We start from the raw sequence: 141,774 nt of genomic DNA on the forward strand, positions 1-141,774 counted from the left end.
CTTCACTTACATAAGTGTGTCACCTCTCCTTCTCCCTCTCTCCTCCCTCCTCCCTCCTTCCTCCCCCACTCTGGTCCCTCCCTCTGCCAGACAGTCGACTGGTATGGCGACACCAGGCTGTGTGTATTTTTAGCGCTGCCACAGATGGGGCCATGGCTGCATGTCAGAGACCAGAATGTTCTTAATCTCAGCTGTCAGGCCCAAGCTCCCCCCCCCCCCCCCCCCCAGCACCAACATGGAACCCGTCCACTTTGGTGCTGAAGAAGAATTTGTGAAAGTTTGTCCCCGGCTCTTGAAACCAAAGTTTTAATTGTTTGTTCTGCAGCTTCTGGATGGAGGTGAAATCAGAAAGCTGTCAATCTGCAGGACAAAAGCAATCAGCAGATATGAGTCTGTCTGAGCAAGGAAAGACAAAGACAGACATATTTCCTCATGCTGCATGTTTTTACATTAGTAATAAGTGATGAACTCACAGGTTTGCCCGACCCTGTGACCCGGACATCCACCCACAGGCATCTCTGTGCACCTCCACCTTCCAGATTTCCCTCAGGGAAACTAACTGTGACCAGTCTGTCTTCTGTTTGTTTTTGATTCATGTTATAATTATTACTGCAGGAGGAGAAGGAGGAGTCGCTGCCGGGTCAAGTTGTCGTCTTTGTGCGGCACACTTTAAGAGTCTGCTCGTCTGGCAGCCTTCACACTCTCCGGCTGTCCGTGTGAATGTGGAGGCGCGGTGGGCGAGAGAGAAGGGAGGAGGCTGACAGAGAGGGAGGTGGTGGGTGGGAGGGGGGATGGCTCGGGGTTGTCAGGCTGTCAGATTGAGTTCAGGTGACTTGGATCTATTGTAAATACTTTGAATTACCTCCTTCTGCTTACAGATCAAATGTAATATTCCTGTTTGGGAGTGGACAGATAATCCTTTATTTATCATTTCACCTGGGAAATGTAGTTTAGTACACAGGAACATAAACAGGATTTTAAATGGTTTTAAAAATAAGACTTAGATACAGGTGACCCACAGCTAAAGTACATTTGTATGATGATTTATTTTCAGTAATGCTCCAAGCCATATACCATGGTCTTCATTAGCAGTTTCTATCCATCTATCATCTATCTCTCTATCTATCTATCTATCTATCTATCTATCTATCTATCTATCTATCTATCTATCTATCTATCTATCTATCTATCTATCTATCTATCTATCTATCTATCTATCTATCTATCTATCTATCTATCTGTCAATCTCTCTATCTGTCAATCTCTCTATCTATCTATCTATCTATCTATCTATCTATCAATCAATCAATCAATCAATCAATCAATCAATCAATCAATCAATCAATCAATCAATCAATCAATCTATCTACTATCTATCTCTCTATCTATCTCTCTTTCTATCTATCTATCTATCTATCTATCTATCTATCTATCTATCTATCTATCTATCTATCTATCTATCTATCTATCTATCTATCTATCTATCTGTCAATCTCTCTCTCTATCTATCTATCTATCTATCTATCTATCTATCTATCTATCTATCTATCTATCTATCTATCTATCTATCTATCTATCTATCTATCTATCTATCTATCTATCTATCTATCTATCTATCTCTCTGTCTATCCAGTTAGAAATCGTGGACATGTGATATCATTAATTTAACTTTATTTCAAAACAAAGTTACAAAGTTAGATGCAATGCTAGAAATCTTTTATGTGCAGATGCAGATCAGCCTTCACTGCCTTTTATGCAAACTAATAATTATCAGAATGCTAACTCACCTGACGAGCATGCATGAGCAATATTCCAATGCATTGATGTCGTGATGTGAAATATGTGACCTCAGCTTGGTCGTCGTCTTCTGCTACAAACAAATCATAATCAATATCGCCTCTAATTAATAACTTTTCTCCAAGACTCAGCTCAATAATGTGTCTTTCAGCGAGGAGCTCCCATCAAACCCCAAGGTCTGCTCCTGAGTCTCGTTGCATTCAGGAGCCTCATTTCCATTCCACGTCCCTCAAGACAAGGTAGAGTGGTCCCGAGGTGTGAGGGGGGGGGGGGGTGGCCTTCATCTGCCGCTCAATTGAAATGGAAATGACGGACGGCCACGTGCGCAGCTACTGTAAAGAAATAATGTTGTATATGCAGAAAACAGGAAAACAAAGAGTGACAGTGATGACGGCAGCGAACCTGCAGCTCAAGGTTTCACAAGTCATCACAAACGCTACAGAGCAAAGTTTAGGGGTTTGGAAAAGTTGGATTTGGTCGCGAAAAAGAACCAACAGTCAGGAAAAGTATATTTAGAATAAAAATTACACGTTTTTAAATCAACTGAGATAATTAAAGTCGTCTCTCAGGCTTTTATCTGTGGACTCACAAAGGATCGTCTGTATAAGACATGGCTGAACTCCGGTGGGGGAACAGTTGAAGTGAGTATCTGCTTGTAGATTAATTAGGAATCGAGTTTGATGATTCTTAGTTAGTCTAAGAGCAGCAAGTCATTAATAACCAGAGAGAAGCTCGGGAACAAGGGGAAGGAGAAGCAGCCGAGGCATATTAACAAAGAGTCATCAAAGCCCGTCAGAGGACACGTCCCGTTTGCACTCTGTTTGAACGTCTTCTCACCACCGGGCTCTGCTCCAGCTCGGATCATTCAAAGGGGAGATTACAGAGCTGCAGCAATAAGTGAGAAAGTGGGACATCAGCAGTGAGACTCAGCACAGCTCCATTAAATACACGTCCTGTGGTCTCTCTGACGCCGGCAATCATCATCACCGTGCACGGGAACGCCAGCGTGTGTTTGCTGCCAGCGAGTTTTGGGCTCGGCAGAAGGTCAAGAGCAGATTGACAGGGTTTCCATGGCAACCACATGTGTGTAAACTGGGATCAGGAGTTTAGGCCCGAGTGTTTGTTTCTGGAGACGTCAGTGAAGAAATGTTGAAAAAGGGTTTAGGATGAGTCATTTATAGATTCTGCATGTTCCATAAACTGGATTTACACTCAAAATATGCTCATGACCGGATTCAATAAATAAAATATGATGAATTGTTGTAGTTCTACCAGATCAGACCATATCATTTTGTCACGGTTAACTTCTAATGAAGTCAGAATAAACATTTTAATATTCAAACTCGCTCCCTAAAGGTTTTATTCAAATTTATTCAAATTTTGTTGTAAAGTAAGTGGAAGTGTAAAGTTTGCTCCGAGTCCTTGTTGATGCTTTGAATCTGAATCATGAATTTTTTTATTTTTTTTATTAAACCTCAAGCGTGAGATATTTATTATTAACGAATCTCCGTCGACACAACGTGAATCTGAGCTTTTTGTGAATTTATTAATGTGTCTTTTTACAAAGAGAATGAAAAAACACATTTTACCAGTGAATATGTGACATTAAGAATTTTAAAAAGTCTCAAAATAAATAAAAAGGCACGAGAGGAAACAGCTGATTATTTAAAAAAAAAAAGATAAAAAAATTCAATAAAATTAGCTGTAGTTCCGCCGCCGCCGCAGCAGGTGGCAGCACCGCACTGACTGACGATCACATTGATACTCGCAGCCGAGGAAGCTCCATCAGCTGTGCAGACCGGAAGCTGCAGCGTGTGAGTTGCTTTGTTTTTATTAATATAATCCATCGATCAACCAGCGTTTCATTTGAATCCACACTTCCACCACTTTGTTAGCAAGTCCCGCTGTTGGCGGCGGCTAGCTTTAGCATCTAAGCTAGCTGCAGGCTGCGGCTAGCTGAGGGTGTGCGCTTGCGTGTGAGTGTGTGTGCGTGTGTGTGTGTGTGTGTGGAGGGGGGGGTGGTGTCTCCCGAGCTCCTCATCCTCCCGTTATTAAATCTATAACTCACTATTCTGAGCTCGATTCCTCTTCCTGTCCCCTGGAGCCTCGTCCCCTCATCTGTGTGTTTCTATCTGACCCACATCGGCAGTAACGGATCTTCATCTTCATCATCGTCCTCCTCCTCCTCCTCCTCCTCCTCCTCCTCCAGTGACCATGGACACCAGAGCCGTGAAGAACCCGTACCCTGACTATGATGGCAACTCCTCGCAGCTCTTTGACGCCCAGGGGAAGGTAACGTGTGTGTTATTATGCATTTTGCTCTTTGTGTCTTTGTGCATTTTGGGTGTCTCTGTGTGTCTTTGTGTCGTGTCCCCCCCCCACCACCCGGGTCCTGAGTGTGTCCTGTGTCCTCCTCGTCCTCCAGCTCACCCCAGAGTTCAGCCAGAGACTGAGCAGGAAGGTGAGCGAGCTCCTGTCCATCATGGAGAACGGGCTGAAGTCTGCGGATCCCAGGGACTGCACCATGTACACGGGCTGGGCAGGTGAGGCTGCAGTTACACCACCCCGCCACCAGGTGCAAATCACTCAAGTATCTCATCCAGACAGAGACACAACGGGAGGAAACAGAATGAAACCAGATGATGTAGATGTACATTATTATCAATAAATCAAACTTGATTTGTATAGGCCAAATTCACAAATCACAGTTTGTCTCATAGAGCTTTAACATGGTGAGACATCCTCTGTCCTTCACCCTCAGCAAGAGTCAGGACAAACTACTAAAAACCCTTTTAACAGGTAAAACCATAGACATATATAAGGCTAGATGCCTCGGCCAATGGAGTCGAACGTCACCACATGGCAGCCATCTTGCTGAGGGCGGCTCGCTCACCCATAACATTGTGTTGTAGTGGTGCGTACTTTTTTAAATAACCATAACTTGCTAAATTTTCAACCGATTTTTCAACTGTTTGGTTTGTTATAAACGTCAGAGATGTAGTTATGACACTGCATAAATTATTAAATTGTTTAGAAAAATAACATAATTATTCATAAGTATGCAGTGTCATAGCTACATCTCTGAGTCATCTAGTGTTTATATCTATGGGTAAAACTACGTAGAGACCTCAGAGAGACACATGTGAGGATCAGTCTCCCAGGACGGACACAAGTGCAACAGATGTGTAGAGGAGAACATCATCAGGAGAAAGGTTTTAGCAGCAATGATGAGGGTAAACATTATGAAGGATAACTTCAATACTGTATGTCAAGCAGTCCTGCTGCATCATAGTCTCTGGTCAGCAGCCAGCAGGATCATGATCCACTATAGTCCACAGTCATTGTCCACTGCCGCCATTATTAGGGATTAAAACATTCATATTAAATCCATCAGCCGATATATATAATCAAATTTCAAAAGTCCTAAAATGTGATTGGGGCGGTGTGGCCTAGGGGGAGAGTGGTCGTCCTCCAACAAGAAGGTTGGTGGTTCAATCCTCAATCAGAAGCCAGAAGTGTCCTTGGGCAAGATACATGATATATGGCCTCTCATAGATGTTGAATACACTGATTAATAAGTCGCTTTGGATAAAGGTGATAAAGCCAAATGACTCGAATGTAATGTAATGATTAACCTCACTTCCATGCGTCCCCAGGCGTCGCTCTGCTCTACCTGCACCTCCACAGCGTGTTCCAGGAGGAGTCCTTCCTCCACCGGGCCCTGGACTACGTCAGCCACAGCCTGAAGTGTCTGACCCGGCGCCATGATGTCACCTTCCTGTGCGGCGACAGCGGGCCGCTGGCCGTGGCCGCCGTGGTCTACTTCCGCCTGCAGAGGCCGCATGAGGCCGACGAGTGCATCAACCGGTGAGTTCAGGAACAAGGACACTAGCTAGAGCTCAGATATATATAAATGTATATATGTATATTCAAATGTTTGTACGGATGAGGATCATTTTATATGGATTAGATCTAAACGATGGTTCTGACTCTTGAGTTCTGTGTCTTGTGTTTCTCAGACTGCTGCAGTTTCACCAGACGGTGGTGCAGGGATCGGGGGGGCTGCCGGACGAGCTGCTCTACGGCCGAATGGGCTTCCTCTACTCCCTCGTCTTCATCAACCAGCAGCTGGGGCAGGACAGGATCCCGCTGCAGTACATCCAGCAGGTGGGTGGGAGACGGGTGGAGGGTCTCTGGATTTCACTCGTTTGAACGACAGGAACCAAAGTGTCTGGGAAAGAAAAACTGGAGGAAATAAAACTGAGTATATTCAGTGACTTCCAGGTTCTGATCCTGCTTCTCTAACTTCTCCATCTCTTCCCAACAGCCTGGGTCGAACGAGACATCTAGTCTTTATATATATCTATGGTCAGCCCAATGTTCCCACATTTCTAAGGATTTTTTTTCACTGACAATTTTGAAAATTAGGCCCTATGTTCCCACAGCCCGATGTTCCCACATTTCTAGATTTTTCTGAAAATTAAACCCTATGTGATTAGGGTTAGCGGTGTTGAGCTCAAGAGAGTTTGGATCTAGCCAGCTACGGAATGGTGAACCCTTTACTACCAGGCAGGGATAGAAATGTGGGAACTGTAGGAACATAGGGCCTAATTTTGTAATGAATATTAGAAATGTGGGAACACAGAGCTGTGGGAAAATTTGCTCCGTCTTATAAATATAGATGTCCAATATCTCCAAGTTTTGCATCATTGTTTAGAAGTGTTTTTGAGATGTTGTTTCCGTCCTCAGATCAGCGAGAGCGTGCTGGCGTCGGGCGAGCACCTCAGCAGGAAGTTCAGGTTCCAGAACCAGAGCCCTCTGATGTACGAGTGGTACCAGGAGCAGTACGTGGGCGCCGCACACGGACTCGCCGGCATCTACTACTTCCTCATGCAGGTAAGGACGCTTATGATCCGTGTTAATTCTGAGATATGGAGCTGTTTCATCCTCCAACACTCTGCTCAGACCATATTCTACTGACTTATGATTAATCAGACTATTATTCCAGCTGAATTAAAATACTCTGGCGTCACCATCACAAGTAACCAGAGCCCAGGACGAGAAGAATTCAGTATTTTGTCTGACAAATCCTCCAAATCCTAAAAGGGAATTAATCGATTGGTTAAATGATAAAAGAAGTAATTGTTCCAGCTGTAAAGTCGGTGTTGATTCCACCTCTCTCTCTCTCACTCTCTCTCTCTCCATCGCAGCCGGGCTTCGTCTCTCAGGTGGAGCACGTGCACCGGCTGGTGAAGCCCAGCGTCGACCACGTGTGCCGACTCAAGCTGGCGTCGGGAAACTACCCCCCCTGCATCGGCGACGACAGAGACCTGCTGGTGCACTGGTGCCACGGCTCGCCGGGCATCGTCTACACACTCCTGCAGGCGCACAGGGTAACGAGCTCCGGGGTTTCCTACTGTCAGAGAGTGAAGGGGTTTTATCTGTGGAGTCATAGTGTCATCTAGTGGTCATGTGTGGTTCTAATCTCACCTGATGGTTCTTCCTCTCCAGGCCTTTGGAGAAACCCAGTACCTGTACGACGCCCTGCAGTGTGGAGAAGTGGTTTGGCGCTGGGGCTTGCTGAAGAAAGGCTACGGGCTGTGTCACGGCGCCGCGGGTAACGCCTACACCTTCCTGGCTCTGTACCGGCAAACTCGGGATCCAAGGCACCTTCACAGAGCCTGCATGGTGAGACTCATAATGATAACTGTTAATAATCTGAATGCAGTGGTTCAGGGTAAACATTTAATTTCCCAGTCAAGGTGAAGTATTTCTCTGCTTTTTAGAGGATTTCCCTTCATCTTTAGACGTGATTATTAACCCTGTAAATTGGGTTTTGCTCAGTAACTGTGACGTGTTCCTGATTCCAGGGATGATCGAGCGTGTGATACTCAGGTTCTTCTGTGTTTCCTGACAATAGTTTGTCGGTTGTCTGCTCCAGGTGGCACAGCTCCCACGTGTGCTTCAATTAATATGAATCTATTCATAGAGGATGAAAATAGTCCCTTCAGATGTCGCTAAGCTCCCTTACAAGCTCCCGCTGCAACCCGCTGACATTGTGGTCAAAACCTGATCCGGCCACAGATGCTCGGATTTCACTGAGACGAGCACAAGTTTGAGCAGTTGTTGTCATTGCTCGCTGTTCTCCAGAGACGCTACACCGCTCTGCAGCCACACACCAGGAATCAGATTGTGACACTGCCTCTCTCTCCGTCTCTCTCTCTCTCTCTTTACAGTTTGCCGACTGGTGCATGAACTACGGCCAACATGGCTGCCGAACTCCAGACACTCCCTTCTCCCTCTTTGAAGGTAAGTTTTGACCATGTGACATGAAAATAAATAGACCGGTGTTTGTAAATCATGTGTTTCTGTGAATGATCCTGAAATGGGTTTGCCTGTTATGACTGATTCCAATATCCTGTTTCTGGACAATAAATAAAACTTCTTATTCTACTTTAACGCCAAGAAAGCTCAGATAAAACATTTCAACTCTATCCTATCCTAATTTCTGTAACCTCACGACGTCACTTCCTGTTTGCAGGCATGGCCGGCACCATCTACTTCCTGGCCGACATTCTGCAGCCCATGAAGGCGAGGTTCCCAGCCTTCGAGGTGTGACAGCCCCCCCCACAGAAGAAGACTCGTCTTCCTGCTGTCTGTCGCACTCGTGCATGAGAACACTGCGTCCATCTGGGTAAATAATAAACAGAGACTCCACAAGCAACTCGCCGGCTGGCGTTGACTCCTGCTTCAAGTTTCTGCTGCTGTTAACTATCTTATCTCATTTCTTAATTATCTCTTAATGTATGTGAAAGCTGAGAGTTCCTTCATGTGTATTCATTTAACTCAATATGGTGGCGTCCTCTAGGGCCTAACCCGAGGGCTGCAGGAAACTCACTTTCGATTAAGTAAAAAGTTGTTTTGTTAAAGTTGTAAAGCAGTATATTTCATTTATTCTGTAAATTTGTTACATTAAAAAAGAAATAAATGCTTTACGTTGATATTATGTGAGAAACGTCATCAGTAAATATACTCCCAGTGCACTAAATAAAACCCAGTGTCCTGTCCTCTGCTCTGTGTGGACAATAAACCGTGTGTTTTTACAACCTTTGCTCTGTCGTGGGTTTCAGCACCTTGGTGTGTGCATGCAGCGGCTAAAGGCCTCAAGGGGGCGGCAGAGAGCCACCTGACCTCTGACCTACACCTCACATACAGTCTGTAGGGAATGAAACTCACCTTGAGTCCGACTTTAAACAAATCCGTGTGTTTTTGTGAAGATGTCATATAAAAGTGAATAAACTGATCTCCTCTGGCTCCGTTATGTAACCAGTAAACACTCCACGCGTCATGTGACACTGAGAAACGTCTAAAGTCCTCCGAGCCGTCCTCCATGTGACACTTGGCTCAGCTGCTCCGCTCTCTACTCCAAATAAGGCTCATGTAACACTCTGAAAACCAGGCAGCGACACAATGCGCTCTTTTTAAAGCCCCCTGCCCCGGCTTCTTTCTGACCCGAGGCCAGAGAGGAGGAGGAGGAGGAGGAGGAGGAAGAGGAAGGTGACTGTCCCAGAGAGCCATGAAGAGGGGGAGCAATCATTTCTCCTCCCCCTCCCCCTCCTTGTCATCTCCGCGCATCGTAGGAGAAACCGAACACCTTACGGGAGTAAAAATAGTGCTCATCTGTCCCGGGGTGTTGTCTCACCTCACCTCCTCCTACAAAAGTCCTCAGACGCCTGACGTTCACGAAACTGATCAGATCTGCTGCAGCAGGAAATATCTCCTCCTCTGCTCCTGTGTTTATCTAGAGATTTACTTCTCCTTCTAAAATGCCTTCCAATCAGAAACAATCAGGTCACAATTTGAAACTTTTAACTTTAAATAACGTCACTTGCATAGATGCAGATACATGAAGATCTATATGCCTCATTTAAACCCATCTGCAGGTAAATATTATTCTCTATCAGAACCTAACTGCTAATTGATATTAATTAGTTAATTGAAACATGTTCAGTTTAGCGGGAGTGAAGTGCAGAGCCTGCGTCTCAGAGCCCGGAAACTTCAGTGTCGTTAAAATCAAATTCACAGGGATTAAAGAACATGCAGCGTTTTATGGCTCCGCTCGCAAACACCGTAAAATACAAGTGACATAAAGAAGAAGCTGCAAGAACGCTGAGCATAAACGAGCAGTGACCTACAATCTGTGGGTCATATCTGCAGTCATAACAAATAATGGGAAGCACCATTAAACGCGTGAGGGGCTGAGATGATGAGATGGCGTCCGGCGTGGTCGTTCGAGTCTTTATCTGTGAAACATAAACGTTATAATCACCTCCCAGATGCTTCCGGCTCTTTCCGGAGCTTTCAGCCGTGTCACAGCTGAAAGCTCTGGAACCACCGGGGCCTTGAGATGAGGCTCCGCCCCCAGAGTCCGGATTTCTACTGAAGCTGCAGAAATACAATAAACCACAACAAGTATAAAACACTTTATAAAGTTTGATTAATCTGTTCAGCTACAGAATCCTTCCACTTTCCATCGTCTCTATTATTTCATCTGTTGCACATAATGGGCCACAAACAACATTTTTGTATTTTCTAACCCAAAAGGTTTCAGGTTCAATCCCTGATTTAACTTGTTCCGATTTCGTCTGAGTGGAATCTACATTTCGTGTCTTTTTTCCCGGCTGTTATTCAACCATAAGAGGAGGAGCAGGTGGTATTTAAAAATACCACCTTGAACAGGAGCTCTGGACCTGGAGCCCGTCTGAAGTGAGGCCGCTGGGATTTCTGCATTCACACCAACACACACCAACGCTACAGAACACACAACGTTATCCACGTCCAATCAATGAAACCCATTTGCTTTGAATCCATAAACGAGTGCTAACGAGTTTGAAATCTGTAGAAGCAGTGACACAGATTTCAGAGTCTAAAAATAACCCCGTCCCCTTCTAGAGGCCGACGCCCCCTGCTCCCGAGGACGCTCAGCTCTTCTTTCCGTTTGCCCTAAGAAAGTTAAAGAAGTTCCAGCGTGTCACCTGATCCGCCTCATTAGCATATGTGACATCACAGGGCCGGGTTAAATAAGAGGGGGCTCTGACCCTGGCTCAGGACCAGTCTGTCTTGGGACTTCAGCTTCTCGCCTCCTTTCTTTCCGCTTCTCCAGCAACTACTCTCCAAAAATGGTGTGTACCATGTGTTTTTCTTCTGGACCTGTTGGGGGGGGGGTGGGGCCGATGGAGATACCTTTTTTGATTATTTTCTAAGTTTGGATTTTTTAACTTTTCAAAATAAGCCTGAACCTGGAACTGAAATCGAGCTGACGTCTTTAATTCAGCTCTGAAAAACTTAGCAATAAATTATGGAAGATTTCCAGAATGATATTTGCACCCGAGCCGAGGACCACGGCCTTGAAATACATTCATACATAGACTTGTTTAAAATGTTTAGAAATCTCCATCTTTATGAGATAAATTCCTAGATTCTGCTTAATTAATAAATGTTACATAAACTGCTTTTCATATGTTGATTCTCTAAACTCATAAATCACTTGTTTTCATTCGTTTCCCTGTGCGTCCGTGTGTGTTTCCACGTGACAGACTGAGCCGACTGAGTTCTCACCGGAAGAGGTCGCTGGTAAGTGAAGACGACTCATCCTCACATCACAGATAACACAAATCACACATTTCCTTTACGACATCAGCAGCAGGCGGGAGCGTGTCCTCTGATTTCCCTTCTGTCGTGTTTTATTCAATCTGCCGGGTCGTCTCGTCGTTTTGTCCGAAGTGAAGCTGGAGAAATCTGCAGAGTCGTGCGTGTCCTTGTCCAGTTGTCGCCACACATCTGATATCCGTCTATTCTAAGACTGCGGCCCCTGTGGCCCCTGTGGCCCCTGTGGCCCTTACACAGCACAAGTGTTAGTCCACAGGGCCGAGGTCTAAGGTGCCAGCGTGGTCCTCTTACATAAGGAATCCACAGAGCTCCATCCTGAGGCTTCTGTTCAGTGTGGACACATTCGTTGTAGTTTCTGCAATTCAAACGTTGCTCATTTGACATATATTGGACATCGTGTCCCCTGTTAAATGAGACCAAAACGACATTTCTGTATAAAAGCTTTAATTTCATCGTCAAATCCCTCTGATTACTCGTCCTTATTCCCCCCCGCTAGCAGAGGAAGTGCTTCCTCTGTACATTCTGAGGCGTTGGGTGGCGTCGCCGTGGATCAAGACGCACGCCGTGCAGGACGAGGTGTCGGTTACACCGGGCGCAGCATTCCCATGTGTAACCGGAGCGGTGATGCCTCTATAAGGCCAGGGCCGCTGCCAGGGGGGGGATCAGATCGCTCCCAGTGTCGCCCCCTAATGCAAGCGGAGGCAGGAATGGAGGGTGGGGGGTGGAGGGGGTCAGGGTGGGGGGGAAGGTGGGGAGTTACAGCTGCTCCGATCAGAAACCACATTCGTCTGTCATGGAGGTCACACGGAGTTGACTTCCTGGTGGGATTCAGACACACGCACACGTAGGACACACCCTCAGCTGTCGCTCGAGTTCACTTTGAACAAAGATGGAAATATGCAGCGTTCGATTCCAGGGCCACAGCTGCACCCACAACCCGCTTATAGAAATAACACAACATCCAAAGTGGATCTGATGGACATAAAACATCACAATGATGAGGTATCAAATATAAACGACTTTACTGCAACACAAAGCAGATTAGTCTTCATGCCCTGAAGCCTCAGATTCAATTTAACCATTTGCAAATTCTTCTCCAGTCGTTTGGTTCCGATAAGAAAAACCCAGAAATTCTCAAAACTAACATTCAAATTCACATATTTTTACGTCAGAATTCCGTAACTCAAGCTCCTCTCTCCTCTCTCCTCTCCTCAGACTTCAAGGAGTCTTTCGGTCTCTTTGACAGGATTGGTGACAGCCAGGTGGGCTACAACCAGGTTCCCGACATCATGCGCGCCCTGGGCCAGAACCCCACCAACAAGGACGTGGTCAAAATCCTGGGCAACCCCTCCGCCGACGGTGAGACCCCCGAACACACAACACGAGCTATCAGGTCAATGAAACGTGAAATCAGTGTTTTGAGTTGTGTGTTTCTGATTCCACAGACATGGCCAACAAGAGGATCAGCTTCGACGACTTCATGCCCATGCTCAAGCTGGTCGACGCCCTCCCCAAGGGAAGCTACGACGACTACGTTGAGGGTCTGCGCGTCTTCGACAAGGAGGGCAACGGCACCGTGATGGGCGCTGAGCTGCGCATCGTGCTGTCCACTCTGGGTGAGTCTCAACGCCAAATATAGACCGGGCACAAATATAGTTTGCTTAGCGTGTGCAGAATGCGATCATGACCCTGACACGCCTCCTCCTCATGTGTCTGCAGGAGAGAAGATGACCGAGGCCGAGATCGACTCCCTCATGACCGGACAGGAGGACGAGAACGGCAGCGTGCACTACGAGGGTGAGCGCCACTTCATATGGGATATGTGTTCATATAAATTAATATAAACCATATTGATATTATATATCATTCTATACAATAATATTGTCTTTTGCACACTCTGTCTACATATTCTTACACTCATAGTATATTATATTATCTATTGTATAGTCAAATACTTATATTTATACCTCTACTATATATCATATCATATTATATCATATCTTTGTATATTCTTTGTATATATAAGTCTATATACACATATTTATACATGTGTACAAATTATTATTATATTTACTATTATTATATATACTGTTGCTGCCATTATTGCTATATACTGCTATTATATTGGTATAATTACTATCATATATAAATATATATTATTATATTATATACTATATATACTGTACTATCTTATATACTGTGTAACAATAACATTACCATCATATCATCAGTACTATTACCATCATCTTGCCACTGCACCTTATCTACCTATTTATCTTGTGTTTCTGTTTTTATTCTTTCTACCTCAATATTTTTTATTTTATTCTATTGTATTGTATTTTATTGTATTCAAATATACCGGCTGCTATGACGACTTAATTTCCCTTCGGGGATGAATAAAGTTATCTATCTATCTATCTATCTATCTATCTATCTATCTATCTATCTATCTATCTATCTATCTATCTATCTATCTATCTATCTATCTATCTGTCTATCTATCTATCTATCTATCTATCTATCTATCTATCTATCTATCTATCTATCTATCCAGTTGACTTTCTATCTATCTATCTATCTATCTATCTATCTATCTATCTATCTATCTATCTATCTATCTATCTATCTATCTATCTATCTATCTATCTATCTATCTATCTATCAATCCAGTTGACTTTCTTTCTATCTATCTATCTATCTATCTATCTATCTATCTATCTATCTATCTATCTATCTATCTATCTATCTATCTATCTATCTATCTATCTATCTATCTATCTATCTATCTATCTATCTATCTGTCTATCTATCTATCTATCTACCTCCATACCTATCTATCTATCTATCTATCTATCTATCTATCTATCTATCTATCTATCTATCTATCTATCTATCTATCTATCTATCTATCTATCTATCTATCTATCTATCTATCTATCTATCCATCCATCCATCCATCCATCCATCCATCCATCCATCCATCCATCCATCCATCCATCCATCCATCCATCCATCCATCCATCCATCCATCCATCTATCTATCTATCTATCTATCTATCTATCTATCTATCTATCTATCTATCTATCTATCTATCTGTCTATCTATCTATCTATCTATCTCTCTCTCCATCTATCTATCTATCTATTTATCTATTTTGGCGACCTTGAGTGTCCTGAAAGGCGCCTTATAAATAAAATGCATTATTATTATTTCCCAGCATGCTTCTCTTCTCTCTTCTCTCCTTCTTCCACACGTATGATGCTGACGGTTTGATTTGTGTCTTTGCAGCTTTCGTGAAGCACATCATGTCTGTGTAAGGTCCGGCAGCAGGAGCTGGAGAAGCTGTAGCTCGCTGCTACAGACAGACGACGTGTCCGGACACCGACACCGACTCAAAGACCAACCAAGGAAAGACAAGGACTATGTACAAGGGATGTTGAAGCAAACCCATCTTGTTAATTTTGTTTTTTTCCTGTAAACTACGTTTTCTCGGGACGTGACCACCACCACCACCACCACCACCAACGCTCCGTCCTAGACCCCCCCCCTGTCCCCCCCAACACCGACTGGCCTCTCCACCCCTCCACCCCCCCCCCAGGGCGCGTCTCCACTCTCTGCATGGGGTGAGGAACGGGGGAGAAGGGGTGACCGCTCATCAAGTGAGGGTAGACCCCTCCCTTCCCACCGCCACCTCATCCAGTCACGCCACCACTGGCCCAGCGAAACCTAAGGTGCTGGAGAATGGGCGTGGATTGACCGCTAAACGCCCCGCCCCCTTCCCCCCCTCCCTCCCACTGAAAAGTATTTCCACTCTGTTCATGTCAGAATAAACTTTTCCAAAGTACATCCCATCCGGGTCGATTCCTGATCTCTCATTGGTCGTCTAATTCTCTTCATTCAGGTTATTTTCTATACTGACACTGAACTCAGGTCCTTTTCTTAAATGTTGCATAAGCTACATGATGAAAATATATATTTATATTAAGACAGGAAGACAAATACATTAACAGTGTAAAGAGGAAACATAAAATCCTCAAGCTGCTGCTTTAATCCATCCTTATGAAAATTAAATGAAATATTTAGACCCCATATACATGTTGGTGTTCCAGCTCTATAGACCCACATCCAGGCTACATCACAGTTTTCTTTTTGCTTGGTTCATAATTATGTGAAATGAATCAGACATATTTAAGTAGCTTTCACAATAAGAGCGGTTGAATTCAATTCAAAGATTGTGACAATTAAAAATACAAATCACAAGATTCATCAAACCATCAAGCCAGAAGGTAATATTCCCTTAATTATGAAAATGAATTACTCACATTTTGCAAGCAGAACATAAATCTACAGTTTGTTGTTCCAAGGTTCTCTAATCTATTTAATAGATCTCACATTGTACATAAGACATATCAATAGATTTATGATAAAAAGCCTTTTCCTCAGGTTGTTAGTAAGTTATAAATAAGTTTATGAAATAACCCAGATAAATAGTGTCAAAAATGAAACTGTTATAATCATTTATTTGTAATATTAGTATTAAATTGAATGTTATAATAATCATTTAATATATAATCTTTTAAGGATGTTTTAATAACTGGTTGCAGATTTGTCAACAGGTTTCAATGTCACTGAACTTGTCCTCTGCTATAAATAAAGTTCCTTTAAATAATAAGAGCACAGCTTGAATTTCAGTCTGTTTTTTCATTTTGTATATTTGTATCTTTCATTGACTTTATGATATTTTCCATTTACACTAAACAAATAATAGAATAATGACTAAATTAGATGTTTCTTTATTTCATAACGGTTTTCTGTTATTTATTTATATCCCGGTCTCGCGAGACTCCCCCCCCCCCCCCCAACCCGGAAGTGTGTGCAGATTGTGTTGAATCCGTCCGCGTCTTGTTTGTGTTGCTGCTTCTCCAACATGTCTCTGAGCCTGAGGATTCAATGTGGATTTCTGAAGATGAGAAACGTCTTCGGACGAACTTCAGCGTTTCCGGCGACGAGCTCCAGGTCCCACGTGACGTTTCTGTCACTTTATAAACTTTACACTTTGTTCTGTTAAAGTTTGATTTGTTATGGAAAGATCAAATACCGTTATAACACGTTTGTTACGGTCATTTATGAAAGTTTGACTTATCTTTTATGTGATGTTAGTTTCATTTGTAACTTCTTGAGTCTTTGTCACGAAGGTTAATATCGAATAAAGGTCAAACCTTTGACACACTGCTCTTATTTTGAAAAGTAAATACACCGGGAGCTTTAATTTGCAAATCCAAATCATGAAAATATGTTTAAACAGCTAGAAGGTAAAGTTACTTTAAATAACGTATTTATGTAAAAGCATAACAGGTTTTATTCATATTTTTTAAGTTTCCAGCTTAAGAATCTACCTCATTTCTTTTTCTTGATAGTTTTATTATATGATATTTAATTATTGTAATATATAGATCTCTGCCCAATCTTCTTAAAATGAACATCTCTTTTCTTTATGTCTACTGTTCAATATGTATTTTGATATTTCCTTGTGTTTATATTACAAGTTTACTTATTTATCACTTGTGGGACTATCAAGGATTATTTTATTTTATCTTATTTGATCTAATCTAATAATGTGTGTGATCAGACTCTACAGTCAGTCCCCGGACTCGACCCGTCCCGAGACGTCCAGCGTTAAGAACATGATGGACATCGGGACGCGGCGAATCTTCGACGGCGACCACGACATCTTCAGAGCGAGCGTGCGGCGCTTCTTCCAGGAGGAAGTGGTCCCGCACCACACTGAGTAGGTTCCAGGTTCAGGTCTACATCACAGAGTCACACTGAGAAACCAGGAAGAGACCAGGATGTGATGTGAACTCTTGTTCCAGGTGGGAGAAGGCCGGGCAGGTGAGCCGGGAGGTGTGGGAGAAGGCCGGGGAGCAAGGCCTGCTGGGAATACTGATCCCCGAGGAGCACGGTGGCGTGGGAGGAGACCTGCTGTCTGCCGCCGTCGTGTGGGAGGAGCAGTGAGTTGCACCTGAACTCAAAAACAGTTCAAACGCTGACTTGAGACGAGATTAATGCGTTTGTCCCGAATCCAGATCCTACTGTAACTGCTCCGGCCCGGGTTTCCCCCTCCACTCCGACATCGTGGTGCCGTACATCGCCAACTACGGCAGCAAGGAGCAGATCGAGCGCTTCATTCCAGACATGGTCGCTGGGAAAAGCATCGCCGCGATCGGGATGACGGAGCCGGGAGCCGGCAGGTCAGGAAGCACCACGGAGGAAAACGTTAGAGGAAACACCACGCAGCTTTCATGACCTCTCTCTCTCTCTCTCCTCAGTGACCTCCAGGGCGTGAAGACGTACGCCAAGAGGGACGGCAGCGACTGGATCCTCAACGGCAACAAGGTGTTCATCTCCAACGGGTGGATGTGCGACGCCGTGGTCGTGGTGACGGTGACGGACCGCGAGGCCAAGGCGGCCGCACACGGCATCAGTCTGTTCCTGGTGGAGGACGGCATGAAGGGCTTCCAGAAGGGACGCAAGCTGGAGAAGATCGGCCTGAAGGCTCAGGTGCTGAGGACCAGCGTCTCCATCGGTCTTCTTCACGTCCTCAGAGAAGTCCTTCAGAGGTTTGAATCTGTTTCTTCTTCTCAAAGGACACGGCTGAGCTGTTCTTCGAGGACGTGCGGCTGCCGGCGAGCGCTCTGCTGGGCGAAGTCAACAAGGGATTCTACTACCTGATGAATGAACTTCCTCAGGTGAAAGAAACTCGTGGACAAACATGTGACCTTCTCCTTCCTGAGCTCAGTTAATCCCGTGTGTGTGTGTGTGTGTGTTTCGGAGCAGGAGCGCCTGGTGATCGCTGTCATGGCCATCGCCAGCTGCGAGTTCATGTTTGAGGAAACCAGGAACTACGTGTTGCAGAGGAAAGCGTTCGGCAAGACCATCGCTCACCTGCAGGTGTGTGACCGCGGCCGGCGTCTCCTTCGCCTCCCCCCCGTTACCGAGAGACTCTCTGAACATCTCGCTCTCCTCCTCAGACGGTGCAGCACAAGCTCGCCGAGCTGAAGACTGAGATCTGCGTGGGCCGAGCCTTCATCGATAACTGTCTCACGCTCCACGCCGAGAAACGCCTGGACGCCGCCACCGCCTCCATGGCCAAGTACTGGTGAGAGAGTTTGTTTTCAACCAGCGCCTCACAGATTGGCCGAGTTCCTGCTGTGGGCTGAAGTCCTGACGCTGTGTGTCTCCTCCAGGGCGTCGGACCTCCAGAACAAAGTGGCCACCGAGTGCCTCCAGCTCCACGGAGGCTGGGGCTACATGTGGGAGTACCCCATCGCCAAGTAAGACTCATACAGCACAACACCAGGGGGCGCTGTGAGAAAGCCAAACATATTAATCCATGTTTTCTTCACACAGGGCGTTTGTTGACGCCCGTATTCAGCCCATTTACGGAGGAACCAACGAGATCATGAAAGAACTGATCGGCCGCAGCATCGTCCGTCAGAAGTGAGGAATCTGAAACTTGCTCCTGGAGGAAGTCGGGATCACCAGTGGAAACAGGAGGAACTTTAAACTGTAGAAAGTTGTAATAAAAATGTAGTTTCACACATTTTAACGCGTTCAGGGATTTTGCAGCTCGGTGGTTTGTTGTGTGTTTGATATTTCTGTGTGACTCACATCATTAAGAACAAGCAACTGTATTGTTTTGCCACCTTTTAATTTAAATTCCAAACCGACCTCATAAATATGTCTGAATATGTTTCATAATAATTCACACATAACTCTCTGGGACAATCAAATGTCATAACTTGCTCTGTTAGAGAAGGTGAGAGAAAACTCATGGATCTGTGATCATAAAGTTGAAAAACTTGGAGAAAGACTGAGACATTTAAATCTCTTTGACATAACACTATATAATAAATATATTATACATAAATTAAATATATAATATTGTTGTGGATTTTTTCAAACTAAAGGTGCCATGTCCTTAGTACTTTCAAATGTGAATATCAATAAATAAAAACTGGAAGTCTGAATTCTGGTCTCATCTTTTGATTTTGAACTAATATCTTCAGTGCACATTGTTTTTTTAACCTCATGTATATTTGAATATTAAATATTCAGTGTTATATTGCAGCATTTTTCAATGAGCTGGTGCTAAACAGTTAGAGGTGTTATCTCTGATAGATTTAAGGAGCTTTAGTGTATTTTTTATGTAATTTGCCCTCATGGTGACTATTAAGCCTCAAGTATCATGAAAAATCATATTTTTGCTTCATCCCTTCACTCGTCCATGTTGTGGGTCAGAAGAGACGTTAGCTTTAATTTTAGGAGTCGATTAAAGTTTTGATTCAAAGGTTTGAAATGTTTAAATCTACCTGCTGCTGCCTCCCGACCTCTGCAGCTCATCCAGAAACCAGCTCCACTGGTCTTTAACCTGAGTTCACTCCCACTCCTCCTCTTCTTCACTGGTTACCAGTGGCTGCACCGCTTCAAACCATTCACTGAGAGGAGCAGCTGTCACTCAACAACATCACCACTGTCTGATGTCCTGGCTCCTAAAGGATGGAACCAGTTCCCCAGGGACACCAGGACAGAAAGTCCACATCTTCCAGCTCAAACTAAATACACATCTCTTCCCACTACACCTTGAATAAAAGTCTAACCTAACAATCCAGTAGCACTTAATTGTCACTTACTTAAAGCACTTTGTAGTTTGGCTTCCTGAAGATCTCGTACTCTCTTGAGTCTTGTTGTTCTGGTTTGTTCCTCATGGTTGATGCACTTTGGATAAAAGCTTCAGCTCAATGAAATGTGATGTGATGTAAAACACCTGTTGAAGTAAAGATCAGCCTGTAATGTGTGCTTCATACCAGTAGAGGGAGGCAGATGCTCACACACGGGGGGCAGACACATGAATAATAATAATAATTCCATTGCAGCAGGTGAGAGACTGTCGAATATGACTGGAAGGTAGATTTTAATAATCAATTACTTTGCACAGCTTTAATTTGAAGAATCCAGTCTCTTTGTGTTTAAATATATTCAAATGTTACAGTTTCTCATGAGATGGTTACATATATGTTACCGTGGCAATGCTCATTCCTTAAGATGTGTCTGTGTGTATGATACAAAATGTGTAAGAACTTTATTTAATTCTTTAATTAATAAGCATGTGTCCTTACAGCTGGTGCATGTGTGTGAGTCAGTGTTTGTCTTTTACTTTCATTTGAAGAGACATGATTGACAACTGTCATCAACTCTTACTATTAAGACTATTGATATTATGAATATTAATACTTACAGACAATACTAACGATGGATATGAAAGTTTGTTAAGAATTTCCCTTGTGTACTTCACATAAAGCCTATAAACAAATGTTCTAATTGTTGGTATTGATAAATCCTACTGCGCCGTGTTTGCAGTGTTTACGGTAGCCGGGTGTCTGGTGGGCGTGGCCAGAGGGCCCCGCAGCTCCCTGATTGTCCCCGCAGATCAGTCGCCTCACTCCGGGTTCCAGAGCCGCTCCGCCGCCTCCAGCTCCAGGTAAGAGCTCCGGAGCTTCGTGCTCCTCCCTGCGGGGATCCGAGGCTCCAGACCCGGGTTAACCCTCCGCGATGACCCGCTGCTGTGGTTCCTCTGCGGGGAACTGCGGGTCAAGTGTCTGTAAACAGCTTAAAGTGTATTTTTTATTGTTAAATGTTTAATCCTGAGCTGTGGAGTTAAACATCTATTTGTGATTTAATGTAAAGAGAAGAATCTGGATGACAGTGAATATATATTATAGATAATAGATATAGATATAGATATAGAGAATGAGGGGTTTCCTCTGCGGTGATGCGTCCTTTTGTTCTGGTCCACGCCTGCATGGTGCTGAAACCTCCACTGCACCACTGCACCTCACTGGGAACACTGGGATCAGACCAGTGCAGGTGCATTACTCCCATTACACATCTGCACATACATATACACACTAATATGTGTTTATATTGTGTGTGTAATGAAGTGTGTGTCTGCTGCCTGCATGCTGTGAGGAGAAGGGAGTAGCCCTGGTGCAGCTGCAGGTTCTCTGTCACAAGCAGCTGCCCTTGCAGGTTTTACCACCTTGCACATGCAAAAGGCTGCAAATGCATTTATTATAACATGATTTTATTAGTTTAATTTAGTTAAATTCATCACTCGGAGCCAGAAAAGCAAAAAAACCCGCCCAGATCCTCCCCATCCACTCCTGTAATGTCATTACAGCAACATGATAAAGATCTGTGAATGTCCAGAGCTCCATTAACCTGCTGCTCCGAGCGGCTGCGTCGCCTCAGAGCACAAACTGGAGGTTTCCCACGTCCTGATGTCGGAGAGGAAAACATTCCTTTATGAAAAAAGGGCTTAACAGCTCTTCTTATGGACACATTCCAGCAGCTGGCTCACATAAGACCCCGGCTCTGGACCCGGGGATGGAATGAAAACAGCATCTTCGTGAGCTGATGTTTGGATTTTTCACTGTCTCAGCCGACGTTTGGTCTTTTGTTTCCGTGCTTGAGCTTCACGGACCTGAGACTCACAGGAGTTCAGTGTCATGTTGGGTTTTCCTCTCGTCCGGTTTGGTCGTGACGTGTAATAAATGAAGTCATAAATACTAAAAATAAACAAATACGCTGTTATTACTTCCTTAAAGTTGCTTGTTTTGATTGTGGGACTTTCCAGAGTGATACATTTCCAAACGTGTAACACTAATATACTTTAAAGGATGAGGACATGGACTCACTGCTGAATCAAAGGCAGATCAAAGGCCTTTCTGATGCTAGCTTAGCAGCACAGCTTCAATAAGCAGCAGCAGAGACGTCATTTAATTCATTTCATATCTTCCTCCTTCCTGAACTTCCTTTCTATCGATTGAAGGCGACCGCAGCAGCACTTGTGTGCTCGATCTATCACCACACATGTATTATGTTCATGTATAATTCATCTATCATCAGTCGCCGCTTCCCAGCAAGGCACGAACTGGAAACATTAATCCCCCCCCGCCCCTCTAAATGAAGGTTGGCAGGATGCTTCAGCTGAACGTGACCAGATTGAGTTTGGTTTCCCCCTTAAATCTCCTGATGGGACTCGACCTGTGTCAGGACACATTGGGCTGAGTCTAATCACTGATGGAGTAATTGAAATGACCTTAATAACAACACAACAGGTTGGGGGGGGGGGGGGGGGTGTATACCTGCATGAGAGGACAAGACTTTAATTTAAACAACAGGAAACTGGATCCTCGAGCCTCGTGGCGTCTTCAATTCATCTTCAACAGTTAATGAAACAGTCAAAAAATGAATTTGAGTTTCATTATTTGTTCGCTATTCTTGTTCCTTATGTGTAATAAATTAGATATTCTTGGTTTGTTGGATAGAACAAGATATTTGATGAACTCTGCAGGATATTGTGATTGATATTCTTCACTGTTTTTATAAACCAAATGATTAAGTCACGACCAATTAGGATCCTCTTGTTTTGTAGGTTTAAACACTTTCCGCCTGTTAAGCCACAGATTCATTGGTCCCAGCTGCCATTAGCTTTTTGAATAATTTATTTAGATTTTAATTAATAGAGACCCTGCAGTTCTTTGTTATTTTAAGTATTTCATATTGTATTTATCGTCCATCTCTTGTGTTCAGCTTCAGGTTTGTGTGGATTTTGCCGTCAATACTACAAATTGCCAAAAGAGAAATCCTCTGATCCTTGAAATGAATTGATTATTTAAAGGTTGGTGGGTTGTGAATCTATTTCTCGAGGCTGCATACGTTTGAAAATGACATTCAGTCTTTTCCCATGAGTCCTCTGAAGCCTGTTTGGAGTCTCGTCTCTCAGCTGATGATTAATATGAAAGCAGAGGAGATATTGACTCTGTGATGAAGCTGCTGCTGCTGGGTGGCATCTTCTCTGTTGTGGTGCGTTCACAAACACTCCAGATGTGGTGGAGACATCTGTTTAAATGAAGTCTTAATTGAGCCTCAGATCCCATTTGTGAGAGTCTCTGCGTTTGAAGGCAGCTGAGGTCTTCTGGGTCCAGGACGCCGGTCTGTCCACCCGCTGGCCCCCTGAACCAGATCCCGGTCCACGGTTGACTAGCAGTCCGTCTCCCAAACCGGGCCTGACAGCCGGTGTCTCATCCCATCGCTCACGGACGCTGCCCCTCGACAGAGAGGACTCTCATGTGGGACGTTTCCTGCTCTCCAGTCCTGTCACATATTGACATCTCGAGGATTCTCTTCCAGCTCGGTGTTGTAACCGTGTTAGCTAATCCACGAGGTCAGCGTGGTGAAGGCAGTGGGAACACGAGAGGAGAAGGAGCCTCCAACCTCCTACCAGAGCTTTCAATCAGCTCCCAAGCTGGAAACCTCCTACATGTTCACACAGGAAGTTTACATGTGTCTGTCTTAGCAGGGCTTCGTCTCATAGTCCAGTTTATGATGGTGTTTGAGGCTTCACACCAGTAAGTGCTGCTGAAGAATGCAGCCAACTGGCCTGTTGACATGTTCTGGATGATGTCATGAAGTCAGCTTGCTCCTGCATCTGCTGCTGTGTCAGCCAAGCACTGAATATTTCAGGACACTTCAATTAAATGCATTTTTATAACCGTGCAATACTATAAAAAACATGTTCTTACTTCAAAAAATGAACTAAAACTATCCAGCCTTCAATTTTCTGTCAATGAAGCTTGAGTTTTTCATTCTGCATGAGCGGAACGAAGTAATTCTGCCTGTCAATGTGCAGCTTTTGATTTGATTCACTCGTTCATCAAAGCCAGAACTATTTTAAAACTTAAAAGTGGCCTGAGTGATGCACCAGAAGCTGGTGAGGCCTCCGGTCTCGTTCCTCGGACTCTGACCCGGGCCCGAGGCGGAAAGAAACCGCTAATGAGCCTTAGCATCTCCCCGAGCGGGCCAGGGACCTCCTGTTAGCGTGGCGGCAAAGTTCCGTTATGACTTCCAGATGCTGAAGCTAAACAGCGAGATTGTTTTCTCCCCGTCTCTGTCTTGCAAACAGCGCACAGGCAGCGGTTGAAGAAGAACACACAGGCTGAAGTGTGCTGCACGAATGAATGAGCCTCATTGTTGGAAGTTCACGTATTGTTCGGTCGAACAGACTCCGGATCAGGTTTCTCTGCTTTTAAAATGTGCGACTTCTCCAAACAAGATGGAATGTAGTGTCATGGAAAGAAGTCTCAAAGGATTCGGCGCAAAATTGCTTCTCAGGGCCTGGAGCTTCCTAAACTAAACCAGAACATCTCCTAACCGTGTTAGTGGATGCTGGTCTCTGCGCCGCCGTGCATCTGCCTGTTGCTTGTTGGACGGGATGAATGGAAACCCCCCCCCGGTTCACAGGAGCGTCTCAGTAAAGCCTGTGTGAAACGCAGAAGCAGATGCATGGAGGGAACATGACGTTCCTGTTGGCCTGTTTGGAGCCGAGCTGCAGGAACACAGCAGCTGACTGTGTGGAGTCGGCGTCCTGTCCGGCGTCCAGGAAGCGTTTCACTGCAGCCGCCGCTGGATGAGTCTGATCGGACTCGTACAACGTCTTCCCTCAGACGAGTTACGTTCAGTGACCTCCCATCGCTCCCTCTCTCCCCCTCTGTGTTGTTTTGAAGCGTCCACTGTTCCCACTGCCCCCTACGGGACCACCAAGGGCCCCCCTCACCACGGCAACCCCTGCCATGGAAACCAGCCCCTCAAAGGAATGACCCCTTTGAGTTCCAGTGTGTAGTCGCTCTGTGCTGCTCTGGAATAACAGGATATTGACCACAAGACGACATTCACACATTTTCTCTTCTAGTTTTCCCAATTTTCTTCAACATCAGCTTCACGCAGATACCAGGTCGATTAGACACGGGACTGGAGATGTAAAATGAATCATCTGTTCCTGTGTCACGCTCCTGACCGGCTGGAGAGGAGAAGGTGGCGTGAGACTCGACCTCAGGTCAACTCGTGAAACCACAGATCATAAATCCTGCTGGAAAAACTTCAGCTTCCTTCTGGAGCGTCAACACATGTTAAATAAGAGTAATAATATAAGAGCTTATAAACATATAGAGTTGATTTCCCTGACATTCCTTCAGTGTTTCATACGTCACATGTTCAGTCTCCTTGGAAAAACAAACCTGTTCTCCGTGTTTTCACGTCTGAATCTAAACTGTCATTATAAAACATAACGAGGTGGAATATATCTGCCTCACTTCTACTATTTCCTTTTGTTTTCCTTTTGACGTTTAATAGGCTAATGGTCCTTTCCTGTGTCGGGTTGTGTGTGTGTGTGTGTGTGTGGGTGTGTGTGTGTGTGTGTGTGTGTGTGTGTTGGAAAGCAGTGGGGAAACTCCACAGCTCATTGGAGACACCAGCATGTTCTTAAGTCCAAACACGACAGACGTGAGCTTCAGAGCTGCGTCCCGGTGTTGTCTCTGGTGTTGTCTCTGGTGTTGTCTCTGGTGTTGTCTCTGGTGTTGTCTCTGTCATGTCTACACACTCGCAAACTTCTCTTTGTCCTCAATTTTTCATCCCATTGCACGAAAGTCTCATGTCAACAAAGAGGTGAGTGACGTTTCCTCGGAGCAGATCTGTAATTAGCTGTTTCTTCAGCTTTCTGAATCCACCAGCTTCTCCCACTTCCTTTGTCCCCACGCCACGGGTCGCCAATTATTGATTCCTGTCCCTCCCCAGTCTTTCTTCTCCCCAGCTCACCTACCCCCCGTGGGGAAGAAGCATGAGGAGAGGGTGCACCCCCCCCCCATGTGCATGCCCACATTCACATGCTAATCCCCCCCCCCCGCCATCTGCTTTCCACCTCAGGCTGCACGTGGTGCCTTCCTGCCCGTGGCCAATGTGGGTGAGGGAGGAAAATCCCTGAGCTCTTCACGCCCCGAGGGGCTGCCAGGGTTATTAGGAAGCTCTTACACCCCGATGGAGGCGCCCTGCACCCCCGCTTTCACCCCCTCTCTCCCTCCTTCACCCTCCACTTAGGGGTCGCCCATAGAGAGAATCCAATAGAAGTAACCTCCTCCATCCAGAGCCAATGGGCCGTGGCACAATAAACCTGGATTCCTCAGCGACCTCTGGTCAAAGAGGCAGATCCTGGCAGATGAGTTCATCACCGGCCGTCACAGCAGATTCAAACCGAGCTGTGACCCTGAGTCCCGGGAGTTCGATTCCCACCTGTTTGAGTGGGAAAGCTCCTCGGCTGTGTGGGATCCTGCAGCTCCTCCGTGACATAAGAGAGTTTCAGCAGAATCCAAGCCTTTCTTGAATATGTATCTCTGCCAGGGAGGTTATGTTTTCACCCCGGTCTGTTAGTCTGTCAGCAGGATTACACAAAAACAACTCAACGGATTTCCACTAAAGCTGCTGGAAGGATAATTCTGGTCTGGATTCAGACAAAGATCCAGTTTCTGTGCAGCTTGATTAGATTTGACGGACTTGGAGGAGGAATGCTCATGTTTGATTTGAGAGATTTGCTCTCTGAGGGTTTAAAGTGAAGTTCAGTCCAGTAAAACTTGTATTATTTCATTTAAGCCTCAATAATAAGAAATGTAAATAACTCCAGAATGAAAACAACATAGTAATCTTCACGCTGTTGCTCCACACCAGCCTTTCTCTCTCCGTGTTCTCGAGCATCACCGAGCTGGAGATGGAAGACGCTTTAATCTGCGTCCACATCTGAGGAATGAAAACACAAAGCTCGGTGTGGCTGCATGCGGTCACTGTTTAGTGTGTGTGTGTGTGAATTCCTGCGTCAGTGTGTGTGTGTGTTTGAGATGATGTCACTGCTGCAGGACGATGCTCTGACACCAGAGACGCCAGCGACCTGAGCACGCTTCAGTCGCTCTCACTGCAGCGCTGGTGCAGGATCCACGGGGTTGTTGTGCCTCAGCTGCTGCAGGAGAGTTTTAATAATGCTTTTTAATGTCATTGCAGGTTTTTACCTGAAGAATTAAGGAGGTCTGGGATCTTTTATTGGATTTATTTGCATGAATAACTCATATATTCGCACCCCAGGTTCATGCTAATAATAATTTTCATTGCTCAGATGAAACAAACGCCTTTAACACCGTCCCACTTCGTCTTCCCTTTGCCAGTCCTCGGGTCCTCTGTTCATTTATCCTCGTTGCCCGAAGGCGTCGTATCCATAGCGACTCATCCCAGTGTCATGGAAACAAAAGTATGTTCCTCAGCAAGTAAACAGCTGCCTCCCGAACCCCCGTGGAAACCTGGAGCCCACACGGCGTCTCCAGCTGAGCAGCAGGATCTACTTCCTGTTCCCTGGATGTTGAAGTGAACGTGTGGCGTCAGAGGAGGAGGAATCCTGACGTGAGGGAACTGGACGGAGGCGTGTCCTGTGTCCCCGAGGGACGACCTCACCCTTCATCCCTCCAGAGCAGGAAGTCATTAACACGTCTTCATCATACTCATCATCATGCTCCTCTTCCTAATAACTGCAGCTCCTCTTTTGTTAATGGAAACGAGTGATTCCCCGGCTACACACACACACACTGACCTCTGTGTTCCGCTGAGGCCTTCAGGGTCTGCGTGTAAATCACAGCCTCCCCCTGCGTGTGGTCCCCCCCCCACCCCCCTATCACTTACACTAACAGGCTTCTGAGAGCGGCTGAAGATGAGAGCTGCTTCCTGTCCACTTCGCTGTTTGTGCTCGATGCCCACGCTGCAGTTTGTGTTTGATTGAAGAGTCGACAACTTTATGAAATCACTCAGCAGCTGTCTACCCCCCCCCCCCCCCCCGGGCCTTTTTGGGACTTGATGCATATTTGATTCGTCACCTGCAGCGTTGGGATTCTGGGGTTTTAATAAGCTCGAGCTGCAGAATTTGAACGATTTGAGCCGATCTCTGTGATGCATGAGTCATCATCGACTGGATTTCAGCTTCATCATGCTGCAGTGTTCAGGAAGAAGGGTGGGGGGGGATGAGAGGGTCAGATTAATTTCTCACACATTCCCACCTCTTCTTAAGCAACTATGAGATCTCATTTTGATGTTATTGTTGTTTTAATGTAATGTGATAAAGCTGAAGCCAGCAGGGAGGAGAGGAAGAGCATTTTGATGAAGACTCTGTTATGGAAACTTTACATGATTTGTGTTAAGTGGTCTAAAATAGACGTTAAAGCATAAAACATTATGTTTCATTTGCTGCTTGAGGTTTTTCCCCTTTCAGCGCGGCCAGAAAATCATCTCTGTTCTCCGAGCCTCCTCCCGTGACTCATAGTTTTATATTTTGTGGCGGGCAGGAGGAGGAGGAGGAGGAGGAGGAGGAGGAGGAGGAGGAGGAGGAGGAGGAGGAGGAGGAGGAGGAGGAGGAGGAGGAGGAGGAGGAGGAGGAGGAGGAGGAGGAGGAGGAGGAAGAGGAGGAGGAGGAGGAGGAAAGTGCCGACTTGCTTGTTTTGGATGCCTCTCTGACAGACATGGTGGTTTCTGGTGCTGGGCCTGGATGACGGAGCGGCCCCATTAGACCTGACAGCTGTTGACTCCGGCTCTGGGATGTGTTGGTCTGTGTTTGTTTGTCGTTGACTTGTGTTTACGTTTGGCAGCGGCGAGCCGGGTGTTTGCACGCCGTCCAGGATGACGCTCTCTACGATGGCGTGCTCTTCATTAAGCATCTTTCTTTCACGTTGCTTGTGTTCACGCCTGGATATCACACAGTCAGAGTCCTGAGCAGCTGCCTGATGACTTCCAGAAACTTCCGCTCCTCACTCGTCTCAGTGACACGTGCGTCCTCTCTGCTCCCGGCCTGGAAGCCTCAGTGACTCCAGAGGGTCGGAGCTCTGGTTCTCACACCTCGGTCTCAACATCTGGGCTGAAGAATCACTTCCTTCACTGACAGAAGTGAAATGAAACAAGTGAAAAGTCCTCGAGATGATATTTAACAGGAACAAGAACTATAAATAAAAAAGGAACCACAAGAAACCAACAAATATATCGAACTGGAATTAAGAAAATACACATTGATATGTATAATTTGTACTGATGCCTTTGAAAGACTCTAGTAAAGATTGTGATCATGGTTAAAAAGACACACTACACACCCATCAGACCCACAAAGTCATACACACATCTGGAGTTTTCCTTCTTATTCCAGTCCGACAAAACTTGAATCCACCTCAAAGAAAACAAGTCGTAAACCCGGCAGCAGGGAGTTTTCCTCTCCACCTCCGTCTTCCTCTGTGTTTTCATATTCACACGTTATAGAAATATGAAAGCAGCTGCTGCAGCTTGGTCCTCTGCTGCCCCCCCCCCCCCCAGGTCTCTGCAGCGTCTGACCACCGGTGCCCAGACCGCCGAGCGCCCCGTGTCGGTGCTAATTCAGAGCAGATGGCGCGTGAGAGGAAACGGCTCGGGAGCGGAAACAGCCCGGACGCAAATTACAAGCGTTTATCTTTCCTTGCTGTTCACCTGCGCCATCGAAAAATAGTAGAATTTATCAAGTAGAAATTAAACGTTTGATGATTCCAGCTTCTTTAAATATGATCATTCGACACTTTCCCTGTTTTACATACGGAGAATTGAATATGTTTGAGTTCAGGTCAGAGAAAACCAGTCTGAATTCATACGTTCCCACTGGATGATGAATGTAAACGATCTGGACCAGTTGAACCCGGTCCAGCGTTTAGCATAGAGACGACTGTGTTCCCTGTGAGTGAAAAGCATGCTGGGATATATGTTTCCATGCTGTAATATGGGATCGTGCACAGTAGCTTGTGTTTGAGCTCAGCCCAGAGAGGAGGGACGACTTCAAAGGCCACGGCTACACCCTGTGGTTAGTGTGAAACCACACAACTACACAACTACACACACACACACACACGTCACTCCATGTTGTGCGAGAGGCTCAGGCCCTCTGACAGGCACACATTTATCTGAGTCCATAAAAACAGCTGACTGCGTTTCACCCCTGAATTTTCCCATCAGTCTTAGCTTCAGCTTCCCCCCCGCCGCCCCTTTCTCCAGCTGTAAACACACACACACACACACACACACACACACACACACACACACACACACACACACACACACACACACACACACACACACAAAGTCTCTCCACTTCCTGTCTCTCTCTTTCTTCTCAAATCTCGTGTCTGTTTTAAACTGGCCTCTTGGACTCATACTGAACATTTGAGGAATTTCCTGTGCTCTGCTTATATCAGAGGAATATCACACACACACACACACACACACACACACACACACACACACACACAAACACACACACACACACACAAACACACACACACACACTCTCACTAACCACTTAACACTAAAGTGCCTGGATTCAGGAGCTGATGATGCAGCTCAGCTCTTCTGCTGTGACTGAAGTGGAGTCGTTCTCATTTATCATCAGACGCCTGTTTCCACATCATTACTATTTTAAATGATATTAAGTAGTTTGATTTTTAGTACATTTGTCGCAGAAGTTTTAAAGATGAAGTAAAGTTTCAGTGCAAAACAACCACATGATGCACGAAGCTTAACCAAGATGTTGAGGAAGCTCAGTGACGGACGAACTAAAAACAAATCCACCAAACTCTCTTTAGAATTCTTAATGTTTTAAAGTTTTAATATCGGAGATGAAGTTGTTTAAACCGATCTACAGTTGAAGCTGTGACTCAGTTCTCCTCACAGGAGATGGTTCCCACTCACTAGTGTTACATAGTTCAGGCTGAAGAGTGGGAATGAAGGAGGAAACATTCGCCACAGTCACACTCACTCACCCGTCAGACTCTTTATATTCAAGCTGCTGGTTTAACATACGAGAAACCAAGAGAGGACCGGGATCCACTCGCTGCCTTTATGTGAAATGTCGCTGCAGCGTGGAGATAACGTCCGGCTCAGCGTGAGGATTCACTGAGGAGAATGAGAATAGAAGCTAATTCAATGAAGTCACATGGCGGAAGACAAATGATGCCGAAATGAAGTTAGTTGATAATAAATGGGTTTGTAGATCTGTGTTGTTGTGACAGGATCTGCAGGTTGTGTGTGTCTGGACGAGCTGAGTAAAGCTGAGGCTTTGCTGTGAGTCATTCTGTCTGTGTGCTGAGGGGATGGAGGGGATCAGCGTCTGGCCACATTGACCTTTGACCTCTGACACCAGCGTCCTGAGGGGAGAGAATTCACCGACCGCGTTGTAGAGGTTGTGGAAAAATTTAAGTCACCAGAGTTACTTTTACACACAACAACACACACACAGCTGTTTTCCTTGTTAATGAATATTAACGGTCACTGCCTATTCCAGAAAATCTCTGCACCCATAACCCTCTCACTGTTTATATTGTTTCATTTTATATTGTTTTATATATATATATATATTGGTGTTTAATGTTGGATTGTTATTTATGTGCACCAACCACACCAAAGCAATTTCCTGTATGTGCAAATATACTTGGCAATTAAAAGAATTCTGATTCTTATTCTGATGTTTCGAGCCCGGCAGGAAAATAAATACGGAACAAAGAAGCTTCTCCTGAGTCAGAGGATCAAACTCGTATCAAAAGAAATTAATTCATATAATAATTCAACTCTCACGGCTGAATAGATATGAGTTGTGTATTGTTGTCTTTGCTGCCTGAGCTTGAGAGAGATGAGTGGCTGCTCACCTTTAAACCCACGTTCAGATCACAGCGGATTTGCCTAATTAGATTTCCGTGTCCTCAAATCTAATTTGCTATTTTATTTAAAGCAAACGACGACAACAAGCCGACGCAGCCGCAGAGCGATTTCTGCCATTTTGAGGCGGGTGTTGTTGTTGTTGTTGTTGTTGTTGAGGCTGGACGTCGCCGGGCCTCGTGCCGGGAGGAGATTGCTCTGGTGATCCTGGCGATGCCGTGGATCCAGTCCTCAGGCATTAACGAGTGATTACTGGGTCCATGTCTGGGTGAAAGTATTAACACCGGGCCGGCTGTGGAGCTTATGGTGACGTGTATGAAGTCGTCAGGGATGAAAAGCTTGAAAGAAGAAAGAGCATCTTTCACATTTCAGATGCAGAGCGAGAGTCTGAGGCTCGTGTTTCCTCTGACCTCTATCTTCAGCAGCGTCACTGTAACACAGAGCTGGAGCCTCAGCAACGGTGACGCCGGCGTTCGGTGATGCAGAACCGGGCGCCGCGTGCTCCAGCACCTGCCGTGACTCCGCCCACTCAGTGGGACTCGTGCTGAAGCTGCATTCTTTAAAAATAGATTGAGTCATGCTTTTCAGGAAAGAAAGAAAGTGGAGATGATGATGCACCAGAGGCTGAATGAACCTCAGTAAGAGTCGGTAGAGAGCTGAACTCTCACCGGCCCGCGTGCATGTGACCACGTTATTCTGGCGTCCAGGATATTTTCAACCCGTCCTAAAAACTCACCGACCGGCGCTGAAACTCTCCGTCCAAATCGGGATGAAGAGGTCCGGGCAGATTACCCCCCCGAGGCCGTCATGATCCATTCAGCTAATCCTGATCATAGTGAGTTGGCCGGGCACCAATCTCACCGCAGGCCACGCCCCCCCCTAACCTCCAGCACCGCAATGAGATTGACCTACCTCTTAATTTGGGATTAGACATCAGGTTTTATCGGGACCCACGAGAGTTTCATCCTGCGATAAGCAGCATTTGATAGAATAAAGGGAATAGATCTGAGACATTAATCTACTTATTTTCATATTGGATTTGATTTTGGTTATAAAGCTTGTGACAGAGCGACCCGGTAAAGTTTATTAAAATAACCAAACCACACAGTTTCTTCCGATAAGTCACATTAAGATAAAGACTAATAATCTTTAATTCATTAATCATAATTGACTCTGCTGAGGCCTGTGTCCACCTCCTGTCCTCAGAAGGTGTCTCCTCTCCTCTCTCCGTATGTCCTGGTCAAACTGAATCATGGGTAATCTGGTGACAGCGAGCTCAGAGCGCCGCCGTGCCCGTTGACAGTCGGGCGGCGGCAGATTGGCGTTGGCCCGGCCGGCATCTGCTTCTGGCGGAGGGGAGATTAGATTTTGCCGTTCGCAGCTCGGGTTCAGACCTCGGCCTCTGATCGGTGCTGGCAAATGGCGTCTCTGAAGACAGCCGGTGATGACAGGGACTGTCTCCGCCTCTCCGGTAGTCCCTCTCCTTCCTCCCCCTCTTCTTCACCTCTTATCTCCGGCAGCGACTCGGTGCCTCTCGGTTCTTCAACATTTAAAATGAGCTCACGACCACCGTGCTACATTTTCCACCGCGTCTCATTTGCTTTCTTTAAACCCGATCCAAGCTGCCGCCGGTGACGGGCTGATTACAGTCCTCCACCGATGGCTCGTTCTACCCCCCCGATAAACACGACGAGCTAATGATGGGAGCGAGGAGGAGATGTGATGTGGGATGGAAGGAGCTGCTGCTTCCCTCCCTCCCTCTCCTCCTCCTGGTTCTGTTTTAAAGTGGTTTCAGAGACTGGATCCTCGGTGATTCAGCCTCTCTACATCCTCTGTGGTCGCTGAGGTCTGGCCATCATGTCGGGGAGTGTCTCCCGACTTCAGACTGGTCCCGTCGGTTTGCTTTAGTGGTTTCATTTATTTACTTCTTAAAAGGATGTGCTCAGATTCATAAAGTCCATGTTGGCAGAATGCAAACGTGCTAAATGCACTATAAGCTGGACTGGACTTTAAAGCAGTGGTGATCAAGAGCTGAGAGACGATAACATGCTCCACAGAGAATTCCTTTTTTGTGTTTAGCAAATAAATAATAGATTTTCTACTAAAGAAGCTGCAACACTTGAAGATAAACGATTTATTTCCCAGCAGGAGAAACCCCCCGACTCGTGTGTCCGGTCTCCAAACTTCAAACCGACTTCCCCCGGCCTGGCACGGCCATCGGAAACCAGTCGTGTGGTTTGAGGTCATGTTCAACATCAGCTAAATCAGGATCTCCTCCATCTCGGCTCACAGGGAAAACTACAACCTCACAAACGTGGTTTGCTAGTGAGGCTGTGACATCGGATTCGCTTCGCTGCAGGAACGTCTCATTTGCACAAACAGGAAGTGGACGTACAGTTTTGACCGTTCCATTAAAAACTCAGATCTGGTTCCTGAGTGGAAACTGGATCTGCAGGTCTTGCAGTGAACAGAGGATCGACTCCACTGATCTAACGCTCCTTCGTCCTGACACCTCCTGAAGACTTGAACCTTTGTGAGCCTCTTCGTGAATATACATATCCTTCATTTCATGCGGTTTGAGGTTCTCATTCTCTCGAGAATTAGGATTTTGGTTTTCCTCTGCTTGTCTGGGCCTTTACAGTCTCTCCCCCCTGCTCTCCCAGTGTGTCTCCCACCTCCTCTCCCCCCTCCTCTCCCCCCTCTCTCTCAGCCTTTGTCTCAGTGGCGCTGCTGCAGCCGGCCGTGCCTGCAAATGAGCACCGAGCGATTCTCCAGCCCGGCTTCTCCACACACTGCTCGTGCACGTGTGGACTCACACTGCTGCTGCTCTCACACTCGTGTTTTTGTGCATAAGCAAAAGAAACTGTATTTTTTACAGTTGAGACAAACAGAACGAGAGAATCTGGACGTTTCCTGGATGGAGTCGCTCTTTCATCCCTGAACTCTATTCCCTCGAGGGGGAGGATGAGCTCCGAGTCCCTTTCAAACATGAATTAATGTGACACACAAACATACACACACACACACATTTCTTGCACTGTTCCACCCCGCCCCCAACTCCACTCCACCCCCCCCTCCACCAGCCAGTGCAGTGCAGACACTGGCTGAGTGTGTGTCTGTGTGTGTGTTGATGCAGTTTGCTACCAGTGATGAAACCCCGTCATCCCTCTCTGTCGCTGCCCTTCTCTTGACTCTCCTCTTCCTGTCTGCTCTTCTCTTGACTCTCCTCTTCCTGTCTGCTCTTCTCTTGACTCTCCTCTTCCTGTCTGCTCTTCTCTGCAGAAGCTGCTGCCGTGCCCCCCCTCCCTCCATCACCACCAGCGCCACCTTGTGTCCTCTTTGCACACAACAAGCTGTAATTACCACCCCACCCCTCCAGGTAAGATTTAACATTCTTCTCATCTTCTCTCTGTTGACAGGACCTGGTTCCTTTCTAATCTCCACTTCCTTCATCATCATGATGTTTCCCTTTGTTTGCTCAGATTCTCATTAGTGAGGATGTTTGCCGTTGACATATTGAAACCATGGTGGGAAGCAGCCGATGTGGAGATAAGCCCGGGGCCGTCTCTCTGTGTTTTGATGACCTTTACTCCCGTCCCTGGTCTAGACAGATTATTCAGCAGGACAGTTCGGCTCAGCCTGGGTTCGCTGTCGCTCTGCGTGAAGAGGGAAGTGTTCACCAGACGGAGAAAAACATGATCTTGTGTGATTCCTGCTCCGTGGAAAATAGCGGCGTCTGTGATTGTGTTTTAGAGGCCGAGGTTGCGATGGCGTGTGGCCGATGGCGGTCAGCGATATGGTGGTTTCACCGCGGTGGTGACATCACGCCAAGCGAGACCACAGGACACATCACAAGTCGGCTGGAGGCTCTGGAGGAGGTTCAGGTCTGACAGGTGGTTTCCTGCAGCGAGCAGGTGGTGATGGAGTGATGGTGAATCTGACTCCACCTCTTTAACTCTCCTCTAGAACCCTTTCCCTCCGCCTCTCTCTCTCTCTCTCTCTCTCTCTCTCGGCCTGGGTGGTTGCCGGGCAGCTCTCAGGCGAACTGTCTTCTCCTGGAAACCGACTCAGGATGACACGCCATGTCCTTCTCTGTGAGGTCACAAGCTGAGCCCTGTCCCCTCTGTCATCCTCCACCTCCTCATCCTCCTCCTCTTTCCGCTGTGTCACCCCCTTCGTCTTCGCTCGCCCTCGACTCGAGGTCGTCGCCTGGCGTGGAGGCCGGCGTGCGGCCCCCGGTAACCAACCGTTGCCGTGCTCGCAGGGCAGAACAAGTGGGAGGGGGAGGGGGGAGGGGACATTGTTTTGGAGTCAACAGCCAGCGCTGGTTCCAACGGCTGTTTGTCAGGAAGGCGTTTGAAATGTTACGTGTTGTGAAGAGGACTTTGTTTCATGAGCTGGAAAAACAACCCGAGGATTCACCTTTAACCTCTGCATTGCATCATGGGAAGTGAAGGATCTGGTGTTTTCTGATCTTCATCTCCATTTATTGATTTATAATTTTTACTAAACAAAGACATAAGACTCTGGAGAATGTTTCTAACTGAACCTTGACTCGTGGATATTTGTCAAACTCTTGTTCTCAAGGTCAAACTTGTCATATTAAAGATTCATCTAAAGTTTCCAGCTCCCACATGAGAAATTGAACTCATCCACCTTCAACATCAGCCTGAACCAGAAGCTGAGATTTGTGTGGAGCGTGCCGCAGGTGCCCTTCACAGCTCGACCTTGACAGCTCGACCTTGACAGATCTGAAGTGTGTGTTGACATGTGATATGACGCCGCGTGTCAGAGATGAGCTGAACCACGGAGGCAGGAGCAGCTGAGTGGAACCGACAGGACGAGAGTCTACACCCGGCTTGTGTTGTTCAACGAATCTGTGTTGACGGAAGATCGACACTTTTCATATTTGTAATGTCAGGAAGAGAATTTGATCATGTTAAAAGATAGTGATATATGAAGATGTGATTTCAAAACGCTCAGAAACCTCAAGTCATTCCAGCTTAGAGCAAATACTGTACATTTTTCATATTCCCTGTCTGAACATGTGGCCTGATGCATGTGTTACTGCTTCTACCTGAGGATATATACGTCTCCAGAGCAGCTGCACCTGGTCCTGTCCTGGTTTCATGACTCTGCAGGACGAGGTTCAGGTTGTAGATTATCTGGAGGACACACAGAAGGAGTTTGGTATTTTGCATCTCTGGTATGAAGAGTATGTGTCGGCCCAAGGTCTCAGTCCCAGTGATGTCAGATCCTTCTTCCGAGTCTTCACAGCCATGTCACTATCATTTTTAGACCAGGACCTTTATTCCCACTTTTCTCCATGACAACTGATTCTTCATCTTTAGCTTTGATCGTCCTATTTCTGTTTTCTGCCTAAAATAAATCTTCCTCCGCGCCGCCTGTTTCCTGCAGCTGGTTTATTTCACTTTTCCACATATTAGATGATCAGATATCAAACATTATTTTTTCTCCTCCCTGCTTGTTTTCTTCTTCTTGATAAATGAACTTGCAGAGTTTGTCTCGTTTGCTTGTCAACACACAGAAACTGCTGCAGGACGTTTAATGTATTTTTCTTTAGTTTGATTTTGAAATCGTGTGTCGTAGTATTTTGGAATCGACCTTCACCTTAACTCCAGCTTCTCTTATCTAACGTGTCAAACAAGTGTGTGTTTGTGTTGTTTGGAGGCGTGTGCCGGCCTCAGGGTGTGCGTGTCTGTGTGTGTTTGTCCGTGGGGAGACGGAGGCTGTCTATGTGAATTATGGATGAAGGAACGGGGGCGATGGCCAAGTTAAAAAGACGAGAAACCGAGAGGCTCTGTCAGACTCTTACAGGCCGAACCCCGAGGTTGAGCCACAGCCCTCAGCCGCCACGTGATCCCCATAAATCATCACTTTCACTCCAGCTAGTTTCCCTTTCACACAAATCACTGTGTGGGTTTTTAAAAAGGGGTTTTCTATTTCACTTGGTAAGACCCCGAGTGACTGGAATGGTTTTAAATGCAGCTGCAGTTCCTTCAAGACGCTTGTTTAGCGGTTTTAACGATTAAAAAAAGGAGAAACGACCAGAAACCGTATCGATGCATGACACCGATATGGAGAAGGAAAGATTGTGGTGATGTAAAATAAACCCATCACCACAGAACTCCACGTCCCGACTGTCTGACTCGGCAACAGGCTCCTTGTAAACACAATAACCAGGTTGATGGAACTTTGAAACGACTTTGTTGAGCTGGAATTGAATCCCGGTTTATTGAGCTGTTGTTGTTTTTACTGCAGGCCGCTCTCCCACCGTGCCAGACGAGTTTCAAGTGCCAGAAATCAATCCAGAGCCCATGAAGAGTTCCCACTAATGTGATGATTGATGCGATTCCCTTATCGGTTATTTTGATGCTTCCTGACGGCTGCAGGATTGAGTCTGAACCCGGTAACTCTGAAAATATCTTTCTGTCATTTCGCCCTTTATCTCCTCTGGTGGTTCACTGGAAGCTTATCAGGCCTTTTAGCCGCGTGCAGAGATTAGGATTCATTTTCTGTTTGATGAAGTCTGTGGATTAGGTCCGAGTCCGACCTCCTTCCCCTCCTTCATCTCTCTCTGACTCTTCCCTCCGTCTCCTCCTCTCTGTCTTCGACCCACTCGGCCTCTCTCCTCCCCCGAGGAACATGCAGGTCAAAGGAAAACGCAGAGTCCTTCTTTCCAGGGACGTGAGATGAGTCGCTCGTTTGTTGAACAACGTTTTTTCTTCGGTGGACTCTCGGTGTCTGATGGGCTTCAGGAGGAATTATCTGTCAAAGTTGTAATGAATGAGTTTGTAGTTAAGATTATGAGATATGTATGTTTTCATTAATCACTTCTCCTCCTCGTTTCATCTCATTTGCATGAATCTGTTCACTGGTTTCACTCTTAATCTCTGTACCAGTGAGTTTATGATGAGTTTCCATGAAAAATGAGGCGTCAGGAGCAACGGATCATTTACTCTGATGATTTAACACGTGTGTCTTTAGGTATAAAGTTTTTCCTCTTGATGTTTTGGGGCAGAGCTGTAACTCCACATCTCTTTCTATCTCTCCATCTCTCTCTCTCTGTCTCTTCATCCCTCTCTTAACTTGGCGGAGCTTCTCCCCTGAAGAGACATTATTTCCTGTCTGACCTCAGTTTCCTGATTGTCTCCTTTCTTCTGTCTCCTCCATCACATCAACTTGTTCCCTCTGAGGTCTATTTAAAGCTTTTTGCCTCCTCCTCTTCTTTATGGGCAGACAGAGAACAAATGAGATTATTATTAAGAAAGGATTGAAGAAACATTTAAATGCTTTTGAAGTTGTTTTCATTGTTTTTTTTAATTTAATTTGGCAAATTAAACAAATCGAATTACTAGTCCTTCACATTAAAATCTAATACCAGCTATTATGTTGCGTATTTTAGATCAACTACCTGTGAGTTTTTATTCCCAATCTTTTAAGAAAGAAGTCCCTGAAGTGACAAGAGCTAAATATTGTTTTTCACTTCTGTAGCTGTCAAATAAGATACTTCTTTTAAAGTGTGAATGACTGTAATTAAGGGTCTTCCTCTAAGAAAACTATAATCTCTTTTTACTCGTAAAATCAATATCCTTCCTGTGTGTAACAGAAATATTAAACTGTGGTCTCAGTAAACTGAATCAATTCTTTACTGTAAGAGGAGAATTATCCCTCCTGTGTGATTTCCCTCTCGTCTTCACTCCAGGCCTCTTCTTCTTCTTCTCTCTCCTCTAATAAATCAACCCTCCTTCCTGTTTGGAGAATCTCTATCTCCTTCTTTCTTTCTCTAGCCCCCCCGTCACTCCTTTCACACTGTTTTAGCGTTAACAGGATGCTCTGGTGTTCCACCTCCTCACGGTCCCGAAGCAGAGCAAACGTGCAGATCTGTGTTTCCTCATGGCGGCTGTAAGCCTCTCGCTCATCCCCTGGCTCGGCCCGGGATCCTGGAATTTTACAAATCTTAAAAAACGTCTCTCTGCAGTGGACAGTTTGTCTGGAGAAGGACACGTTCACTTGTAATCGCTTGTTTATGGAAAAGATTCCCTCTCTTGGATTATAATCGTCCCTTTAGTCCTTTGTTTGTTCTTCCTCTCTCTCTGTCTCCAACTTTCTCATCTTTCCATTTTGTTTAGGTTCGAGTCGAAGCATCGGAACATGTTTGTTTTACGGTTTCTCTGAATTCCACTTTAACTAAACCTGGAAAACATGAATTGTTAATGAGATTTTCTGCTTTTGTGCCATATTTGGACTCTGCGGCTCCGCCAGTGTCCATGTTGGTATTTTTTCATTTCTTGTCTCTAAAATCTGACTTGACTTCCTGCTGCAAGAAGAAGGAATGTTCTAAATATCCTGGTTTCATTTTACATTGATTTAAACTCAAAGCAATAAGAGAATCTGAGGGATATTTAACATGTAAGGAGAATAACGCAGTAAATTTCAATATGAAAGACACATTAAAAAGCAGGCGGAGTGAACAAAGGGACGTGTAGTGACGTGCACACGCCTGAGCACACACACACTCTGGACAGATGAGATTATTTTGGGCTTTGTTGTCGCGTACAGCCGATCAGCGGCAGCTTAGCAGAGCCACACGGAGGTTTGGATTAATTCAGCTGGCAGAGCCTCGGTGACCAGATCACTGGGTTTCCTGACGAATTGGGAAACTTCAGAAGTCTGGTCTCTTTTGTCTGCTGGTTGAATTAAAGGGATTCTGCCTTTTAATGACATAAATAATCCATATTTGAAATTAAACCTGAACAAACTGACTCCAGATCCCCAGAGAAACATTGTGCCGCCTCTGGATGAGCCGTGGGCAGTCTGACGGTTTTGATTGGCTTTAGTCTCACGAACCCTGCGACCCTGGTCAGAGCTGCCCCCCCGCCTCGGGCTGATCATGAAGCCGGGATGATTCTGGACTCGGAGGTCAGAGCGTAAAGATGGCGCCGAGTCAAACTGGCTGAGGATGGTCTTGTGATGATGAGAGTGAAACTTCATCTGATTGGTTTCCTGACGTGTCTCCTTCCTCTCTCGTCTCCTGCAGGAAGATCTGAGCAGACACTCGTCCCTCGTCCGTCTCATCAGTGAAAAGACACAGCTTCCTCTCAGGTGAGTCACAGGTTTTGAGATGCACACACACATGTTGTCAGGACTTTAATTATACTGGAGCGTCGCCACAAGCAGCTTCATCGAATTAGCTTGTAAGTGAGACACTGGAGCAGCTGTGCAGTCACCAGCAGCTCCAGCAATCTGACAGTAAACGTCAGAACGAGCCCGGGGAGACGAGTCAGAGGCAGCTGGTTGAACTGGTGCAGAGTTGATTTCCTTTCCAATTCCCTCACGAAAGACAGTTGTGTTATGTGTCAGGAATTCTGGGGTCGCATCCTTCGGAGGTCTCGGCCGAAACCTTCTACTTGCATCCCTCACTTCTCAGGATAGAGAACCTCTGTGTTAAACCTTCTCTTTACGCCTCTTTAGCTCTTTAACGTCCAGCGACTCCTCTCACACCCAAATAACTTAAAGCAAAACACAGAAGTCTGGTCGTCTGCCAGACGCTGAGTTCCTCTTCCACTTCGGGGACTTCTCACTCTCTCTCTTTTCCCATGACTCATCGGGGGGGCCTGGGAGTCAGATGTAAGTGGCTGCACTGAGCCGGATGATTAGCCTGGCTGTTTATGAATGTATAATAGAGGGACTGGGTTAGGGGGGGGCAAGGGGGGGTTTAAGGGCCGATTGTTTGCGTTGATGTCATCGAGATATCTTCACCCTCCCCCCCTTACAAAAGTGATTATGTTTAAACTCCAGTCTGGTGTTTTTTAAACTTTGAGTTACTGGACAGGAAATGAAAAGCAAAGCGAGAAGCTAAATGTGGATTGTGAGAGTAAAGAAGCCTTGTCTTTGTGTGTGTGTGTGCGTCTATGTTTAGCTCTTTTCAACAAGAGAGTTGTGGGTTGTGGATGCGTTCGGGGGCGTCGGGGAGAGGGTGTGTTTATTTGTGTGTGTGGTTGAGATTGTGGGTTTGTGTGTGTAGGTGTGTGTATGGGCGTGAACAGGGAGACGCCTCAGCGGTGACAGACCAGAGCGACAAACAGAGATTTAAGTTCTCAAAAAGAAAAACCTGAACATGTACATCAAATTTTCCCACATTCGAAGCTCAGATTGTTTATATTTAAGAAGCTGAAACCATTGAAATACGATTTTAACGATTATGGATTATTCTGTCAAATTAATCAGTCGGCAAATTGCTTTGAATGATCAATATTTCAGTTTTCTACATTTCTTTAGAATAAAAGGAAAGTAAAGTTTGGAGTCAGGTTGAAATACAACGCTGAACAAACCTTGATTTATTATTGTGTTTAAATCAAACTGTAAAATGTGTAAAAAGAACCAAACATCCATAGGGATAAGTCGGTGATATGTGGAGGAACCTTCGCCCTCAACCACCAGCCATCAGAGTATTGATGATTTAAAAGGCTCGGCCCCATGTCAGTAACACAAATACACACACACACACACACACACACACACACACACACACACACACACACACACACACACACACACACAAACACACACACACACCCACACACTCACCCCTCACGCCTGCAGGCTCTGGTGACCTATTTCCAGATCCATAACATGGTCAGAGTGCAGCTCTGTGCCGCCATCGCCATCCTCCTCCTGACCGCCACCAGCCCGGCCCCTCCTCTCCCCTCCCTCCTCTCGTGTCGCCATGGGAACGATGACCTCACCGTGGGGCGGGGCTTGTGCGTGCCAGGAAGCATCGGCTTGAGGCTGAAGGTGCAGAGCAGGGGATGACACAGCAGGAAGCTCAAGTCGGCTCAACACTTTAATCCACTTAAAGGGGAAAGAGGAAGAACAGCAGATAATTAGCAAAGATAATCATCGATTATTATTGTAATTTACAGTTTTTAACGCTCATTTTCTATATTGAATCATACTTTATTATATGTTCTTTGAGAAAAACTAGAGAACACTTCTTCAAATATATTATGACGGTTTTTATTAAGATGAATAATTGTCGTATATTCTTTGAAATAGTTATAAATGAGCCTCCAGCCTCCGTGGTGGAGTCCTGCAAGTTTTCCGGTCAGAAGATTCATCAACAGATCTGAAGACTTTGAGACTGAAGCTTTTCATATCGTCAATTATTCCTCCTGAAATCTGAAAATATTATAAATGTATCACAATGTCCGAGAACATTTCAAGTTTACTGGGAATCTGTGGTCTTATGCGTCGTCCTTCTGACAAACAAACAAATGGGAGAAATCACGAGCTGAGTGACTGAGGTAATAATAACTGGCAGATAAATCAAAAATTAAAACTAGTTATTTCTTCTTCAGTTGAAGCTTTGATGATAACTGAATTTGCAGATTTATAAAATCGTTCTTCTGATTTGTTGTCGTGTCGTCGCTGTCGTCAACATCTCCTCACATGATTCCCCTCAGATCAACCAACTACATTTACGACTTTGATTCATAATAATTTCTTTATCTGAGTCAAAAGGTTTTGAGTGATAATGAAAAGCTTTATAAGAAAGTATTAGTCACATAATTGCAGTGCACCTCTACTGCCTGCATTACGGTACTTAATTTGAAGGGAGTGGAATCATCCCTGAATCTCCTGTCAGCAGGAGTGTGTTTTTCTTTCTGTGTGTGTGTGTGAGTGTGTGTGTTCACTACACACACAGTTCATTCACACTTCACTGGTTATGCTTCAGTCCCGCACACGTTTCTGCTGAGTCGACAAAACTTAATCCGCTCGTCTGCTGAGGAGGAGGAGGAGGAGGAGGAGGAGGAGGAGGAGGAGGAGGAGGAGGAGGAGGAGGAGGAGGAGCAGGAGGAGGAAGCTGGAGTCCGGGGTTAATTACAGGTCACGACAACCTTGCTGTCGTCCTCCTCCTCAATGTGACATTTACCCATCATCCCTTGCAACAAACCATACAGGGTTTATACATATTCTCCCATGAACGTGCCACTAACCCCCCCCCAGCCAAGTCCAGCAGGTTGATCAACATCATTTTACTCCAGAATCATTCTTAAAACTATTATTTTCATTATCGATAACTCTGCAGATTATTCTCTTCATTAATCAAGTTCAAGTTGACGTCTCCAAATTCTTTTCTTTTGTCCAATCGGCTCTCAAGTGTTGAATTTACAACAGTTAGTGTTTGTGAAAACCATCAAATGTTCACATTTCTGTAAACATGTAAATAATTTGTCTGACGTATTGATTATTTATGGCAAAGCAAAGCAGTGACCTCCTTATTGTGTCTTAGTGAACAAACAGGACAAGAGGACAAGGAGACAAAAGCTTATTATCTCCAGTGAATAAAAGGTCTCTGAGACTTTGAGAATAAGAGAAACTGAAAATATAAATCAGGGTTAAAAGTTTAAATAATGCACAACTACAGAAAATAAAAGTTTAAAGTATAAAAAACAACAAGGAGATAAAATAGAGATGTTATTCTACATGATGAGAACTGATACACAAACACACACAATGAGGATTAAGGGCAGGTTGTCCCACTGAGAGGCCGCCACAGATTCCATCCTCCCTCCTAAATGGATGGTGACATTCCGATGAGAGCGGCGCTCCACGGAGGCGTGATGGCTGACCCAGATCAGGGGGGGGCTGGTGGAAAGAAGAGGGGGTGGGGGCGGGGGGGTGAGCTGCTAACAGGGAGGGGAAGTGAGGTCGGATTAAGGCTGGGGGTGTGGTGGCGCCGGTGCGAGGAGGAAGAGGAGGAAGAGGAGGGATGCTCGGGCTGGAAGGTAAAGGGAAGTGTGGCGAGGGCGAGACACGCTAACCAGGGGTGGTGGGGGGGGGCAGAGACCTCCTCCTCACCTTCTCTCCCTCTCTCTCTCAGAGATGAGGCCTCCAGGTTGAGTCCAGAGACGTGAAGAGATGTGACAGCTCTTCTTTGACTGGTGCTGCTGTGGATTTAACCTCGTCCCCATCAGGACTCTGCTTCTTCTCTTTCAAAACAAAAAACCATTAACTTAAAACTGATATTTCACAGATTGAGATTCTACAGAAAAATAACAAGCTGATTTCTCCTGGTTTCATCAGTATTTGTTCGTTTGTCAGCAGGATTTTGTGGAGATTGTGGACATTTTGTGGAGGGGTGGGACTCGACTTAAGTAGAAATCCATTACATTTGGCTTTTCCTCATTTTTCCTTTGAGGCCTTAATATTGGTGGAGGTATTTTCCCTTCACGTGATCAATTCTTTCAAAACACGACCACCGAAACCAATCTGAACACCAGACGTCTTTAAAGATCTTGTGCAGGATTCTTTCTTTGGATTTCTCTCTCAGATTGTACTTAAAACTGATATTTCACAGATTGAGATTCTGCAGAAGAAAAACAAGCTAATTTTCTCCTGGTTTCATCAGTATTTGTTCGGTTGTCAGCAGGATTACACAAAAACTACACAACCGATTTCTGTGACATTTTGTCGAGGGGTGGGACACGAGTCATTTTGCTTTGGATCATATCAAGGATTATTTTCCTTTAAGGCCTAAATATCTGTTGAGGTATTTGCCCTTTACGTGATCAACTCTTTCAAAACACGACCACCGAAACCAATCTGAACACCAGGCGTCTTTAAAGATCTTGTGCAGGATTCTTTCTTTGGATTTCTCTCTCAGATTGTACTTAAAAATGATATTTCAAAGATTGAGATTCAACAGAAGAAAAACAAGCTGATTTTCTCCTGGTTTCATCAGTATTTGTTCGGTTGTCAGCAGGATTACACAAAAACTACACAACCGATTTTTATGACATTTTGTGGAGGGGTGGGACTTGACTTAAGTAGAAATCCATAACAATTTGCTTTTCCTCTCTTTTCCTTTAAGGCCTAAATATCAGTGGAGGTATTTGCCCTTTACGTGATCAATTCTTTCAAAAGAAGAACCACCAAACACCGAAACAAATCTTTAAAGATCTTGTGCAGGATTCTTTCTTTGGATTCCTCTCTCAGATTGTTTTGGCACTGTAGTGTTTTGTATGCATCATCATCATCATTAAGTGAGTCTGGCCTCCTGTGATGTTGTGCGTCTGAACCTGTGAGGAAATGATCTATTCTGGTCGTTTTCTCTTCTTCTATCAAAGCAGCTCTTGTGCTTTTATATATCGTTCTTCTCAGGGACAAAGTGAGAAGTCAGACGCTGGAACGTTATTTTCTAACCAGCAGCTGGAAGCATCGGCTCCTCCTGGCTGTCAGCGAACCGGTTTCCTTCCTTAGCAACAGACGGAGCCCTGGGCTGGGATTCCTACTCTCAGACAGTTTGGCCCAGTATCTCCACAGTGTCAGTGGGTCTCTTTACCTCCTCCCTCTCTCTCTCTCTCTCTTTCTCTCTCTCTTTCTCTCCTCTGATCCTCACATCTTCCCACTGCAGCAGACATTAGCCCACATCACCGAGAGCCTGTCGCCACGCAGCACTGCAGGGGAGGAGGGAGGGAGGGAGGGAGGGAGGGATGAGGAGGGATGGGCAGGAAGAGAGAGAGAGGGATGAAGAGGAGGGGTACACGCCGACACCAGTATGTTTCACATGGGCTCATAGTGGGAGAACAGAGGAGGAAGAAGGTGAGGAAAGAGAAGAGCGGCTAGAGAAAGACAAAGATTTAGAGGAGGGAACACAGGTTGTTCTGATGGAACAGCTGCTTGTTAAAGAGGGAGGGTCCATCCTGTTTAAACAGCAGCGTAGTGTGTTTCCTGTCGGGGGGGTTTGTTGCGCTCCAGCTAATAAGTGCAATTATGTATCTATAGGTGTGTGTGTGTGTGTGTCCGTCTCCACCCATAAGACCGGTGCTGGTTGCCGTGGTAACAGCCTCCCTCTCTCTCTCTGGTGCTGAGGGGATGTGAAGGGTGTGTCCGCATCTTTTCTTTCTCTCCCTTTTTTTCCACCCATCATTTTAAAAGCTGCGTGTTCTCGTGGTTTCTTTATTTCATTCTGGGACGATGATTTGCTTTTTGGTTGATATTTAAAAGATAAATGAAGCGTGTGTGTGTCTGTGTGTGTGTGTGTGTGTTTGCAGAATCGCACACAATGTCGACTGAAATCAAACACAAGATCAGTCTGTAGTGGTCGTGTGAAATGTAGAATTATGTGAATTCCGAGCGGCGGGATGCAGATCAGTTGTGTCTCAGCTTCCTGTCTCAGCACGTGGACGCTGAGACAAAGACAAAGCCGGTGGAGCAGCAGCAGCAGCGTGGCTCCTTACCGCCCCCTAGTGTCCGCTCTGCCACATCTAATGCTTCAGAGGAATCCCCTCTTTTTGGTTTTGCTCATCTCCCCCCTCTTCTCTCTCTCTGTCTCTGTCTCCCACCAGGTGACCCGTCCCCTCCCCGGCGTCCAGGCATGGCAGACGGTCGGCAGCCAGACGAGCACTGGGCCTCCAACGGCCGAGAGAACGGCGAGAACGGCTACTCCGCCTACAGCGCCGGCTACAGGGAGAACGGGTTCCACGGCGGGGCGGCTGCACATCCTGGAACCACAGGTACAGATGTGGCGTGTGTGTGTATGTGCATGAGTCACCGGAGACATTGATTGGACGGCGCTGCACAGGCCGCACGCTGCCAGATGGCTGCGAGCTGGGGGAAAGTGATTGGTTGTGCCGTGCCAGAGGAGAACGATCAATCCCTCCAACACGTTCATATGTGATTGAACAATCTGCTGCAGCTCTGGAAAACGCTGGAGATTCCATCACACTTAGCTTTGGCGTAGAAAGAAAGAGAGGAGGACAAGTTAAAGGAGAAGAAGAAGCAGGATAATAGACGTAGAAAAGAGGATAAAGCTTCTTATTCAGGGGATAACTGTTCACGTTGTGTGTGTTTTTATGTTAAATCTGAATATTGAGATGCTCTAGTGAGAATTTTTAAGGTAAGTTGTTGTTTTATAATCTGTTTATGAATCTGCTCTGGAGAAACAAAGCAGACGAGTCACTAATCAAACCCCAGAGGATCCTGGGATCTCCGCTCTGCATCAGACACGCCACCAGCGTTATTAGCCGGTTGTTAGTTTTTCATTTCCTTCCTCCCATCCACGTCTTGTCTTCCCTGTGTGTCTCTCTCTCTCTCTCTGTCTGTCTGTCTCTCTCCCTTCGCAGTGGATGACTCAGCCAATTTGCCTCCCTCCCCTCCCCCCTCTCCATCCGCTGAGCAGATCGGGCCCGTGGCACAAGGTACACACACGGGAACCCACACCAGACCCTCACGCATGAGAGTGTGAATGGTGGAAATGGTCAAACGTGTGCGTCTGGAGGATTTGGGGTCTCGAGACGAGGCAGCCGCTCCTCCTCCTCCTCCTCTTCCTCCTTTCTTCTTCTCCTCCTTTGATTTGTAGTTTCAGCATGTCCACTGACAACTTAAAGACGTCTCCAGTCTGTCCTCTTCTGTCCTGTCCTTCCAGACACTGTCCAATCTCACTCTAAAGCTAAAACGACCACTAACATCCTCCCTCGCGTCACGTGACCTGCCTCATCCAGCTGCCCCCCCCCCCTCTCAGCATCTCCTCCCTTCTGCTTTGACTCACTTTGTCTTTCCCAGTTTGTGAATCACACATCAGCTTTCAGCTCCTCAGAAAACAACAAGTGCTTTCTGATCGTTTCCTCTGTGCATGTGGCATGCAATCAACCAGATGTAGAAGTAGATTAAGTAGAGTTCACACCTCCACCAAGGCCCAGACCAGGTTTTAATTAGGTACGTCCAGATTTCTATGTGGATCTGTTAAATATCCAATATACTTGATTTTCTGAAAGTAGATTTTGTGTAATCCTGCAGACAAACAACAGACAGAACCTTGGTGGAGGTTTCACTGCATGTTTTATGGTTTATTTAACACAAGATACATAAAACATCCTCAGGGACTTTCCCCTTATGCTTAAAATACTTTACTTTATACTTTAAATACATGTGATGATGTAGCTGTGTTTGAATATTAATAAATCAATAAGAGTCTGTAGGTTGTGTTGATTGCATCCCGTACATCTCCATCAGAGCTGAAAGTGATAAACCATGTGACCCCAGTTTTGTCGTCCTCCATGTCTCATCCATGTGTCTCCCTCCTTTCCTGCCCTAAGAAGATAAAGTAGAGGAGGAGGTGGAGGAGGAGCAGGAGGAGCAGGAGGAGCAGGAGGCTCCCGACCAGGAGGAGGTGACATATGAGCAGCCAGGAGACTCGCTCTTAGAGCAGGCAGATTATTTAGCAGAGCCCCAGACACCTGAGGTCCTCAATGGAGGAGCTCATCCAGGTGAACACAGCTCGTCTCCCAAAGGTGTGTGTCTGTGTGTGTCTGTGTGTCTGTGTGTGTGTGGTTCAACTGAGTGAATGTGCGACTGTTCTCTTCCTTCTTTGCATGATCCTCTCGTGCTCTGTTTATCGGGCACGGAGACTTTTCCTCTCTCGGTTCCCAAAGTGTGATGCGACTCCGGCTTTGCCGCCGACCTTCCTCCGGCTTCTTTGCTCTTCAGCTTCTGCTTCGACACCTGAAGTTTTGCAAAAGTGACACAACACCACACTTTGATTTTTGTGCTTTCCTCATGCCATTCGCTTTCCATCGGAGCGACATTAGAAGACCTGATCAACCATGTTGTGGTTGATCACCTCTCTGCCCTCTTGTATTGCCAGCTACATTGCAAATGCCAAAATCACTGTGTGAACGGTCCAGCATTATAGATTTGATTGTAATTATTGTATTGTTCTGTGGATCCTGCTGGATTATTGTGTTTATGAGAACGCACACTTGTTCGGGTTGCTTCACGAATCAGAGTCGATTCTACTGCTGTTGTGTGTCCGTCACTTTGAGTTTCGATGTTGTTTTCATTCCATCCCAAGGCAAAGGATAATCCTGTTTTCCTATTGTTACTAAAATCACTTATAATCCATATCTGTAAATAAATTCACTATAAATTCACTTCACAAAACTGCGAAAACTAAAAGTACATTCTCTGCGTATTGCAATAGGAATTCAATACATTTCTGGACATTTATTTCTCGTCATGTGACGTCATGCAACTCATCCCTTCATTCCAGTTCTGCACGCTGTCTGGGTGCTGTACTCCCGCCCCCCCGCTGTGTGTTCTGCCTGATGGAGAGCTTCTGTATCTGTGTGCAGACGGGCTCCGCTTCTCTGTATTGGCTTGTTGTGGATGCTGCTGGCGAAAGCTTTTAGGTAGCGTGACTCCAAGACGCACAAAGTTGTTCAGTGTCCTTCGAACTCGCAGCCCGGCCGGAAGAAGAATGTCTCAGTCCGGAGTCGGGTGAGTCTGTGGTGAAAGAAGACGAGCAGCAAGTGTCGTCGCTGCTGGTTGTTGAGAAAGCGAATCCTGAAGGGGAAGAAGTCGCCTCGAGTGAAGCTCCGCCTCCTCCGTCTGTGAAAGATGAAGAAGCTTCCTCGATGGAGGAGGCAAGAAAAGACGAAGAGGGTGAAGTCGAAGAGTCGCAAGAGGTGAAAGAGTCAGAAGAGTTGTCGCCAAGCGAAGAGAAACCGACAGTTGAGTCCTTAGATACGGAACAAGATGGAGGTAGTGACGTTAGGACGCAGGAGACACCAGTGACTGATATTGAAAACGTCAAATCGAGTCCAGAACCTGGTGCAGAGTCCGAAACCACATCTGGGAAGTTGGTAGAAGAGAAACCAGGAGCTGCGAGTTACTTTGAGACGTCCACAAAAATCCCCGGAGACAATTCAGCGCAAACTCAGAGCTACTACGAGCTCAGCACAGCGACGGAGACGGAGTCAAGAGAACCTGAAGAAGTTGTTCTGAAGCAAGAGGACGAAGAGGAGACAGTGAAGACGTCCAGCTGTGAAGTGTCGTTAGAGCAGAGAAGCCTCTCGCTGAACATCACCGTCGGATCCTCGGAGAAGGAGTCCAGCTCCTTCTCAGAGAGTTTATGTCCAATCAGTGGAAGTTTTGATGAAGCCGAGGTTCCTCCTTCAACGCCACCGGTGGAGAACCGTGACCACAAGCTTCCTCCAGCGGTGTCCATCACTCAAACATCTGCTGACGCCCACGAGGATGCTCCTGCTGAAGAAACGCCCCCAAGTCCTGATGAGGAGATGTCCAGTTTCTGCCTCTCTGAGATGTTGGACCTGGCGGGAGCGCTGCCCCAGCTGTCGGGGGGGAGGAGGGAGGTCGACCACATGAGGAGGAAGTCGGTGCCCACCAACGTGTCGTCCCTCGTGGGCAGCTCTCTGGCCCGGCTTGCTTTGGGAGATACGATCTCCAGGAGGGAAACCCAGCTGGAGGAACTGGGCTACTGTGTCTTCAACGAGTACTCGGGTCCGATGCCGTCTCCTGCAGACGTTCCCAGTCCGGGACACTCTCCGCACCAGTGCTTCCCGTCTGTGGAGAGCCAGGTCGAGGAAGAGCTCAGTGGTTACAAGGGGATCCACCAACCGGATCAAAGAACTGTAACCGAGAATAAGGACTCGCCGGGGCAGACGTCCAAGATGATGGAACGAGCCGTGACGAGCGGAGTGAAACCCGATCGCCTGAGAATCCCGATGACCGGCTCCAAAGACAGGATGAATGAATTCCGTCTGGATAGCGGCCTGACAGGGGACCTCAAGATCCAAGCCATCCCTGAGGTGGACGTGGAGAAAGACCCGTCCAGAGAGGCGTCCCCCATCCCGCCGGACAGTTCCTTCACTTTCTGTCCCGTGGACCCTTTGAGCAGAGTTCCAAAGAGTCCCACCGTCCCCAAATCTCCAGAGGACACACTTTCAGAAAGCCAAGACGCTAAAGACGAAGCTGGGGAAGAGGTCAAAGCGGAGGACGAGTTAGAATCTGAGGGCGGAGATGATAAAAAGCAAGAGTTGGACAAAGAAACGACGCCACCTGAGCAGAAAGAATCAGAACAAGGTAAAGAAGCGAGCAGATCTTCAGTTTTCTCTCCGTCTTCAGAGGAGAAGAAGATTCAAGAAGTCACAGAAACACAAGAGATCCCAAAAACCCAAATCCACTCACAAATAAGCACCTCCATCATCGTCATACCTCAAGCACAAGCAGAGGAAGAGGATGAGGACGATATCGAGATGGCCGAGGAGCCTCAGGAGATGATGGAGGAAGCAGAGGAGCCTCAGGAGATGATGGAGGAAGCTGAGGAGCCTGTTCCTCCGAAGACGCTTGAGGCTGAAGACGGAAAGAAAGAGGAGGAGACGGGAGGCGACCAGGTGCTGGAAGAAGAGCCAAAGTCAGGAGGAGAAGAACAGAGTCGTGGTGCGACCCACTCGTCTCCGTGCTCCGACCAGGGAGGAGGCCGAGAGGAAGAAGAAGCAGAAACAAGCCGAGAAGACGGAGGGAAACAGGAAGTGGAGCAAGAGAAGAGGATGGATGAAGAGGAGGAGAAAGCGGTTGAGGTCGTTCAGGAGGTTCAGGAGACGAGTCAGGGGGAGAACGATGAGACCACACTGGACGTCTCCATCCTGGACTCAGACAGTGGCTGGATGGACTCACAAGGTACCGGAGCTTAAACATTAAAAGTTATAATCTGTAAAAACATGTTTTAAAAGTGAATTAAAGTTAATTTCCAGCATCAGGAAGCTTGTTGTTCTGATTCCTCTCCACTGCAGATGAGGACAAAAGTATTATGACCGAGCAAATCGAAGCCCTTCCTCTCACCCAGAGTTCCACCGGCTCGCCCGCGGCGGCGGCGGCGGACAGACCCGCTAAACGGGCACCTGGCAGAGGGAGGGGCCACGCCGGCACCGCCGAGAGCAAAGTGTCCCGCAAAGCGCCCGGCCACCATCCCAGAGAGGACATGAAGAAGAAAAAAGGTTTTGATTTAGTCTTGGAGAACGAACGAGTGTTGTCTGATCCGGTCTGTGTTTCCCTGTTGGTGTAATCCTCTCTCTCCCTTTTCTCTGCCAGTAGGCATGAGGAGGACTGAGCAGAATAAGCTGTCAGTCCTCCAAACTCGCTCGCCATCTCGAAAGAGCGCCGGCAGAGCGGCGGCCCGACAGCCGCGGCCCGCTCTGCTGCTCGGCTCTGCTAGACGCAAGGCCTCAGGTGATCACTAGGGGGAGAGAGAGAGAGAGAGAGTGAAAGCAAACTGTGTTTACAAGGTGCTGCCCCCCCCCTCTCTCTGGGTGGCTGTTGATTGGTGCAGGTGCAATGTAGCTGGCAAACATCTCGTGCAGCCGACTCATCTGTTTTCTCTCCATCGTCACTTTTTGGTTTCACGGGTTCATCTGGTGCATCTCCAGCTTCCTGTTTCCTTCTGGACTCGCTTCTCACTTTTCTGTCTTTGCTGGAAGTGGCTTCAGAGTTTGTGTGAAAAGGAGGATTGTGTGTGTGGTTATCAGGACATGTGTGTTGTTGTTACACATCGCAGCTAAGTCCCTTTGCTTATTTCATTCAGGGAGCGTAATGCACATGGATGTAAAAGCAATGTCTCCTCCTGCTGGTGCACGCTGGTTATTACATCGAGGTTGTTTTCTCTGCAGGCATGGAGAGCCACCAGCCCCTCAGTGTGGCCCACCAGTCCAGGGAGAGGACCACTGTGAGTGCACACACACACACACAGACACACACACACTCTGCACGACAAACTTTTCTTTACTTCCTCACTTTCTTTTCTGCACCTTTGTTTTTATTTCTCCGTCTTGTCTTCGCATGCTCGCTGCTTTTTTCTTCATCTCCACCAAACAGAGGAAATCTGTGAGTAAAGAAAATCCAACGACCTTCATCATTTCATTCACATTCTGAACAAGATGCTGTGTCATGTTTGTCTCCATCAAACCATGACTCATCTCATCTCACTCCTTTGTTTCTCCATCTGTCACCTCTTCCTCCCTCCTGCATGTTCCCCCCCACCTCTGGCCACGCCTCTCGTCCAGAGCCCCACGCGGGCCGTTCTCTTAAAGCTGGCAGCGCAGCGCCGGGGGTTCGATAACCATCCCCCCCGGCCCGGCTCTGCCTGTAGCCTTAAGCGGAGCCCCCTGGTGGAGGCGGAGCTCAGTGCGTTCCGCCCCTCCTCTGCATGCTCGCGCCCCTCCCCTCAGCCCCACAAATGGGATGGGAAGGTAAAGTGGGAGGAGCCCAGGGGCTGATGGGTAATGCATGCTGCAGGTGATGATGATGATGATGATGATGCTGACTCGTCGCTCTTTGTGTTGACACCAGGAGAGAGCGTACCGCAGCCCGGAGAAGAGGTCGTCCCTCCCCCGGCCGGCCAAGTCCCTGACCCGCCACATCCCGGCGGCGGAGCAGGACGACAGCACCCCCTGCAGGCCGACCTGTAAGAACGCATTCCACACGCTTTCCCTCCTTTATTCACTTTACTGAGTCTCGCTGACGATTTGTTTTGATCACGTTCTAACTCCCACACACCCTGCTCCTCTCTGACCTCCCCCGCCCCCCCGTCTTCTCTAAAGCGATCCGGTCCAGAGGGGACAGCAGGTCTCGAAGGGCCCCTGGTGTGGCAGGTAGACCACCATGTAGACCACCATGTAGACCACCATGTAGACCACCATGTAGACCTGTTAGACCCTCATCAGCAACACACCACATCTAGTTCTGCTCTTGTGAACGATTCATTCATCTTCGTCGCACGTTATTCGTAATTTCCACTCGTCTATTTTCCCAAATACAGTGAATCATCACTTCATCGTCCAATCAGAGAGAAGCTTGTTCAGTATTTTGGTTAAACCTGCAGTGTCCTTATCACAGTGAGCAGGTGGGATCCATAGCGACAGGTTCCTGCTTCCTGTTCGTCCTCGGGACTGAGATCCCATTGGTCCCGACTGCACCGGTATCCCGGCAACCGGCTTCCAGTTTGTTTTCAGGCTGCTGGTCAAACACTCTTGTTTGAACTGGGATGTTTGATTTGTGGAAGCTGCAGATTTGGCGCCGGCGAGGCGGCGTCCTTGCCCTCACGAGCGTTCACTCACACACACACATTCAGTCCATCACTGATCTTTCTTCTTCTTCTTCCATATTCCAGGAAAGACTTCTTCTTCTCCTTCTCCCTCTAATCCCACCTCTCCTCTCTCTCCTTCAGGCACAGACTCCCGTTCTCGGTCAGTCCGTAGCGGCGCCTCCACCCCCGGCTCCACCGCCGTCACGCCCGGCACACCCCCGAGCTACGCCTGCCGCACCCCAGGGTCACGCACCCCCGGCAGCCACACCCCCAAGTCCTTCAGCATCCTCCAGGAGAAGAAGGTGGCGGTGATCCGGACTCCGCCCAAGTCGCCGTCCACCGCCCAACGGCAGCTGAAGGTCCTCAACCAGCCGCTGCCCGACCTGACCAACGTCAAGTCTAAGATCGGCTCCACCTCCAACCTCAAGCATCAGCCCAAGGGCGGACAGGTAACGGGTCGAGGTTCGGAATCCAAACAGAATTATTTGAGGTTAAATTCAGACAGAAAAAGACAAATTAAGGTAAATATTCATCATATTTTATGATATGCAGTTACCTAACTCTGCCACAAGGGGGCAGAAATGCTCAAGCTATATTTTAAACCTCAGATAAAATATATTTAATTTGTCTGTACAAGGCGAAAAACATTTTTACCTTTAATACTATTATTTATTCTTTAAGCTTAAGTTTATGCACCTTACATCCAGCTCCGGGATGTAACTTAGAAAGTAGTAATAGATAAATACGGTGTAAACCTTACGCATATTGAATAAATAGATAGATAAGGTGTAAACAGACTTATTGCCCATGTTTTTGACTTTTAACTTTTATTTTACATGACTTGTTTCTCTCGTCAGAATTTGGAAACGTGTGCACGAGCTTCTTTCTCTTTCTTTCCTTCCTTTTCTCTCCGAGTGTTTTAAAAACATCTCCTCCATCCTCACTGCCTCTGATACGTCCACCTGCTTCCTCTCCACTGTCCTCTGTCCCCTCCATCACCTCCCCTCTCCTCTTTACCTGTTCCTCCTCTCATTCTCCTGAAAGAAGCTTCAGCTGCACCACAAACGTCTCATGTTGTTTCCTCCTCTTGAAATATTCTCCTAAGAATAACCAGGAGCACCTCTGAGGAGCAGTCGACCTGCAGCATCACTCGCCCCGGGGAGCTGCTGACGGCAGATTCTCCCTCCGGCTCGGACCATTAATAATTTCGGGTGGAATTACTTATTGAAAAGTTGTGTCACGGACACAGGATGAGAATTTACTGCCTCATTTTTAGGTTTTAAACAAAGTTGTTGCTCAGCAGGTCCATGAAAACTGTTAATTTTAATTTCACGTTCATCTCCACTGGTTCACATGTTCCTTTTTCTTAATATCACTCAAATGTCTTACCCCCTCTCGTCTCCGGGCTGTAGCAGACGTGTGGTCGTTCATTCTTCCGTCTGGTAACCGCGGCGACGCTAAGTCTTTGTGTTGCTGTGACTTTTCATTAACTCCTGTGAAACGAGGACGAGGAGGAGATTCATCGTCGCTCTGGCAGCTTCTCTCTGAGGAGACATGTGACAGAGAGAGAGAGAGAGGAAGACATGTTTAATGACGAGTCAGAGAAGCAGCAGAGAAGGTTTTATTTAACTTACACGTAAATAATCAGGGAGATGAGGTTTTTTATAAAAATACAAATATGCTTTAATGAGAACTGTCAACTGAGGAATCAGTTAATCACATGATTGTTAATTATAGTAATTGGGTTCAGCTCTGGGGCTTTGTCATTGGACGACCTTGCAGCTGCAGATGGGGCAAGATGGCAGGAGGTGTGTGTGTGTGTGTGTGTGTGTGTGTGTGTGTGTGTGTGTGTGTGTGCGTGTGTGCGTGTGTGCGTGTCTGTGTGTGTGTGTGTATTTAAGGTTGAAAGAGCTGTCAGGAGAATCCAGGTCATGTCACTCGTGTGTTTCCCCCTGAACACATTTCTCTTTCCTGTTTGTTCATTTCTGATCCGTAAACAATGGATTAGCTTTGATTCTTTATTCTCTGTTGTGGCAGGAGGCAGAAATACTTCAATTACTCAATTTATGAGCTTCAGCGAGTTTAAATATGTTACATTTATCTGTATTTGTAGTATTTTTGTTTGTTTGTTTACCCTATCACCTTGTTCTCAGAGTAAATTCAATGTAAACACATGTTTACAGTAAATGAAAACACTGATCACACTTGACTCCATCAACCGAGGCACATATAGTTGTTTCCTTTTGTTTTCACTGGATTTTGTTTTAGGTTTGCATTTTAAGCGAGAAGCTGGACTTCAGTGCTGTTCAGTCAAAGTGCGGCTCCAAGGATAATCTGAGGCACTCGCCCAAAGGAGGCAATGTATGTACGCTTTTCTCTTTTCTTCCTCTGTTCCCTCCTCCTCTTCCTCTTCCTCCTTTCAGCTGCAGCGCTTGCTCATGCTACTTTTATATGTTCATCTGTCGAGCCATCGGTTTGTCTGGGCCAAGCTCAGAACATCCATGTTTCTTCTTTATCCACTTTTGCTTCAGAGTGAAATAACGACTCTATTACAAGATGAAAACATAACTGTGTTTATCTGAACTCACCGAAGAGCAGCTCTGGTTTGTTTCCTGTCGTGTAGATCAGATGAAATCCAAACGCTAACCTGACAGATGTTGAACTTTCCCTGGCTTGTCTTGAGCAGGACAGAGGGGAGGAGATGATGATCCCTCAGTGTCTTCAGGTTTGATAGATAATAACAAATTCACCCTCTCATTCCCAGGTCATGATTCCAAGTGTGAAACTGGACTTCAGCCACGTTCAGTCTAAATGTGGCTCCATGGCGAAGATCCAGCACACGGCCGGAGGAGGAAACGTGAGTGACATCTTCCATCTTACTATTCAAACTCGTACATTCAGGTGTGAACTGTACCTTCATCATGTTTCAATTCATATTCGCTCCACAGATCCAGATCCAGACCAAGAAGCACGACATGAGCCACGTCACCGCCAAATGTGGATCCATGTCCAACATCCGCCACAGGCCAGGTACCAGACACAGCTGCTGGAGCATCACATGCACTGACTCTCACACACATTTACGACTATCATATGTAAATATATATTATGTTATATTCAAATATATATACTGTACTATTTTTATATACTGTCTAACAATAACATTACCATCATATCATCAGTACTATTACCATCATCTTGCCACTGCACCTTATCTACCTATTTATCTTGTGTTTGTGTTTTTATTCTTTCTACCTCAATATTTTTTATTTTATTCTATTGTATTGTATTTTATTGTATTCAAATATACCGGCTGCTATGACGACTTAATTTCCCTTCAGGGATGAATAAAGTAATCTATCTATCTATCTATCTATCTATCTATCTATCTATCTATCTATCTATCTATCTATCTATCTATCTATCTATCTATCTATCTATCTATCTATCTATCTATCTATCTATCTATCTATCTATCTATCTATCTATCTATCTATCTATCTATCTATCTATCTATCTATCTATCTATCTATCTATCTATCTACCTATCTATCTATCTATCTATCTACAGACACAGCTGCTGGAGCATCACATGCACTGACTCTGTGTTTCACTGATTCTCACACACATTAACGAGGAATTTAACACTTTAACATTTCCTCAGAGAACATTGGACCTCATGCAAGAACAGATTTATTCTTAAATGATGCGTACAAGGAGTTAAGGTGAACTAGTAGCATTCTCTTATGTAGAATTTTCGAATATCTAATCTAATATGTGATTTAAAATGACTATATGAGATTTAAACCAGCCACACAAGTGCCTGTGTGTGAGGAGGTGTGCAGGTCCAACCTGTTGTCCAGCCCAGTTTCCTCCTGAGGTTCTCCGCCCTGAGCGAGTTGCCTTCAGGAGAAGCTGCAGGCGAGCGATGTCTCTTTGACGCTTCTCCCTTCTCCCTGTCCGGCCTCCAGGGGGCGGTAACGTGCGCATCGACAGCGTGAAGCTGGACTTCAAGGACAAGGCCCAGTCCAAGGTCCGCTCGCTGGACAACACCACCCACACTCCTGGGGGGGGCAACATCATGGTAAAAAGAAGCACACACACACACACACATCTGTTAGAATCAGAGACACAACCCTGACCTTCACTCTGGTTCCTCCTTCCTCTCCGCACGCCACAGATCGAGAGCCACAAGCTGACCTTCCGGGAAACGGCCAAAGCCCGGGTCGACCACGGCGCCGAGATCGTGGTCACCCACACCCCCGGCGTGGAGACGGGAGGCCTCTCCCCTCGCCTGTCCTCCGCCGGCAGCATCAACCTCCTGGAGTCGCCGCAGCTCTGCACGCTCGCCCAGGACGTCACCGCCGCCCTCGCCAAGCAGGGCTTATGAGCCGGTTGCCCCCCCCCCCAGCTTCGGATACCCACAAAAAGAATAAAAAAAAGAATCCACAGCATCTCTCCCATCATTCACCGATCAGCATCCAGTGTTTTCCCAGCATCCCTCACTGAGGCCCCTCCCACACACACATGACCCCACAGGCTGTTGTAGTTGATTGACCTTCAACGACCCTTCCACACATTCCAGCGGGATTTTAAAACTGAATTCTTTATTTCTCTTTCATTTCCCTCAGATCCGGACTTTTCTGTTTAGCGTTAGGCCGAATGCGTCGGAGAGAAGAGTCGATGGTTTTTACGATTGTACAGCGGTTATTTTTTAGCTTGAAAAGCATCACCACATTCCAACGTGATCATAACGTCCAACCAGAATTTATACGGTACCGAAGTCGAGATAGAGCAACTAGAATCTAGACGTGAGTCTTAAAGAAACACGAGTGCGTGAGACGTAGCTTACAGAAAAGGGGCGTGTCCGCGGAATGGTTGATGAGCATGTCTGCAAAAAATGTGACATTTTAAGTCAAACGACATGAAGTTTGTTTAGGTTGGATTTTGATGGTTTGATTTCCTGATATGTGCTGAATCGTTGTTCTGTTTTTCTTTTTATATATATATAAATATATCTATAAATGTGAGTGTAGTGGAAGTTGTCCCTGGTTTTGTATGTTCCCTGTGGCTGCTCGGGCTCGTTAGCACCTCGGCGTGAATAACCTCTGCAGTTCTGTGAGTCAAGTGCTAAAAGATTAGCTTTCCAATAGATCCTCTCTTGTTTTTCCTCCTCTCGAAACCAATAGGCTGCTCATTTTTATTTGGTTTTTAAACGTTTGCTTTCGTGGTTTCACCGGGCGAAACAACAACAACGCTGTTATGCTGGCATGGCGAATTAATTAAACTTTTAAAAAATGACATCTATTCGGAGACATTTTAAACTTTTCAGTGTCTTTACTTCAACTGCTCCTGTGACTTTTCTCCTTCGGCAGAGACGGGCTCGTGTGTTTGTGAATGAATTAAAAAAGAAAAGAAAGAGAAAGAGAAAGAGAAAGAGAAAGAGAAAGAGAAAGAGAAAGAGGTGAAAGGAAGAAGCTTTATATGAAAACACTCGTTTTGACCGAGCAGCTTCTCGACCGAAAACGACTTCATGAGAATTTGTTAAAAAATAAGAGTGAACACATTCTCTACTCTCTGTTGTGAACCCCTCTGCCCCAGTGTCCGCCCCCCCCGCCCGCCCCTTCTCCAGTGTTCTTCTGTGCTCCCCCCCCCTCCTCTTGCCCCTGTGCTCCCCAGCGCCCCCTACTGCCTGTGTAAAGTGTATTTAAAAGACCATGTAGATGTGTGCACACTTTCTGATGTTCTGATGACAAACGCTCCTGCAGGATGACGGCAACACAAATAAAGAAAATAAAAAGCGACTCGCTCTGGTTATTTCTTTGTGTAGAGAAAATACTGTTGGTTTATTCAAGATCCAGAGGTTACTAATATTAATATTATTCATAATTAAACATGCAACAGCATAATGTGATGTTCATATTAAGCTTGAACACACACACGTGCACTAGTGTTTTTCTCCTTCTCTCACCGATATCAATATTAACAATATCAATAACAACCTTACTTGGTGCAGTCTAGTAAGGTTTTAAGTTAGCTTAGCATGTTAGCTAAACGCTGTAATTGGGCGCCCTCTAGTGGTGAAGGTGCGGCCCACAGGTGAGGTGTCTCCACCCGAACCTCTCGCTTCGCATGTCCGCTCTCAGCCTCCGTAGAAACACGTCGGCTGTCAACAACAATCCAACATGGCGGACTTTGGAAAGGAAAAATAGCGTCTTTTCCCGATTTTGATTTAAAAAGGATAATTATAAGTTTTTTAAACCTTGTGACTCTTATTTTCTGATGGTTTTATCCCAATGAAGACGTTTGTGTTGTTTTATTATTGATTTTCTGCAGGTATCCAACAAACTGGAGCTTTCAGGTATAAACACAAGAGTTTAACTTGTTTATATGTTGAAAATACTGAATCTCAGGTGTTAATGTTGAATTTTCATTATAAAGTTCCCTTATCTTGTAGTTTCTGTATAATATGCTATGTTATGTCTCCACATGTAACAACAGTGATGTAATTACACATGAAACTCAGTGATTCATGCTTTTATGTGTGTTTACTACCTGACCCATGAACATATAATCCTCATTAATTTTTAATAAGCCCAAAACGTATGACGTTAAAGATGCTAAACACTTAAATCCCATTTTTAAGTGCTGTATTTATGTACAAGTACTGACACTTAGCATGTTCTGCACCCTTCACAGTACATTACACACATTTCCACTACACTACATTCATTTGTTGCAGTTAATTTGCATTTAAAGATAAAAGCACATGATTCTTGCTGATGATGCATCACTGTTTATAAAGATAAATAGTACAAATGGGCTTTAACTCATATATTCCACTGTAATTAGACCCATTATTACATTATGAAATGAGCAATTTGCTGTCATCACTTCTTTATTTCCACTTTATAACATTATTAAAAGCAGGATCTGGTATTTAACAGTGTTTTTTTATTGTCATAGTGTTTTTAAATCACGACTGAACAACCTGTTGATATTTAAAGGTGTGTATCGCTCGTGTAACACCAGCATCCCTCTGTTTGTGTGTCTGTGTGTGTGTGTGTGTGTGTGTGTGTGTGTGTGTGTGTGTGTGTGTTGGAAACATCTGGCGCAGCTGCACACTGCGTCTTTAAGCTCCGCCGGATAAATGAGGAGCTGATCAGCTGTCAGAGTCCGGGGAGGGAGGCGCTGGATCCAGAATCAGAGCAGACCCCCATCCTCCTCCTCTCCTCCTCTTCCTCCTCTTCCTCCTCTCCATCCCTCCCTCCCTCCTCCTCCTCCTCTTCCTCCGCCGCCGACCGACCGACACTTGCAGCCATTTTACGCAGCCGGATCCCGGTCATGTCGTGAAGGGGAAGAGTCGCTGGTCACCTGCGGGAAGGAAGCAGGCTCCTCCGGGCACGATGGTGAAGAGGAAGAGCCTGGACGAGAACGAGCCGGAGTGCGGGAAGGGAATCCCGTTCCCCATCCAGACCTTCCTGTGGAGGCAGACCAGGTTAGTGCGGGATAACAGGTGTTTGCACGGCGTCCAAAATGCATATAGTGTCTCATTAGGATTCGAACCACTGTTCTACTGAGTGCACTGATGTTTTAAATGGATGGAGGTTTGGTGTTCACTGTGGAAAGATGCAGATTGCATGATGTCACACCTGTAAATCACATTTGCATGGAGAGTGGAGGAGCTGCAGTGAAATGACAAGATTGGAAACGTCACATGAGGATGTTTCCTTTTGTTTTTATTACCTGACACATATTTGGCTCTAAAACTCAAGATTCAAGATTTAAGATTTTTTATTGTCAAATGATCAGAGATAACATGAAGTAGTCACTGTCAATGAAATGCTTGGGTCACACACTCTCTTTAAGCAATGCTCAGTAATTTCAACCCAAAAGAATAAAATAAAAATAGAAATAGTATAAAATAGAATAAAAAAGAATAAAATAGAATAACAATGAAATAGAATATCAAAAATTAAAATAGAAAATAAAATATATACAACTAAATATATGTTCAATTTGTGTAGTAGTGCAAATTTCAAATATGCTTGTTATGGTGCTGGTGCAAATATGCAAATATTCCAGGGTGCTGGTTTGGTGGAGTTAAGATATAATCCTCATTTATTTTTACTTAAGCCCAAAATGTATGACGTTACAGATACTAAATACTTAAAGTACTGACACTTAGCATTTCCTGCACCCTTCACAGTACATTATACACTTTTTCACTGCACTACATCATTTATTGCAGTTAATTTGCCTTCAAAGATAAAAACATATGATTGTAGATGCATTACTGTATATATATAGATTATAGATAAATAGTTCAAATTGGCTTTAACTCATATATTCCTCTTTAATTAGACCCATTGTTACGTTATGAAATGAGCATTTGCTGTTATTTAGGAACCTAACGCCACATTTTGCTGTCATCACTTCTTTATTTCCACTTGAGAACATTATTAAAAGCAGGATCTGGTATTTAACAGTGTGTTTTTATGTTTCAGTGCATTTCTGCGTCCGAAGTTGGGGAAACAGTATGAAGCCTCCTGTGTGGTGAGTCCTCTCAGAGCCGTTTGTGTGCTGATGGGGAATAATCGCTCCCTCTCTCCCAGTAATCCCTCTTCACCTTAATGCACCTGCAGATAAAGTGGGTTCTTGATTGTGCATTTAGCAAATGAGTTCCCCCACCCCACCCCCCCTCACTTCCTCCTATTACCCAGGAGCCGGACCTGTGGAGACTCATATCCGTAATGACACTTTTCCAGATCCCTGTGGGTCTAAACAGAGCTGCCAGTGTCTCTAGCACAGGCGTCGCCCGGCTGGAGGCCATGTGGGACATTTAGAAAAAGGAAACGTCTCTAGTCTCTGGCTGATGTCTCTTTTCTTCTCCTCCCTGGCTGCCTCCCCAGTCCTTTGAGCGGGTGCTGGTGGAGAACAAGCTCCACGGGCTGTCCCCGGCGCTGTCAGAAGCCATCCAGAGCATCTCGCGCTGGGAGCTGGTCCAGGCGGCGCTGCCTCACGTCCTCCACTGCACCTCCATCCTGCTGTCCAACAGGAACAAGCTGGGTGAGGACACGCAGGACACACGTTACCCCGGCTCTAGGCATCGACTTGACAGCCTCATCCAGGTTATCCTCATCCGACACAACACAAAACCGATGTTTGAGTCACGGCACAGACACACAACAGCTCGACCTTCCAATTCACCACAGGATGACATGTGTCGGTTTAAATTTCTCTGTATCATGTCAAAGTCTAAATTCTCATTTTGGAATATATACAAACACACATACAGATATATGTAAATTAGACATCAGCACTGATGATAGAAAATGTTTCTTGCTGTAGAGTTTATAATATATGGCTTTGACTACTGATTATTTATGTCATTTAATTATCTAATTAATTAAATCTTCACATTTAAGAAGCTGGAAGTAGATATTCAGCACATTTTTTATCGATAACCTTTAGAGAAGCCAAGTGATCCTTTAGCAGAAGTGAAGAATCAGTCTCTATGTGTCATGTACGTCCAGGAACATGCACAGAACCCCAGATCTTCATCATGTTTCCCTTTCACCACCTCACTTAGCAACCCCTGAATCATTAAGCCTTGACCTCTGACCCCTCACAGGCCACCAGGACAAGCTGGGTGTGGCCGAGACCAAGCTGCTCCACACGCTGCACTGGATGCTGCTGGAGGCGGCGCAGGAGTGCAACCACGAGCCCAGCCTGGGCCACAGCTGGTCCGGGGGCAGCAGCAGCAGCGCCTTCCTGCAGCCGGTGGGGAACCAGGGCTCGTCGCCCGGCGCCCCCGGCTCCTGCTCCGGCTCGGCCCTGGGGGGGTCCGGGCCCCAGCACAGCGGCTCCCTGCTGGAGGAGGACGAGCACACCCGGAACAAGCTGTTCCACAAGAGCATGGCCACCGTGGAGCTGTTCGTCTTCCTGTTCGCTCCGCTCATCCACCGGATAAAGGTCCGGTGTTTCTCAGGGACATTTGTTGTAGAAGCTTTATTTAAAAACATATTAATATCTCGAGTGGCGTTTAATCGAGAGGCTCTTATCGAGCCGCTCTACACACACTCAGGGTCGCACCTCTAGTATTGATCTGTGTGTACAAACAGAAACAGGAGTCATGTTGCAGTTCTCTGGGGATTCCCATCCCAACAATGTTTGTGATGACAAACATTTCAAATCACGTGTTTTGGTTCAACTGGGAGATGGTTGAAGAAAAGGCTTCTTCTTAATTAAATCTTCACATTTAAGAAGCTGGAAGTAGATATTCAGCATATTTTGTTTATGTTTTATCGATAACCTTTAGAGAAGCCAAGTGATCCTTTAACAGAAGTGAAGAATCAAGCTCTCTACGTGTCATGTAAGTCCAGGACATATTCAACTTCTAGAAATGAGATTATGAATATGTGACTTCTTGTACAGGAGTCGGACCTGACCTTCCGATTGGCCAGTGGCCTGGTGATCTGGCAGCCGATGTGGGAGCACCGCCAGCCGGACATCTCTGCCTTCACAGCGCTCATCAAACCTGTGAGAAACATCGTGACAGGTGAAGAAGAAAACAAGAAACCCCCTTTAAGCCCTTAACATCCCTTTTGGAAGTCAATCCATCTTTATTTCCTCACAATGAAGACGTGTAATCTGTTTCCGCAGCTAAGAGGAACTCCCCGGTGAACAACCAGTGCAGCCCCTGTGGATCTGGAAACCCTGGTCCCATGGTGAGTGAGTGAGCGAGTGCAGATCCGTGTCAGATTCTGCTTCCCCTCCCCCTACAGCAGCGTTCCCTCCGGGGGCCGACTGTTAATTTTCATTAGCACCGGTCGACCGGGAGCATTAGTGTGGTTAGCCGGGGTCGTGACCCCAGCCGCAGAGTCTTTAACGATCAGAGGCCGTCGCTCTCTGCGTCTTTCCGCTTGTTTATCTGCTGTTTATCCACGGTATCTGTCCATCTCTCCTGCACACAGGGCTTCCAGGTGGTTTGTGAAACCACCCAATCAGATTCCTCCTCCCCCTCGGCTGGCGAGCAGAGCTGTCGTCGTGGTAACTCGGTGGAGAAAGGTGGCCCTTCCCAGCAACCCCCGCCGGTCAAAGGCCCTTCCAAGAAAAAGTGAGCACTGTTATTGAATTAACCCTCAAGAGGGAGAGGTGTGTGTGTGTGTGTGTGTGTGTGTGTTGTTGTGTAACATGGACGGGTCATGGAGGTTGTGTTGGTGTCATAATGCAGCACGGCTCCACCAGATGGGAAACATCAACCTGGAGATGTTTCTCTACTTGTAAAAATACACTTTAGTAGCAAGAATGAAATAGAAAATCTCACAATACATTATATTTGATTTAATACACATTTTCATATTTAAGGAAATTTGATAAATGGAAGTTATCTATTTAAACTCTAGTATAAATAAATAAATCATGAGCTTCATATGATCTATACATGTTTCACAAAGGAGTGATTTCCTCTCTGGAATCCAGTGGTGAGATGAAACCAAGCAGAAGTGATTTCCCAGTGACCCGCTCTGACACAGGCCTGGTGACATCATCTGGTTGATGGCTAAACACTTACCCCCCCGGCAGCGTCTGCCGAATGCACCGCCGGCTCCTCTCGCTGGCGAGCGGCGTGGCGCCCGTGACCAGCTCCTCCTCCTCCTTCCCCCCCGTGCAATGTGTTGCCCTAAGCTGCGCTGTCTCCTCAAGTCAAACACGACACGGACACACAGCCTCATATCTTCAGCATCAACACACCCGTCTCAGCAGGGTAATTACGCTGAAGTAATGTGCTACATGTCTGATGCTGGCACTGGCCCGGGTCTGGCATGACACGGCCTGGCTTGGTTTTTCACTCTGCCCGACGGCAAAGTCTGGCATCGCTCCGACCCGAGACTCAATCTGTGTTTGCTTTGGCACGAATGAGGCAGGTTTGACCAGCGTGGTTGGCAGCTGATGACACCTGACTCATTTCAAGTTTCACTTAATCATAGAAAGACTAGAACACAGACCTGTACCGCCTGAATTCAATCAAGCTGCACCGAATCACGCATTGCATAATCCTGCTGATATCATAGTTTAGATTCCCTGTGTGTTTTTAACCTGAAAACAGGTTTTTAAATCCACAATACACCATGAATATGATTCTATGTGTTACCAGAAACATACTGAACCTGCTCTGCTGAGAATCCCAACATTAACACCTCATTACATTTGCATTCAGCTCATCCTACATGTGTGTTTACTGACTTTAAGTTCATAACACCGGGTCTGTCGAGGCTGAGAGGACGAGAGTGTGTGTATGTGTGTGCTGCTCATCTGAAAACAAACAAGTCACGTCCGACTCGTCTCACAATCAGGCGGAAAGTGACTGCTAATCAAAATAAGCCTGGACCCTCCCCCTCCCCTGTGCTGGTAATAATATCCTCAAACATCAGAGGGTTTGTGGAGAAGTCACATGCTAATGCAGGAAGGAGGAGAATTATCTCTATTGTTTCGCTGCACACGCACACAACCACACAACCAAGACAGATTAATAGCTTTCTTCTTGTGTCGCCCGTGGGATTGTTAAGCTGTTGTGTGGAAGACGCTGCATCGAAGATGAGCAGGGAGAGAAATGTGTGTTTCATATCTGCAGAGAAGGAGAAATCTGACATTTAAGGGGGATTTGAGAGTAAAGGGATTTATTTCACGCTTTTGAGTTGTTGGATCCAGAAGATCAGATCAAAATGTCCCTGATTTAAAAATCTTTTCATTGCTCTTTATTGCGTTTATTGCTCCGAGCCCTCGCCGGTGTTTATGTTAGTGTCGGCTCCTCGCTCGGCGGTACACGCCCCTCGGCGCCGCACCGCCCTGATATCTCCACCATTAGCTCCTGTGATTAATGCAGCTTACTCATCCCGTGGCGCAGCATCGGGCGCCACTCACAGCACTGCTGATGCTGAGGCAGTTGCCATGGCGATGGCCAACCGGCTGGCTGGCTGGCTGGCTGCTGCTGCATCTCTGCTACCGCATGGATCCAACCGGCGCCTCTCGGGGGGCGGGGCCCTGGGTGGCTGTCGTCACTCGGTCTCCGTGGCAACCTGACACAACAGCAGTAGGCTGTGTGTGTCCGGTGTGTGTCTCTGTGTGTGTGTGTGTGTGTGTGTTTACAGGCTAGACAGTGAAACATGATACAGCCTCTCTCCGCTGTCCGCTCTCAAAGTGATTCATGTAGATATCGACCTCCTCTACCTGTTCCATTTATTACAATGTCCATGATTAAATGCTTTCCTCCACCTCTCCATCACGCCGCCTCTCCTGGTATCACCATGTTCCTCCTCCTCCTCCTCCTCCTCCTCCTCTTCCTCAGCGAGCGGCGGCCCATACGTTCTCTCGCTCTCCCAAACGCTGACCTTCATTCCAGCTTATTTATAGTGGACTCACGTAGGCTGCTCTCCCTGCCGCTCTCCCGATGAAGCTGCAGGGCGGCTGTGCCCTTGTTTACATCCTCCTTCTCTGTGATGCATTATTAATGAAGCCGTGTGGCAGCAGTGGTTGATGGGCTCATAAAACAGGAGAGGCGATGATTCGGTGTAATTGGTGTTTGTAGTACGACGTGTGACGGTGTTGTAAAGACTCCGAACACATGCAAAGCATTCTGGGCATTTTTCCTCCCGATCAGGCAGCTGTCACGGTCACTTCCTCTCAGTCGCTCGTAATTACATTTATTCTTCTGGTTTAAATCGATTTGAGTCTTCCACTGTTTCCTCTGCTCAGTTTCTGCCATTCTTCAACCTTCACTTCAGTTCTTTCTCTCTCTTTTCACGTTCATTTCATCGGTTTGCTCAGAAAATACTTAAACATGGAATATCACAATATTTACAGCATATATTTACATGTTACTTCAAATGTTCTTGGACGTTTGTCACCGTAGAGAAGTCGTCTTAGAAACAAGTGGTTTCTGTCTCCAGTGGAATCATCCCTGTGTCTTCCCTCTCATCCCAGGACCTCAGCGCCTGCAGGTCTCCCGACCTCCGTGGCCCAGCGGGCTCGCTACGCCACCTACTTCGACGTGGCGGTACTGCGCTGCCTGCTGCAGCCGCACTGGACCGAGGAGGGCGTGCACTGGGCCTTGATGTTCTACCTCCAGCGGCTGAGGCAGATCCTGGAGGAGAGACCCGAGCGCACCCCGGAGCCCCTGGTCACGCCGCTGCCGCGCCCACGCAGCAGCTCCATGGTCGCTGCCACGCCCTCACTGGTCAACACGCACAAGACACAGGTAATAGAGGAGGTCACGTGCGATAAAAGCAGTTCTGCGTCTGGCTGTCATTCCGACCTTTGACCTTCCTCTGCTGCGTTCTGCAGGATATGAGTCTGAAATGCAACGAAGAGGGAAAGTCTCTGAGCTCGGAGACGTTTGCGAAGGTGTCTCTGACGAACCTCCGTCGACAGGCCGTCCCCGACCTGTCCTCCGACCTGGGCATGAACATCTTCAAGAAGGTCAGAGACAGACATGTCCATGATAACATGCTCACTTTAATCTTCTGCTGGACTGAGATGAATGTGGCTGAAGCACTGTTTCCATCCTTCTTCCTTCTCAGTTTAAGAACCGGCGTGAGGACCGGGAGAGGAAGGGCTCCATCCCCTTCCACTACACGGGAAAGAAGCGCCAGCGCCGAATGGGCGTCCCCTTCCTGCTCCACGAGGACCACCTGGACGTCTCGCCCACCCGCAGCACCTTCTCCTTCGGGAGCTTCTCCGGCCTGGGCGATGACCGGCGAGCTCTGGACCGCGGCGGCTGGCAGGCCACGATCATGGGTAAAGCAGGAGCGCCGTTTCCTAAAGAGAATAGATTGCATGTCACCAGTTCTCAGCCGTCGCTCTCCCCCGAGCTCCCTTTGGGTGAGTCAGAGGATTCTGTCTGGATCTCGCTGTCAGCTAGTGAATTAGGTCAGTTCATTAACGCTGGTATTTTTTATTAGCTCTCACAGAGAAGTGTGATTAAAATTCGCCGAAGGCACAGAGACATTTATTGTTAGTATCATCCAGAGTTAGTTGTGGTTTCTAATCTCTCATTCCACGTTTCACCGTTTCACCGTCCTTTGAAAGCTTCAAATCAGCAAAAGATAATTTCTTAAATATTCCAATAGATGCAGGAAAAATGCATCAACGGTTTAATCTGAAAATCAGATATCTCTTCTCAAACCTGCAGCGGGAGTTTGGGCTTGGAAATCACATTGGATTGAAGTTTCTTTTGCAGGGAACATGAGCATGAAAATGATTTTGTCGCTGTTGTTCCGGGGCCGTGTGTGTGTTTAATTTACCTTGAAATATTTATCTGTTGCATCTCTTTCCAGGCAAATTCACACGGAGGGGCAGCACGGACACAGCTGCCGACGCCGACAGCCTGAGCGCCAAACACTCCCACTCCCACCACTCGCTCCTCAGAGACATGCCGGACCACTCCAACAGCCACAGCGACAACACCGTCAAAGAGGGTGAGGACACAAAACGTGTTCAAGAAGATGTCACAGAAAACCGTCTGGAGGTTTAGCTCCTAAATGAGTTTCTTAGATATTTGCAGAAACAATCCAACACCAATCAAATCAATAGAAAATCTGCGATAATACACAATGTTTGGTGCAGCTACTAGAGAGGCAGTGAGAAGAAAACTTGAATATATTAATATCCATCAGCTCTGCTCATGTCTCCAGTGAGCAGAGCAGAAGTAGGACAAGCTTATGTAACAATGATATTGTTGTGGATATGCTAATTTACATACAAATAAACAGAGCTGGATTTAGACTCTGCTCCTCACTCCATCAAATTCAAGCAAATCCTCTGAGGAACATCAGCATCGTTTTAAGGATCATATCTATAGTTTCTTAAAAGAGAATCTGAGTGCGATTAAACAATTTGATCCAACAAAGACAGTTTAAAAAAAGACACAATAGATGTTATACAACTATTATCCACTTCCTGTCGTCACAATACGTTTCCCTCTTCTGTCCCAGTTCGCTCTCAGATCTCCACCATCACCATGGCGGCGTTCAACACCACCGTGGCGTCCTTCAACGTGGGCTACGCCGACTTCTTCACGGAGCACATGAAGAAGCTCTGCAACCCGGCCGCCGTCCCGGAGATGCCCACGGAGCCGCTGGCGTGCGCCAACCTGCCGCGCAGCTTCACCGACTCCTGCATCAACTACTCCTGTCCGGAGGAAGGGGAGAACATCGAGGGAACCAACAACTTCGTGCTGAAGAACGGGATGCTGGACCTCACTGTAAGTCGTGGTCCTCCTGCTGCAGGTGCTGCCAGGGTGTGGTGGCTCATTGTCCCCTTCTCCTTGTCTTCCAGGCTGTGCTCCGCGCCCTCTACGCCGTCCTCAGCCACGACATCAGCTCCAGGATCTGCGACGTGGCGCTCAACATCATCGACTGCCTGCTGCAGCTCGGCGTGGTGCCGGGCATGGGCAAGAAGCTGTCCAAGCCCGACAACAAGGAGAACCAGGAGGCGCGAGGCAAGGACACGGCGGGTCAGGGTCTCGGAGGAGGCGCTCAGGGGGGCGGGTCGCTACCCGGAGCAGGTGGGGGGGGAGACGGAGGCGGTGGAGGAGGAGGCGGAGGAGGAGGAGGAGGGGGGAGCAGTGGAGGAAGTGGGCAGGGGAGCAACGACGATGTGAAGAACAACAAGGACAATGATAAGAAGGTGAGTTTGAGCTGTTTGTTCAGAAACCTGCTGAGGATCTTTGAGGTTCTGTGTCTTCACGCTCGTGTTCGTCACTTCCTGTCCAACAGGAAGAAGGCTCCGGCCTCAGCGCCCACCGCCTGGCGCTGACCATGCTGATAAAGATCGTCAAGTCCCTCGGCTGCGCCTACGGCTGCGGCGAGGGCCACCGCGGCCTGTCAGGGGACCGCCTCCGGATGCAGGTCAGATCTTTACTCCTCCCACCTTCCTCTGAAGCTCCATACACCAAGAGACGCCTCAGAACAGCTGCTCTTCTGTGTCAATATCTGTATTATTAGATTAAGTTGTAAAGATTAAGTCAGAATCTGTCTGGACGGCGGATATCGATCATGAGAATCAATGAAAAGTGATGAAAATAGCACATCCTGCAAGTGAAGCCACTTTCCGGACTTATTGATGTTTCTGAGTCACAACAGACCGGCGTCCAAAACCCATAATTCATGTCTGAATCTAAACCTTTCATGCACAGAGACTGAATCCTGTTTCCAACCCTTTGCTCTTCCAGGCCCAGAACTGCCTGACCAGCCTGTACAAGCTGGACAAGCTGCAGTTCCGTCAGACTATACGCGAGTATGTGAACAAAGACTCTCTGAATAACATTGTGGACTTCCTGCATGCGCTGCTGGGCTTCTGCATGGAGCCCATCACTGACAGTAAGTATGAAGAGTGTGTGTGTGTGTGAGTGGGACTGAATGCAGATCATAGAAAATAAGCAAATACAGTGTTTACATTTGCACAAATAGGAACAAAGAGCCATCATCAGAGAGTTAGTATTAGATAGAATTCTGACTGTAGTGTTTCCAGGTGTTAGGTGAGAACAGTAGTAGTAGAAGATCGTATGAATAGCATCTTTTTACATCTTCTTCTTCGTAAATGACAGTGAATCCTTTTATTTTCATATTTATCGAGCACTTCTGAGCAGATGTGTGAATTGAAACGATTGAAATCTCGTTCACACTCAGAGGTTTAACCTTGGAGCAGTTTAAGATATTGATTTAAGTGAAATGTCCTTGTGTGGTTGACAAAGCTGAATTGTCCTACTTCTGTCTCAACCTGCACTTCGACTTTGCATTCCAGCGCTACCTCCGTTATATCCGTGTGACCTCCCTATCTCCTTCCACTCGTCTCTGCTTGTCCCCGCCCCCTTTCCCTCCTCCTCCTCCTCCTCCTGCTTCCATCTTCCCTCTTTTCCTTCCTCCACTTCCACAAGCGGAATCCTGCTTTCCTGACTCACTCATCCATTCTGTACACTTGCCAATCCAAAGCTTTGCTCATTACATCTCCGCTCTATCGGCGGCTTTGAGACACACTGTACGTGCCAATTCAGTTTTGCACTGAAAAGTATATTTTGCTCTGATCGGCCCAGTCACACAAAGTGCTGAGTCATTGGCAAGTTACTGAACCGATGAGTGTTTTGATTCTGAAAGTGACCAGGGCACCTTGTTTAGTTTTTCCGGTGTGTGTTATTCTTTATGAGTTGTCTGTGTGTGTGTGTGTGTGTGTGTGCGTCTCACGTTCGCCTCCGCCCGGAGGTGGGGGGGGCCCTCGTCTGTGCCGGCCTGATGTCATCAACCTGTGCCCCGCCTCTTTTCTCTTGCAGAGTACGGCAGTGCAGGTGAGAGGTCCAGGAGGGCGAAAAAAAGAAACATCGGTAGATACACATGATCCATAATCAATAACAGTCATTAATATTCGCTGTTGGATTATTAATATACACTCGTCTAATCGGACCACACCCCCCACTCTGTCCCAAAGAGACACAACTCGCCTGCAGCTCCACAAAACTCACTTGTGTGATCAAATCTGGTTTTTACCACAATTCATATTTTACACTAAGTTTGATCTAACTGGACCAAGAGAATAAGCCCCGCCCCCCCCTACTGTGTTTAGTTATCGCAGGCCTTAGTCACTTGCATGTGTTCCTTACCCAGAATCCTTTTCAGTTGGCTTGACCCCCATGTGCTTTACGAACCCTTCCTCCCCCTTCCCCCCTCCCCTACCTGTTGTACTGTTTAACACTCAAGCTGATCATACTGGTCATTCTGATCATACTGGTCATACTGGTCATACTGGTCAGCTGTCATACTGTTCTCCCCCCCCCCCTTCCAGACAAGGCGGGCTTCGGGAACAACTTCACCACGGGGGTCAACAAGTCCGTGGCCCAGAACATGGAGGCGGTGGTGGTGGGCTGCATGTTCAAGTCCCTCATCACCCGCTGCGCCTCCACCACACACGAGCTGCACAGCCCCGAGAACCTGGTGAGTGGGAAAAATCATCGGTTAGATCCAGAATCATATTTCATATTTCTGAGTTGAATTATTAATGCTCCATCTTGTGATGGAGCCTAAAGACGAGCAATCACTTACAGAACATTAGTTACTGCTTTCTGGTTCAGGACAAATCGGACGTCAAGTGTGTAGATAGCCTGTTATATATTTGAAGACCAATGTCGTTTGTATGAATATGAGAATGAAAAATGTTTTGGACAATCTGAAGTGGTACATAGCTGTTAATATTGAGGTGATATAATATATAGTAATTGTTGATTTTCAATCATAAATACTGACGTCTGTAAATACACACTTAAATATATTTCCCATATTATAACACTCACTCCTGCCAGAAGTGCCTTTTGAGTACTTAATGCTTTATGTATAACCTTCTATTAATAAAGACATTAAGACATAACTTTTTATTTGGTTGTATATGAATTGTTAATAGCTTGATGCAGGTCTCTGCTGTCAGAGCAGTGAGGGAAAGCTGAAGAAACTCTGGCATGACTTGTGTGCGTTGGCGGAGGATGACACACTTCTGAAGGCAGAATTTATTATGGCACAAAATCAGACGCCACCCACTCACCAGCTGGAGCCGGCGCCGTGCTCCTGCACAACACACACTTATTTATGCACGTGCACAAACCCACACACTGCAAAGTCCCAACTTTGTCGTCTTCTAACGCACTTTGTCGTGCATGTGACTCACGCGTCCCTCCCTCTGGCTCCTCCTCCTTCCCAGGGTCTGTACTGCGACATCCGGCAGCTGGTGCAGTTCATCAAGGAGGCGCACGGCAACGTGTTCCGCCGCGTGGCGTTGAGCGCCCTGCTGGACAGCGCCGAGAAGGTCACCACCACCAAGAAGCCTGACGAGAAGGAGGAGGGGAAACCACCCGGACCCAGGAGGTACCGACCAATAGGTGGTCAGACAGGGTCTCAATGACATCATGGTTCTGTCCAATCACGAGCGAGTAAAACTGACCTGTGCTCATCAACATTTCTCTTTCTGTGACGTATCCGAGCTGCGCTTCTCATCATCGCTTTATTGTTCATTTGTGTTATTTCTGTTTCTTTCTGTCCCGTCTGCATCTGTTTCTCCTGCTTGAGTGACTGACCCGATGTCGTGGTAGAAACATAATGTGGCTTTGGCAAAGTGGGCACTTCCTCTGTTTCACCACAGGGAATCAAACCTCCTCTGACCCTATTTTAAATATTAGTCTGACTGTATTGAAACAGAGTCTGTAACTGTAGAGAAAACAATAACACACATTCCTCAGACGACTTATTAGTTGAGTTGGAGTTTCCATCTCAAAATATGTGCATGGTAATTGTTAATTTACCTCTTATTAAATATTGATTTGCAGCTAGAAAAGTGACATTTGGAAATTGGAGCTTGTCTTGTTCAAAAATCTGAAAATATACAATAACCTATCGTTTTAAAAATCATCAAATTTTGAATAAATTGTTTGAATATGAGGCTAATAATTAAATCACAGATGAAATGACTTGAATATAGGATTTGTGGTATTTTTTATCTATGGGGCAATGATTTATTTATCATATGAATTACTCATCTAGATGTTTTCATGTGATCAATTAATCATTTAATACATTTATTGATTTATTTCTCTTCAGATATATGTTAAGGGTTTTACTGCATAAAATTAGCAATGAGAAATGTGTTTAAAATATGTAAATAGAGCGAAGCATTGATGAATAAATACAAATAAAAATATTCTCCTTGGAATCAGGAATATTTCTGTCCATAGATCAAAATAGAAAAGACAGTAATCATAATAACAACATCTCTAGCTTGAGTGACACGGGGGGGGGGGGGGGTGGTCCCAGGTGGGCGTGACTGCACCGCAGAGCTCAGCTGGTGTGTGTGTCTGTCGGGGTGTGTGTGTGCGCAGGTCAGAGGCGGGTGTGTCCGGGGAGAAGGGTCAGGTGTCCAGTGCTGCAGATGAGTGTCGCAGCTACATCTCCAGTAGACCCCCCCAGACCCCCGAACAGTGAGTGTCCACCTCACAGCATCTCCATAGAACGCCATCTCTGATAGAACGCCATCTCTGTCCTGTGCAGCCGCCGCCTCTCGGCTCCAAACAGGAAACTGTCACTTCCTGTCCCGCCTCAACCAACTGGACCTCACTGTGTTTAACAATTATTCATACAAAGAGATACAAACGTGTAAAAAGCCGAATTTAATCCCGTGTCCTCGTGTAAATATTCAATATTCCAACGTGACCTTTGTGTCTCTTCTCTTGTTTCTCCAGTGAGGAGCAGCTCCCGGGCGCCCTGCTGGGCCGGAAGGACTTCTGGAGGAAGATGTTCAAGTCGCAGAGCGCCGCCAGCGACACCAGCAGCCAATCGGAGCAGGACACGTCGGACTGCACCACCGCCCACTCCGGCACCACCACCGACCGGCGCTCGCGGTCCCGGTCCCGGCGCATTTCACTGAGAAAGAAGCTGAAGCTGCCCATCGGTGAGGTCACTTCTCCATATCAGATCTGTAAAACATCTGTATGTCCATGACCTCACCTCATGACCTAGGCTGTCCCGACTGTCCCATTTAAGGTTGCAAAATTCCGTGAATATTCAAAGTTGGAAACTTTCCATGGGAATATACGGGATTTAACGGGAATAAACTGGAAATGTTGTGGGTAATTTATACTAACTGTATTTACCTTGTCATATACAGACATAAATATAAACATTTTGTTGTGTCATAGGCTGATTTGAGCCCTGAGGAAACTTTGGGCACTTGACTATATGCTTCTGCATCGTTGTGTCATTCTTAACATAGGTCTTTGCACAGTATTTGCAAATGTACACAGCCTTTCCTTCTACATTGGATGGGGTGAAATGTCTCCACACATGAGAGAGTGCACGTGGCATTGTTCTGTAGAATAAGATGAGAAAAAAGTTTGTAAAAAAACACTAATGCAATGCCAGAGATATAAATAGTTAGCCAAACAATTGGAATCGTCTGTGAAAATATTTTACAATTGATGGATAAATGAATGGAAATATGCTAGATGAACAGATGAACAATCCTCAATCAGCATGCTAATATATTTTCCCAGTAATATCATGGAAACTTACCTGACTAGTCCTGCACTCTACAGCAGGCCTCAGTAGCCCTGCTGTAGAGTGAAGCATGCTGGGAGTTATCTGTGCATGTGATGGAAGAATGACCAGTGGAGGGTTGAAACTCAACGTTCCATACATCTTTAAAATAGAGTTTTGAATGATGTTTTTATTGATCAGCGTTTAATTTGCTTAGTTTTGTTTTTTTTCAAATTCCCGAGCTTAACTTCCCATGGAAAGTTTCCGGAAAGTTTCTAGCAACCCTAGTCCCATTGAAATGCATTGACACCACGCTGTGTTTTTGTGTGTCTGACGTTGGAGAGACTTCCTGCCCCGAGGCGGCGTTCACTCCATCTCATCGGTCTGTTGTGTGCTCCTCTCTGTGCCTCAGCATGCCGTCGGACCTCTCGCCTTCCACTCACTCGCTCTGTCCTACGTATGTGGATGTGGAGCCATCTTCATCACAGTATCTGTGTTGTGTGTGTGTGTTTGTGTCGGTCACTTCTCCAGTGTGCACGCTGTTCCCCACCTGGGTTGTGTTTGCACATCACAGACTTTAAAGGCCAGTGTGGTCACCAGGGACTTTAAGTTTTATCAAGAATGAGAGTTCCTCAGTGTAAATACCCTGAATGTGTGTCCCCTGTTTGCCCTTTTCTTTGTCGACCACCCTTTGTGTGTGTGTGTGCACGTACTTTCCTTCACAACAACGTGTGCACTGTACATCTGTTTCATGTCTTTCTGATTCCACGTGTCTCCAGGGAACTGGCTGAAGCGCTCGTCTCTCTCTGGACTGACGGACGGAGTCGAGGACCTGCTGGACATCAGCTCCGTGGACCGACTGTCCTTCATACGACAGAGTTCAAAGGTCAGAGAGGCCACACCCTAACCCCCACCGCTGCTGCAGGATGCTTCATATGGTGCACATTCTGATAATGTCTTCCATATTTTCTGTGCTTGTGTGTTTACGTGTCTCAGGTGAAGTTCACGAGCGCGGTGAAGCTGACAGAAGGGGGCGCTGTGGGGCCGGAGTACTGCCGGGACGAGGAGGAGAATTTCTTCAAGCGGCTCGGTAAATGGAGGTCTGGCAGGAGGAATCCATCCAAGCTTCACCACACAGAAGAGAAAGATGGTAGACCTCCCCCACCCCAGGGTGCCCCTCGCCCCTCGCCCCCATCGCCCTGTGTCTCTCTCTCTCTCTCTCTCTCTGTCCCAGTGTCTGTCTGTCCGTGTGGTGTCTTCTCTCGCCAGTCGTTCCTCCGTACGCCATCCTCCATCGCCGGACGCCTGCCTGCTACACCCTGTTAGCTTGTGTTTTACTCTCAATCCGTCAGTGTCGAGTTTGTCCTTCATCTCGGCCTCTGCCACGTCAAATTTTTAAAACCCTTTCTGTCTTATAATAACTCGTATGAGTCACTTCTGGAAGTACAATTCTAAATTCTCGGAGTACTTTTAAAAAAAACTACAATCACGTACCATCACATCAAATATCAGGATGTTTTCTAAATTCAAAAAAATGCTCCTGAAATACATTTGTCCTGAAAGTAGCTTTTAACATTATAATGAATATTAATATCCCTTTAATTCCGTGTGTTGTCGTACCAGCTCCACCCCCCCCCCCTCCTTCCCAACTGTGCACGTCCTCGTCTGCTCGGCAACAAACCACTTCCTCCCTGGTTTCACTCAGGGAGAGAAGGAGGTGTCGGGGGGGAATAACTCACATCTCTGAAACCATCTTTCTGCTGTGAAGCATATTTCTGTGCTCTGTCAAGCATGGCGCTCTCTCGTCTCTTCTGTGGTGACGTCTGGTGGTATTTTCCATGAGTGATTAGAACAGAATTGTACACATGCAGCTTCTGTGCGGCTGCGGTTACACTTGTCATTTTTATTATTATTATGGATTTGTTGTCTGGAGTAACTTTACATAATTTGTGTAGAATTGAAAATCTGAGTGTAACCTCCGCCTGTGGCTGTGTGTCCATCTCTCACTCTGCTTTATGCGTCAGGGTTAAATGTAAAATGTCGACAAGGAATTTTGTTAATAATTACCCGCTTATATATGCTTGTTTTAAAAATACAATTCCCTTCCTGTGTTCTGCTCCACCCTCCTGTCTTCTCTCCATCTTCTCCTCCAGGTCCTCATGGTTTCCAGGAGCGACTCGCTGCCAGTCAGGAGGCCATGAAGAACAAGAACGTGGTGAATCTGGGCGCCATCCGACAGGGAATGAAACGCTTCCAGTTCCTGTTGAACTGCTGCGAGCCGGGAACCATCCCCGACGCCTCCATCCTCGCTGCCGCTCTGGACCTGGTACGTTTCATTTTGTCGTCACCTTCGAGCTGTCGTGTGTGTTCGCTCGAAATCCACAGCCTCGGAAATCGTCTTGCTTCTTCCAGGAAGCTCCGGTCGTGGCTCGGGCGTCCCTCTTCCTGGAATGCGCCAGGTTCGTCCACCGCTGTAACCGTGGCAACTGGCCCGAGTGGATGAAAGGCCATCATGTCAACATCACCAAGAGAGGCCTGTCCAGGGGACGCTCACCGATAGTGGGAAACAAGAGAAACCAGAAACTCCAGTGGAACGCCGCCAAGCATTTCTGCCAGTGGGGAGACGTGAGTTCAAGACCCTTAAGTTAATATGACACTTATTCATATAGATTATAATAAGAGTGCATGTATTTATGTGTTTTAATCTGCTCAGGCGATCGGGACGCGGCTCAGTGAACTCTGTCACTCCGAGAGTGAGAGTCCCTCCAACATCCTGGGTTACATCTACGATGAAGAGACGAAGAGGAGGATGAGGAAAGAAGACGAGGAAGAGGATTACCTCGACGACAGTGAGTCAGATCTAAACCTCTGAAGCCACATCCTGTAAAACGTGGACGATCATTCTGCAGGTAATGAAACGTCATGTGTGTTTTTCATGTGCATACTTCTCCCCTCAAGACACAGTCAATCCTACGAAGTGCGGCTGCCCCTTCGCTCTGAAGATGGCCGCCTGCCAGCTCCTGTTGGAAATCACCACCTTCCTGCGGGAGACGTTTCCCTGCTTGCCACGCCCACGCACCGAGCCTCTCGTGGTCAGTAGTGTGATATTGATATGGAAGGATTCAGCGTGTGAGTGTTCTTTTTACCAGGATATGTCTCCTCTTTGCCGTAGGACCTGGACAGCTGCCGCCTGCGTCTGGACCCGGAGCTCGGACGCCAGCGCTACGAGAGGAAGATCAGCTTCGCCGGGATCCTGGACGACGAGGACGGACACGACTCGCTCAACAGCAGCAGCCACACGCTCAAGTCCGACACCACCGGAGACGACAAGAAGCCGCAGGAAACTCAGGGTGAGGCCCGACGTCTCTCTGGTGTTTTATCACGATCCCATTTGATCGTTTATAACCTCTCTGCTCCTCCTCCTCCGTCCTCTCCAGCTCCCGTCAGGAAGATCCGTATCGGAGGATCTCGGCTGCTTCAGATCAAAGGGGCGCGAAGCTTCCGTGTGAAGAAGGGCGGCTCGCTGTCGTCCATCCGGAGAGCCGGGAGCCTGAAGAGCACCAAGCTGCCGCGGCAGGACTCCGAGTCGGAGAACGACGAGAGTCTGTTGTCTCAGACGCACAGCAGGGACACGGTCACTGACATCGGTAAGTTATGGTTCATTTAATTCCAATTTGCTTGAAGCATTTATCAAAATATGCAACTGACCTTGGATCCAACCCCCTCCTGGTGGAATGGGTCTTGCTTGTTGTTGCAGGAAGTCCCTTCAGCACCAGTGAGCCCAGCATCGAGCCCGAGGGTCCGAGCTCAGGAGGAGCCGAGGAGAATTACCACCGCAACATGTCCTGGCTCCACGTATGTGCCCTATACATGTGTGTGTCTGTCTGTGTGTGTCTATGTGTGTGTTTTCCCTCTTTCACACTGACCTCCTCCTCCTCTCCTCTCTGGCCTCAGATCATGATCCTGCTGTGCAACCAGCAGAGCTTCATCTGCACCCACATCGACTTCTGCCACCCGCACTGCTACCAGCACCACAGCCGCTCCTGCGCCCGGCTGGTCCGCGCCATCAAGCTGGTGTACGGCGAGACGGTGGACAGCCTGCGGGAGGACAGCGCCTCCTCTGGCAACATCGGGGCGCGCGCCAAGAAAAACAAAGAGGTGGAAACTTGAGGAGATGAATAAATCAATAAATCGATGAGTTGCTTTATCGCTGGTGGTTCATATAAACGCTTCTGTGTCTTCAGTGTTCGGACAAGTCGTGTCTGAGGACGCCATCGATGAAGAGGAGACCCAACGACCCCAACACGGAAGGGAAGAAGGACACGGGCATGCTCAAGTACATCCGCAACCAGGTGAGCGGATTTCCATCTTCATATCTCATCCAGAGCTTGTGTTGGTTTTGCAGGATGAAGCCTGATGTGGGTTTGTGTTCCAGGTGATGAGCTTGTCCCCGGCGCCGCTCTCGCTGCTGATCAAGGCGGCGCCCATCCTGACCGACGACATGTACGGAGACATCCAACCCGCCGCCTGGGAGCTGCTGCTCAGTGTGGACGAACACATGGCTGCCGCTGCCGGTGAGTCGGGCCGGGCATCAGTCACGCGTGGGTCGACTCCGAAGGTCGCTGCGTCTGTCGGAGTTTATCAACGTTCAGATCACAGAGACAACACGGGACATGATTTAACTGTTTTATATTCTAATGTATTCTTTCCTTTCCTTCTATTCGCCCTCAACCATACTTCACCTTCTCCCTCCTCCGCTGCCCTATCCAAATCCCCTCCAGCCGCCATGTTCCTCCTCTGCGCCGTGAAGGTTCCCGACACGGTGACCGAGATGATGATGGCGGAGTTCCAGCACCAGGAGGCGTGCCAGCGCATCAACTCCATCCTGAAGTTCAACACGCTGTGGCGCTTCCGCTACCAGGTGTGGCCTCGCATGGAGGAAGGAGCTCAGCAGATCTTTAAGGTACGAATAACAACATCACCATGTTTATTAATGATATTAGCTTCATGTTTATATAGAACATTTGGCCTCACTCTTGTGTTTCAGATTCCTCCACCCAGCATCAACTTCACTCTGCCCTCTCCTATCCTGGGAATGCCCTGCGTCCCCATATTCGACCCCCCCTGGGTTCCTCAGAACACCGGCAGCGTCCAGGACCCGATCAACGAAGACCAGTCTGTAAGTCAGAACCCTGTTTACATTGCTCGCAGTACATATACCAATTATTAACTCACTAATAGAAAATATGGATGTTTTCATCCTGAGAAGGAGAATTCATCTAAAAGAACCTCACTATTGTTATTGATGTTATTCTTGATTTGAAGATGTAGTTAATATTCATATTGTGACTCAAACTACCAAACAAACAGCTCAACCCTTCAATAGACCAGAACAAATACACACACAACACTTTAAGCTGCTTTTTAAGTACATTTGCTCCTGCTATGCAAAGTGTAATGTCAACAACTGCACCAAGAAATCTGCTAATTTAAGAAATCAACTTCTTAGGTTAGAAACTGGTGATTTTAAAGCAGCCGAACAGATTTCTTGGTGTTTTCCTTTTTTACTTTCTTCTTCTTTGTTTAAAAAGCATGATTATCAAAATATGTTTTTTTTTCTATGACAACCTGCGAGCACATGTTCTATAATTTACCTATCGACTGTCTTTGTTCTTAGTACTCCCCATTAATTCAGTCAGTCCATACCATAGTAAGTTGGTATTTCTGTCCGGATGTTTGTGCTGATGCATCTTGTTACGTCAGATCATTAGCGACAGGAGGGGCAGCAGCTGTGTTTGGCCCGTTGGGGGCGCTGTAGCTCTGAAGCCGGGGGGGAAAGGTTCATGGGTCATCTCAGATAGTTGCATCTTGATCAGTGATTCGCACCAAACTCAAAACGTTCAGGCAAAAAAACAACTATAACAGCATGCATCGGACATTCAGACATTTTGTGCGTGTTGTGCTGTTGATGCATGGTCATTGGATGAGAATGACTTTGCTGTGTTTGTTCTTCATATCATGCGTTCAGCCTATTTGGATATGTATGTGTATGAGCACTCGTGGGAATGCTGTGAGGCATTTACTGTACACAACGATACAGTAAATTCTCCAAAGTCCAGTCTGAACACATTTACTCGTCTCACAATTAGTCACGATTGAAATCTTCACTATTGGACAGTGTCTCTTCATGATGCTTGGGATGGAATCAGAGCATGAGCTCAATGTGCTGGAGGAGAGTTACTGTATTAACGTGTTGTCCGGTCATTCAACATTATTAAGCTCCTCGGATGGAAGCGTAGAATAGCTGTGCACACACTTTCCTGAAAGTTTATGAAACGTTGGTTTTAATTCGGTGCATTCCCTCATCCTCAACCTTGTGTATGTCTGCACGCCGTGCGGCTTGATCCGACGCCCGTCCCTTTCAGAAATCCTTCTCCGCCCGGGCGGTGTCTCGCTCCCACCAGCGAGCCGAGCACATCCTGAGGAACCTGCAGCAGGAGGAGGAGAAGCGGCGCCTGGGCCGCGAGGCCAGCATCATCACAGCGATCCCAGTGGCTCAGGAGTCGTGCTACGAGCCCACCTGCAGCCCCCCGCCCGAGCAGGAGGAAGAAGGTGGGACCACCAGACTCACATCGCACAGAAACACACGCTTCCTGCTCTGTGGCTCTGTTCCCTGACTGCATGTGGTGTCTCCTGTGTGTGTGCTGGTCCTGTTGGATGTTGATCCGCCAGCAGAAGAAGTGGTGAACCTGGCGTCACGCCGTCTGTCCGTCAGCCCGTCCTGCGCCTCCAGCAACTCCCACAGGAACTACTCCTTCCGCCGCGGCTCCGTGTGGTCGGTGCGCTCACTGGCGAGCGCTGAAGGTACGAGAACCTCATGAAACCACTTTGTTTCATTTACTTTCCTCTGATCGTTTCTATTTGTTTTTGCCAGATGAAGAGAACACGACAGAACACACTCCCACCCACCACATGCTGCAGCCACCTCAGGCTGTCTTCCCAGCATGCATCTGTGCTGCCGTCCTGCCAATAGTCCACCTCATGGAGGACGGCGAGGTTCGAGAAGATGGCGTGGCAGGTGGGCGTCATATTCTCACCACATCTGAGACCTGGTCATTGCATCCTGTCCCACGCTGTGTTTACAGGTGAATCTGTTTTGTGTCGTGTGTCTGCAGTGAGCGCTGTGGCTCAGCAGATCCTCTGGAACTGTCTGATCGAGGATCCGGCTCTGGTTCTCCGACACTTCCTGGAAAAACTCACAGTGAGCAACAGACAGGTGAGAAAACCTCTGAGGAGAGAGTCATCAGCTGATCAAACTCAGAGGAGGGAGAGTGAGGGAGTTTGTGTTTCTGGTGTTTCCAGGACGAGCTGATGTACATGCTGAGGAAGCTCCTGCTCAACATCGGAGATCTGCCGGCTCAGACGTCTCACATCCTCTTCAACTACCTGGTAAATCCACTAAAACCACTTCAGGACAATTTAACCTCACCATCACTTCTCTCACGTGAATCTTCTCCTCCTCCTCCTCCTGCACTGTGTACCTGTACAACACTCCGCTCCATATACACTTACTTCACATCATATGTGATATGTGTTCATATAAACCATATTGATATTATATATCATTTTATACAATAATATTGTCTTTTGCACACTCTGTCTACATATTCTTGCACTCATAGTATATTATATTATCTATTGTATTATCTATATACACATATTTATACATGTGTACATGTTATTATTATTATTATATTCACTATTATTATTATATATATACTGTTGCTGCTGCCATTATTACTATATACTGCTATTATATTGGTATAATTACTATCATATATAAATATATATTATGTTATATTATATACTATATATACTGTACTATTTTTATATACTGTCTAACAATAACATTACCATCATATCATCAGTACTATTACCATCATCTTGCCACTGCACCTTATCTACCTATTTATCTTGTGTTTCTGTTTTTATTCTTTCTACCTCAATATTTTTTATTTTATTCTATTGTATTGTATTGTATTCAAATATACCGGCTGCTATGACGACTTAATTTCCCTTCGGGGATGAATAAAGTACTCTATCTATCTATCTATCTATCTATCTATCTATCTATCTATCTATCTATCTATCTATCTATCTATCTATCTATCTATCTATCTATCTATCTATCTATCTATCTATCTATCTATCTCTCTATCTCTCTATCTCTCTATCTATCTATCTATCTATCTATCTATCTATCTATCTATCTATCTATCTATCTATCTATCTATCTATCTATCTATCTATCTATCTATCTATCTATCTATCTCTCTATCTCTCTATCTATCTCTCTATCTATCTATCTATCTATCTATCTATCTATCTATCTATCTATCTATCTATCTATCTATCTATCTATCTATCTATCTATCTATCTATCTATCTATCTATCTATCTATCTATCTATCTATCTATCTATCTATCTATCTATCTATCTATCTATCTATCTATCTATCTATATATCTATCTATCTATCTCCTCCTCCTCCTCCTCCTCCTCCTCCTCCTCCTCCCGGTAGGTGGGACTGATCATGTACTTTGTGCGGACCCCCTGCGAGTGGGGGATGGACGCCATCTCTGCCACGCTGACCTTCCTGTGGGAGGTGGTGGGCTACGTGGAGGGGCTGTTCTTCAAGGACCTGAAGCAGACCATGAAGAAGGAGCAGTGTGAGGTCAAGCTGCTGGTCACTGCCTCCATGCCAGGTGAACACTAACTGAAACATTATGAAACCACATTAACTACACAGAGGTCTTTTTAAACATTACATTAGATATTTGAGATGTTCAAATAAATAAAAATTTTCTTGTTTTTATCGACGCAGGAACCAAAACCCTGGTGGTGCACGGGCAGAACGAGTGTGACATCCCAACTCAGCTCCCAGTGCACGAGGACACTCAGTTTGAAGCTCTGCTGAAGGTAAGAGCTCGTTTCTACATATTTCTATCAACTAAATATCAGAAATATTAATGTTTATGATGTTTCACAGGAGTGTCTTGAATTCTTCAACATTCCCGAGGCCAGATCAGCGCATTACTTCCTCATGGACAAACGATGGAACCTCATTCATTACTCCAAGGTAACAACAAGCTAACAAGCTGCTGGAATGATAGATAGATAGATAGATAGATAGATAGATAGATAGATAGATAGATAGATAGATAGATAGATAGATAGATAGATAGATAGATAGATAGATAGATAGATAGATAGATAGATAGATAGATAGATAGATAGATAGATAGATAGATAGATAGATAGATAGATAGATAGATAGATAGATAGATAGATAGATAGATAGATAGATAGATAGATAGATAGATAGATAGATAGATAGATAGATAGATAGATGGATAATAAGAATAAGATAAATAGGTAGATAATGTGCAGTGGCAAGATGATGGTAATAGTACTGATGATATGATGGTAAGGTTATTGTTAGACAGTATATACAAATAGTACAGGTTATATAGTATATAATATAACATAATATATATTTATATATGATAGTAATTATACCAATATAATAGCAGTATATAGTAATAATGGCAGCAACAGTATATATAATAATAATAGTAAATATAATAATAATAACATGTACACATGTATAAATATGTGTATATACAAGAATATACAAAGAGTATGATATAATATGATATGATATATAGTAGAGGTATAAATATAAGTATTTGACTATACAATAGATAATATAATATACTATGAGTGTAAGAATATGTAGACAGAGCGTGCAAAAGACAATATTATTGTAAAAATGATATATAATATCAATATGGTTTATATGGAATGAAGGATTTTATTGCTGTAACTCTTCTGATATTTTCATTTATATGTAATGTATTTATCTGTGTCCCGTAGACGTATGTCAGAGACATCTACCCGTTCCGGAGGTCGGTGTCTCCACAGCTCAACCTGGTCCACATGCTGCCAGAGAAAGGACAGGAGCTCATCCAGAAACAGGTCTGGACGATTCAAACTGTATTTACAACGCTCTGTGAAAGCAAAGGCAAACAGAAACTTAATTTCTTATTTCTTATGTCGTTCAGGTGTTTTCCCGTAAACTGGAGGAGGTCGGTCGGGTCCTCTTCCTCATCTCTCTCACCCAACACATGCCGGCCGTGCACAAGCAATCCCACGTGTCCCTGCTGCAGGAGGATCTCCTCCGCCTGCCCTCCTTCCCCCGGACCGCCATCGACGCAGAGTTCTCACTGTTCAATGAGACACAAGGTGAGAAGGACTCCAACCAGCACTTAATATGAGAAGTATAAGGTTAATATAAACCATATTGATATTATATATCATTTTATACAATAATATTGTCTTGTGCACACTCTGTCTACATATTCTTACACTCATAGTATATTATATTATCTATTGTATAATCAAATACTTATTTATACATATATATACATATTTATACCTCTACTATATATCATATCATGTTATATCATACTCTCTGTAAATTATTTGTATATATAAGTCTATATACACATATTTATACATGTGTACATGTTATTATTATTATTATTATATTTACTATTTTTATCATATATACTGTTGCTGCCATTATTACTATATACTGCTATTATATTGGTATAATTACTATCATATATAAATATATATTATGTTATATTATATACTATATATACTGTACTATTTTTATATCATTATATCATCAGTACTATTACCATCATCTTGCCACTGCACCTTATCTACCTATTTATCTTGTGTTTCTGTTTTTATTCTTTCTACCTCAATATTTTTTATTTTATTCTATTGTATTGTATTTTATTGTTTTCAAATATACCGGCTGCTATGACGACTTAATTTCCCTTCGGGGATGAATAAAGTAATCTAGCTATCTATCTATCTATCTATCTATCTAAAGTTATATATGTTGACCCCCTGTGGTCTCCTCCTCCTCCTCCTCCTCCTCCTCCTCCTCTTCCTCCTCCTCCTCCTCCTCCTCCTCCTCCTCCTCCTCCTCCTCCTCCTCTCTCAGGTAAGGAGCTGTTTGGGCTGGACACCCTCCACAAGGTGCTGTGGATCAAGCTGCTGGAGGAGATGTTCCTGGGGATGCCCAGCGAGTACCCCTGGGGCGACGAGATGATGCTGTTCCTCAACGTCTTCAACGGGGCGCTGCTGCTGCACCCGGAGGACAGCGCCCTCCTCAGGCAGTACACAGCGACTGCAATCAACACCGCCGTGCACTTCAACCACCTCTTCTCTCTGAGCGGGTACCAGTGGATCCTGCCGACCATGCTGCAGGTACAGACTCACATTCCTCTGATCTCTTATGTGTAGTAATGTGTTGGAGCAGCAGGATTTGAACGTGTCCTCTCTGGTGTTTTCCAGGTCTACGCTGACTATGAGAGCGACCCCCCACTGAGGCAGGGCATCGAGTTCTGCTGCCGACAGTTTTACATCCTCCACCGCAAACCCTTCGTCCTGCAGCTGTTTGCAAGCGTCGCTCCGCTGCTGGAATTCACAGTAAGACTGTCAGGGTTCCTACGCTCATGAAAAAACCTGGAAAGGTCATGGAATTGTTAGATGTTTATATCCAGGCCTGGAAAAGTGCTTGAAAAAAATTAAATCCCCAAAGTTTTGGAGAAGTCATGGAAATTTGTTTTATTCATATTTTCATGTCGTTCATTTACGCTGAGTTTTAAATGATTCATAAGCTTTTAAAAGAAATACGCTCAAAATATACGCAAGCATGCTCTCTCATACTAAATTAAAAGTTCGGTGGGGAAGCAAGCAGATTAATGCACTATGCCATGGAAGTGTAGATTTAACCATGCTTGGCTACAAATGGAACAGTTCATGCCATGGGTTACAACAGACAAAGACCTTAATCAAACTACTGTCTCATTCATTTGTGTAATTCAAGATATACTGTATGCTTTGAAATTCTCATTGTTAGCTTAAATACTAAATTTGGTCACTTTTTCATGTTTACACACGAGATCTCACAAAATGTTTGGTCATAGACATTTGGTTTAAAGTTATTGAAAAGTCATGGAAATCCATTGGTCAAAATGTGTATGAACCCTGGACTGTACAAGCACACACTTTTAATTTCTGTATTCCTGGATGCCTCAGAATAATAAATTTAGCTTTAATAAACTTGTCTCCCTCCCCTGCAGACCAGCACCAGCACTGGTCTGTCTAAAGGAGTCTCGGCCCAGTGTCTGTTCGACCTGCTGGTGTCTCTGGAGGGAGAGACGCCGGACGCCCTGGACGCTCTGGAGCTGGTGAAGGCGGAGAAACCTCTGCGCTCTCTGGGTAAACTGGCAAACACTTATCAGATTTATTAAATTAAACCATCTTCATGCGTTGGATTCTCTAAATATGATCTGTTCTTTGGCAGATTTCTGTTATGGGAACGAGGACTTGGCGTTTTCTATCAGCGAGGCCATCAAGCTGTGTGTGACGGTAGTCGCCTACGCACCGGAATCCTTCCGGAGGTACGGAGACACACATCTTCATCTTCATCTTCATCTTCATCTTCACCAACATCTGTCCCACAGCTGCTCCTCTGTGTGTCCAGTCTCCAGATGCTGATGGTGCTGGAGGCCTTGGTCCCCTGTCACCTCCAGAAGCTGAAGAGCAACACCATCACCATGGAATGTGCTTCAGCCGCCAGGGATGAGATCGCCGCCATCGCCGCTCTGGCCACGTCGCTGCAGGCGCTGCTCTACAGCTCCGAGACGCTCACCAGGTCCAGCAGATCTCCGTCTGTACCACGCTGTATCTGCAGGTGACGTAGATGCTCATGATTTCATCCACTCCTCCTCCTCCACAGGCCCATGACGGCGCCACAGCTGTCCCGCTGCGACCAGGGCCACAAGGGAGGCACCGCGGCCAACCACGCCATGTCGGGAGGCGTGAACACCCGGGACAACCTCCACCTGCTGGAGGAGGGCCAGGGGATGCCGAGGGAGGAGCTGGACGAGCGAATCGCCCGGGAGGAGTTCCGCCGGCCGCGGGAGTCGCTGCTGAACATCTGCACCGAGTTCTACAAACACTGTGGACCGAGACTGAAGATCCTGCAGAACGTGGCCGGCGAGCCGCGGGTCACCGCCCTGGAGCTGCTGGACATCAAGTCCCACATGAGGTGACGAGTGGCGTCCATCACAGTAACTGATTCAAGATGTCGGTTATGGAATATAATCAAAAATGCTCCTACGAACATGGAAATTTACTTTATTAACCCTTTAATACAAAAGCTATGCAAACCCCTTCTCAGGCACAACATGGGTCAAAAATGACCCGTATTGACCTACAATGTTATTTCATGCACGGCTGAGTGTTTCTTTGATATATTTTTGGAAATCAATTTATTTCATCATCTACTATTCAAAGTAATCATTAAATATCTTGTTTTTGATAACCACAAATCATTATTTTCATTTTATCTTTCTCAATTTATGAACAATTTTTTTTCAAAAAGTTTACACATGGGTCAAAAATGACCAAGGTATGCAAGTGTTATAAAAAAAAAAGATTTTGTTAAAAAATATTATTTTAGCAATGATTTGGACCAAAGAATTACACATAAATGTTTATTTGTCACTTTGTCTAACATCCACATAACATACATTCCGTTAATAAGCGGCACAAAAAAAGGTCAACTTTTCTGCCGTTAAAAAGCGATAAATAATGAAGTTATGAAATAAATAAATTTATTGCAAAGATATTTACAATTAAAACTTCATCGGGTCACTTTTGACCCATGTTGTGTATCAAAGGGTTAATATAACTAAACATCAATTACCCAGTAAAAAGCATGTTTCCCATATATACAGAAATCTGTTACTGGATACATCAGACAACACTTTTTATATTAAAAACAAATGGGAGCTGGAGGTAAATATTATAATTGAGGATAGGGAGTGGGAAACAATGTGCGTTGGATGTCATAAAGGTATTAAAGTAACATGTGGAAGGAGTTTGATTGGAAGATGAAGACTAGGTTCTTTAAGACGCCCTCCGTGGTCTCTACATTTGCAGATAATCCAGCGGCAATATAGATTAGATTAGATTCAACTTTATTGTCATTGCACAGTACAAGTACATATGCAACGAAATGCAGTTTAGCGTCTAACCAGAAGTGCAAAAAAAGGCAGAGTATTGTGCATATTAAAGTGAAAATGTAATAAATAGGATCTGTACAGTAGAAATATATATGGAATATAACAGTATTAACAGGAATTAACAGGAATTGAAAGATATAAGGACAAGGAATACCCTATGAGCAGGCTAAAAATATAAATATATATAAATATGAATACACTATAGGCGGGATAATACAGTAGTAAAAAAACAAAGTAACAAAGTAATATACTGCTGGAGACGATGTGGAATGGTTGGCGACCACTCACACATATTTTGGGATTGCCCAATGATGCTTCCTTTCTGGAAGGGGATAAAGAGCGAGATAGATAAAGTTTTGGGATTAATATCCTATTCACCCCAAGTCAGTTTCTTTTCGATCTAACTCCTGAAGGCACAAGAGACCAAGAGCACTTGTTACATATACTCTTGATGACTGCTAGGAAAATGGTGACAATAAAAAAAGGGGAATCCTGTGGTACGATGGAATGTCTTAACTGTCCATTTATTTATTATTTATTAATTTATTAATCAGTCTGTCATATATAATTTGTGATGTTGTCAAGGAATGTTTGTGTTTCTCTTCAATAAAGTTCTAAAGATGTCGGTTATCCGCTCTGACCCTTAGTCTCTCTCTCTCTCTCTCTCTCCCAGGCTGGCAGAGATCGCCCACGCGCTGCTGAAGCTGGCGCCCTACGACACGCTGACCATGGAGAGCCGCGGCCTGCGGCGCTACATCATGGAGATGCTGCCCATCACCGACTGGTCGTCCGAGGCCGTGCGCCCCGCCCTCATCCTCATCCTCAAGAGGCTGGACCGCATGTTCAACAAGATCCACAAGATGCCAACGCTCAGGTGCGCTCGCCCTCAGGCTTTATGCACCAGGTCTGTTGATCCCTCTCTCTCTTTCCGTCGCCCTGTGCGTGTCTGTGGTGCTGTGCCGGTGCCGTGGTGTGTACCGTGACTCGACGGCTTCTTGGCACTGTCCTCTGTAGCTCCGCCTCCTGGCTGATGTCCCGTCAGTGCTGCTGTCGCCTGTGTGTGTCTGTGCGGATCCTCGTGTGTGAGTTTGTGTCACTGCAGTGTGTAGCGTGTGTTTCTGTGTGGATCCTCGTGTGTGAGTGTGTGTCTCTGCAGTGTGTAGTGTGTGTCTCTGCAGTGTGTAGTGTGTGTCTCTGCAGTGTGTAGTGTGTGTCTCTGCAGTGTGTAGCGTGTGTCTCTGCAGTGTGTAGTGTGTGTCACTGCTGTGTGTAGCGTGTGTAGCGTGTGTGTGTGTCTCTGCAGTGTGTAGCTGCCTGTGTGTTTGTGAGCTTTCACTATTCACTGTGAGTTCAGGTCCCGATTTATGAATTGATCTGATGCCACGTTCACGTCTTTTTATGACCTTGTGTTTTTATTTGGTTGTGTGGTGGTGTTGTGCGGTTGTGTGTTCTCCAGGAGACAGGTGGAGTGGGAGGCGGCCAGCAGCCTGATCGAAGGGATCTGCCTCACGCTGCAGCGACAGCCAATCATCTCCTTCCTCCCGCACCTGCGCTCGCTCATCAACGTGTGTGTGAACTTGGTACGAACACACACACACTTGTGCGATCTTCTCCTGTTGTGTGTTGTTTTTTGACGTGTTTCTTTGTGTGTGGTCAGGTGATGGGCGTGGTCGGACCCTCCAGCGTGGCCGACGGGCTGCCGCTGCTCCACCTCAGCCCCTACCTCTCCCCCCCGCTCCCCTTCAGCACGGCGGTGGTCCGGCTGGTTGCTCTGCAGATCCAGGTCCTCCTCATCCTCCTCATCCTCCTCTTCATCAACTCAATCCCTCTTTCATATCTTCATTCTGAAATTATTAATTCAAATTTGATTCTCAGGCCTTGAAGGAAGACTTCCCTCTGAGTCACGTGATCTCACCGTTCACCAATCAGGAGCGGAGGGAGGGGATGCTGCTCAACCTGCTGATTCCCTTCGTGCTGACGGTCGGTTCTGGGAGTAAAGGTAACGAGTAACATCGTGGATTTAATTATTAATTATTAAACTGTTTTAGATAGATAGATAGATGGATGGATGGATGGATGGATGGATGGATGGATGGATGGATGGATGGATGGATGGATGGATGGATGGATGGATGGATGGATGGATGGATGGATGGATGGATGGATGGATGGATGGATGGATGGATGGATGGATAATAGATAGATAGATAGATAGATAGATAGATAGATAGATAGATAGATAGATAGATAGATAGATAGATAGATAGATAGATAGATAGATAGATAGATAGATAGATAGATAGATAGATAGATAGATAGATAGATAGATAGATATAAAATAAAAAATATTGAGGTAGAAAGAATAAAAAACAGAAACACAAGATAAATAGGTAGATAAGGTGCAGTGGCAAGATGATGGTAATAGTACTGATGATATGATGGTAATGTTATTGTTAAACAGTATATAAAAATAGTACAGTATATATAGTATATAATATAACATAATATGTATTTATATATGATAGTAATTATACCAATATAATAGCAGTATATAGTAATAATGGCAGCAACATTATGTATAATAATAATAGTAAATATTATAATGATAATAACATGTACACATGTATAAATATGTGTTTATAGACTTATATATACAAAGAATATACAGAGAGTATGATATAATATATGATATATAGTAGAGGTATAAATATAAGTATTTGACTATACAATAGATAATAAAATATACTATGAGTGTAAGAATATGTAGACAGAGTGTGCAAAAGACATTATTATTATATAAAATGATATATAATATGAATATGGTTTATATTAATTTATATTAACACATATATACATTTTCTGTGTGTTCCGTGTTGCAGACAGTCCGCACCTGGAGCCGCCCGAGATCTTCCTGCTGCTCCAGACCGTCATCAACATCCTGCTGCCGCCTCGCATCATCTCCACCTCGCGCACCAAGAACTTCATGCTGGACGCTTCTCCGGCGCACTGCTCCACGCCGGGCGACACGGGCAAGGACCTGCGGCGGGAGGGGCTGGCCGAGTCCACCAGCCAGGCTGCGTATCTGGGTGGGAATGAGACCACAACATGTTCCAATGTGATGAGTAAAGATTAGGGTTGCAAAGGGACGGAAAGTTTAGCTCGGGAATTTTGGGAATTTTGAAAAAAAAAAAAAAACCCGCAAATAACTATTTATATCTCTGGCATTGCATTAGTGTTTTTTTTACAAACTTTTTTCTCATCTTATTCTACAGAACAATGCCACGTGCACTCTCTCATGTGTGGAGACATTTCACCTCATCCAATGTAGAAGGAAAGGCTGTGTACATTTGCAAATACTGTGCAAAGACCTATGTTAAGAATGACACAACGATGCAGAAGCATATAGTCAAGTGCCCAAAGTTTCCTCAGGGCTCAAATCAGCCGATGACACAACAACATGTTTATATTTATGTCTGTATATGACAAGGTAAATACAGTTAGTATAAATTACCCACAACATTTCCAGTTAATTCCCGTATATTCCCTTTAATTCCCATGGAAAGTTTCCAACTTTGAATATTCCCGGAATTTTGCAACCCTAGTAAAGATACGTGCTGCTTCTTTTATTTAAACCTGACCTGTGTGTCTTCTCCTCCCAGCCCTGAAGGTGGTGCTGGTTTGCTTCGAGCGCTCTCTGGGGAACCAGTGGTACCGGCTGAGCCTGCAGGTGAAGGAGATGGCGCTGAGGAAGGTCGGCGGCTTGGCCTTCTGGGACTTCATCGACTTCATCGTCCGAACCCGGATCCCCATCTTCGTCCTGCTGAGGCCGTTCATCCAGTGCAAGGTACCGACTCCGAGATCCAAGTGTGACTCAGCGTTTCACGTCCCTGTGTCCTCACCTCGGTTCTTCCTGTTCTCGTCCAGTTGCTGACGCAGCCGGCCGACTCCCAGGAGGAGATCACCGCACGCCACCACATCGCCGACCAGCTGGAGCGACGCTTCATCCCCCGGCCGCTCTGCAAGAGCTCCCTGTTCGCCGAGTTCAACAACGAGCTGAAGATCCTGAAGGAGGCCGTGCACAGCGGCTCGGGTCAGAACACACAAACTACATCTGTGCTTTAGATTCTGTGGGTTTTTATTAGGGACGGGGGGAAAAATCGATTCAGTTACAAATCGCGATTCTTGTGAATGACATATTTATTGGTTTATATGGGGGGGGATATATTGGGGGAGGAGCAACATCACCCCAGAGCATGTTGACCAGCTCTTGTTTTTACACAAGAATCTCAACATACCCAAGCACTAGCTTTGCATCGCCTACATGTAAACAACAATAGCCTACTTTTTGTTTATTTCAAAGTTTATATTTTAAGTAAACCTATATTCATTCTATTTAATTTACCTTTTATTTATTGTTTAAAAGTAGCCTACAGTGGCATACGTTTCTTAATCTGTCAGTTTGTGTGCAGTTGACAGGGGCTATACAATACTAGGGCACATTTTTATTTATTTTCTCTATTGGCTGCCCGGCAGTCATTAAGTTAATGTTAATATTTGAAATAAGACTTGTAAAGCTCTAAGTGAATTTGACTGTGTTGTATTTGAAGGAATGATTCAACATTTTTCCATGGTCCAGTATTTAAAAAAAAAAATAACCAAAAGAAATCCCAGGAAATCGTAATATTGAATCGCAATACTTACAGAATCGCAATACATATCGTATCGCCACCTAAGTATCCCTGCCGATTCCCGTCCCTAGTTTCTATATGTTCTGATTCCATCTTGACTTCCCTCCGCCCGACAGCTTACCAAGGCAAGACCTCCATCAGCACCGTGGGAACCTCCACCTCGGCGTATCGCCTCAGCTTGGCCACGATGTCGCGCTCCAACACCGGCACCGGCACGGTGTGGGAGCAGGAGAGTCAGCCGTCACGCCAGCCGTCCCAGGACACGCTCAGCCGCACCGACGAGGACGAGGAAGAGAGTCAGAGACTTTCCCGTTTCTACCTTTATTTTCCACGTGTGTAGAAAGTGACCCGGACCTCACTCTGTCCTTCTCTCTCTCCTCAGACGACTCCATCAGTATCCCCAGCGTGGTGAGCGAGCACGAGGCCTTCCTGCCGAGGGTCATCACGCAGCGCCGCTTCTCCAGCCACGCCACCGGCTCGGCCGCCGCTCAGCCCGAGAGTCACCGCACCAACATGCTGCCCAGCCACAGGTAACCACCCCCCCGACACACACACACACAGACAGACACACACAGATCAGAGATTCTAGTTTAGTTTAAATGGAAATCCTTCTAAACCATTTTGAAACTCGTGGCTGCAGCTGCGTTAAAAGACGAATTACAAAGAAAAGATTTGGCTCTTAAGATCAGAAATTAAAGGTTAAAGATGGCGGCGCCTGAATCAGGGATATTTTAGCATAGATATCATATATAAAGGCTAGATGTCTCGGCCAACGGAGACGAACGTCACCACATGGCGGCCATCTTGCTAGGGGGCAGCTCGCTCACCCATAACATTGTGTTGGTAAATAACCATAACTTGCTCAATTTTCAACCCATTTTTAAACGATCTGGTTTGTTATAAACGTCAGAGATGTAGTTATGACACTGCATAAATTATTCATTTTTTTTAGAAAATAACATAATTATTCATAAGTATGCAGTGTCATATCTACATCTCTGACGTTTATAACAAACCAAACCGTTTAAAGATCGGTTGAAAATTCAGCACGTTATGGTTATATACCACTAACAACGCAATGTTATGGGTGAGCGAGCTGCCCCCTAGCAAGATGGCCGCCATGTGGTGACGTTCGTCTCCGTTGGCCGGTAACGCAGACGAGACATCTAGTCTTTATATATGATATCTATGTATTTTAGCTTCATCTTTGTACAATGAGAGGAAGAAGAAACATTTCTCGGTTTGTTTATGTAACATGTAGAATGTAAAGTTTCATATCCCACAACCACAGTCATTTTTTCTGTGTATATCTCTGTTTATATATAAAAAATGTCTTTATTTAACAGTCTGAGCTTTGTGACATATCTCTGTACATTGGTGAGGATGTGTTAAACCAATCAGCTCTCAGCGAGCGCCCTCGGGGATTCGCCCGGTGATGGATCTCCTCCCTCTTAACTCCCACTCTCCCGCTTCAACCCGTTTGTTACAGTGAACCCAATGTGCTAGATGAGTCCCAGGGCCTCCTGCAGGAGGGTAACCTCTCTAGGTACAGTGGCTCTCTGTGTGTGTCCCGTTATCTGTCTGCCAGTGGGAGGGGCATGGCCTCAGGACCGCCTCCTCTCTTGGCCGTCGATCACTCATCCACATCCAGTCAAATCGCCTTGGCCCTTCACCCTCACCTCTCTCTCTCTCTCTCTCTGTGTGTGGCCTTGTCTCTCTCGCCCACCTTCCTCCATCTGAGCTCCACACTGACCCTCATCCTCCTCAGCTCATCTGCTGTGCTATCCTAACCAGGCCCCTCCCCCTGGAGGAGGAACCTAGCGAGGAGCCCAGGGAAGCTCCGCCTCTGTGTCTCCTGTGTTCTGACAGTCGATGTGCCGGCCTCTCTCCCATCGGTGCCATGGTGTCTCATCCTGTTTCTGTGTCTTCGGGCTTTTGTCACTGATCAAATTGGGCGTCCGTCTCTGGAGACCAATCTGTCGGGGGGGCGGGGCCTGGGGCGGCAACACGAACAAAGACTCCACCCACTTATCTACTCACTGTTACTGATGTTTCACACTTTAAATCCATAAATAATCACAATCACACACGTTCACATCACTACACAAGTTTCTGTTGTGCGTTGCTGCTCCAGCCCCGACCCCCCCCCCCCCTGGTGTGTTGTCATGGCAGCACTGTTTCCTCTCTGGTGTTGTGTTAACATACGTGTGTGTAGTGACTTGGTAGAGTAGCAGTGACATCATGTGGTCGGCGAGCGAACGCACACACACGCAGGGCGGTGTGTGATTCCTTCATGGAGATGAATTTGTGTCTTTCTGTTTATGTGTGTGTGTGTGTCTGTGTGTGTGTGTGTGTGTGTGTGTGTGATTAACTGAACCAGGGTTGCCAGTGTGCAGAGTGAACCAGGGCAACACAACCTGCTGCTGCAGCCTCCGCTAGGAAGGAAGCGCGGCCTGAGACAGGTGAGGACGTCCACTTTGTCCACCTCGTCCCTCATGTCTTTTATTTATCTAAATGTTTTAGATCTTCTCCAGTTCAAATCATGACTCAGCTAAAACTCTACCTGTGTCTGTCCTGCAGCTGCGGCGCCCCCTGCTGTCCATTCCGAAGAGCGAACCCCGGGATCGATCTGGAGCTCGACTCTCCACGACTCGCCGGAGCATCCAGCCCAAGAACAAACCTCTGGGTAACCTCCTTCACTGTGTGTGTCTGTGTGTGTGTGTGTGTGTGTGTGTTCCCCACACTTCCAGTCCGCACACACACAGACACACACCAGTTGTCTACCTGCTGGTGTGTGTGTGTGTGTGTGTTGACTGGACTCGAGTCAACACACACTCCTCCCGTCCTCATGTCCTCCTCTGTTCCGATGTTCTTGTCTCTCACTGACTCTCACTCTGTTCTGTTGTGTTGTTGTTGTTTGTTTGTTTGTTGTGTGTCGCTCACTGACTCTCACTCTGTTCTGTTGTGTTGTTGTTGTTTGTTTGTTGTGTGTCCCTCACTGACTCTCACTCTGTTCTGTTGTGTTGTTGTTGTTGTTTGTTTGTTTGTTTGTTGTGTGTCTCTCACTGACTCTCACTCTGTTCTGTTGTGTTGTTGTTGTTTGTTTGTTTGTTTGTTGTGTGTCTCTCACTGACTCTCACTCTGTTCTGTTGTGTTGTTGTTTGTTTGTTTGTTGTGTGTCTCACTGACTCTCACTCTGTTCTGTTTTGTTGTTGTTTGTTTGTTTGTTGTGTGTCTCTCACTGACTCTCACTCTGTTCTGTTGTGTTGTTGTTTGTTTGTTTGTTTGTTGTGTGTCTCTCACTGACTCTCACTCTGTTCTGTTGTGTTGTTGTTGTTTGTTTGTTTGTTTGTTGTGTGTCTCTCACTGACTCTCACTCTGTTCTGTTGTGTTGTTGTTTGTTTGTTTGTTTGTTGTGTGTCTCTCACTGACTCTCACTCTGCTCTGTTGTGTTGTTGTTGTTTGTTTGTTTGTTTGTTGTGTGTCTCTCACTGACTCTCACTCTGTTCTGTTGTGTTGTTTGTTTGTTTGTTGTGTGTCTCTCACTGACTCTCACTCTGTTCTGTTGTGTTGTTGTTGTTTGTTTGTTTGTTTGTTGTGTGTCTCTCACTGACTCTCACTCTGTCTCTGTCCCACGTGTTGAAATAAAGAAACTTTATTGGACTGCGAAGGTGAGACACGACCTTTAACCTTTCCTCTCCACCCTGCAACGGCCCCGCCCCCTTTTCTATCTGCACCCTCACCCAATAGGGCGCTCTGCATGTCTGTCTTGCATACCCCCTCCCCCCCTCCTGTCCCACCCCCCTGCCTCCACTCTATTTTCATGATGCTAATTTCTTAGAGCACCTCGTTGGCCTTTGACCTTTGTGCACGTGTCGCCCCACAGCCCACGGAGACCAGAAGAGGTCGGTGACCTTCACGGAGGCGTCCGCGGGGATCGGCAAACCCCCCCCGACCCCCGGCGCCGGCGACCCAGCGGGGGGGGAGGGCAGGAGGGCGAGTCCGGGCCTCTGTAAGACGCCGACGCTGGAGGTGCCGTCGGTCTCGTCCGCCACCGTCACCGCCGACCTGCACGCTCCCGGGAACACGCAGGTACCACCCCCCCCCAGGCGTTATGTGTGTACGGAGGCCCAAGGAGGCCAATTCAAAAAAAGATCGGCTTCTGCTTCACCTGCGTTTCCACCGAGGTGTAAATAATCAGGCAAATCAGGCAAATAACATGTTAACTGTCACATGAACAACTGACAGTTCCACTTCCGTCCACCAGGTGGCAGTCAAGACTATACAACAACAATGAGGAGAAATAAATAAATAATATTTTCCTTTAGCCACATTTAATGTTCTTATAAAATGAGTAAACATCCGTATCAACAGTTTTATAGGAAAAACTTCTACAGAACAATGAGTTGCCATGGAAACACAGTGTTACATAATGAGTTATGTGTCACCAGGATAAATTTTGATTCTTCTTCTTCTGGTCTCACCTGCGTTTCCACCAAGGTGTAAATTATCAGGGACAATCAGGCTAATTAACATTGTAGCTGACAGTTCCACTTCCGTCCACCAGGTGGCAGTCAAGACTGTACAACAACAATGAGGTGAAATAAGTAAAGTATATTTTCAGTTAGCCAAGTTTTTTGTTGACACTAATAACATGAGTCAACATCCATATCAACAGTTTTAAAGGAACTACAGAACAATGAGTTGCCATGGAAACCCAGTATTACATGATGAGTGTCACCAGGATAAAGTTTGATTCTTCTTCTCTGGTGGCAGTCACATGAACAACTGACAGTTCCACTTCAGTCCACCAGGTGGCAGTCAAGACTATATAAAAACAATGAGGTGAAATAAACAAACATTTTTTTTTTATTTTTTTTTTTTAACAATATATTTATTGAGTTTTACATATAATAAACATACATTCAAACATTTATAAACATACAAGCGTTTATGAACACCCCCAACCCACAATCAAACATTCAGGGTAAAGAAAAAGAGGCAGAAATTAAATAACTTAAATAAGATTTAATAAAATAATAATAAAAAAAAATACATATATAAAAATATAAGAATAGATGGAAGTAAATAAAGACATAATTATACAAATACAAATAAATAAAATTCGAACAAACAATTAAAGTATATTTTCCAGTTCACATCCTTTAGCCAAGTTATTTGTTCTTATAAAAATTAGTAAACATCCGAATCAACAGTTTTATAGGAACTACAGAACGATGAGTTGCCATGGTAACCCAGTATAACTTAATGAGAGATGAGTCACCAGGATAAAGTTTGATTCTTCTTCTTCTTCTGGTCTCCAGGGTCCCGGGTCCATCAGCAGCAGAGAGAGGAGGGAGCAGTGGGGGCTCCGCAGCAGCCTGTCCCCCCCCCCCTCCATCTCCAGACCCTCCACCCCGACCCCCCCGTCCCGAGCCTGCTCCCCCCTCCCCTTATCACGCACCTCCTCCCCCCTCCCTCCACCTCTCCCAGTGCTGGGCACGACCCCGGCCCCGGGCCCGCCTCTGGCTCCGCCCCTGCCACCCCAGACCTCCCTCCACCCTCCCACCCTCCCTCCGCTCCTCCCTCCGCCCCCCCCAGGGCCGTCCAGGATCAGAGAGAGTCCCGGGGACGAGGACACCACGGCGCTCCTCCCACGCTGCAGTACCCTGCTCCACCTCAGTGAGGACGGAGGCACGGAGAACCCGCTCCTCACGCCGCTGTTGGCTCCGCCCTCGCCCCCGCCCCCCCGCAGGTCGCCACGCCGCTTCCCTCTGCCCCTCTCGCCCGTGGACCTGGACCTGGACGAGTCCCACGTGTGACAGATGCTGAAAACCGGCAAAACACTAACGAGCAAAAATGGAAATACTAAAACGAACATTTAGATTTGTTTCACGGAGGATTTGAAAGTGTTTATAGAGAGAACCAGGGGAGGAGAGGACTTCTGATCCGTCTCCACCAGCGATCCGTCCCTGAGACAAACTTCTGTCTCCACCAGCGATCCGTCCCTGAGACAAACTGCTGTCTCCTCACTTCAGATCTGACTTCATCTCTCCAGTTTGAACATCAACGCACAGACGAAGGCTCGAATGTATATTAATAGCAGCAAATCTACTTTATCACTCGTCTCCATCACAGAAAGATTTATTTTATTAGATTTTACGTCAAAGTTTTAACAGTCGTCTCGAACACCGACTCAGAAAATGGTTGATATTTAAAGTTTAAAGATGTCTATATAGAAAATATATATATACATTTAAAAAGATGCTATAACTTGTACAAAGGTTACAAAGGAGACACGGTATTAAAAGCCATTCTTATGTTGTTAGATAAAAATAATAAGTGATGATATGGAGCAGGAGACAGAAGTAAGATTCTATATTTAAAAATATATTATAAATCTAAATCCTAGAACTTTAAACTCCAGGAAATCCATGATTTGTTGCTTTTTAAATGAGATTAATGTATTTAAAGTGTCTCTGGAATTCCTCTTTAATTTAAGAGATTAGATTTGTTATTATTCATACTTATCACTCATGCGTCCTGTGAACTCCACAGATCTGTTCTGCTCGGTGTCTCAGCAGATTCTGTGTGACCAAAGACTGTCTCTTCATTCTTCAGCTCTGAAGACAGAAGGTCTCTCGTCCCGATGAGGAACGTCCTGTCTCCTTGTCTTCACTCTCAGACTCAGAGACGTCTCTTTGTGGATGGTTGTTACCTCGTCGCTCATTCCATGCCTTAATATTAATGTGTGTTATTTATCTCCGGACTCCGGTGATAAAACCTCAGACCTCCAACACGTCGACTCGCCCACGATGCGTTCAAGGTCCCACTCGAGCCTTTGTGACATCAGAGGAGTTTAATAATAATATATGTACATCATCGTGGGTGGATATTCAGATTTAGAGTATTATAACATTTACTGTAAACTGTCCTGGTATCTGCAGAGTTCAGTTTGAGCAGATATCGATCCGTGCCATACACCAATGCACTGTGAGTGTTTTCTTATTTGCTGCTTGTGTGTTTCATTTCTTTTTCATTCTGTGAAAATGTTGTAATCATGACAACAGAGTGTGTATGAATTATATTTTTACCATTTTATCTGAGAGGCTCGTACAACTTAATGTGCAACACATATCTAGTTTGTCCAACTTTGTGTAGAACATCTTCAATGTCTTTAAAATACAAAGAGTTCCCTTTAAATGTCACGTGTGTCTCTGTCCAGTTGAGTCTTCTTTGTGCAAAACTTAGAGTTAATATACACAGAATATTTCTGACATATCTGAATAAATGGATATTGTTTACAACACGTTTCAGTCTTTATTTAATTTCTAACTGAGTGGGAGGGAGATTCTGAAACCATCACATCATGTTATATAGTTTGAGTTAAACTAACTTCTCCCTGTGGATCTACCTGACTTGGTATATTCCAGGTCGACCCCTCCATCTCCATATTCAACATTGGACTCCTCCACTTCCTGTTTGCCACATTTAAGACTATATCATGAGTTTTACATGTTAAATACTGTGAAGAAAAAGGTTTAACACAGTAATAAATAATACTTGAGACATCTTGTACAACTGATACACATTTATTTACCTTTCATAACTTTTCTACAACATCAGGTTCCCTTCACTGTCAGTGCATCTCTCAGGTCAGCGAGACAACCAGTAGATTTACAAACCAAGAAATGATTCGCAAGAAGAAGTCAAATAAAAACCAACACACGAGTCAAACATCGTCCATTTGCATGTGTCAAGTAGAGAAGTGATGACAACTCTGAGCTGGAGACAAACACAGAGAGAGTTTGCATAAGGCACAGAACTGAGGGCGGAGCTTAGAGAGGGTTTCAGAAACTGGTCTTACTTTCAACTGGCGCGGATTTCAAAGTGTCAGAATTTAGAATTTGGAGTTAAATAAACGCTCTAAAAAATAAGAGCAATAAAAGCAAAAGATGGGGGATGAACACGCATTCAAAGAAAATATTTATTTGCATTACAAAACAAGTAAATTTGGTTAAAAGCTTTTACATTAGACATTTAGAAATTGAAGGGAATTCTTCCATCTGCTGCAAAACCACCAAACTAAAACGAGGGAGAAAGACGGGAACAATCTGAAGATTCAAACTTGACAAATAATAATTTAGAGATACACTGCAAATAATTCAAATTTACTTTATATTTATATATGAGCCCAAATCAACTAGTATCATACGTTCAGTTTATCTAGTTTCATCATGGGAAACACTTCAAAGACTCATTCATTCCGTGTGTTCACGACTTCTGAAAACATCGGGATAAAACAAGACGAAACGATGCAGTACCACCGGAGGTCGTGAGGGGGCGCTGTTACTCCCTGTATAAGCAGTGCATAAACAATCTGTGGTTTACAGCGACGATCGTGCAGATTCAGGATATTTAGTGTTTATTAACAAGTAGCATTCAACAGCAATTTATAATAACTATGAAGAAATATTTTTTACATTAATAAAACGTTTTATTTATTAATTTTATGATTAATACACAAGCCAATAAAGAAATCTCACCTTTTTTTTAAAAAGAATTTAACCTGCTAACAACTTTATACTGCATTACAAACCATTTGTCACATGTTTATATACTGCTTATGAGCCACTTAGCTTAGCTTAGCATAAAGGCCGGGGGGATCAGAATATTGTGGGCAGGTAAATGTACATTAGTGGTTTGTATTTTGAGGATTTGATGAACATATCTCGCAGCAACTTCACACACTTTACAACAGTTTGATTGCACCGATGTGGCCTCGTGTTCCCAGAAAGTCACTTCACTGTCACGGAGAAGTGGAGGAACCAGAACCAGAACCAGAACCAGAACCGGGTGGAGCATCATTCCTCCACCCGTCTTAAGGCTGTGTAAAGAAGAAGAGGCCCCTTACCAGTGTGACCATGTCCTCACTGATGGTGGAGCGCTAAAAAAACAACCGATGGAGGTTTCATCGTGAACGTGGCGAGAGAGAGATGAGAGAACGCCATCAGTCACGCCGTCGCTCCGTCCGCCTCCACGTGCCGCTGTCATCTGGACGCCAGTGCAGGTCATGCTCCCGTTTCATCACCGTCCAACACACACTCACATTCACAATCACACATTCCTGAATCTACAACATCAGCATCCACGAGGCTGGAGGAACTAGGATTTGAACGCCGAGTTTTTCCAAAGTGGTTTGTGGTAAATCCAGCCTTCGCCCTGTGGGAGGAGAGAAACATGTCGTCAGGAAACGATTCACAGAGACTCTGGAATGACCCAGATTCTTTGGTTGTTTAAAAAAGAAAAGCTAAGTGAGAACACCCGGAAATAGAAAAACAGTCGACTGGGGAGAAAATTAATGCTGAAGGTGATTTTTAAATGTATTTAGAGGCAGAAGAGGCGACTTTCACAGACTCTTCTGTTTGTCCTTAAACGCCTCATGGAAGTAAAGACTCTTCATCATCGTGTTTATCATCTAAATCTCTTTTCCAGACACGCGTTAATATGAGGAATCAAACATGTGACGCCCATGCTCACATCTCAGAAACTAAAATATGTCAGAATAAATATGTTTGATGTGTTTATTGATTAAATAAATTAAGATTTCTGTGTCATCTCCCTCACCTCTCTGTCAAAGTATCTGGTCCTCCAGGCGGTTTCGGTCTCGGCTCGGTGCCGCTCCTCCGTCCGCTGCCGCTCCTCCAGGATCCTCTTGTGCTCCGTGGCTTTGTCGATGTCCTTCTGCCGCAGGGACTCGGTCACGTGCTGCCACAGGCGCCTGGATCACAGAAACACAAACTTGAGCTCAAACGGGCGAATGTTACGAGACAGAAACAACTTCCTGAGTGTTCCAGGCTCCGCCCTCTCACCTGGATTCGGTCGGTCCTTGTTTCTCCACCGGTCGAACCAGCTTCCTCGTGACCGGCAGCTTGGTGACGTCCACCAGCCGCGTCTCCCCGCTGGTGTAGCTGAACTCCAGCACGCCGTTCCACTCGCCCTGCACGCGACACACCACCGCGTTGGTGGTGTTGTGCTTCACCTCCCCCGTGACCCTGCGTGTGGAGCAGCCACAGAATCAGTAAACACCAGGATGCATTAAAAACACACACTACACACACACTCGTAGACGGAGCGACTCACTTGTGCAGCTTCCCGCCATAAAAGGGTTTGGTCTGGAACGTGATGACGGCTGAATAACCCGACTTGACGCAGTTGATGTTGACTTTGCCGCCGAGCTCCACCCACGGCACGGTGAGGATGGAGCGAGCGTAGGCACAGGGCAGCGTGAAGGTGTACTCCTCATCGTGCTCCAGCAGATTCAGACAACCTGCAGACACACCCACAAATAATCAAAGATATTTATTACAGATTACATATTTTCTCTTGTTTTGGTGAATACTTAGTTAGTTTATGCCAATTAAAACTTTATTGACTCACCTTCTCCGATCATGGACACTCCGATGGACATTCCCATGAACTTGCTCTTGGTCCACACGTGCGTGTTCACACAGATCCGCCTCTCCTGGCATTCAGCGTAGAACCCAGACACGGGGGGGTGGTGGGACACCTGCTCGGCCACAAAGCGCACCTGGTAGGGGTCCTGGGGGGCCGGCGGCGGCTCGGCGCCCCCCTGTGGAGGCTCCTGGGCGGCCTCTGGTCTCCTGGGAACCTTCCAGGAGCAGTGGAAGGTCTCTCCGATGATGGGGTTGTAGGGCTTCTTGGCGACGGCGCCCTTGCGGCCTTCGTGGAAGGAGGTGAGGTAGTACTCCACGAAGCGGACCATGCGCTCCTCCGGGCTGCTGCCGTCCGTGATGGCCATGAAGAGGTCGGGGTGGGACATGAAGTCGGCGTACATCTCCAGCAGGGAGCGCTTCTCCAGGATGAAGGTGGGGAGCACCACCTGGGAGGGAGATAAAGAAATATGTTTATTATTCATTTCATCATCTACCATGAGTGAATGGAGGAGGTGATGATGTGACGTAGATCCTGACGTGACCTTGGTATCACAGCGTCCACTAGATACTAGATTGACGCCAGAGATTCCAGCAGATAACTGCGATAAATCAGAAACCCAAGAGGAGGATATCCAAATACTGGAACCAACTGACACTGGAGGATAGAGTTTCTCAAGTTGTCCTGATTGTTGGTGTGTTTGTGTGTCTGTTTGTGTGGGTTTAGTATTTAAACAGCAACAAGTGTTTACTGGAGCCAGGTCCCTGAAACTCCATGACACTGATTCCTAATCCAGGACTCAACAGATTGACTCGTCCTATTTGATCTAATCAGACTAGTTCTTTGCTTTTTTAAATATTCAATTTAAGATATGACTCAGTCGACTTGCGTTCAACTAACTTGAGCTTTTATTTGAAAGTCAAACATGCTTTTAAACGAGGTGGGTAATCACTTGTTAAGATTTCAAAATAAACTTGATTTTCAAACTTAGAAGAAGCTTTTATCTCCATTAAACTGCTCCACGGTTAAAAACTCAAAATTGTGGGATACGTAGTGTGTCTGTAAGCACCCTAAAGGTTTTTAAAGTAGCATTTCAGATGATGTCTTTCAAACAACACGTCAAACAAGGAACTGAAGATGTAAACTAGATGACGTGTGGTACAGGTTTCTTGTTCTTGCTGCTCGTGGAACTCGACCTACCCGTGTGAGGTCCATGCCGAGCTTCAGCTGGGACAGCAGGTGTAGGATGACGCTGCGCTCCTCCTCCACGGCGCCCAGGTCCTCCTCCTTGTCGGCCAAGGCGTCCTCCAGCTCATCCTCCGCGTCTATGTCTTCCTGTTCCTGAGAGAGAGAGAGAGAGAGAGAGAGAGAGAGAGAGAGAGAGAGAGAGAGGGAGGGGATGTATTAACCAACCTGCTGCACGGAGGATGAAAGTAAAAGATTGAACTTTAAATAAAAGTCCTAGACACTGTTGGTGTTCCTGGAGCAGAGAGGGAGGGACTTCCTGGCTCTTACCCCAGAGAAGCTGCAGGAGTCCGGGCTGCTGAGCTCCAGGCCACTCCCCTCCAGCTGACCCTCCCCGGCGGTGAAGCTTCCCATGGAGCTGCTGCCGTTCTTCAGGCTGTCGGGCAGCTTGGGCTCCAGCCACTCGATGGTCGGTCCTGTGGTGGACAGCGAGCGCTCAGTGGCAGGTTCAGAGGAACTCATGGTGCTACCCCCCCCTCCACCCTCCCTCCCGAGGCCCTCCGACACACACTCACACACGCAGGTCTACGCCGGGCCGAACATTCACCACACAACACCACACAACACCACACAACTGCCGAGTGGACAGATGCTTATTCTTCTGTCGGCTGCCGAGACCGAACGAGTGAAACTGGACCCGTCCGACCAGCTGAGTATCAAGATACTTTGGCCACACCCACAGGAAGCATCCTCCTCCTCTGATTGGCTTAAAGCCTCTCAGTATGGCCTGGGCTTTTTCCTTTATGTGCCTTTAGAGGTGGGAAGAGCTCATTCTAATCCACCTCGTGCGTCGTCGGACAGCTTCACCCGATTGGCTGCTCGCGACAAGTCCGGCCTAATGAAATATACATCGAGTAACGAGACCTGCTGTGAACAAGTGGGACAGAACCCGGAGGTTTTCCACATTTCAAGTCGACCTGAGTAAAGAGGGTCGAGGTCCCGGCAGGTCAGACACCTCAGGTCACTTCAGGATCTTCTCACAAAACTCAACAGTTGTCAATGTGAAGCTGAGTCGACTCTTTCCACAGCCAAAGCTGAAAATAATGATATTTAAACTTTTTAAATCGAAAAGATCATGTTAAATATCATCAGGACCTGTTCTAATGTCACAAGTCCGAGCGCCTGCTGTGGAAACACGGCGTGTTGGAGCTGCAGCTTGTCCTCAAAGTGCTGCTGTTGGATATTTCAACCATCTGAGATCTAATTACCTTCGAGACAGCTGGTAAGAATAGGTACAGCTCCTTATCAATAATGCAAAATAATTCCAGTGAGCAGCCCACGCAAACTCTTGGTCTAGATTGTTTATCGCGAGGACGCCATGTGGCACAGATGCATAAATCTGCAGCGTCTGACAGCAGAAATACACACGTCTGGAAAAACAAATGTACAAAAGAGTCAAGATGAAGCAACAACCACCGCAGAGAGAAACACACTCACCTCCCAGGGAGCCTCTCTGCCGGGCCACCTGCTGCAGGTGCAGGATGTGCAGGCACTCGTTCAGGCAGTTCATGGTCGCCATGGACGTGGCCTTGAGCATCAGCAGGTCCTGGTCCAGGGGGGAGAGGCCGGGGGCGGGGGGGAGACCCTCGATGCTCTGGATCAGCTCCCGGTGCTGCCCCTGGGCCTGCGTGATCATCTGGAGCAGGAAGATGGAGATGATACAAGTTAAATTTTGTTTATCTGTGCAGGAACTGTTGTGGATTTTGTTCAAGTTAACCATTTGGCTTCCTTCATAATTCAGGCATCCATGTTTTTATGCAGTAAGAATAAGATAAACATAAAAACACAAGCCCCTAGAGATTTCTACTTTTTACATTCAGCCCACGTAAAAGCAATAACTTTACAAAAGCTCTAATATACATATTTATCAAAGTGCAGTGTGAGACAGACGTCTTGATTCGTAGCTCAGATCACAAGATTGAAATCAAATCCCATTAAATAAAGATCGAATGAGCCCGGCTGATGTTAATAGACAGACAACAGCGCCCTCTGTTGGACGATCTGCACACATGCATCTGAGTGAAGAGGAGAATTCACGACTAAACTAATTCAAATCAACAGAAGCTCCAGTTCTAAATATTTTACTCTTACAACTGAAAGTCTTGTAGGAACATGTTGTCGCTCGTACTTGTAAAAAAATCTCCTTTAAGGAATGAAAGTTTCATTGTGGAAACATCAGTGAAGTTTAAACATTAATGAAACAAGCTGCAGTGAGTAAAGAGCCAGACTCAGTTTCTGCTCCTCTTCATCTTCATCATTATCAAGACCTCACATAACATTTAAAGCTAATTTTATCTTTATTTGGTGAAAGTGATTAATTCTAAATTATTGTTTGTGGAATAAACAGTGACAGGAAATGGATTTTTAACTTTCCAGCATGACAAAAGGTTTTAAAAGAGGAGAAATAAAGATGGATAACAGGTCCATGGCCGTACCTCTCTGGCGTCCATCAGGTGGTCGGGCAGCAGCGACCTCTTGCTGGAGTAGAGCGACGAGCCCTTGTTGACCTGCGACCAGCCGAACAAGGTGTTGGGGTTTTGGCTCGGGCGCCGCACGGACATCGGCGAGCTGCCGCTGCCCTGGGACGCCATCGAGTAGCTCCGGGACTTGGGAGGAGGATTCGTCTGAAGAATTAGTTAAATGATGTTAGACTGTGTTTATGATTTAGTTCAAAGCTGGAAAACTAGATCTTTCTTTTTAAATTTCACAGGTGCTAATTTCTGTCATGGCTCCAACAATCATAGAATCACTTCCTCTTTCGCAACACGTCCACAAAGTAAGAGCACAACCTTTCGTTTTTGCTGCAGTTACTAATCTGAAAACTTTGGTCTGAAGATTGCATCACTTGCTAAACAAACCTCTGAAAGACAAGACACGCCCTGTTGGGCAAGAACAAATAACTCCGGGTCAGTAAACCATTATATTCTTGTGTGGAAAATAACATTCTTCTAGGTCAGGGGTCACCAACCTTTTTTAGACTGAGAGCTACTTCGAAGGTACTGAGTAGTACAAAGGGCTACTTGTTTCCAGTGGTGGGAAGTAACAAAGTAGAAATACTTCGTTACTGTACTTAAGGATTATTATTCAGGCAAATGAAATGCTTTTTGAGGGCTTTTATTAGGTGACTTTACATAATTTTTTGAAGGTATTCCTTTTTCGATTCACATTCGTTTTCCCTTTCCTGCTTCGTGTCAACATCTGCACATAAATACATAGCTCGAAGCAGCAAGTGGTTAACTTTTCATAAAGAAAATATTGGAAGTATTTGGTTTAAACAAAAACTGTTGGTAAATAGATTATCATTGGTTGGCCGTGTCTACTTAGTCTTACATGTCCAAGTAAACAAAACAAACAGATTTAAAACAAGTCGAGATGGAAAAACAAACAACACAACCAATTATATAAGCAAACGCAAAAACAACTTTCAGCCAACACAACCAAAAACAAACACTCTGTCGTGGACTACTGCATATTTACGCACACAATTCAGGTTTTTTAATGGACCTCGCCAAATGGAACCCTGGGTAATCAGGCCCAGTTTTCCACTCACTATAATGCCAATATAATTTTTGCAAAGATATTATATTATATCTATATATTGCCAATTCCAATCCTTAGTCGCCCTTTGTGCTGACTCAACACAACTTAGAAGCTGTTGAGTCTTTATATATATATTGTACAAACTGGCTAATGTGTACAACTTCAAGCAGGGTTGTGTCTTCACTTTGTCGTCCCTACAGGCAAGATACCCTACAGGTGTATTGTCACCCTGCTGGAAACAAATGCAAACACAACCGCAGGCCCATTCAGTGAAGATAGTCCAATGATAAATAAACAGGCTTACATGTAGATGTGTGGACAAGCTGGCGGGCAGGATTACAGGCAGGTAAACATCCAGGCAGTTACACAATACAGCTAATAGACACAAAATGTTCATTTGGTCTATTAGTGGCAGGTCTAGTGTTCTTAGGTAGAATCAAGAGGCACTTGTTTATTCTGTTGTGTTGATTCTTTGTGGTTTCTAGAAGTTCAGATGCACTTGTCCAATACTTTTTTAACCTCAGCATCTCGGGTTCAAAATTTGTAAAATTATACAATATATATATAGTGTTGTTATAATTTTTCAGTCAGTTGAAATAAATCCTGAACTGGACAATTTTGGGTTGTTTTGTGTCTGTATAGGCCTACTATAAAAAGCACTTAGCATTTTTAATTTTGGTATTTTTGATACTTAAGTACATTTCAACACCAGATACTTTTGATACTTAAGTACATTTTATGTGAGCAACTCTAAGACTTTTACTCAAGTCATTTTCTGACAGGTGACTTTTACTTTTACCGGAGTCACTTTCAAGTAAGATATCTGTACTTTTACTCAAGTATGGCTTTCAAGTACTTTATACACCATTGCTTGTTTGATACAAACGTCCTGAATAACAGAGTTGCACAGATCACCTTTTAATATTATTAATAATATATGTGAAGAGACTGTCTGATCAAGTTAATGTTAATTATTCCTCGAAATAATTATTAACAATGATTTCCACAACAATGATTGTAGGAAACAGATATATTAATACATGCAATTTCTGTTAAACTGTTTCAACTTTGCTTAAATTCAACTTAATTGAAGTACTTTTGGTGACATTTATCACTACATGCCTCCATCAGTCTGTTCCTTTTCAAAAGTAGATACAAATAACCAAATAACCACTTATAAGCACTTTGTTACAAGATGATAAAGCTCAACCAAAAATAACACATGCATATGACTGGGGTGTAATGTTTCTAAGTGTCTTCTTCATTTGTTGGGTCTCATCCTGTCAGCTGCCAGAGTTTTCAGACCTAAAATATACACTAGTCTCTCCTCATGTCCTCCTTCATTCACTGTGTGAACCCAAGAGCAAGACAGGCTTCATCTTACTCTCTTTTCAACTTGGTGACATTTAACACTACATTCCTCCATCAGTCTGTACTTTTTAAAAAATAGAGAAAAAATTAATTCAATTAAAATCACTTTGTCACAAGGATGATAAAGCTCAACCAAAAAGAACACATGCATGTAACAGGGTGTAATGTTTCTTAGTGTCTTCTTCATTTGTTTGGTCTCATAGAGTTTTCAGACATTAAATACACACTGGTCTCATGTCCTACCACATTGACTGTGAACCCAAGAGCAAGTGTTGGTGACCCCTGTTCTAGGTTATTCTCTACAAATGTAATCAAACTACTTTAAAAGGGGTACTAATGATTAAAGAATAAATACTGTGTAATGTATTTGTGGACTAACGTGAGCCTTTGGGGAGTTGATGTATCTCCACAACATTAACTGAGGTTGTGGGCAGTGCAGCCGCGTGTGGATCAATATCCAGATCCATACGAGCAAAACCTGATACATTATTTACACAAACCTTCATGTTTACCCACAAAGGAGTTTCTGCAGGATTGCGTAAAAAGCTACTCAATTATTCTCTTGGTGGAACGATGGAACACAGGCTGAGAAAGACTTTGTGGGAATTCCAGAGATAAGATGTTTTTGCACGTTTTTTACACAGATTTCCCAGAGAATAATTCACGGATCTTGATAAAAGTGTTTTCATTGTGTTGAGTCTTGACTGAACTTAAACCGTCCGGCCTATCTGCAGGTATGCGCTCGAAGAAGAGATATTCCAGTTGCTCAAATATTTGCACGGCTGTCGTCTCTGTGCGACTGCTCCTTTGACACGAGAGGAAGCAAAGCAGGAAACTGAAAAACTGTCCAGCTCACATCCGATTATTTGGATTAGTTTGAAACATGATAAAGATTTGTGCGTCTCACCTTCCCCATGGCCTCTGTGTGGTGCTGTGTGCAGATCTGCAGCCGGCTCACCCAGTGCTGCCGCTCTTTGGCGTCGGTGGCTGAGAAAACACACATGAAACCTTGTTACTCTAAAAGAAGATCCCACTCAGCAGCAGCAGCTCCGGTGAGCCTCGGCTTCACCGGATAATGGAAAACACACCGATCAATACTGAGTGAAGACCTGATGGATGGCGATGACTGGGCCTGGAGGTGAAACTGTAACTGACACACACACACACACACACACACAACCTCACACCAGGAAGTCAGGTACCCACCCCGCAGCTTGTACTGCTCGCCGCTGATGGCGTTGACAGTGAAGGTGTGCGAGTCCTCGTCGCTGGGCGAGATGACGGCGCCGGCGAGCGGCAGCATGCCACGGGGCTTCTGGGGCCGCGACTGCTCGTTCACAAAGTACTCCAACACACCCGACTCGTTGTTTAACACAAAGAACCTGGAGACACACAACACACACAACACATCAGCGTCCTCTCCTCGGACCCTCACGTCGGTTCGGGGGGGGTGCAGGATGGCGGACCACTCACCGGTACTGCCACCCGGTCACCAGGTTGGTGTACTTCATCAGGTAACCGTCCACGTTCTCCATGTGGTCACTGCCAGGGGTCAAAGAGCACAGTGTGTAAAGGGCCTGACAACACAACATCAACACACAAATCAACACACTAATCAATCATGACAGATTAGCTGAGAGATCCCATTGTTTACTGGCAGATGAGAAAGACAACAACTTTATAATAACACAATAATAAGGTTAAAAACATGAGAAAACACGTCATCACTGTGCGACATTAACAGAAACATAAAAGGTGTGGGTTTATCCCAGGAGAGCTGCTTGTGAGTCACTGTAGCCGTTAGCATGCTAAGCTAAGCCTCCACCCACCTGTACTGCCAGCTCTTGGCACTCGCTCTCCCGGAGCTGGGGGTCTTGATCTGGGGGACGACCTCCAGCTTCCCGGCCTCGCCCTCCGGGGGTCGTATCGGCGCGGTTTCCGCCTGCATGGTCGCGGGCAACGAACCCAACTCTCCGGCTAACCCGGGCTCGCCAGGGTCTGGATGAAGCTAAGCTAGGCTAGGCTAGGCTAAGCTAGGCTAAGTCTGCACAGATTTGTAGCTGTTTGGAGGCTCCAGTGAAAAAGTGATGACTCATCTCAGGCGGGGACACACTTCCTGTTTACTTCCTGCGGACTGTCCACGTGAAACAAGGCAAATAAAACATAGTTTAAAACAGAAACTAGCTCGTTAGCATGCGAGCTAACTCCTCTGGTATTTACTGCTCTGGCAGCAGCACAGTCACGTGACCCGCTGAAGAGCTCACACACTTCCGCGTTCGATAAATCATAACTGAAAGATAAAACAGTGAGGGGATAAACGTCATAGTTATTTATAACAGATTTTTATCTTGCTTGAGACGAGCAAACAAATATAAAAATAATATAATAAGGTATTAATTATGTATTACTGATTATTGAAAATATGTCACCTTCGAATACAAATTATTGACTTGAAATGTATTACCATATTTATTTTTTTAGGTATTGGTAATTAATTCAGCTGAAAACAAAGTAAATAAACAGATATTTTAAGTTGTTTGTTAAAGTTATGTTAACGTGCGGAAATTGCTTTTATTTTGTACATGCTCTTGACCGGAAGTGTCACTAATTACCTGTCCGGCTCAACGTCACTTTGTCCAGATGTTGAAACATTGTTTCCTGTCAGTGTTTAATAATAAATAAGTCGTTAAAACATTCATACGGTTTTTTGTCTTTGTTTTCTTAACAACTCCGTTCAATATTCAGATTTATACTTTAAAGGTGAAATATTATAAACATTGAAAAGAACGTGGAGACGAAAAAAGATCAGTTATACATGTGTTGTATCGCTTTAATGTCCATTATTAAAGATACTAATAATAAAGGAGTGTATCCGTGGATGAGGAGGAGGAGGAGGAGGAAGAGGAATAGAGGAGGAGTGAATGGAGAAAGAGGAGGAGGAAGAGGAGGAGGAGGAAGAGGAGGAGGAGGAGGAGGAGGGATAGAGAAAGAAGAGGAGGAGGAGGAAGAGGAGGAGTGAATGGAGAGTTCAGAGTTTTCAGGGCGTATGAGGAAGTTACTGTAGAAAGAAAAACAACCGAGCTGCTCTTTGCAAAATGCCCGGAAAGAAAGTCTGTATCGTGGGATCTGGAAACTGGTAACTTCCATTTTGATTTAAGTTTCATCTTCTCAGAAACATTATTACTATTATTATAGTGAGTTTCTTCCTCAGCTGATTGAACTTTTCTTTTCTGCTCCTCCTCCCTTGAACATTTTGTTCTGCTGCAGCATTAAAGTGATTTTCTACTTTAATTAATGTAACTTAATGTAAAGTGTGTGCACAGTGTTCCAGGGTCCATGTGTCTAGAGGGAGTCATAACTGTTCCTGCAACATGTTAAAGAGAGTTTGAGAGATTCTTGTTGTTGTGTTTCCTCCCTCATCACTTCCTGTCTCTCCCTCCAGGGGCTCCTCCATCGCCAAGATCATCGGGCACAATGTGAAGGGCTCCAACCGCTTCGACCCCATGGTCAACATGTGGGTGTTCGAGGAGGAGGTGGACGGCAGGAAGCTCACGGAGATCATCAACACCGACCACGAGAACGTCAAATACCTGCCGGGTCACAAGCTGCCTAGGAATGTGGTGAGAGCTGCGGCGTGTAAACACACAGGCGAGGTCACCGCCGTCCACGAGACACCGATAAGAGACAAAGCTTCGACCCACACGTCTTATAATGTGTCTGCATGAACTGTTCCTTCACTTTGACCACACAACCGTCAAATCATGCAGGAAAGATCCGTTTAACCACAAGAAACAACAAATTGTTTAGAAGCTGCAGAGATGCAAGTCTGAAAGACCCACAATGCATTTCTCCGTGGTCATTTCCTGTCCCGCTGTCCCTCCAGGTCGCCGTCCCCGACATCACAGAGGCCGTCAAAGGAACGAAGATCCTCGTCTTCGTCATCCCGCACCAGTTCATCGCCAAACTGTGTGACCAGATGAAGCCTCACGTCACCGAGGGTACCATCGGGATATCGCTCATCAAAGTAAGACACCCCCCCCTTGTCTCTTCTTCCTCTCTCGCCCAACAAGGAAGAAACCATCACATGACTCACTGTACTTCATGTTTTCTGTGGCCGCTGCGTCATGTGATGTTTCAGTTGAGCAACACAGATAAAACATTTTAAAAATAGGCTGTATATATAAATATATATATATATTTATTTACCTCTGTCAGAGCCACCATCACAGAACTGCACTAAATACACCTGTCTCCTTGCACTGTACAACACTCGGCTCCATATACACTTACTTCACATCATATGTGATATGTGTTCATATAAACCATATTGATATTATATATCATTATTTTATACAATAATATTGTCTTTTGCACAGTCTGTCTACATATTCTTATACTCATAGTATATTATAGTATCTATTGTATAGTCAAATACTTATATTTATACCTCTACTATATATCATATATTATATCATACTCTCTGTATATTCTTTGTATATATAAGTCTATATACACATATTTATACATGTGTACATGTTATTACTATTATTATTATATTTACTATTATTATTCTATATACTGTTGCTGCCATTATGACTATATACTGCTATTATATTGGTATAATTACTATCATATATAAATATGTATTATGTTATATTATATACTATACATACTGTACTATTTTTATATACTGTATAACAATAACATTACCATCATATCATCAGTACTATTACCATCATCTTGCCACTGCACCTTATCTACCTATTTATCGTGTGTTTCTGTTTTTTATTCTTTCTACCTCAATATTTTTTATTTTATTCTATTGTATTGTATTTTATTGTATTCAAATATACCGGCTGCTATGACGACTTAATTTCCCTTCGGGGATGAATAAAGTAATCTATCTATCTATCTATCTATCTATCTATCTATCTATCTATCTATCTATCTATCTATCTATCTATCTATCTATCTATCTATCTATCTATCTATCTATCTATCTATCTATCTATCTATCTATCTATCTATCTATCTATCTATCTATCTATCTATCTATCTATCTATCTATCTATCTATCTATCTATCTAAATATGGTCACTTCCGGTTTCTACAAACCAAGATGGACAAAGTGTCCAACTCAGACTCTCTCTCTCTCTCTTTGGTCGTCCAGGGTGTGGACGAGGGCCCGGACGGCCTGAAGCTGATCTCAGACATCATCCGAGAGAAGCTGGAGATCGAGGTCAGCGTCCTGATGGGAGCCAACATCGCCAACGAGGTGGCGGACGAGAAGTTCTGTGAAACCACCATCGGTTCGTTGTTATTCTTCTCATCAGTAAAGGAAACACACCGGTTCTTCCTCGAGTGACGTGAAGTTCTCGTTTCTCTTTTCGCTGCAGGAGCAAAGAACGAGGCGAACGGACACATCTTCAAGGAGCTGCTGCAGACTCCCAACTTCCGCATCACCGTGGTGACGGAGGGCGACACGGTGGAGCTGTGCGGAGCCTTGAAGGTAAACACCCACTCTCAGGACTTTCTTCTTCCTGCTTTACAGATTATAATGTCTCCTTTAATTTGTGCACTGTTAGAATATCGTGGCCGTAGGCGCCGGGTTCTGCGACGGCCTCGGCTTCGGCGACAACACCAAAGCAGCGGTGATCAGGCTCGGGCTCATGGAGATGATCGCCTTCGCCAAGCTGTTCTGCAAAGGCCCGGTGACCTCGTGCACCTTCCTGGAGAGCTGCGGCGTGGCCGACCTCATCACCACCTGCTACGGGGGACGCAACCGCAAAGTGGCCGAGGCCTTCGTCAGGACCTCCAAGGTGAGACGCACACAGAGACTCGTTCAGGAACCTCAGAAACCTGCTGCTCTTCTGTAAAGATACCAGATAATAAACTGGTTTCTCTCTGTGTGTGGTCCTTCAGTCCATCGCTGAGCTGGAGGCGGAGATGCTGAACGGCCAGAAGCTTCAGGGTCCACAGACGTCAGCGGAGGTTTTTAAGATCCTGCTGAAGAAGGACATGGTCAACAAGTGAGTTCATCAACCACCTCACAATGCTTTTAATATTAAATACAAAGTCCCAGATGTGAAAACACGTGTGTGGCTGTGCTGTAAAACACGATTAAACAAACTTGTGGCAAATATTCCTCTAATATCTGAGATGATGATGAGATGATGTGTTGTTTTCCTGCAGGTTCCCTCTGTTTGCAGCCGTCTACCAGATCTGCTTCGAGGGCAAAGAGGTGAAAGAGTTTATCACCTGCCTCCAGAATCACCCAGAGCACATGTGAGCGGTGTGATACTACCTCACGGCCACCAGGTGGTAGCAGAGATCCTCAAACTGGAAACGCACAACTCAACTAAGTCAATTCAACCAAAGGCACTTTTGATATCTTTTTATTTGAGACATTTCATTAAGCAAACTACTTTCATTTAGCTTCAAAAGCTATTTGTTTTACTCATGTTGCACTAATATTAAAATAACTAATTTTACTCTTGAAAAGTTAGTAAAAAAGTTAGAAAAGAAAAGTTAAAGATATTAAATAAATTATGATACATATGAGGTAAAAAATATGTTCTACACTTGCAGCCTTAAAACTGAAACACAAATTGTATAAAAATACCAAATGCTGCACTTGTTGCCTTAAATACTACAATTTTGTAAATGCATCAGTTTGTGTGCGACTGACATAACAAAGTGTTTACAATTTCAACTTTAAAATTTACTATATTCTTTTTATATCTTTATGTGGAGTTGATCTCTCAATAAAAAACAATTCATAAGAAAAAAGAAAACCTGTTTTTATTCATTCTGAACAATCTAAAATTAGTCCAGGGAGGTTCTGCAGTACTCATTTGTGTCAGCAGGGGGCGCAGCACTCACATTTAGTGATATTTCAACTATAAACAGTAGAAAACAGAATTGATGTCAAACCAGTTCAGTCTGTGGTCCTGCAGCTGTGTGATTGAGTTGTGTTAGATCTCAGTGTGTGTGTCTGTGTGTGTCTGTGTGTGTGACTGACCCACACTGATTCCCACGGGGCCACAGTAACCTGGTATGAGAAAGCAGATTAATGAACAAAAAGCGTCCTTGTCCCTGCGTGTCGGCCATGTTTCAGGTCGACCCGGTGAACGCTTTGATGCTCTGTCTCCATCTCCGTCCGTCTCCCATCGCTGTGTCTCACCGAGTCATCATCACACACTGTCTCTCTGTGCTCGTCTGCGTCAAACACTCACATCTAACGTTCTGTATACGTAGATATGGAAACAAAATCGATCCAATATTTGAGAAATAAAAACCTCTGCACTGGTGGGTATCTTTCACTGGGTGGGATCTATCCATACAGTCTATAGATCTTTCCCTGGTGGGTATCTTTCACTGGTGGGTATCTTTCCAGGCTGTCTCTCTCCTCAGGTCCCATCAGTCCACGTCCTCCTCATCTGCTCAGATCCCAGGACATCAAACAGTTCATTGGAGGCACCAGCTTTTTTTTACGGGCACACAAAGAGGAGCTTCCAGGTTTCCCATGGGAGAGGACAGTCTCTCAGGTCCTCGTCCCCCTCTCGTCTCCACGTCCCCCTCTCATCTCCACGCCACCACTGTCATCGGAGGGTTTTTGAGCGGGCGCTGAGACCCTTGTGGTGGTTTGACGCCGGCCCAGATCCAAGAGAAGGCCCACCTTCATCTTGAAAGAGGAGCTTAATCACCACGGTAACTTGTCTGATGGTAGGCCTCCACCTCCCCCCCCCCACACACACACATGCACTGTCCTCCAGTAAGAGGCCCGTGTGCGTGTTATTGGATTTAAACGTACCCCACTGCTTCATTACCTTTTAACAAGTTCAACTTTCTCTTCAAGGTCTCGTCCAATCTTCTCCTAGTGTCTCACACAGAGACAGGAAACTGGTGTGTCTGCGTCCCCAGTGAAGTCGACTAATTCACACGTTGTATCTCCTTTGTTTAACTTGTGAGGAAAGAGAAATGTATAAACAACAATTTGTGGGTTTTGAAGGAGTCGTGTGTTTTCAGTGCTAAAGAATCGTCTGTGGAAAAGCTGTGGACACTGAACGTCTTCCAGAGACTCAGGAACTTTGTCATTTTTTAATTTTGTGTTGACGACGCAAACAGAATTCACCTCCAGTGTAATGAGGTGGAGCCGAAGCTCTTAAAGCTGCGATTATCCATATTTTTATGATTGTATATTATGTGAAAGGGGTCAAACACACACTCTGCAGTGCAAGAAAACTCTGAAAACCAACGTTAGAGCAAAAGAGGTGGTGGAGACCAAACACAGATCAAACAGAGTGAATACTGGACATATTTGATAAAAGAAAATCATATTGAAGATCACTCTCGCTCTGTATTTGCTGGACGAGTAAACTAGCTGCAGAGCTCGACAGCAACAGTCCAGTTAAAAAGATTAGAATTTAGCTGAGTTGAACTTTTAAGTGAAACTGTAAAGGTTCTGCCAATAAAAAGGACTGAGGCACATTGAGACTCTGTTCAGTACATTTCACACTGAGTTGTGATTTATGAGGTGTGATGAGTCTTATCACACCTGCCTCTCCCTGGGATGAATGAGTGAGTTACACTGTCAAACTTCTCTTGCTGAGCGCTGCCGGGCTTTTATCTTTTAAAAGCATGTGTGGCCCCCCCCAGGCCAGACCACATGGTTCACGCCTTTACATTTATAGCACCCAGAGAAGCTGTGTGTCAGTGTGAAACCTCACACGTAGACTAATAGATAACTCATTATATCCCCTTCAGGCAAACGTGGATCGGTGTGGTTTTAATCTTCTATATCTTCATGTGTGGATTCTCATGTTTCAATGCATGTGTGTGTGTGTGTGTGTGTGTGTGTCTGCCACTAAAGGGGAGAGTCTATCCTCCATCCTGGGTTAATTACAGGCCCCTGATCTCGTCAGCTGTCACCGCCGCTCTCTTTAACATGTCAATGACGGCCCGTTGGGACCTCACATCCTCCCTCCGCTCAGGCTCCACGGGCTGGGGAGACAAAAAGAGATAAAGCAAAAGGATGCCACTCCTCGCCCCAGCTGGCTCCTTTCACCTCCACGTGGTCGCCTCCGTCCTCGGCCTCTTTGCCTCCTTTTGTGCTCGGCCAGGAGGTGAAGGCAGCGGTGGTGGTGCTGGTTGCTCTGGTTGCTTTTGCAGTTTGGGGGACGGGAAGAGGAGGAGAAGTTGGCAGGAAGCCTGGTCGTGGCAATGCATACAAACACTAGGGAGACAACACAAGGCCTATTTGTTCCACTCTCCCGTCCTCCTATCAGGGAGAGTGGACAAAATTGCCCGAGACAGCCATCGATTCTGTGGGACAGGGACGAGACAAATGGGGAGCGGTCCTCGTCAGGAAATCACAGACCATAACCCAATGAAATTAAGTCAATTTGTACAATGAAGACCTGGCAGGACGCCCGGCTAGGTCTGCTGCTTCAGAGAAAGAGAAGAAGCTTCTTTGATTTAATATATATGACTCTGAGTCAGGAGAGAAGCTGCAGTTTAATACGACCGTATCCAACATGTCTGACGATGTCCGAGCTGCACGACCTCTCCTCTTCTTCCTGTTCTGCATGACCTCCTGATGCCCTGCGGACTCAGAGATGCTGACATCAGTGCAAACTCCACACTCGCTCCTCTCTGATTTGTGGAAGGTGAAGTCTTTACCGTGCGTACAGCAGCGGTGTCTCTCGAGTCAGCGCTAACATGCACATAAAGATGCTTTCTGAGGCCGCTGGGTTCCCAGTGCAGCTGCAAATAACATCGATGTGGCATTCCTACATGTCAGTGTAGCGTGGGCCAGCACGGAGCTGCCTCCTGCTCCTCAGAGACTCCAATCCACCTCCTCCACACCGGGATCCAGGAGGAAGATGAGGATTTCCACAGCAATGATCAGATTCATTTCGTTCTCGAGTGTCTATATGTCTAGAAAAGGTTTGAATCAAGACCATTTTCAAGTTAATCAGAACATGCTATCGGGTTCATATCAGAATAAACGTGTCTGGTGTGTCGGCACAGCGTCTGGTGTTCCCATCAAACAGCTTCGCCCAAGGAGCCGTTAGTATCTGCTTTACGGTCGCTCTGGTCTTCACCACAAGTGCAGCGAGCGATCCGAGGGGAGGCCTTGTGGCTGAGCGATAAAGCAGAAGGGGTGACACTGTGCATTTATGCATCTGTTTGTGTTTATGTGTTTTTCTCCTTGGGTGTTTTTCATGAAGGTCTGACCACATTCGACCGGTTCACCTCAGATATTCACCTCCTTCCCCATCAGGTCTGCAGCTGCAGCGTGTTACAGCTTTTCTGTGTTTTCAGCTCTGGAGCCTCCACACGTCTGAAAGCTTGACCCGTCTTCTTGCATCTTCTCTGACGGCTTCCCTCTCTCTGCCCCAATCGCTTCCTGCCTCCCCCCCCCCGGGCTCCGACCTGTGACATGAAAGAGACGGCCCTCCTGCCTGCCATGGAGCCGGATGTGCCGCAGGTCAAGACGTGTGTTCCACAATCATTTAGCCATTACCTCCCTGCAGGACTCTCCGGGCACACACACGTTCACAGTGATGTACGAGCCAGGGCTCCACCGGAATGGGATCCTCAAGCTTGTTTTCTTTTGCTCTGTAGCAAGATTTTCTTACCCTGAATCTTTCAAGTTGACAATAAAAATATAAAGTAAGAGCTCAGGAGAGGAGAATACGTGTTTTTCTTTCCTTACTTTGAGATAAGAACGTCTGAGAGTGAGTGGAGGAGGAAGATATGGACGACAGGATGAGATGTACGGAGAGGAGTTGTTGTTTTTGTTTTAGATAACATGAGAAAACAGATGCTTTCTCACATGCACACACTGAGTTATCCACTCAGATTTATGAGCCAACATTCCCACATAAGAGAGCAGACAACTGCAGCGTTATTCAAATGTTTATCCCGTAGAAGGAATCCTCTAATTCGGGACTTTTTTCCCGATTAGATTAAAAGAAAATATCACAAGCTTTCAATTGCACAATCAAAGATTCCCATGATCAGATGCAGACTGAAAATTACTTAACATATTATTACCCTCCTCGATGTCATCGGACGCCAATCATCTGATTTTATATTCAATTATCTCCCGACATTGAGGTTTCATTGAACACTCGTGATAACAGGACAACCTGGGATCACGTCCCGACCTTCCAAACAGTTTACAAATAGTTTTAAACAAATCTTTTGAGTGATTTATGAATTTCTCTCTCCACGGTCCTGCGGTGTCGTCAGCCCACTCGCCCTCGCTCCGTCTCTCTGAACAATGTTGCAATGCAGTGATCTTCTCGGGGAAGAATGCGACAACAGAATGGAATTACGCTGAGAAATTATTGCCACAAAGAATGCAGCGGAGACGGGCTGAAGTGGAGCATTTGTTCACAGTGGTTATGGAAGAGCAGCAGTGGGAGGCTGGGACTTCAGCCGAAGGGCTCGGACGTCCAGGCTGCAAGCTAGGAAACTTGAAATTATGATTTTATTTTAAGTACATGTGCATTTGATTTTGATGCATTCTGCAGAAAATAACATGAAAAACAAACTAAATATGACATCAGGGCTAAGGTCGATTTGCATCTTGCGGGCCACGAGGATGGGTGGCGAGGAGGAATGTGGTGGCCTGCAGAGGAGCCAATGAAAAGCAGAGCGTCCGTGGCTCCTGGCCGGCAGAGAGAAGTCTCCTTGGCAGTGAAGCCGAGAGTCATGTGCCTCCATTTAAATGAGGAGGCGAGAAAGGAGGGAGAGAGACGGAGAAGGAGAAACACTGAGCTCAGAGGCCGGGGACGCTGCCAAGCCGAGACACTTGAGGAATGCAGAAGCAGCAGCTCGGCCTCTGCAGGGAAACCATTAAACCGACTGGGATCTGAGTCTCCTCCGGCCCAGTCTGCAGGTCTCAGATCAGCCTGACGACAGGTAACACGTCAGGAGAGGAGCTGAACAAACCCAATCCAGACCAGATTCCAGGGATATTTGAGAGAGAGAAAGCATGCACGTTACTGTTACTGTATATACTTTATTCTATTTTATTGTATTTCTTATATATATATATATATTATACTTTATTGATATACTTTATTCTATTTTATTCTATTTCTTATATATTGTTGTTTTTTATATTGTTGTTTTATGTTCAGTGCACCAATGACACCAAGGCAATTTCCTGTATGTGCAAACATACCTGGCAAATAAAAGAATTCTGATTCTGAATTCTGACGTGTGTATCGCTGCACCGGTGCTGAGCTGAAGCCAAATGAGCTTTGTCTGGTCTTGTTTGTGCAGTTGTGTAGTTGTGTAGTTGTGTGTGTGTGTGTCTCCTGCAGCAGTTAGTTCATAAACACAGGCCTGTCAGCAGCTGCTGGTGATGTCATGAGGAGCAGCCCCTCCCTCCCTCCCTCACTGTTTACAAGTCTTCAGACTTCAGCTCCTGCTGCACAAACACAGTGTGTGTGTCTGTGCATGTGTGGTTGTGTGTGTTTGTGTGTGTTCCCCTCCATGTCTTCAGCTGCCACCTCAGGACATTCCTCATCAACACGTTGTCCTCCTCCACCTCAGAGGACCTGGACCTGAGGACAGACCTGAGGACAGGAACTGGTACAGTAAGTCTCATGTCTCTGCTGCTAACCAATGCTAATGTGGCTAACAGGCAAAACAGTTAAATGATAAACCATATGTTAGCTTGTTGTTCTAACTCCTCAGTCACAAGGTGGAGCCACTGAGCTAACGACCTGCTAGTAACTTCATTATTTCAACATAATATAAAATCTATTTTCAAATTAGCTAAACTTCAGTTTGCTAGTTTACAGCATTTATTTAAGATAACTTAATTACATAGCTAAATTAATGTTAGCTTGCTATGCTAATTCAATGCTATCATGGTTATCTGTTTACATTAAGAGGAATGTAGCTGCTTAGCTTATTAGCCACTAGCATTTATTTAAGATAACAACTTAATTACATAGCTAAATTAATGTTAGCTTGCTATGAATCTTGAATCTATGCTAATTCCATTCAATGCTATCATGGTTATCTGTTTACATCCAGAAAGATGTAGCTGCTTAGCTTATTAGCTTTCAATTTTAGATGTTTTAGCAACTTTAATAAACAGCTAATGTTTGCTAGCCTTATGAGTTATCAAATGATAATGTTAGCTACTAATAGCAAACATCACATAGCCACTTAGCTAATGACCTGCTAGTAACTTCAGTATTTCAACATAACATAAAATCTACTTTCAAATGAGCTAAATTACAATTTGCTAGTTTACATGCAGAGGAATGGAGCTGCTTAGATTAGTGGCATTTATTTGAGAACTTTAATAAACAGCAAATGTTTGCTAGCCTTATGAGTTATCAAATGATAATGTTAGCTACTAATTGCAAACATCACGTAGCTACTTAGCTAATGACCTGCTAGTAACTTCATTATTTCAACACAATATAAAGTCTACTTTCAAATTAGCAAAATTTCAGCTGCTTAGCTTATTAGCCACTAGCATTTATTTAAGATAACAACTTAATTACATAGCTAAATTAAGGTTAGCTTACTATGCTAATTCAATGCTATCATGGTTATCTGTTTACATCCAGAGGAATGTAGCTGCTTAGCTTATTAGCTTTAAATTTAAGATGTTTTAGCAGCTTTAATAAACAGCTAATGTTTGCTAGCCTTATGAGTTATCGAATGATAATGTTAGCTACTAATAACAAACATCACGTAGCCAATTAGCTTATTAGAAAGCTGCTGTAAAGCTTGGTTTCTGGATTAAAATGCCACAATCCTCATAAATATGTTTGGTATCGATGTGATGATGTAAACAAATGATATTATTATGCAATTATCTTTTTAAAGGAGATACAAAACAAAAAGTTTATCATATGTTTTTATAAAGTTGTTGTCAGTGAACTGAGGGAAATAACGTCTGCAGCACTTTTCTGTGAGAGAAATGACATTTGCATAAACACGCTGTTGTTTCTCAAGCTGTCAGCAGCCTGCAGAGGAAATACCATGTGTGTGTGTGTGTGTGTCTGTGTGTGTGTGTGTGTGTGTGTGTGTGGTCACTTCTGCCCATCGCACAGTGCTCACATACCAAAGTGCGAAGGGGGCACGGTTGTGTATTTTGATAACGGTTGGAAAATTCCTCTGCCCTCTCCCGGCTCTTGGCTTCACCCCCCCGGCCCTGGCAGTAAATCTTTGAAACGTTGAAACGCTGAAACGTTGTCATGAGAGAGTTCAGCCGAAGACGGGTCCCACGACAGGAAGCTCACTGGGTTCTTCTGTTCCAGGATGTATAACAGAGCATCCCACGCATCTGCTGGGGGAAGCACAGGGGCTTGCAGGGACTCCCCTCGCCAACAGGATGACGACATTGCATTCATTGTTTTTCCTTGTTTTCCAGCTGGACCTCCAACCCTTTCCTCTGTTTCTAAACCCCCACAATAAAGAGTCTGCTGACTAAACACGATTTAAAGCTCCTCAGACAAGCTGCGGCAGAATCTGCGCCTGAGAAACACATCTTCTTGTAAGTGGATTCTTCCCTCTTATCTTTTCTCACATGATTTGGGCTTGATTTTGTAGTTTTAGGCGTTTGCTAACATGTGAGAGCTTGTCTTTTTCAGTCTTCTCCGTCGGGACAGGCCCCATGATGCCATCAGTCATGTGAGACAAGCTTTATTGAACAGGTAAGTCAAATATTGATAATATACTCCTCAAAGTGACAGCGAAAATTTATCAGAAAGGGAGTGAAAACCACGGGGAAACGCTTGCGATGACAGATCTGGAGCATCAGGTGACGAGAGCGAGTAGCAGCAGAACAGAAGGTGTCACATAGCTGTCTCCACCACATGATTTACAAATGCCTCACGCTCCCCCAGCATGTCTCACAGCTTTGTGACTGTAAAAACATAATGAGGAACTCCATTTGAGGCACTTGCAGGATTGTTTTCACGTTGTTCCTGCCCCTGAGTGCTCCACGTCACTGTGGCTCTTTAAAAACCTGCAGACCATTGACAGAAAACTGCAGCTATTTGTTTACTTCTGCATCTCAAATATGAGAATGTGCTGCGCTTCTCTCAATGTGCACGGACACAAGTTGGTTTATCAGATGTGTTTAGACAAAAGAAATCATCATGTGCAGACCCGCAGTTAAACAGGAAACATGGAGGAAGCTTCCGTGTTTTTACGTTTGCACATTAATGTGACTATTGCCGAGCAGGATGATTTATAACTTATCCTCTGTCATTAAACCACAAGTCCATATTTAAGTGTAATAATCTGGTTGAAGAGGCAGAACGATGCCCAGGCTCACACGGCGTGATCTCAGAAAGGAGAAGGACGTGCACATGCTCCGACCGGCCGACACAATAACACTTATATAAAGGAGCCCTGTGTTGTCTTGCAGCGTCAGCACTAATTTTAAAGGGACTGTTATATTGACCTATTAGCCTCGGTTGTAAATCTTTCACTGTCACATGCATGCGATACTTCAAAGCGTGGTGTAAACACTGATATCACTCTGTGTAAGAACTCCGAGAGGAAAGACGTAGCATCCAGCCTAATGACCGGTTTGCTGACAGAATCAAAAAAAAAACAGTAGCGGTGTAAAGTATGGCTTATTGTTCCCGGCGCTCAGACGCAGTAATACCACGTTAGGTGGAGCCGGGCTCCAGTCGGGGGTGCAGGATCAGACAGGCCGGCCAGCAGAGGGACTCACAACATCCGATCGGGCCCGGACCATCTGTGCCGGGCTGGAATACAGATGGACCTCTCTCGCTGCACATTAAACCCCACATCAGACACTCGCATGCTTCAATTTGCTCCTCAATGAATGGAAAGTAATAGCACCCCCCCCCCCCCCCTCTCTCGCCAACCCCCCCGGCCCCTCCCACTTCCCTCGGTGAAGCAGGCGAATTAAAAGCGAGACCCAAACGTATAATCTTCACGCTCATTCATTCTTCTCCCCGGACATGGATGAATCATTGAGAAGAAAAAGAAAGAGGCAGAGAGAGAACAGGGGCTCTGTACTGTGTCTGTTTGTGTGTTTGTGTGTTTGTGTGTTTGTGTGTGGGGCTGGGGGGGGTGCTGCCTCCGCTCTGACCCCGTTTCCCCTGCGTTCGAGGCAGGCGCCGGGCATGCAGGCAAAATGAATTGGTTCCTGGGGCAAATGGGGGTGCACCGATCAATGTCCAACCCCCCAATCACCATCTATTTTCAGGCCCTGGCACTTCCTGGCATTGCTCTTTTTTTATTTAAGGGAAGCAGGATATTGATCACAGATTTACGGTGTTTTCATTATTCACACGCAAACCTCTGTGTTGAAAACATTTGTATTTTTATCACTTTTATCACTTTAGTACGTCTACACTCTACTTTACATAAAACCTATGCTGCTATACGTACTGTACTTGAATCTGTTTACTTAGAATTAGGAATGTCTTGTTGTCTTATCCGCTGTGCCCCCTGCACTTTATGTTTCACCGTGGGAGAGTGGGAAACGATATATCGATTTCTTTGTATGTCTGTACATGTAAAGAAATTGACAAATAAAGCTACTATACTCTACTATACTAATAGTTGTGATTGCAAAGGGTCTATAGTTTAACAGCTTGAATAAACCAACGCACAAAGAAACACTCAATGTACAGAGGAAGTGATTTTACCCCTTGAGGTTTTCTTTGAATGGGTGAAAGGTCAAAGTTCAGGTCGAACTCCCCATGACAAAGATTTCTCACTTCTGGCGACTCTGTGAAATGAGAATAAGCACGGCTCAATGCCTGACTGTACGGTAGGGTTGAGTGGGGGGGGTACAAAGGGCGTCATTGTCACTTGTGGCGGCGTGTGGTCTCACACGTTGGGAGTCAGAAGCCAGGGGGGCGGAGCAACAGTATGTGTCTTTAGCGGGACCCTCTACCTACTGTACGAGTGGGATTACTCACCCAATAAATGCACAGCTGCCTAATTCTCCTCCTCAGCTCACAAAGGAACAGTATCAAATCTGAGCCATGACGATGCATATTCATGGAGGAGCTGGGCTTATTATCGCTATTACTATTTATCCGTGAGGCTCCCGGTCTGTTTGCAGGGATTCTCTCAATGGGTTTAAGTGTTATCATTAAGCTGTTATCCCCTCACATTATCCCTGCTGTAGTTCGGATCTGTCTGGGGCTCGCTGACCTCAGCTGGGTCCTCCCTTGTTCCTGGAGCAGATGTTAAAAAAGAGAGCGCACCCCCCAAACCGCACACACACACACACAGTACACACACACACACACAGTACGCACACCCCATCCTGCCGCACCTCCTCCCTCCACCCTGGCATCTAATTAGGCCTACAGCACAAAGACTCCCAGATGTCAGCGTCCTCCTGGCCTCCTTTGATTATATCCTTTCCACCCCACTGGCTGGCTGGCCCGACAGGCTGGATGGCCGGCTGGGGGGGGGGGGGGGGCGTCGGCGCGTGTCACCCTGCGCAGGTCAACACCGGACCGCTTTAACATATCAGTAATTGCTTTTGGTGTAAATCACCAGGAAACAGGAGGGAGGGAGGACAGTGGTGGATGTGCTGCCGTTGCAGGAAGGTCCTCAGAGCGTCGTAAATATAAGTTAAAGGGGCATTTATTGTTGTAATATGATGTATAATGTAAATATAAAAAGGAGCATGGCCTTATTTTGATTTGGTCATGAAACCAGGAAGCATGAACGATCTGTGGAGAGTCAACAAGTCTGTCAATCACATCTCCTCGCTTCCATGAACACTAACCAGTGGATACCTGATGGATGAGATATCGATAACCAGTTATGTGACAGATGATCTGATTTCAGACATTCACTGAAGTCTGGAAACTTTCCTGAAACTTTCCAAAGGGGCTTAATGGGAGAACACAACTACGACAGATGAACTATAAACAAAATCACCACAAGAGAATTCATACGTTCATGTCTGAAAACAGCTTATTGGATAACTGAGGAACAAATTGGAAAATCGCCTCAAAAATAAGGAAAATAAACACTTACCCGTCCAAAGTAAGATAAGAAAAAAAACCTACATTTGTGTTCATTATATAGGGATTTAAAAAAAGAAGAATTTGCATTTTAAACCTTGTATACGCAGTTAAATAAATTAAATTACAGCAGCTACTGAACTGGTCTGATTTGCATAGTGAGTGTCAGTTGGTTTGTTTAACTATCAGAGGTCGGAGTTCTCCCGTGTTTTATCGCCCAACGCCTCTGATATCTGCAGCTTAATGTGTTTGTTTAATCTTTATCACTTCCGATCCATCCCACCTCACCCCTCACTCTCCGTACACCCTGAGGAAAGTGGATTCTGTGTTTTCTACCCTGACTCACGGGCAATCAGGAACGCTGCTTTAATCCCTTTTAATCATTTACTCGCTATTTCCTATAATCTCCTCCCTATCTGTGCATTCAGGGGACGACGAGAGCTTTGCTTCCTCCTCTGATCTGCAGAGGAAAGTGACCAAACTGACGTGCAATCACAATAATAGTCCAGACTATTCATCTGATGCAACACACGTGCACAATTAGTGATTACAAAGCCAGAGAGAGAGAGGGAGAGGCAGCAGTCGGATGTTTCTGTGTCATTAAAGACACGGCCGCTCACATCCTGTTCACTGATTAGACAACTTCCTTCTCCAGCAGATAACCCCGGGGCGTTCAGGAATGGGGGCAGGAGGAGATGGTGGTTGTTGTGTGTAGAAATGCGAGCGTCTGATCCCCGGCGTGCAATCCGTCGCTCGCGGCTGCGTGTCAATAAGTTTGGACTCTGCAGATTGGCGGTGGATGGAACGTGTCATGTTGATGTGAGGGGTCGTTTGACGTGTGGCGTCACGCTGCTGGAGCTGGAGACTGTGGGGACGCTGCTCGGGGAGAGCGGTTGCATAAGTAGGTTTGTGAGGCGAGTAATCGGGATGACCTGGAAATAGAAACAGGATAAAAACAGTCTGAAATGTGACAGTTGCATAACTTAGCCGACCTGCAGTAAATCACTTTAAGCTGAAGGTGTCATAAGATGATCCTACATGGTTTTCTATGGGCTTAAAATACAACTTACATAATTATTTTTATTAAAAACGCTGTGAAAAGATATATATATATTGTGAAAATGCCTCAAACCGACTTAAACTATAGGTTAAATTAATAATCTCTTTTAAATTAATTCATTCCAATCTGATTAAAGTAGATTGTGGTATTATCTCTATTTCAGTTACATAAGACACACACAGGCATTCATTCACTTGATTGCACAAGTTGTGTCATACGGACAAGGTCCCTGACCCCTGAGGCGTCCATCAGCTGACCTTTGACCCCGTCCTCACCAATAAGGAAGTGCAGTGCTTACTCTGTGCACCGGCACAGTGAGTCTAAACCCTGCCAGCTCTTTGTAAAGGACTAGTATGCGTGAAGTGAAGTGTTTATCTTCTGCTGTGGCCTCAGTCGGGCCAGGTCGGACTGGTTCCCAGCGCTGTTTGCAGAGGCCTAGAAAAACAAGCAGGGCTGCAGCTCTGGGTTCAGGGCTGGGTTTGGAGGGTGGGGTGCCCGGGTGACGCCGAGAGCGAGCGGCGAGATCGCAGCGTCCCGCCGGAGGAAGAGCTCTGCACTTCCACTCGCTCTCCGGCTTCCAGCTGGAGTCGCTGCTGCTCCCGACCTGGACTCTGATCTCTTGTAGAAAGGTGAAAGCCCTCCTCGCAGCGGAAACGTGACCTGCCGGACGTTCAGCTCGTCCCTTGTTGACTTTCTCCCTCTCCCTTTGTGCTCCACTCCTCCCCCTTTCCGGCTCTCCTCCCCCCCAGGGCCTCCCAGGTGTGTGGATCACTGCAGGGCACCATGAGCAGACACCTGGACGGCACGGAGCAGTTAGAGAGATTGTCTCCTCACAGCGGCCGGACGGTAAGTCACCTCTCTGCATTAACACTGTTTGTTAGACTGGTCACTTGGACAGGAAACACACCTGGTGGAAGGTTCTCGCTGGAATTTGAAGTTTCCCGCGTCTTAAAAATGACAGAAATCATAACAAACTTTTCTAGGAAACACATTTCTGCTTTAACAACCTTCAAATTAGGTTTTCCATTGAATCTCTAACCTTTTTTAATGGTGTTGTCTTTTGGACTCTGCTGTCATGGCTGCAGTTTGTTTGGACTTCATTTCCCAGAGTGCCTTTTGTTCTGGTCAAGGTTCTGCAGGTGGAACTACTTTTTCTCTATTCTATCAATCAGACTGTAAAGAAAACTGTTAAGACTCACGTGTTGACTCTACAGGCGTATACAGACACATCCAGGGGTCAGAGGAGAAACAGCCGCCCCCCCCCCCTGTCCCTGGGTTCACTTCCTGTGTGAGACCCAGTAGCCGCCGCCTGTGATTGACAGGCTTATCTCTCCACGCCGCGCCGCTCTCAGGGAATCACAGGAGTGGAAACTTGTTTCTGCTCAGGGTTAACTGAAGGTGAATCTGCTCCGCAAGTGCCTCTTTGAAATGTCAAGTGCAGCCAATACAGTGGCTGGAGTGTTGTGTCTGCTCGGGAGTGAAGGGGGCTTAATACCCCCCCGCCCCGCCTGCACCGATCCAACCCCCCCCCTGGTGCATGGTACTGTACGGTCACTGCACAGGAAACAGCGAATCAAGACGCTTGAAATGGCGTTTTTTGATATGAGGCTTTTGGAGGTTTTCGTATATATGAGACTTTAATGGATGCTCATATTTCCTCCTCAAAGATACCATATCTCCCCACTGGATCCCAGAAAGGCATCCTGGGAAATGTAGGAAAATGGATGAACCACACACCAAGAAATTAAATGCTAATCGTTCCTCACTTGTAACTGACAGATCATCAACATTTAATCTCGCTGTTGATTTTTTCTTGTGGGATCGGGACAAGTCTGCCACTCACGTCCTGCTCTAACAGCGACTTGAAAGGGAACGCATGAGGAGCAGTGACACACTCCAATCCTCCCGGCGAGACCAGACGCTCCCTGGCTGATGATTTATTCACAGCGGTTTATCTTTGTGAATGTTTAACTTCAGCTCGGCGGCAGACGATCACAGACGCATGATCCAGGTTTTTCTCCTCTGGTGCCTCCTGCGTGAGTCATTAAGACTTTTTTTTTCCCGAAACGTTATCAGCTCTCACTTGATACGAGATGCGCTGCAGCTTTAATTGCTGTAATTGGAAACACGGCGACCTGATTCACTGAGAGACTCAAACTAGGTCATATTTGTGATATGGGTTTATGATTCAACATGCTCACATTTGTCCACTCAACTATCCATGCATGCAGCGCTTTTCTCTCTCCTCTCTTGTGCACTTTCTCCTCCTCTTCGCTCCTCACAGCCTCTTCGTCTTGTTTAATCTTTTTCCCTCTTCCTCTGCACTCGTTCCTTCTCTGATGATTTATTCTCACTCGGGGCAGCGGGAGCATACGGGCGCTGGGCTGTTTTAATAGTGGGACATGAGGACGCCCAGAGTGGTTTTGGGAAAGGTCCAGGATAGATCTGGTGGCAGTTTGCAGATTTGATTCCATCGCACATTGGTTTAACTCTGAAGTTGAAGATGACATTTGTCTTTTTGGCGTCAGGGAAAAACAGATTCCCTGTCGTGATTTTATTTTATTTTTTAACTTAAGTTTTTATTAAACTTTTCTTAGGCATGGTACATGGCAAATTAAACATGTTTCTTTATACAGGAACAAGTAGTATATGGTTGAGAATTGACTCTAATAACAGACTTCGCACATATTTGTCTCAAAAATAGGCAGCTATTACAAAACAAAGTGAGTACATAATGATATCCACTCATACCTTCATGATATTGTCATGATTTTATTTAATCAAAAGAAGCATTTGCTGTTTTTAACGTCATTTTAAATGATCTCTGAACTGTCGCAGATTGATGTAAAGGCTCAGACATATATTTACCACATTTGCCGTTACTTTCAGGATATGGGAAAACCTGGCAGTTCCATTATTTTGCCTTATTTGGAATAATACCATCAGTGTCTGTGGTCAAATGAGCCTTTGAGTTTGAGGCCACTGAGTTTACACCAGCCTGGTCCCCCCCCCCCTTGTCTCCGATGTAGGACACGATGTCGATGGCCCTCGTGGCCTCGCTGGCCCTGGCACAGATAAACCCACTGTCCTGTAAACACTCCTCTTCCTGGGAGGATATGAGCCTCAGATACATTTATTTTTTCAGGCATCTGAGAAAACACCCTGTCTCTGGTTTCTGACATTCCGTCATTCAGTCGTCTGCTGATACGTCTCCTCTCTGTGATACTTCTGCTCAAGCATGATTTCACGTTAAATCATCCTCCTTGTTTTGTCATTTTCACACATTCTAGGGATTCCACGTGTTCCACGGCTCCTTCAGATGACGACTCTTCCACCGGGGAAGCGCTTGACAGACTTTCACTTCACACCAGCATGAAAACCTGGAGACAAAATACCATATGTCAGCTGAGGAGCAGGTATAATATTTATGTCTGCTCTTCTTTGGGTGGATTACTCGGCCCGGCCTCTCACACCAAGCTTCTATCAATCGTCTGCGGGTAATTTGGTGAACGCCAGAGCTTGAATGTCAGTGTGGACGACCACCTCCCACATGTATAATGCATCGAGTCGGCATATGGTTGCTGAATGTATGCAGGCGAGGTTTAAGGGAATTCTAAAAGCTGCTCGAAGCCACAGGCCCAGTTCACATAAGTAATTGGCTCTTGTGTGTATGTGTGTGTGGATGCTCGGTCAGCGCTGTCACAGTTTATTGATGCGTTCCATCACGGGCGCTCCTCTCCTGTGACAGGAAGTAGGTTGAGCTGGACGCTGTGATCTGGATTGTGAGCAGCGAGGGTCGAGGGTAGAAACCACAGCAGCTCGCTGAGTAACTGGGGCACCATTTGCATTACATAACGCGCTGTGTTGCTGGGCTGATTCCCTGCCTCTATTTATTTTTATCATTTGATGCTCGCCCGCCCGCGGATGAGACTCTCTTCGTCATGCAGGGACGTGCACGGTGAGCCCGATGGCCGTGGACGGGCTGCGAGCTGTTGCTAGCTGCTGCCAGCCGGCTTTAACTAGGTCACCACACACGCTCTGTCAGGGGTCGGGCCTGAGCAGCACAGGAAACCACACGAGTTCACTTCTAAAGGCTGCAGAGGTAGATACCAGCACAGATCTACAGATTCATAGACAAGGAGTGTGAGAAGAATCTCATTCAGATGCATAAGAACAGATCACAAATGGGTGAAAACAATTAATGTAGTTATGTAATGAATCAGTTTAGAGCCGAGGGGAGTTGACGCCATGTTTCTTTACGTTCTTGTTTCCCAGTATCACCACACACACTGGGATTGGGTTTGGAAGCAATAGTCGATAATGGTTCACTCTGACAAAGTGATCGTTCTCTCAGATATAATATCTCCACGTCTGACCAAGTTTCACCTCAAGGATCCTTACATCACCGAGCGCTTGTCCTTATTTTCTCCAGACGCTCTTCCTCCCGCCAACATTTAGAACGAGTGCATCGACGAGGAGTGTGAGAAGAATCTCATTCTGTGCAATGATTCATTCAGATGCATAGGAGCAGATCACAAATTGGTGAAAACAATTAATGTAGTTATGTAATGAATTAGTTTAGAGCCGAGGGGAGTTGACGCCATGTTTCTTTACGTTCTTGTTTCCCAGTATCACCACACACACTTGGATTGGGTTTGGAAGCAATAGTCGATAATGGTCGACTCTAACACAGTGATCGTTCTCTCAGATATAATATCTCACAGTCCGAGTTTCACCTCAAGGATCCTTACATCACCGAGCGTGTGTCCTTATTTTCTCCCCACGCTCTCTTCCTCCCGCCCATATTTAGAACGAGTGCAATCGACAAGGAGTGTGCGAAGGATCTCATTCTGTGCAATGATTCATTCAGATGCATAGGAGCAGATCTCAAATGGGTGAAAACAATTAATCTAGTTATGTAATGAATTAGTTTAGAGCCGAGGGGAGTTGACGCCACGTTTCTTTACGTTCTCGTTTCCCAGTATCACCACACAAACTGGGATTGGGTTTGGAAGCAACCCGTAGTTCGCCTTGTTTCTCGGCTGTGACCGTTCTCTCAGATATAATATCTCACAGTCTGACCGAGTTTCACCTCAAGGATCCTTACATCACCGAGCGTGTGTCCTTATTTTCTCCAGACGCTCTTCCTCCCGCCAACATTTAGAACGAGTGCATCGACGAGGAGTGTGAGAAGAATCTCATTCAGATGCATAAGAGTAGATCACAAATGGGTGAAAACAATTAATGTAGTTATGTAATGAATCAGTTTAGAGCCGAGGGGAGCTGATGCCACGTTTCTTTACGTTCTTGTTTCCCAGTATCATTAACAGGGATTGGGTTTGGAAGCAACCTGTAGTCCGCCTTGTTTCTCGGCAGCGGCTCAGATATAATATCTCCACGTCTGACCAAGTTTCACCTCAAGGATCCTTACATCACCGAGATGTAATCACCAAATTGAAAACGCTCTGCAGGGGACGTTAATAATCAAATGCTCCACATTAGTGATTCAACGCCCGCTGCATAGTTGTGAGTTGAATGAGCAGCATGTGGTCGTGCTTTCCTGTTTATCTCCAAAGTATTTGGGTTTATCTAAATCCCCCTGGCTTTTGTCGAACCTCCTCCTCCTCCTCATGGTGTTTTCATGAGCTGCTTCTCTTCACGCTGTTAAATCAGACTGCAACTTGTTCCTCTGGCAAAAGTGAGAAACAACAAACTCGTCCCAGAGAACCAGCCTCCAAACAGACAAACCAGTTTCTGCTAAATTGCAAATGAATGAGACGGTGGAAGCCCACACGGAGCGAGTTTGGCAGGATTGTGTTTCCTCTCTTCTTCTCCTCTCCCCCCCCCCACAGCCCATTACAGAGAGGGGTCGTAAACCCTGTTGCTGGATGGGAAGAAACGCTCCGGCTAATCTGATTGGCTCTCACGTCGTCAGGCAGGCGGGCAAAACGGAGAAGTTTGATATTATTACTGAGCGGCTCAAACTAATTGAGTGTAATTGTACAGTCGAGAATCCGGTGACAATGCCGTTCCTCAGCCCGGCCCCCGGTTCTCACGCCATGTGTATTCCAGGCCGGGGACCAGCGCTCGCCCGGCGCTCACTCACTGTGTCACAGCTCGACTCCTGAGTTACTGGCGTTGAGTGTTCTGAGGCTGATTGGACGATTTGGGCGGGCGCCAGTTACATAAAAAGATTTAGATTCCTCTCCGAGCCTCCTTTTCTCTCACACTTCATCCCCGGTGTTTCCATGAAGGTTCCTCAGTTCCTCAGTTCCTCCGGCCCGGGCTCTGACAGCTCCCTCCCGGTGTGCAGGTGACATACCACACATACCTGGGCTCGCCGCCTGGGTCGCCACGGGGCCGGGGGGGTGTGGGGGGGTGTGGGAACCCAGCAAACTCTGGGCCCTGGGAGAAGTGGCATTTCTGATCCTCTTGTCTCATGGGAACCGTCTCCTTCTGTCACGAGCCCAGCGAGGAGCAATTATAAACCTCGGCTTTTCCAGAGACTCCAGTCTGAAAGCCTGCAGCTCCCCCCACCCCACCCCCCCATAACAAACCACACGCTGTGGATAAGACCGAGCGGCCTCCATCCGCTTGTAAAATTGGTTTAATAATTGTCGAGGCTGTTTTGACGTGAGCCACTCGTCTGTTTTTCCAACCTCCCAGTAACTTGGCGTTCCCCCGGTTAAAACCTCGCCTGTGTTTTTATTAGAGCAATTATATGATATTTTATAGATGTCACCATCACGTGTTGGGGAGTTACACGCTTCCTTCACTTCCTCGATCGGCCGTGGTGTCAGAAATGTGTTTTCTGGCCTTTCTGGCAGAGTTTTGAGATTTATTCCAGGTGAGTGAAGCGAGAGATTTGCCGTCGGTGATGCCGAGCGTTCTCTCTGACCTGCTCACTCTCAGCCCGGCATGTGAACCCTCTCTGTTGGAAGCCGCTGACGTGCTGATGTGGGCTAATGTGCGTGAAATCTCTGACTCACGTCACAAGTTGCATGTGTGTCGCATGGCTGAGTAACGGCTGCTCTGAAACACAAAGATTTCATTTGGATGTTGTTGTAAAACGCTGTTATCTTGTGTGTCAGAGGGTTTAAACCAGCTCGGTTAATCAGAAACACTTATTAATAACTTAATAATCAGTCGGTAAGTAAAAAGCAAAGCTCCTGGGTCAGATCCAAACTGATAGAGGAGCCTCTTCACTCGTGTGTGCCCTCTCTCACCCGGGGCGCCGTGCCAGCTCTTATAATTGGACGTCCATTCGCCCCTCGTCCAATGAAACCATCCTTTATGCCCCTTTTTTCGAGTCCAGGCGCCAATTACAGACAATCTCTCCTTCCAATCCTGATGGAGATCAAAGTTGAGAGCGGTGGGAGTCACATGCGTTGTCATCCCGATCTCCATTCACCTTGTGGTTTCCCTCAAAAGAGGCACCAGAGAACCCAGAGAGCTCGTGAGAGGCCCCTGGTACCTCCACCAGCGTGTCCTCACATTCCCTCTGGAGGTTTGTCACGATTTAACAGAGTCACACAAACCGCTCAATAAATTATTTCAGCTCGAAGGGAGACGACACAATGCGTATTTGATTTGGAATAAAGCTTTGATTATATCTGTTTTACACATAAAGCTGCAGGAGACAGTGTGATCGCATCACATGTTCACACTTTTCCCAGAAGAGGCTGTAAATGTCATTTTTCTTGTGACTGTGATTCATGATCCAAAACAAAAAAACCCATTGAAGTGGTGATGTATTAATTTACAGGGAACAAAACTTAAAGGTCAAGTTTCTTTAGCGGCGGCTCAAAGAGAAGATAATAAACACAGCATCTTAAAGTGATCTGGAATCGTTTTATTACCATGTAAACCTAAGATAAGAGATTTGTATCACTTATATGAGGAGTGAACCAGCTGCTGTTGCTTTGTATATTTATTTATCTGTCGTGAAGCATCAAAATTTAACGGTAGAGAATGGAAATGAATGAAAGATTACATCCACACCAAATGGAAATGGGTTGGGTCAAATTTCGAATATGTGAAGTCACTTTTATAAGGATTAACAAACAAACACAGACTTTCTCATCATTATTTTATGGCACATTATATGACTAGTTCATGCACTTCTGTAGAGAACTCTTTTGAGATTGCTGGGTTGTAATGGAGGCGTGTCTCAGCCCGGGAAACATGAAACGAGATCCGAACCCGGTGGTGAGTATAGTTCTCATCCCAGGGCGTTAACCCCGTCCACCTGCCACAGAAGCTCTGTCTCCACTCGGGGATGTTTGTTTATCGTGCAGTCGCGACCTCAGCTTCGGATGCCACACTGGCACCGCAGGTTCGAAGCTGGCAGAGGGCGACTAACAGGATTGGACGTGCAGATTAAGACCAGGGGGAGCGGCAGGAAGAGGAGGGGCTGCATCTGTCAGCGAAGGGAAGCCCACCTCCTCACCTTGCAGCTGGGGCGGGCCGGGCTGGCTCCCCGGCCTCCTGGCAGGGAGCGGGCGTGGGCGTGGGAGGCAGAAGGTGGTGCGGTGGCGAGCGTGTCTTTTCTTCTCGCACACAGGGCGCCCTGTGATCCTCCTCATCGGGCCAGGAGCCAGACGCTCAGCTGGGACGGGAGGAAGCTCTTTCATGCTCGGGTTTTCTCCCAGACGAGCTGGAGATGTGGGGGAACAAGGATTGTGGTTGTGTTCACTGATAGATAGATAGATAGATAGATAGATAGATAGATAGATAGATAGATAGATAGATAGATAGATAGATAGATAGATAGATAGATAGATAGATAGATAGATAGATAGATAGATAGATAGATAGATAGATAGATAGATAGATAGATAGATAGATAGATAGATAGATAGATAGATACTTTATTAATCCCGAGGGAAATTTAGATCATCCAGAAGCTTATACAGTTAACACTTAAAACACGTCACTGACATACAAACATAAATCATATACGGAGAATATATATACAGATACAGGAATGGGATGCAATGATGTGATTGTGTCAGGGTCTAGTTGGGAAGTGTTCTTGTGCTGCTGGAGTGGAAAGTACAATAAAAAAAAATATATATATATATAAAAAACAACAAAAAAATATACATATATAAATATATAAGAGTAAGTAGTGGTAAAGTCCATGCATGGGGTAAAGCCAGTAAAGGGATGGACAGTGGGTTGGGATATAATAATGAGATGAGAGGAGAAGAGTAGACACACAGTAGATTTATAATATGTCACTGTTTTGTAGAAGCTCGCTAAAATGTAGACATGAAGGCACATGCTTTCTGTATTTCACTAATAATTTTTGGTTATTAGCCATATGTCTGTGAAGACTTGTCTCCATAATAAACGTTTAACATGTTCTCTTGTAACCTCGGCCCCAGGTGCATTTTTATTAATTGCAGTCATCATGTATCTTCAGCTCGATACTTCGTCTGAACGTCTTCTCCTCTTGGCATTGACCCCTAACTTCTCCTTCCACTCGTCCAGGACTCTCTGTCGCTCGGTGGTCCGGGAAGCGACATAATGACCCTGAGTTCTCTTCCTGCCGAGTCCTGGGGAAAATATTTACATGTTTCTGCATCAGCTCGGACCGCTGGTTCTATAAAACCAACATCATACACGGCTCCACATCAGTGCTGAGGCGCCGCTTGTTTGTTTTGCTCCAGGTTGATAGATGACGGCAGTGAATATGTGAATGTGTGCTCACACGCATCGGCATGTGTTTGAGTATTTCCCCAAATACTTACGTAGGGCTTGTTACCACACATGCCTGAGGAGACTGAGAGACTCAAACACGAGACTTCCAGGAGATAGTCTCACCCGACGGTATCTGTACTGGACAGGCGTGTGTGGTGAGCGCCGACCAGGTGTTCACAGAGGGGGGGGCGCTTCCTCGCACCTGGTGACCTCTCTGCTTCTAAAGGGTTATGGGTTCAAACTAAAAGGGTTGGGGGAGTTAGGAGTTAATTGTCAGCACATTCTCACAAACATTGATGCAACCGCGGAGGAATTTCACTGGTGTGTATTTTACAAATAGTTTCGAACTTGTCGAATGATTTAAATGGTTCCGTCCTCGGTGTTGCCTCACAGCTGGAGGCCCGAACTTTAACGGCTTCTTCCACATCCTTGCACCACG

At 45.7% G+C, this 141,774-nt stretch overlaps 7 protein-coding genes across 7 annotated transcripts; 6 read left to right on the forward strand and 1 right to left on the reverse strand.

Annotated features, from left to right (window-relative positions):
- The first annotated feature begins 3,574 nt into the window (after positions 1 to 3,574).
- lancl1 (LanC antibiotic synthetase component C-like 1 (bacterial)) lies at positions 3,575 to 8,903 on the forward strand. The gene is made up of 10 exons (XM_061066899.1): positions 3,575 to 3,611; positions 3,947 to 4,089; positions 4,223 to 4,340; positions 5,454 to 5,664; positions 5,817 to 5,964; positions 6,547 to 6,693; positions 7,008 to 7,190; positions 7,309 to 7,485; positions 8,034 to 8,106; positions 8,339 to 8,903. Exons 2-10 carry the CDS (start codon positions 4,012 to 4,014, stop codon positions 8,413 to 8,415), a joined length of 1,212 nt encoding a protein of 403 aa, XP_060922882.1. The 5' UTR covers positions 3,575 to 3,611; positions 3,947 to 4,011; the 3' UTR covers positions 8,416 to 8,903.
- Positions 8,904 to 10,068: 1,165 nt separating this feature from the next.
- On the forward strand, positions 10,069 to 14,908 carry mylz3 (myosin, light polypeptide 3, skeletal muscle). The gene is made up of 8 exons (XM_061067311.1): positions 10,069 to 10,092; positions 10,750 to 10,793; positions 10,906 to 10,981; positions 11,400 to 11,430; positions 12,682 to 12,825; positions 12,912 to 13,082; positions 13,186 to 13,263; positions 14,756 to 14,908. The coding sequence occupies exons 1-8, from the start codon at positions 10,069 to 10,071 to the stop codon at positions 14,782 to 14,784; spliced, it is 597 nt and encodes a 198-aa protein (XP_060923294.1). The 3' UTR covers positions 14,785 to 14,908.
- Positions 14,909 to 16,348: 1,440 nt separating this feature from the next.
- On the forward strand, positions 16,349 to 19,497 carry acadl (acyl-CoA dehydrogenase long chain). The gene is made up of 10 exons (XM_061066797.1): positions 16,349 to 16,483; positions 17,097 to 17,255; positions 17,341 to 17,478; positions 17,554 to 17,718; positions 17,797 to 18,028; positions 18,115 to 18,216; positions 18,305 to 18,418; positions 18,499 to 18,626; positions 18,715 to 18,801; positions 18,878 to 19,497. Exons 1-10 carry the CDS (start codon positions 16,395 to 16,397, stop codon positions 18,969 to 18,971), a joined length of 1,308 nt encoding a protein of 435 aa, XP_060922780.1. The 5' UTR covers positions 16,349 to 16,394; the 3' UTR covers positions 18,972 to 19,497.
- Positions 19,498 to 20,980: 1,483 nt separating this feature from the next.
- LOC132996942 (microtubule-associated protein 2-like) lies at positions 20,981 to 59,406 on the forward strand. Its single transcript, XM_061067313.1, has 16 exons — positions 20,981 to 21,008; positions 35,393 to 35,489; positions 41,172 to 41,236; positions 47,485 to 47,652; positions 48,262 to 48,336; positions 50,378 to 52,615; positions 52,729 to 52,932; positions 53,027 to 53,171; positions 53,591 to 53,657; positions 54,281 to 54,395; positions 54,532 to 54,582; positions 55,158 to 55,465; positions 57,781 to 57,873; positions 57,965 to 58,046; positions 58,988 to 59,100; positions 59,197 to 59,406. The coding sequence occupies exons 4-16, from the start codon at positions 47,514 to 47,516 to the stop codon at positions 59,404 to 59,406; spliced, it is 3,840 nt and encodes a 1,279-aa protein (XP_060923296.1). The 5' UTR covers positions 20,981 to 21,008; positions 35,393 to 35,489; positions 41,172 to 41,236; positions 47,485 to 47,513.
- Positions 59,407 to 62,422: 3,016 nt separating this feature from the next.
- Positions 62,423 to 101,764, forward strand: LOC132996603 (protein unc-80 homolog). Its single transcript, XM_061066913.1, has 65 exons — positions 62,423 to 62,514; positions 63,524 to 63,572; positions 63,929 to 64,115; positions 64,651 to 64,991; positions 65,454 to 65,577; positions 65,682 to 65,746; positions 65,993 to 66,135; positions 69,000 to 69,273; positions 69,360 to 69,494; positions 69,596 to 69,812; positions 70,352 to 70,492; positions 71,009 to 71,277; positions 71,352 to 71,702; positions 71,792 to 71,923; positions 72,247 to 72,394; positions 73,342 to 73,392; positions 73,851 to 73,999; positions 74,757 to 74,920; positions 75,928 to 76,026; positions 76,288 to 76,496; positions 77,860 to 77,966; positions 78,077 to 78,230; positions 79,234 to 79,406; positions 79,493 to 79,705; positions 79,794 to 79,929; positions 80,039 to 80,172; positions 80,253 to 80,430; positions 80,518 to 80,727; positions 80,838 to 80,935; positions 81,035 to 81,238; positions 81,325 to 81,432; positions 81,516 to 81,654; positions 81,862 to 82,043; positions 82,128 to 82,259; positions 83,506 to 83,692; positions 83,813 to 83,944; positions 84,015 to 84,158; positions 84,256 to 84,356; positions 84,443 to 84,529; positions 85,662 to 85,845; positions 85,965 to 86,059; positions 86,130 to 86,219; positions 87,017 to 87,118; positions 87,205 to 87,385; positions 88,161 to 88,426; positions 88,514 to 88,648; positions 89,305 to 89,443; positions 89,529 to 89,625; positions 89,709 to 89,879; positions 89,964 to 90,275; positions 91,928 to 92,158; positions 92,711 to 92,834; positions 92,912 to 93,037; positions 93,130 to 93,253; positions 94,134 to 94,340; positions 94,914 to 95,098; positions 95,179 to 95,344; positions 96,059 to 96,238; positions 96,325 to 96,472; positions 97,432 to 97,488; positions 98,323 to 98,404; positions 98,523 to 98,628; positions 99,593 to 99,613; positions 99,829 to 100,034; positions 101,267 to 101,764. The coding sequence occupies exons 1-65, from the start codon at positions 62,423 to 62,425 to the stop codon at positions 101,762 to 101,764; spliced, it is 10,392 nt and encodes a 3,463-aa protein (XP_060922896.1).
- Positions 101,765 to 103,515: 1,751 nt separating this feature from the next.
- On the reverse strand, positions 103,516 to 114,791 carry LOC132996524 (oxysterol-binding protein-related protein 11-like). The gene is made up of 13 exons (XM_061066816.1): positions 114,383 to 114,791; positions 114,027 to 114,095; positions 113,760 to 113,935; positions 113,461 to 113,540; positions 110,078 to 110,266; positions 109,080 to 109,278; positions 107,913 to 108,058; positions 107,598 to 107,738; positions 106,383 to 106,845; positions 106,086 to 106,272; positions 105,815 to 105,997; positions 105,570 to 105,723; positions 103,516 to 105,164 (listed from the first exon to the last, which is right to left on the reverse strand). The coding sequence occupies exons 1-13, from the start codon at positions 114,499 to 114,501 to the stop codon at positions 105,108 to 105,110; spliced, it is 2,163 nt and encodes a 720-aa protein (XP_060922799.1). The 5' UTR covers positions 114,502 to 114,791; the 3' UTR covers positions 103,516 to 105,107.
- Positions 114,792 to 115,562: 771 nt separating this feature from the next.
- LOC132996525 (glycerol-3-phosphate dehydrogenase 1-like protein) lies at positions 115,563 to 119,301 on the forward strand. Its single transcript, XM_061066818.1, has 8 exons — positions 115,563 to 115,689; positions 115,996 to 116,173; positions 116,437 to 116,577; positions 117,724 to 117,862; positions 117,950 to 118,062; positions 118,139 to 118,372; positions 118,476 to 118,582; positions 118,746 to 119,301. The coding sequence occupies exons 1-8, from the start codon at positions 115,649 to 115,651 to the stop codon at positions 118,840 to 118,842; spliced, it is 1,050 nt and encodes a 349-aa protein (XP_060922801.1). The 5' UTR covers positions 115,563 to 115,648; the 3' UTR covers positions 118,843 to 119,301.
- The last annotated feature ends 22,473 nt before the right edge of the window (positions 119,302 to 141,774 follow it).

Source organism: Limanda limanda, chromosome 23 (assembly GCF_963576545.1).
Source record: "Limanda limanda chromosome 23, fLimLim1.1, whole genome shotgun sequence".
NCBI lineage: Eukaryota > Metazoa > Chordata > Actinopteri > Pleuronectiformes > Pleuronectidae > Limanda > Limanda limanda.

Excerpts from the sequence above, each read along its gene's own strand:
- lancl1 (XM_061066899.1), top strand. The coding sequence starts at position 4,012 with ATGGACACCAGAGCCGTGAAGAACCCGTACCCTGACTATGATGGCAAC. Across the intron at positions 5,665-5,816 it reads GCCGACGAGTGCATCAACCG|ACTGCTGCAGTTTCACCAGA; the intron begins GTGAGTTCAGGA and ends TGTGTTTCTCAG. Across the intron at positions 7,191-7,308 it reads CACTCCTGCAGGCGCACAGG|GCCTTTGGAGAAACCCAGTA; the intron begins GTAACGAGCTCC and ends CTTCCTCTCCAG.
- mylz3 (XM_061067311.1), top strand. The coding sequence starts at position 10,069 with ATGGCGTCCGGCGTGGTCGTTCGA. Across the intron at positions 10,093-10,749 it reads CGTCCGGCGTGGTCGTTCGA|AGGCCGACGCCCCCTGCTCC; the intron begins GTCTTTATCTGT and ends GTCCCCTTCTAG. Across the intron at positions 11,431-12,681 it reads CTCACCGGAAGAGGTCGCTG|ACTTCAAGGAGTCTTTCGGT; the intron begins GTAAGTGAAGAC and ends TCCTCTCCTCAG.
- acadl (XM_061066797.1), top strand. The coding sequence starts at position 16,395 with ATGTCTCTGAGCCTGAGGATTCAATGTGGATTTCTGAAGATGAGAAAC. Across the intron at positions 17,719-17,796 it reads ACGGAGCCGGGAGCCGGCAG|TGACCTCCAGGGCGTGAAGA; the intron begins GTCAGGAAGCAC and ends CTCTCTCCTCAG. Across the intron at positions 18,029-18,114 it reads AGATCGGCCTGAAGGCTCAG|GACACGGCTGAGCTGTTCTT; the intron begins GTGCTGAGGACC and ends TTCTTCTCAAAG.
- LOC132996942 (XM_061067313.1), top strand. The coding sequence starts at position 47,514 with ATGGCAGACGGTCGGCAGCCAGACGAGCACTGGGCCTCCAACGGCCGA. Across the intron at positions 47,653-48,261 it reads TGCACATCCTGGAACCACAG|TGGATGACTCAGCCAATTTG; the intron begins GTACAGATGTGG and ends CTCCCTTCGCAG. Across the intron at positions 52,933-53,026 it reads GGACATGAAGAAGAAAAAAG|TAGGCATGAGGAGGACTGAG; the intron begins GTTTTGATTTAG and ends TTTCTCTGCCAG.
- LOC132996603 (XM_061066913.1), top strand. The coding sequence starts at position 62,423 with ATGGTGAAGAGGAAGAGCCTGGACGAGAACGAGCCGGAGTGCGGGAAG. Across the intron at positions 88,427-88,513 it reads TCCTGCCGACCATGCTGCAG|GTCTACGCTGACTATGAGAG; the intron begins GTACAGACTCAC and ends GGTGTTTTCCAG. Across the intron at positions 93,254-94,133 it reads GGTCGGTTCTGGGAGTAAAG|ACAGTCCGCACCTGGAGCCG; the intron begins GTAACGAGTAAC and ends TCCGTGTTGCAG.
- LOC132996524 (XM_061066816.1), bottom strand. The coding sequence starts at position 114,501 with ATGCAGGCGGAAACCGCGCCGATACGACCCCCGGAGGGCGAGGCCGGG. Across the intron at positions 107,739-107,912 it reads ACTCCTGCAGCTTCTCTGGG|GAACAGGAAGACATAGACGC; the intron begins GTAAGAGCCAGG and ends TCTCTCTCTCAG. Across the intron at positions 105,998-106,085 it reads TATGGCGGGAAGCTGCACAA|GGTCACGGGGGAGGTGAAGC; the intron begins GTGAGTCGCTCC and ends CTCCACACGCAG.
- LOC132996525 (XM_061066818.1), top strand. The coding sequence starts at position 115,649 with ATGCCCGGAAAGAAAGTCTGTATCGTGGGATCTGGAAACTG. Across the intron at positions 117,863-117,949 it reads GTTCTGTGAAACCACCATCG|GAGCAAAGAACGAGGCGAAC; the intron begins GTTCGTTGTTAT and ends TTTTCGCTGCAG. Across the intron at positions 118,373-118,475 it reads CCTTCGTCAGGACCTCCAAG|TCCATCGCTGAGCTGGAGGC; the intron begins GTGAGACGCACA and ends GTGGTCCTTCAG.